The sequence below is a fragment of the Dasypus novemcinctus genome, chromosome 4, assembly GCF_030445035.2.
Source record: "Dasypus novemcinctus isolate mDasNov1 chromosome 4, mDasNov1.1.hap2, whole genome shotgun sequence".
NCBI lineage: Eukaryota > Metazoa > Chordata > Mammalia > Cingulata > Dasypodidae > Dasypus > Dasypus novemcinctus.
Genome location: NC_080676.1, coordinates 145,741,239 through 145,885,417, shown reverse-complemented (window position 1 = coordinate 145,885,417; position 144,179 = coordinate 145,741,239). Strand labels below are relative to the sequence as shown.

At 38.6% G+C, this 144,179-nt stretch overlaps 1 protein-coding gene across 2 annotated transcripts; it reads left to right on the top strand.

Moving 5' to 3' along the window:
- Positions 1-59,907: 59,907 nt before the first annotated feature.
- On the top strand, positions 59,908-111,796 carry ADAMTS5 (ADAM metallopeptidase with thrombospondin type 1 motif 5). 2 transcript variants are annotated; one of them, XM_071214909.1, is made up of 9 exons: positions 59,908-60,397; positions 60,717-62,521; positions 73,588-73,720; positions 86,893-87,060; positions 97,942-98,225; positions 100,024-100,207; positions 100,897-101,072; positions 102,735-102,910; positions 108,187-111,796. In XM_071214909.1, exons 2-9 carry the CDS (start codon positions 61,445-61,447, stop codon positions 108,752-108,754), a joined length of 2,766 nt encoding a protein of 921 aa, XP_071071010.1. In that variant the 5' UTR covers positions 59,908-60,397; positions 60,717-61,444; the 3' UTR covers positions 108,755-111,796. The 2 variants fall into 2 exon arrangements, with proteins under 2 accessions (XP_071071010.1, XP_012384529.2); XM_012529075.4 differs by lacking the exon at positions 59,908-60,397 and having other exon boundaries at positions 60,569-62,521.
- The last annotated feature ends 32,383 nt before the right edge of the window (positions 111,797-144,179 follow it).

Sequence of the window (144,179 nt, the reverse complement as noted above, 5' to 3'; positions counted from 1 at the left end):
AAGGGGAAATGCTGGATGACATACATGGTAACAGAATAAAAATATTTTAAAAATTCATGTAACTATAGTACACAAATGAGTGAACCTAAGTTAAACTATGTATTATGGTTAATAGCACAATTATGAAAATGTGCTATCATCAATTGTAACCAATTTTCCACAAGTTATTAATAATAGGGTGGTATTTTAGTTCCCTGGGCTGCTCAAAACAGATACTATGAATAGTTTCAGCTTAAAAAATTGGAATTTATTAGCTTACAAACTTACAGTTTTGAGGCCAGGAAAATATCCAAATCAAGGCATCATCAAAGCAATGTTTTCTACGCTAAGACTGGATGCTGGTGATCCTTGGCTTCTCTGTTGCATGGCAAGGCACATGGTAACATCTGCTGGTCTCTCCCTTCTCTTCCTGGTTTCACTTATTTCGACCTCTTTCTTCTGTGGGTTTCTCTGTCTGAATTTTATTCTCTTATAAAGGACTTCAGTAATAGGATTAAAACCCATCCTAAATGAGGTCTGTCCTGCCTTATCTAAAGTAGCCTCATCAAAAGATCCTCCTTATAAGATAGTACCACAATCGTGGGGCTCCTGAGGGCTCTGGAGACATCCAGACACTATGGTCAGGGCAGATAGCTCAGGAGTTTGGTGCCTTGCCAGTGGGCCCTACTTTGGAGTTTATGCTCCATGGAATGAGAGTTGGACTCAATTGTGGTTTCCCTACACATGGCTCTTCTGTCCTTCTATTTGAACCTATAATTAATACTAGAGTTGATAGGTATACATTCAAGGGACTTAAGTCTTTGGGCTGTCCATGTGCCACTGATTCTCAGTCTCATCGGAGTAGCAACACCTACCAGCTCATCGGTATCACCAAGGAAAACTAACACAGAGGTGATAATGGACAAGGACCATACCAAGGAACTGAGAGAGTCTGCAACTGAAAGCAAGAGAGTTCCATCCATCAGCCCTATTGAATCACAGTCCCCTCTCAATTAAAGGTGGAGTGGACATCACCATCCCAGAATCCTCAGGATTGGAGAATGAACTATGCACTGAAGTAGACTTGCTAGTATTCTACTATAGACTCATTGTGATTCTAGCAATGGAAGAAATTATATCATTGATGTGGAGGCAGTGGTCACTGGAGGTTCTGAGGGCAGGGAGAGAGAAAAATAAGTGTAATATGGGGGCATTTTGGAGATTTGGGAATTGCCCTGAATGACATTGCAATGACAGTTACAGGCCATTATAAATCTTACCACAACCTGCAGAATTGGATGGGAGAGAGTGAAAACTACCATGTAAACTTTAATCCACGCTCAGTTGTAATGCTGCAAAATGTGTTCATCAATTGCAATGAATGTACTTCACTAATGAAGGATGTCGGTAATGTGGGAAAAATTGGGTGGTATGGGGAGCGGGGCATATGGGAATCCCCTACATTTTTTATGTGACATTTGTATAACTTGTATCTTTTTTAAAAAATTTTAATTAAAAATAAAGCTTTTATATAATAAACAATTTGTATTTTTAAAAAAGGATCCTACTTACAATGGGTCTATACCCTCAGGAATGGATTAACTTTAAGAATACACTTTTCTGGGGTACATACAGTTTCACACCACCACAGGTAGTATACGGGAATTCTGTGTTTCAATGCATTCTTGTTCGATAAACTCACAACTACACTAATATATGAAGAAAAAAAATAAAGAAATGCTATGGGTAGCCCAAACCAAATAAAAAATTATTTTGAGGGAAAAAAAATGCTTCCATTAAAATGTAAGAAGGCAAGCATTTGAGAAATTTGGGCATAGAGCCTTCAGTGTATATAAAGAAGATATTTTAAGCTCAAGAATGAACTAAAAGTCTTATTGAACTGCTGACAATTTTGAAAAGTATTGAAAACTATATTAGTACAAAGAATTCAAAAGGCAAATACAATGTCATTCTGAACCACTTGCATAAGCACTGTCCCCTAAAGTTCTTACAATTATCATCACAGGCTCAACCCACTTGTCAGCAAAAAATTATATGGCAGAGGTAGGGTGATATTAATACTGTGATGCTGCCTACTTTTAGAAAACACTCTCCCAGACATTTGGGAATGGAATACAATATGTTGATATAAATAATTAAAATCAAATTCAGAATAAATAATTTAAGCACTTGTCAAAATAAATCAGCTAAGAATATTCTGATGTTTAATATATTTGATTTTCATGCTTTCATTTCCATTCCTCAATAAATCAGTTAAAATTTTAAAAAGGTATAGCTCGAGCAGTTTGGAAAGAGTGATGTTCATTTAGGATCTAATACCTTCAAAGAATGAAGGAGCATGTGCTGGGATCCATGGACACTTGTACAAGCAAGTGTAGTGGTATAATCTGAATACTTGAGATTTTAAACTGAGGGGTTTTCGAGAGGATGAAGTGGCAACTGTCTCAAAGTCACAATGAGAAGCAAGGAATGCCCGACTCCATCTCCAGTCTCATGACACCAACCAGGATTGTTGAAGAGATACATCTACCACTTGACACCACAAAAGAAGGTGTAAAATCAGTTAAGAGCCAGATTCAGAGCAAGAAATTTAAGAAACTTTCAGTTAAAAAGATTGAGGACAGAATACTAGCACATTAAAAGGATTTAACATTGTGACCAAGCATATGCAAGGGTGTTCAACATAAGAAAATCAATCAATTAATGGTTATACCGCACTAATAAAACAAAGAAGGAAAACGCATGATTATCTCAATTGCTGCAGAAAAGGCATTTGACAAAATCCAACAGCATTTCTTGATTAAAACACACCCATACACACACATACAAAGAAAACTAGGGATAAAAGGAAACTTCCTCAATGAGATATAGATCATAAATGAAAACCCACAACAACCATCATATTCAATGGTAAAAGGCTGACAGCTTCTCCCCCTAAAGTCAAGAACAAGACAAGGATGGCTGCTTTCACCACAGCTATTCATCATTTTATTGGAAGTTCGAGCCAGAGCAATTAGGAGAGAAAAAGAAATAAAGACATATGAACTGGAAAGAAAGAGATAAAACTAACTCCATCTGCAGATAACATGATCCTATATATAGGAAATTTTTAAAATCCACAAGAAAGCTACTAAAGCTAACAAATGAATTCAGCGAAGCAGCACGGTGTAAGATCAATATGCAAAAATCGATTGTATTTCTTTTCACCAGCAATTAACAATCTAACTGTGGGAGAGTGTAAACTACAATGTAAACCACTATCCATGTGGTGCCGCAGTGCTCCAAAATGTATTCACCAAATGCAATGAATGTCCCAAGATGATGAAAGAGGTTGTTGATGTGGGAAGAGTGGGGTGAGGGGGGTGGGGGGTATATGGGGACCTCATATTTTTTCAATGTAACATTCTTTTGAAAATAGGGGGAAAAAAAAAAAAAGAAATATGACTGTGTTATCAAAACCATGGAAAGGATTAAGGTATTGTGAAGGGAACAGGAAATGGGAACAGATGGGAACATTAGATAGGGATATGAAAATTAGGATGATGATATGGCTGATATCTCAGAGATAAAAGGCATGATGAGATTTGTCCTTTTAGTCCCAAGGTAGATAATGATGGTCAATCATTCAGTGTTGGGAGAGAGTTGTTTTCAAGTAAATGAAGCATTCTGATGGAGATGTGGAGAATGGCAACTGGGAAGTCCTCTTCTGTAGCCCCCCAAATCCTTTTTCCTAACTGTCTCAACCCATCGCGGCCAGAACATAATTTCCGTAAGAGCAAGGATCCCTCCTTTCTTATTCATACTGGAAATCCCTAGCACCTAAAAAAAATGTCTGCATCATAGTAAAGAAATGGAAAGTGATGTCAGAAAAGGGCATTAGTGCCCTTAATAAATAGTTATCAGTAACACTAAGAGAAAACAATTGCCCAAGGTAGAGAGAGAGAAGGAGAGAAAGAGTGTTGTCTCCCATCGTGGCCATTGCCTAGACAAATGGACAGAGTTGAAGCATCTGACTATCCTTTTATAAACCAGTGCACGTCAAACTGAAGCAAAAAAATATTAGTCATTCTAAAGGGAACAGTTTTATGTATTAACTCTAGCTTTGTGTTCTGTGTGGAGCATTCCAACTTATGTAAGCATTTGAGTAGGTGTTGTAAAAAGTGAATTTGACTTATGGTTTGTGGAGGACTTGTCCTTTGAGTCAAGAAACTTCTTGTTTATTTTTATCTGAATGTGGCATAGGTCACCTAATATTCCATGCCCTCTGTCAACATTTCAGAAACTCCATTGACGTTAAATTGAAGTCATGTGACCAGTTCTGACAAAGGACTTGGAGTAGTTCTGCAGGTGGAAGTCAATTATATAATGTCTGCAACAAGCAAGTTAAGAGCTAGTGTGCCTCCTCCAGCTCTCTTTTCCTCTGAAGCAGTAAAATTTCAGGCTCTATGTAGATACAAGAAAAACAGACAGCAGAACATCATTCGGCATCATATATCAAAATGTGTGAAATAAACTTTTTATGGGTTAAGACTGAAAGATTGGGCATATTTGTTATTGCAGCATATCCTGGACTATTCTGAATAATATGCTGGATAAACAGAAATAGCCGTGGGGATATAAAACATTTGAAATAAGACTCATATGTTTTTTACCTTTTTTTTTTTTAAAGATTTATTTATTTCTCTCCCCTTCCCCCCCCCCCCCCGCCCCAGTTGTCTGTTCTCTGTCTCTATTTGCTGCATGTTCTTCTTTGTCCACTTCTGTTGTTGTCAGTGGAACGTGAATCTGTGTTTCTTTTTTGTTGCGTCATCTTGTTGTGTCAGCTCTTCGTGTGTGCGGTGCCATTCCTGGGCAGGCTGAACTTTCTTTCGCACTGGATGGCTCTCCTTATGGGTCGCACTCCTTGCACATGGGGCTCCCCTATGCGGGGGACACCCCTGCGTGGCACGGCATTCCTTTCGCGCATCAGCACTGTGCATGGGCCAACTCCACACGGTCAAGGAGGCCCAGGGTTTGAACCGCGGACCTTCCATGTGGTAGATGGACACCCTAAGCACTGAGCCAAGTCTGCTTCCCTGACTTTTACCTTTAGTTTCTAAATATCTTTGTATGTAATTTCCTAATACAAAGAAAATGATTAACAAATTTAATTTTGGTTTAGAATTTCAAACGTATTGTAATCATTTTGATTATATTTGATTTTCTTTTTAAAGATAAAATAACAACGTTTTGGAAAATAGAAAAAATTTTACCTGTAATCTCACTACTCAAAACACTACATACTGCTATCAGATTTATATATTTCCCTCTAATATATGTTAACACTTATAAAAAGTAATTTTTACTGCTTAACACTCACCTTGCTACAAAGCTTTCATAATTGTCCTTCTAACGGTTGCATAATTTTGCATTAACTATAAATGCTATGATTTAATTAACCACACTCTTATTTACCAAATATTTTATTATTATACACAAAAAAGGAATGAACAGCTTGGGAAACTTTTTTCCATTGTTCCTTTTGATTATTTCTTAGATAACCTCCAAGGAAAAATAATTAGGGTCTCTCTGAGCATGTTGTCTTCCTGTGTATATGCATGTCAACTTCATTCCAATTTTACCAACTCCATAATTAAAACCTTTTATAATTTTAGTAGGAAAATGGCATTTTATTTAAATTTGAGACTGAAGGTTTTATTCTCTATAATTTCAAAAGCAAAGTCAGTTGTATATTTTTTTCATAGTTTTCCCAATAATATATTAATATAAAATATAGTAATGTTAAGAGATGGTGTTTTGATTCCTTTCAGGTGATTTTTTTAAGTTAAAATTAAGTTTTACTTAATTCAAAATGTTTATATGTTTAAATCCAAAAATTTGGTGGAAGAACACGTTCATTTTTTTTTCTAATGATGGCCCTTGGGGAAAATTATACACGAAAGCATTATATATTGCCACGTCTGCAGAAGCATATGTATTGCAGTAATTAAAAGAGTTTATTGGGAAGTAGGCTTGGCCCAGTGGTTAGGGCATCCGTCTATCACATGGGAGGTCTATCACATGGGAGATCCCAGTTCAAACCCAGGGCCTCCTTGACCCATGTGGATTTGGCCAATGTGCAGTGCTGATGCGCACAAGGAGTGCCGTGACACTCAGGGGTGTCCCCCGCACAGGGGAGACCTACACGCAAGGAGTGCACCCCATAAGGAGAGCCACCCAGCACGAAAGAAAGTGGAGCCTGCCCAAGAATGGCGCCACACACACGGAGAGCTGACACAACAAGATGACGCAACAAAAAGAAATACAGATTCCCATGCCGCTGACAACAACAGAAACAGACAAAGAAGAACACGCAGCAAATAGACACAGAGAACAGACAACTGGGGTGGGGAGGAAGTGGATAGAAATAAATAAATAAATAAATCTTTTTTAAAAAAAGAGTTTATTATTATTTATTTTGCAGTGTATATTAAGGAATCTTTAAAGCTGGTATTAAATATTAAAAATATTAAAAATATAAGAAAATTCTAAGATGCTTTTAAATTCAGACAACATTGTTATCTACATAAATATTTTATTTTGTTATGCAATTAGAGAAAACATTAATTTCTATATGATTTAATAACTACAAACTAATACACTCCATTGCACAGTAAATTAAATTATTTTTAGTTTAAAAAATGTACCTGTGCCTAATAGTTTAAATTACTTATTTTAGCATATTGAGCACTATTTAGACTAAAACCCTAACTCAATAAGAAGGTAAATATTTGGATGACTAATACCAGCAAAGGAAAAATTCAACTTGGTTACCTCTGCTTTTCTATTTATTTATACAAACAGAATGATAAAAATAAAATTCTGTGTACATGGATAGTTATTAATTCATTTTATAGTTATTCTTCAGAGTAATTCATTTCGATCTCTACATTTACTTGAGGGAGGAAAATAAGAATTCCAACTTGTGTAAATTAATAAAGCAAAATAAAGTTCATAGCTTTTCTTAAGAGGTAAATAAGCAAATCTTTTCATTCAGATGAGCAGAGTCTCCAGTCTTTGGCTATAAGGAGTGAGTCTGCTTCTTCCTATGGTTTCTCTTTGACTTCGTTGTTTACTCTTGATTCTGCATGTACAATATTTTCTACTTTTGCTACTTGCTTAGATCTTCCTAATAACTTATTAAGAACTGTTCTGCCAGCACATAGTCACCAAATTAGGATGGTCATTTAATATCTGATCCAAATAGATCAGTCGCAAGTATATGACTCTGTTCTAAAAAAGAAACTCCCTGCCTTGACTAGATAAATGGAGGGCTATTCTGAAGTATTCACTAAATGAGGACTCTCTTTTAAAGTATGTGTTTCATTACCCTTTGAAGACCACAAGAATCTCCTTATTCTTTGTGCAGATTCCAACAGGAATTGCATGGCCAAGGCATTCCTTCCCACAGAAGCCCCAAATGCTAGGGCAGCTGTCTCTATAGCAGGTTAACATGTCCTTAAAAATGTTCCCTTCCTCCAGACAGCCAACATAAAGTTTGAAAAGAGTAAAAGTAGGATGTGGGACAGCAATAGTACCAGAAAAAAAAAAAAAAAAAAAAAAAACATTTAAACAGCTCCCACTCTGTCTGATTTCAAAGGTCCAAATTTTTGTTCACTGCTTCTTTTCCAATCTTCGGTTCAGGAAAACTGTTTGGCTATCCATGGGGTTCTTTCAAGGAATTATGGAAAATTTCCCTTCTCATTTCCCTCAGACTTGGCATGATCTTTATTATCTCCATGTATATTTTCTAGATACTATATCAAAGATCCATCTATATCATAGAAATAGATTTTGTTATAGACATTCATTGCAGAAGCCATAGTCACATTTCATTCTTTATCCTTCACCTTTGTGTTAGGACTGTCTTTCTGCAGGACTAAGCTCCCAAAAGGTTCTCAGGAGTAAGTTCCCCATTCTACCTTATGATTGGCTTTCCGTAAAAAAGACACAAAGTTCAAAGAAAATGTATTATGAACAGTTTGCTTAGCCTTTGTTGTATCCATCAAAATTCTATAGTTAATCTGTTCCCAGACTCCTATTCTTGAGTTAGGTATGAAAGTCCCTGAGGCCCCCTGATGTACTAAAATTCTTAATTTAAAATTGGGGAAGTGGCTAAGGCACTGGAAGAACTCATCTCATTACCTGTATATAACTGAATCACACCACCCAACTTTCTCCATTAGGAACAAAATTCCATCCTAACCTTCCCCTACACACACACACACAAAACACACACACAGGCACACAAGTATCCCATACACATCTTGCATTGAAGAGGGACTCTTTCCTGATTTAGGTGAACCTGAGATTGAGGAGGAAATAGTCTCTGAGCTTTTAACGTAGGCCCAAGTATCTCTATCAACTATTCAAAATAAGATCACTGTTATTTACCAAAATACTCTTGGAACTAACAGTTCCTCAATTCATCCTTTGAAATGCTTCTTGCCTCCCAGATAATGTTTTCTCCATATCTAGTACTTAGGTTTTGAAGACACAAATCTCCAATGAATTTTCATTTCTTTATGAAATTTTTTATTCACTTGATACACATATATTTACTGAACAACTATTTTGTGATAAGAATTCTTTTAGGTACTGTAGACATAGTGTAAAAGAAGCACTGAAATTCTCTAGCTCTGATATGCTTATGGTCAAATTGGGAAGCCAGTAAAAAAAGAGTAAAGATATTTATAATCAAGAAAGTTTAGTTATAAAAGGAAATAAACCATTCTTTCTGGATACAGAACACTAAGGAAGAAGCCAAGAACTTGTTTACTTGTATTTTTATAACATCCCCAAAGCCTAATTTTTCATGTTTAATTATCAGCCTGGAGGACAATCTATGATTCCAAAGGGATTAATTACTAGCAAGAGGAAGCAGACTCCACAAGGGTGTAATTCAAGGGCTCACTGAGCTCCTCTGGTCCAGTAGCCACAAGCAGATTTTTTGGCTTGGATTATATCCCTAAGACTTTGAGCAAATACTGCTCAGAAATATGAATGGAGAAGGTTCAGTCTAAAGAAATGATTTCCCCTTTATACTTTGTTCTTTGCCACAAGCAATTTAAGCAAACCATCTTTCAGGAGACACACTAGGATGAGACTCAAATGAACCACGGAATGGATGGGAATCATGCAAATGAGAAAAAATTAAGAACTAAAAATAGTAGCAAGGGCATAGGGAGGGTAGACAAGAATGAGCTCTATGGCCCCAGGGTGACTATAGTTCCAGGGACACAGGAGAGTCCCATTCTCAAACCAGGAGTAGGTAGGTTAGTATCACTTAATATCACAGCTTGTTAAGAAACATGTTTTTGAATGATTTGCTTACTTGTGAATTTTTTGGTTGTTATTTACAAAAAAAAATTGGCTTCTTGAAAAAAAAAGTTAACTATGGAAGAAACAAGTTTCTTTCTTTAAGAAAGTCCTAGGAGGGTTCAAGTATCTTGCTTCTCTAGTTTTGGTAGTTGCAGGGCAGAGGATTATCTTTCCAACTTTCAAGATCTATAACAATGAAGGAAATTGTAAGATACCAAAGCAAGAGCCACACAGCAAACTCGCACTGGAGCAATTTTGAGAGTTTTGTTCTTAGCCTAAAAAAGAAAAATGTTAGATCCATTAATCCTGGGAAGAGAATAGACCTACAGGGTATGCATATATTTTACTGAACTATGTATTGCTAGATTTCTCTGTAGCATGGCTGCAGCTCTCTTTACTTCCACCAGCAATGCATGAAGGCTTCTCAAATCCATGTGGCTATGGACAAACAAGTATCTCTGGCCAATGAGTTGTAGGCAGAAATGACATGTGTCCTTCATTTGTCAATGCAGAGGACCCCCTCCACATACACATACCTGAAACTCCTACCTTCACACCTCTTCCTATCCCCTGCTCCTAGAGCTCTCCTTTCCCACTGACATGGCATGGTAGATGGACTTATACTTCCCCAAAAAACATTCTTACTTTTAATCCATGCCTGCGGTCACCCCTCGGGCTGAAGTGTGGTTTGCTGGCCTGGCGGGGGAGCAGCCGCGGCAGGCCAAGCCGCTGCCTCCATAATAGGGTGGCTGGTCGGACTCACCACCACCCCTGAAGGGGGCTCGGCATGGGCGCAGAGTGCCCTCGGGTCTCCCCTTCTCGGCAGCCATGCTTCCGCGGCCGCCCCTCCTCCCGGATGGCGCCACACGATGCCTGTGGGGCGGCACCCTTCTTCTTCTTTCTCCCTGCGCAGGCGCAGGGTGGAAAATTCCAGTCTGCCCTTTTCCCCTCCCCCGACAGTAGCAACAGCCAGGCGTGGGCGGAGAAATCCAGTCTGCCCTTTTCCCCTCCCCCGACAGCAGCAACAGCCAGGCGTGGGCGGAAAAATCCAGTCTGCCCTTTTCCCTCCCCCCAACAGCAGCAACAGCCAGGCGTGGGCGGAAAAATCCAGTCTGCCCTCCACCCCAGCAACAGCAGCCACCAATCCCTAAACCCTGCCCCTTCCTCCAGCAACAGCGACAGCCAATCCCTAACCACCACCCCTCCCCCGTCCAGTACCGCCCACTGACCTTTCACCGGCAACCAATCAGAACAGGGCGTGGCTTCGACCAATCAGTCTTCCCCAGCCCCTATAAAACTGTTGCCTCTCCCTCAGTAAAATGGACTTGCGTGTTTACCTTGTCTCCGCGGTAGTCCTGAGAGCCCCCTACAAGGGCCTGGCCTCCCTTGTCCCCAGTTCGTCACCTGCTTCTCCAGGCGACCCCTTCGTTGCCGGCTTCGCCGGGCGACCCCATCAGCCGAACCGCACAACCCCTGTGAGACCGATCCCTCGTCTGCTGCTGGACCGACCCCTCGTCCCAAGTGGGACCGACCCCTCGTCCCGAGCGGGACCGACCCCTCGTCCGCAGCCAGACCCCACCTCTACCGACCGAGCAAGTCGCCGCACATGCCTGTGTGGATGTGACTCCATTGCAAAGAGAACCTCATGAAGATGTTATTTTTAGTTAAGATTGTGGCCCAACAGAACCAATGTGGGCCTTCATCCAGATAACTGTAGACTTATAAAGAAATCCCAGAAGCCACAGAAAGCAGAAAGGAGAGGACAACACTATGTGCCACAAGGTAGAGAAACAAACCAAGGAACACAAGGATTGCAGCAAGCCAGCCCTGGGACACTTATCTTGGGGAGAAAGCAGACCTTGCCAAAATCTTTATGTTGGACATTTCCTATACTCAAAACCGTGAGCCAATAGATTCCTGTTGTTAAGCCAATCCACAGTGTGGCATTTGTGATGGCTACTCAGGCAACCTGAGACATACAGTCAACAATGTTCAGTTGGTGATGATCCATGAGCCTGAATTCCTGAATGCAGTTAACAGAGAACTACTGTTGACCCTATAATGCACATGTAGCATGTAGCATGTCAAAAAGCAAGTCTTCCTCTGTTTTTAGCCACTTGGATTTGGGGGTTTTTTGTCTTCATAGCTTATACTAGCCATCCTGACAGAGTCCTTGATCACACCAACATTTGACATTAGCTTGATTTGTAATTTTTGCCAGTCTAAGAGATATACATTTATATTCCATGATTTTTTAAATTTACATTTCTCTAATACCAAATATTCTTTGCACCTTGTCACATGATTGTATGCTTTTTGTATGTTTTTAATTTTCCTGCTCATAGATACTGCCTATTTTTTATATCTTCATTATCATTAGTCATCATGAGTCATATTTCATATTTGTTGTTAACTCCTTCTCTGTTTTTTATATCACAAATATTTTCTCCCATTCTGGTGACTTCTTATCTTTGTCTGTACTGTTCTTGGAGTAGAATTTCTTAATTTTTATGCCATCGAATGGTCATTAATTTTTCCAAAGATGATTTGTTTAAGAAATCCTTACCTATCCCTAGTACTGAAATAACTTCCTACATTTTCTAATGTAGTTTTAACTTTCCATATTTAATTATTCCATCTAAAGTTTTAACAAGTTTTATTTTCTTCCACTGAGAGGGGAATTTTCTCAACACAATGTATTAAACAATCTGCCCTTTTACCATTGATTTTTAGAGCCATCTTTCTGGATACTAATCCCTTGTATGATTTTTATGTGATTATTGACTCATATTTAAATATTTTCCTTTGGCGATTCATGTTATAAGGGCATCTCTTTCCTATGAACGTTTGCATTTTGTGAGCTGCAGTGCCCACCCACAAGAATTGAAAGGTATACAAATAAATGCAAGCCCTTCTCTCACTGTGCAAACCAACATCATTTCTTGCTGCTTTTCTACATATAAATTGAATAGATCAGATGAACAGCAAAATTACAGAAATCATAAATTGTCATGCTGAGGAATGGTGAATACAAAATATCCTAAGAATAGTTTCTCTTTTTGGGTCCCCAGAAGCAGACCCTAAGAAATGATTTTGTAGCTAAGTCATTTATTTGGGAGATAAAAGAGCCACTGGTAGCAAAGTTGGAAAGTGATACAAAAAGAGAAGGTAGCTAATAAAAGGTAGATTATCAAACAAGCTACCAATATTGGGACTAAAGTTTAATTTTAGCTTCATTGGGGAAACTCTGGGATTATTGTAGAACACAGGTTTTACAGTTATCATACCTGAGGAATAAGGGAACTGAATATCCACACACCAACTCCCATAAATCACTGGTTGAGAGCCACATTCTTGGACTTCAGTGGGTAGCGAAGAGGCTGTATCAGGAGCAAGCTCTCAAGCACTGATGTGCAGGGCTGGCAGTTAATGGTTTACACTGAGGATGCAAGGGTGATGGGAAAATGGTGGGGCACCAACAGTGATGGCTCCACATGGTACATGCAGACCTTTCACTGGATGGTCCAATTGAGCAGAAAAGGAAATATAGGGCATTAGAGCAGAGCTTTTCAAGCTAAGCTTTGAAAGGGCTCTTTCACTGAAGCCAAAATGAATCCTCACAAAAACTCTATGAAGTATATGCTATCGATATTCCTATTTTACATATGAACATGCCAAGGCACAGAGAGATTAAAGAAATTTCCCAAGATTTTATAGCCAGGTTTTGTTTTCCTAATTTTTTTAAGATTTTGGGTCACAGAGATACTGCAACTGTTGAGATAATTCTTTCATTATTTGTCTTGATTTTCCATTGCATTTGCATGGAACTGTCAATAATGAAAATATTTTTGTTTTTTAAAAATGAAAGAAACAAAAAGTAAGACATGAAATCCAAATGCTCAATTATTTTGTGGTTGAAATGTAGTAATGCAAACAGGAAACATGACCCAAGCATAAAAGGTCCTCATATTTAATGTTCTCCCTTCTTATTTTCTCACATTGACCAAAATTAAAATAGAATTGGAAAGCTCTGACTTCAGATATTTGCCACATTTTGACCTTAAAATCTCCCATATCAAAACCTGTTTTTTATAGTAAAACACACAATGACAGGTGCTACAGTGTTTTTGGGAATCTGTTTTCTCCATTTTAGTGCTTAAACACAATATGCTCAGTCACATTCCTTCACTGTTCCCTATTGAAAAGACTTAGTGTGGGATGCCAGCACCCTGTTTATGTGGCTTGATATTCTATGTTGGGTCCACTGCCATGTTGTTTTTAAAACAACCCATGTTAGTCAGTTTGGGCTGTTCCCCATCTGTATTTTTTCTCTTGGGTTGATAGTAGGTTCTGAAAGTATCTATTATTTGAATGGCAATAAAAGAAGATATGCACAGTACTGAGTCATTAAAACCTTTTAAAATGGAGCACTCCAAAATTTCATAGATTTTTTTTTTTATTTCCCCCCTAGGAAAATGGTGTTTAGTTGTCAGCATTTCACATAAATCTGTCTACACTCGTAAGGCATGGCTTCTAATTTGGAGCATCTCATAATGACATCACTGATGATGTACTATATCTTTGTGTCCTCTTTCAGTACGGAGAGCAAAGATATTTTTTAATGGGCCATTTCATCTCATCACCCTAAAATGTTATACCATGGTATAGACTTTACAAATAAAAAATGAAGGAAATTATCCCAGAAGCCAAGAAAATGAAAAAATACTGGATCTACAAATTGAATTCAGGATGGCTGCCTCTAGTGCTAACAATAGCATTCTCTCCCATATGCCACGGTTCAGGACCAAAAGTTTCCAAGGATGCAGCACTCTCAACTTAAAATTCAGTCTGGATGTGCAATCTCACAGAAGTTCCTTATGATGCCTCTAAGTGATCATTAGTCCATGGGTACTGCTCCTCAAATATTTCTGCCAAGTGAGCCATGAGATAGCACTTAACAAAAATGAGATGTTTGTGTGATAATTACCAAGAAGAATCACTCCCAGTGGTTCTTACTAATGAGGCAGAAACAGAAAAATGGGCCATAAAGTTTGACAATTAAAAAAATATATTTAGGAAATAGCCTGCTCCCTAAAGTAGGTGGTAGTGAGAGTGAATTAGCAGACAAAGATATTTCGTGTATGCTTTAAACAACACGAAGTTAGGGTATAACAAAAATAAGGGCTAAAAGACACCTCCAGGATCAAGAAATATACACACACAGTGATAATTGAGGGAGATAAGTTTTAGAAATTCAAAAGAGATTTCTGTGGACTGGTAAGCACTGGTGGTCATAAAACGGAGTCCAAGTATGAGATTTCGTTAAAAAAAAAAAGACCCAGAATTGAGATTTAAATTCTTGACATTTCTCTCTGAAGTCATTCCTAAATGATTCAGAGAGCCACAAGGAAGGCTGAGACAACAAACAAAATCTTCCATAAATATCATTTTATAGCAGGTCTTTATCTGATGTGGAATACTCCCTGAAAACCAAAGACAGAATGCTGACAGAGTCATCACAGACACATCTTCACTTCATTTGATGATATTGCAGAAAGCTGTAGGCATGCCAAAGTCTTGTTCTAAAGGGACACTGTCATTATATTATGGTGTATGAACCAAATCTTTCTAACACGTCTAAAGTTTATCTGCACTTTTTCAAGGACTTTCCTTCCATACTGCATTAGTGCCCTAGGGCTGCCATGACAAATTATCACAAACAGGTGGCTTAAAACTACAAAAATGTATTCTCTTAGTGTTCTGGGGGCTCAAAGTCTAAAATCAAGGTATTACAAGATTATGCTCCATCTGAAGGGTCTCGGGAAGAATCCTTCCTTGCCTCATCCTAGCTCCTGGTGGCTCCTGTTAATTCTGGGTATTCTTTGCCCTATAGTTGTTTCACTCCACTCTGCCTCCATTGTCACCTGGTCTTTTCCCCTGTGTCTCTGTGTGTCCTCTCCTCTCCTTATAAAGGCACTAGTCACTGGGTTTAAGGCCCAATAATCCAGTATTATCTTATCATAACTAACTATATCTACAGAGAGTCTTTTTCCAAATAAGGTCACATTCTGAGATTCAGGGGGGCATCATTTGGAGGAGAGGCACTATTTAACCCATTGCAATTGTCAATTAGAATTCTTGTTCTCATTTGGCTTTTTCTTTTTCAACTAAAAAAAAAAAGTGTTTTATTTTTCAAAAACGCATTTATGTTTCAGACCAGACAATATAATTTGAGCCTTTCCTTTAGATTTCTAAATTTGACAAGATTGAAATTTATTGAAGCACAAATGGTTATTCAGAAGCCAAGCATAATATATTCTTATCTTTTATATTTCTGGATTAATTCCCATTAATATTCAAATGATTTTCTAAATTTATATTTCTTATTTTACTTCAAAGTTTCTTTGCCTGGTTGCATACTTGATCACTAAAAGAAAAGACTAATAATTTTTTAGATAAATTGAAATGCTCCATTATCTAAACAAATTAATCTCATATTTCCCAGCAAAACTCATCTTTACCAATCATTTTTCAGCTTTAGAGGACATGAAATCTTGTTGACTCTTTCCCACAGTTCACTAGGTACTGAAGTATAAAATTTGTAATGCATCCTGAACAAGTAATATTATTTGTTCTGGGAAAATCTTATTACTCAAGTATGTCACAAATAATCATTGATTACTTAGAATGTGTTCCACATTCTCATAGGGACAGTGAACAAAAAGGATATAGTCCCTAGCTTTTGTGGAGCTTATGGCACAGGGGAAGAAATTAACTAGTCAAATCCATAAACTCATTTCCCATCATCAATAAAATTTTTAGTTAATGCAATGTAATCCATTTTTATAATTTAATTTATTATTATTCGTTATGACAACGAGAAGGATTTGTCAAAATAAGACACAAGATATCATAGCAGTTAAAGCTTTATATATGGCAAATCCACCTTCCACCTCATAAACTACTATCTCATGGGTTACCTCTCCATTTCGTCCTTCCTGTAGGGTTGGTAGAGAACTGAGTGTTAGAGTGGAGCAGCACCACTGCAGTGTTATGACTGCATCTTCATGTCCCAGGAGTTGAAAACATTATAACTTTCTCTATGGTGAGAAATTCCTTGAGTTGAGAAATATTAATATGCTCAACTCAAGTGGTGATGCAAATTTCAGGGGCCCACTGCTTATAAAATTGCAGAGATATTCTTTAAGGAAAAGAATACACACTTATAAATGCAAAATTAAAGAGACTTGGAAGAGGCGCACTCAAGGAAGGCACTGAAATTCAAGTTTCACAAGCTGTACAGTAAATCAATTTCTGTTAACAAAAACTGTAGCAAAAAAAAAAAAAAACCTAAAAAGAAAATAAGAATAGAAGGCACACTTATATACACACTAATAAACAAAAACTGTTACTTATCAATAAAGTTATGCAAATATTAGAAAATTTAATCCAGCAGTATATTTAAATGAATTATAACATCTACACTTTATCCCAAGTCTAAGATTATAATAATTGTTTGATTTTAGAAAAATACATAAATTTAAGTCACTCTATTTAAAGATAGAAAAACTAAGATATATGATCAATTCAATAGCTGCTGAAAAGCATTTACTAATTTAAATAGCCATTTCTGATTTTTTAAATGTTTTCTTAGCCTTCTAGACCTATTTAACAATTAAGCAATCTGCTAGAAGATCATGTTAGAAATATTCACTAATGGATAAAATTTAAAAGCACTTCCTTACTTTCATTTAAGTCAGGATTTCAACATTTGCTAAAGTCTTGGGCATAGCAATAAAACAAGTAAAGAAAACAAAAAGTCTTACATACCAGAAAGTAAAAGACAACAATTCTTATAATGGCAGATAATTAACTACTTAAAATCGCCATGAATATTCTTTTAAAAAATCTGCTTTAACTTACAAGAATATTTAGAAAGATATTTAAATACAAGCTAAACACATAAAACCAATAGTTCTCCTACAAGCCAATAATAATAATTTTTTTAAAATATAATGGAGGAAAAGTCACAAAATAATTGAAACTTATAAGAAAAAACGCATTTTTGCTAACTTTAATACATGGAAAATATATCATTGTGGCAGATAAGAAAAATCAAAAGTATAAAAATATTTATTTTTCCAAATTAATAATAAATTTAGCAAAATAAATATAAAAATGATTTTAATGAAAAATGATGGGGTATCCTAATACCAGAAATTTTTCGTGAACTTTCTTTGACTGTCCTTTGTAATTCCTTTATTTTAATATCCATTTGGAAAGAGTCATCAATTATTGAGAAACATACTAACTCAATTATGGTTACTAATACTAAGAATAGAGGGCGTAATGGAGAGAGTACCAGCACAGATATCTTGTGATGATAATGCCTGATTTTCAAATCCTTCAGTTCAAACAATTGACTATGAATTTAGAAAACAGTGCATTCCTATCTAATCCTTTAAACACACACACACAAAATTAAGTTAAAAATCTAAATTAAAATAAAAACATAAAACTATAAAAGAGAATAGTAAAACTCATCTGTGATCTTGATGTGAGTAAAGCTTTCTTAAGAAATGAGTAGAATAAGCCAAAATGAAAAAGTGTGAAAAAATTAACTACATAATATTTAAATTCTCTGTATACCAAAAAAGACATAAACAAACATATAGCAAAATATAGATCCCCTACAAATCAGTAAAAAAGATTTTAATAAATGCAAAGGACATACGGCAAGTAAGAGTAATAGTCAATTTTCATATCCTATAAACAACAAAAAAAATGAATGGCTATTAATATTAAAAATAAGACTCTGAAGTTCATAAGCCATTGGGAAACTACAAATTATTAAGCAAGATATAATACTTTACCCACCTGATCAGCAAAAACTAAAAAGATTCATTGTACTCACCATTGGAGTTATGCAGGGTATTAGGATACACGAAATCACATATATATTTGGGATCACGAAAATTGTTAAACCTATTTGGAGAATCCTTTGGCAATCTCTTTAAAACTTTAAAATAAGCATTTTTTTAACCCAAAGTTTTCGTTCCTATCATCTATCTAATTGAAACACATACAGAAAGATTTGTGATATTCATTGCAAGTTTGTTGTTAATAACAGAAGAAAAATGTGGAGGCTACCTACTTTACTACAGTAGAATATGATAAAGTATGCAATGGACATCATATGAAATGTTAAGCAGCAGTTTTGAAAATATGGTAGATATTTATTAATTTTCTCGGTGCAATCTCTAAAACATGGTGTAATTATTGGAAACAATAGTTACAGTCCAATCCAATGTAGATGAATACATGTGTATGTATGTGTGAACATCCAGACAGAAGGTCCAGAAGGAATCAGGACAGCAGTTACCTCTGGGCTGACAAATCAAATAGGAAATTGGGGGAGTTGGAACTTTAAAGTGACCTTTGAGTCCACAGATCTTCCCCTTGAAAGTGAAATGACCTTTGGCTTGGCTGTGAAACAGTAAAAAAGGTCAAAGGTAATTGGATGTCACTACTATTGATTATGATAGGGTATATACGACTCTATATGTAGCAGCAGAACTACAATAAAAGCAAGATTGTTTCTAAGTAATTTTACATTTCTCCATACTCTGAGAAAACTTGCAATTCTCATATTTGTTACAGAGCAGCAGTAGATGCATCACAGCTTCAGAGAATCTTGCACACAGCTAAAATCTGGGTTCATAACACTGACCTATCACAGTACCCTATCACAAAGAAAAGAAGTCTGCCTTCCTCAGCTTATAGGGAATACTTAAAATGGGAAGAACAGAATGTTTTTTCTCATAGCAGAATACCAACTAATAAATATAGAAGGAAGGATAGAATTGAAAATTTACCATTTGGCAATCATAAGAATAATAAAACATTCATCGAAGGTACATCAATAGATGCTAAAACTATGGGTGACTGCTTTATGAGGAATGGAATATTTACATAGTCTCAAAGTATCTCCTCACAAAAAAATCTTATTAATTACAGAGGGAAAATAACTTTATTTGGAACTTGGCAGAAATCATCTTAATCAAGTGATCAAAGTTAAGTAAACATCACTAGGAATGGGACAAGTTGAAATCATCATGTAACTTTGATAGAATGCAGTGAGAAGGAAAACATCCTTTCTGCGAAATACCAGTCAAAAAAGAAAAACCTGAGTCTAATAATTAGAAAACATAAACAAACCCAGGTTTGGGAAAGGGGGAAGATATTCACTCTCAAATTTAAAAACATGTTCTGTAATCTTTACCTTGCCAAGGTCATGAAAGTTTAGAAAAGGTTGAGAAACTCTTCAAGAATGAGGAAGATGGAAAAGATAACATATAAATGTAATATATGATCCTGAGATGGTTCCTTTTGCTATAAAGGACAGATTGGGAAAACTGGGGAAATCTGAATGAGATCTGAGAATTAGATGGTAGTAATATATCAGTGTTAATTTTCAGATATTGATGACATTGTGGTTATGTAGGACAATTTATGTATTCAGAGGTGATGGTGCCTAAAACAGAACTTATTCTAAAATGGATCAGGATAAAAAAATTTTCTTCTTTCTATTCTTGCAACTTTTCTCTTAATTTGAAATTATTTCATAATAAAAAAAGATTGGTATGATCTTTTAACCAAATCAAGGTATTTTCAGAACATCCAAGTTTGTAAATGTTTCCACTGAGGTCTGTCAAGATTGGGATTTCCTTTTTATTTAGTTAGGTTTTTTTTTAATTTTTAAAGAAGCGTTATATACATAAATGTTACATAAAAAATACAGGGGGTTCCCATATACCCCACCCCTCCCCCTCCCACACTTTCCCACATTAACAACATCCTTCATTAGTGTGGTACATTTGATAAAATTAATGAACACATATTGAAGCATTGCTACTAACTATGGATTATAGTTTATATTACAGTTTACACTCTGTCCCACACAATTTTATAGGTTATGGCAAAATGTATAATGGCCTGTATCCATCATTGCAACATCTTACAGGACAATTCCAATGTCCCGAAAATGCCCCCATATTATATCTATTTTTCCTTCTCCTTCCCCTCAGAACCTCTGGTAGCCATTGCCTTTGTATCAATGACAAAAGCTCTTCTATTGCTAGAATAATATTGTCTATGGTAGAATAATAATAAGTCTACTTTAGTTCATTTTTCATTCCCCCGTCTTAAAGATTTTGGGATGATGATGCCCACTCTGTTTCTAAGTGAGAGGTGGCTTAGATCCCCTGGAGCATATGGATGAAACTATCTTTCTTGCAGATGCAGACACTTTCTGTTCCTTAAGATGGGCGTTGTCCATCATCATCTCCTTGTTAGTTGTCCTAGATGAGTCCAGTGAACTGGAGAGTAGGTGTTGCAACTCTTCTGAGATTCAGGGCTCAGATGGCACATGAACAGACCAAAGATTCAAGTCTCTGGAACATATATTTAACAAATACAGTGGTAATTATATGTTCAAATAAAAAGGGGAAAAGGGCCATGTGCAGGGAAACTATAAATGATTCTAAGTCTTTTACACTGGGCAGCATAAATTCCAAAGTAAAGCCCACTGACAGGGTGCCAAATACCTGAATTTGTCAGCCCTGCTTGTAGTGTCCAGATGTCTCTAGAGCCCTCAAGATTGGGGATTATTTTGATCCAAACCAAAAGATCACTATTATTAAAGAAGTTCAATTCTATAGTATAATTCTTGCCCAATATATTTTGCTGCTGGTGAAAATTTATGTCACTACATCCAACACTTAGAAAGCAATCGAATCCATGGATAATGCATGTCTACATGTGAAGTAATTTGAGTTAAGGCAAGTGCCTCTTTACTTTGAAATAAATAAATTCAAAAGTACTACTTTAACTCGAGTCATACAAATAAGCAATGAATATTCCCACTTCCCTTTTTTTTCTATCAATGTGTCCAGAAAATTGTCAATGAAACCATTGTTTTCAGATTCCATACACACACTAAAGCACACACACAAACACAGTCACATGTGCCCATAACCCCTACCATTGTAATAAGACCCTTCTTTTTAAAATAATAGCAGCCTTTACTGGAACCCACCAGACCACTAAATGTGCTTGCTCATGAGTGAGAGTTCAAGATAGAGTAGATTCCCGGATCCATGTGGTGTTCACAAGCTGGTGCCATCTGTTTACTATTGAACTTTTCCTAAGACCTGCCTACTTCCCACCACTCCATCACAGGGAATATCCAACTGCTCTTCTCAAATGCATATGTCTCAAATAATTCCATTTCAGCAAAACACCAACTTCCATGATTTAAAAAACTGCAGAGCAAGTGCAGGAACAATGAAAAATAGAACTTTTTGAAGTAGCCAAAGTAGCAAGTTTTCATTATTGCTCTCATTTGCCCACTCAGCACATTTCTTTCTCTTAGTCCCCAAAAGCTTTAACTAAGAGTTCATCAACAATTGTTAAGCTGTTAACTAACAAACTTCATTTTAATCTCAAATGCATTTGGTCTTTAGTGTGAGAATCTCAAGGAACCACAATCCCTTAAGAAACAGAAATAAAGATCCTTTGGAGAAATTTCAATGGTGAAGGAATATTTGGAGTAGGAACGTTCCCGGAAACCACATTCTGAAAACATTTCCCTGCTTGACTCCATCTTACAGAGCTGGGAGGAAGCAGAGCAGTGGAGGAAGAGTCTTTGTGTTGTTATCAGAAGGAACTGGGTTCCAGCAGCAGTTTAGTCATTCCTACAAATATGTTAATGAACAGACAAATTATTAAATCTTTCTGATTGTCAGTATTGTGAAATATATCATGAGGATTAGACTATTTCCCAAGGTTGTTGCTAAAACTGAATGTTATATTGAATATAAAGTGTGTGGCATCTAATAGGTACTCAATAAAAGGTAACCATTAGTCATGGAGTTTGTCCTATTTGCATCTTCAAAATAGAAAATCTAAATGTGATAAGTACTTTCATGTTTCTGTTACTTAAAATTACTTTATAACTACAGTTCAGCATTCCACTTTAAAAAATGAGATAATCATAAGTTTGAAGCAGACAACTAGAATCTTTTTGCCATCATTTTGTTAATGTATACATTTTTCTTGGTAGTAAAAACACTTTCATTGCAAGAGTTTTCTGTTTCCGCTCTCTTGTGGTATTTTGGATGGAAATGAAACAATTTATTTTGCTACTTGTATTCGAGTATAAGTGATATGAGATTTCCACATGTGCTGAAATCTAATTTTTGTATAATCTGAGAAGAAAGTAAGAAGGAATGCATACATATCAGATTTTGTAGTGTTAACAAATTCAACATCCTAAATTATTCCTCTCTTCCATAAAGAATTCATGTATACCTTCTGGTAAGGATTCAATACCTTAAAAATGTCTCATTCTCACAACTAGAAAGTAAAACAAACAATGAAAACAGTGTGCACATAGAGGAAATGCTTTTTATTTGCTTTCTTAAAATTCTTCTTGGAAGTAGAATTGTTGTAAAAAGGTGAACTATTTACTATTTGTCAAGGAATAACGTAACAAATTTTTTCATAAATCATGTATCCATAAACTATGGATGTCTGAATATGGATATCAAAATATTCACCAAATAGAGATATTTATTAAGTTCTACTTTGAAACCGTGAAGAACCTAGTATTTGTTGATAATCCCAGTGGCACCTTGACACAATAGCATATTTGGTCAATATGATATATAGACTGGCCAGTCAGTTAATCCCTTTAGTGTGTGGTTCTAGCGGTAAGAGCTGGTGGTATCTTAGCAGTGTTTGGAATTTAGTAACATATTTTTTCTTATGGTTTTGTATCAGTAAGTTTTATTTGGTGAGTCAGGACATGGCATAAGCTTGTTAGGGCCTAAAAGAAACTCAGCCTAATATTCCAGATTTGACAGTATTTAAACCCTTGATTTGAGTCAAATGCAGGGTGTGGAAATAATTATGACTTATCTTTGGAGCATTGGTGGCACACGGGTCAATTCTTAAAGCAGTTTGTAACTGATAGTCAAATTTAGAAGCACATCTTTCTCCACTGATGGGCTACTGGATCCAGTAGCCATGGTCTGAGGAAGCCATGATCCTATGAAACCATACTTCTTGAGGCTTAGATTGGTAATAAGATGATGATGGAACAGTGAATTTAGGAGGTCTTCAGGTAGCTTGATAAAGCTATGGCATTGCAAAGAAGGTCATCAATCCATAAAGAATTCTCAGTGTCTATTAATGTCTGCACGTGTGGACTATTATTTGAAATGTGGAAAGAGATACCAAAGATCCTCACCATTTTCAGGATTATCTTCTTTCAGAGATTGTAACAACATGTGGCTTGTGGAATGACTCCATCATTTTCTGATCATTACCAGTGACTGCAGATGGCATAATGAGTGTGCTTCATATGGTCTGGTAATGGTGACATACCACCTTTTTACTGCCAGGGATGGAGTAAGGTGGAGTTTGTCAATCTGAAGTTGAATATAGCCTTAACCCTGAAAATACAAGTCATCTTGGACCTGGAATTGTGTAATTACATTGGGGGAGGACATACAATATGCATTAAATGATATGGGTAATGAAGTTTTAGGAGACCACAGATAAGAAGCTGATACTCACTGTATGATAAAGTTTATCCTGGAACCTTAAATTGCAAGTTCTCTGTTAAATTATATATATATATATTTGCCTCTACCAGTTATGTATCCTTTTCAATATCATATTCCTACTACAGAATGCAATTACCCTCTTCCCAAAATATTTATTACGTAAGTTCTTGGTACCCTACCCAGATTCTTTTTCCTGCCTTCACCCTTCAGCTGCTGTAGGAGTTGCTGGCTAACAGCTCACACCAGCACCCTTCTCCAGAAAAGCACCATTGAGGACAGGAGCTAACTCACCTGGAAATGTGTGTGAGGGTAAACCCCTACTGGGGTGTTGCCTCATAGACAGTGACCAATTGAGTGGTGGGTCTGAAAATACAGCCTCCATGACTTTAAGCAGGACAATCTCTGGTGTGTTTTATGCTCCAGAGTTACCTGTGGATCTGGCTGAGACTAGACGTCTCCTAAACAATAATCTTGTCTAGATTCTTCCCCAGTCCTCCATGGTTTCTTCATTCCCTGAAGTTTTCTTGAGACCACTCCATCAATAAGTTACTTTCACAAGATTCTCAATCTCAGCTTCCTTTCTAGAGCAATATGATCAGCTGAATTAGGGTGGTAATGTAAACTGGATATCATGCAGGAATATTAAGAGAGACAGAAAAGAACAATAAAGTAGCAATGACAATAGCAAAAACCTAAAAGCCCAGTGGAAGAGAAGAATAATGACCACCAAAGTGTTACAATTAAGTGCAAGAGTCTCTAAAATTCTAAACTTATTTGCAATACTTAGAAAAGTGGCCGACTTATACAAAGTACTGATGAATAAATTAGAGCCCCAGATATCCACCTGCTCTATAGGGAAACTTGTTTACCTGAAGAAATAGTTGGAGACACCACATCACAAACGGGGAACCATATGAAATAAAACTGCTTAGAAGCTAGACAGTGCTGAGACAGAAATGGGAAAACAGTTTATTTTGGAAGAGAAGGATGCAATTATGGTCATCATGTCTCAATCAGCCAGTTCATGATATACATTTATCCCTTTTCGGCCTATTACACAACATGGCTCTCGATGAACCATGGAGCAAGTTACAGCCACATGGTGTGCCATGGGAACACAGGTTCAGGCACAGCAGAATCTTTCAGCAAATGACCACTTTATTACGTACACAGCCCATAGGGTCCAAACGAGCAGGAGTAAAGGTCTCAACATGGCTGGTCTCCCAGGGAGGCCAACTGCCTTCTGGGCTGGTGGATGGCACTTCTGCACACCCGCTTCACGATGGAGAGGAGAGACGAATCTATGCTGCCCTAGAGCAGAGTATTTATACCATGTTGGGGGTGGGGGGTGTGTGCAGAGCCTGCCACTGAGAATTCCCACCCTGATAAGCAGCTCGGGCTCCTTGTTCCAAGGAATGGTCAGGTCACTCTATTAGACTGTGGAATAGAAACATTGAAACACCTGCACACAATAAAAATGGAAAGAGTGGGTAGGCAAGGGCTGGGAGATGGACCCTAGGAGTGTCTGCAGATTTCCCAGAGGCAGAAGAACCATGGATATCAGATGTTTAATATTTTTTAGTAAAAGAAACTGCTTACTAAATCATACGCTTTATTAAATAGAATTTCACATACACTCACTAAAATTCTAGTCAGGTAAGAGCAGTATTTATTGGTATGAATTTGTTTGGCAAAGTAAAATTTATAACATAGCCAACCAATGAGAAAATGAAGGTATACTGGATATAATATTTTTGGGTGTTTGGGTTATCCTATCTGTTTCTACCTTACACATATCTTATCAACCTCAGTAAATATTTTATTTTTCTCTTGTGTTTGTACATAATTGAGAGAAAGACTTAACCACACAAATAAGCAATTTCAAAGGATACCAGTGTTTTAGTGTCTCACTTTTTAATCTTAGGATACTCTTTAATTAAACTAATCAAAATTCTTGGGAAAAAAAAGTTGTGGTGAGATATTTTTGTTTCAAAGTTGAATTACAAAGTATAATACTGCTGTGCTTCACCTATACCAAGTACTTGGAATAGCCAAAAACTTATCATGATGAGAGGTTATAAGATTACTTGTTATTCTGCAAGTGAAATGAATCTGCAATTGGATAATCTACTAGGTCGATGCTGTGATATTTGCCTTGACCACAGCTGCTGTAGGAGTAGATTTTTAAGTATTATTTTACTTTAGCAGATAGACATAAGACTGATTTATTAAAAAATAGGGCAAAATCAAAGCTTCCAATCAAATATACATTTATTAGAAATTTAAATACGTGTAAAGATATGACAGAAATAGCCTTCTTCTCAGATTGCACATCCCTCCAAAAAAATGACATAATATAAATTTCAGGTTAATGGACTTTTGTGAATTCCAATGAGTTAACATTGGTGGATAGCCATGTTTGAGGGTAGTTGTGCTTTTTATCAAGGAGATTTCAGCTATTTAACATATATTTATATTTATAAACGAAATTTAAAGCAAATATTTATAGCAATGAAGAAGCATTTCTGTTGAACCTTTGTTTTTTTCAGAGCACTGTTTAAAAACCATTATAAGGAAAGAGTATACTCCGATCTTTTAAATCTTTTTCCTGATGCTCTTTGCCTCCCTTATTTTTTCAGCAGGGCGTAGTTCTAGTAAAAACTCATGATGGTAAGTCAGGGCATATACTATTTGGAGATGAAGAAGCAGTGGCACCAAAGCAGAGCCTGGTGTCCATTCTCTAACTATTGAAGAAATTTCTTCAACTTTATAGAACCCTGTTTCTCAACAGCCCCACCACACATCAAAATCACTTATGGAATTTTGTTGAAAAAAATACATATAACCACAAACCATCCCACATCAACCAAGTCAGAATTTCTGTGGTTAGAACCCAGACATCTATATTGTTTTTAAAATCACATGAGTGGTTATGATGATCCAGGATTGGGAATCATCAGCCAATGGCTTTGTAGTTTTCAAAGTGTTTTTGCCAATATGACATTTTGGTCTGTGTAAGTTTTATTTTATTTTAATTTTTTTACCCTAATTTATTTTTTTATTTTTTTATTGATTTTGTAAAAATATTACATTAAAAAAACAATATGAGGTCCCATTCAACCCCACCACCCCCACCCCACCACTCCCCACCCCAAGCAACACTCACTCCCATCATCATGATACATCCATTGCATTTGGTAAGTACATCTCTGGGCATCTCTGCACCTCATGGTCAATGGTCCACATCATGGCCCATACTCTCCCACATTCCATCCAGTGGGCCCTGGGAGGATTTACAATGTCCGGTGATTGCCCCTGCAGCACCATCCAGGGCAACTCTAAGTCCCAAAGGCGCCTCCACATCTCATCTCTTCCTGCCATTCCCCATACCCATATTAGCCACCATGTCCACTTTTCCCACTCCACTCCAATGACACCTTTTCTCTGTGGACCTTGGATTGGTTATGTCCGTGGCATCTCTATGTCAAGAGGAGGCTCAGATTCCACATGGATACTGGATGCAATCCTCCTGCTTTCAGTTGTAGGCACTCTAGGCTCCATGGTGTGGTAGTTGTCCTTCTTCAACTCCATCTTGGCTGAGTGAGGTGAGTCCAATAAATCAGATTGTAGGAGCTGAAGGTCTGTGTAAGTTTTAAAAGAGGATGTATGAGAAGGTAACACTTAATCAAATCATTAACATATCTGGAGAGGTCAGATGACTGGTCTGAGAACTGTACCAAAAATTGCACTTGAGTTTTTCAGCTTCTTATCCCATGCTCTTTCCATCAGAAGATATTCCCCAAAGGATTACACAAGATCAGGGATGAGTGATCACCACAGGAATTGGATTGAGGTTGTTGTTTCAAGTAAAATTGATACAAGACCTAGTGAAAAAACTGAATATAGTCCTAAAGGGCCATGTCCTAGAGCAGGATAGTCCTCAGACTTGTACTCACACTGACTATTATGATCCCCATTCTTGGCTAGAGACCTCAGATTACTCTGACATTACAGATGTTCATTGTTCACGTGCAATATACGATGTCATGCAGGAAGACTAGAGAGAAGTTTCAGCTGTGAAAGAATTGCATAAGTTCTAAAGTTACCCAGGATCATCCAGCCCAGTAAGTTGAGTAAACACTGAGTCCCCTTTCTATCTTTGCTAAGCAGGGGTTTTTGATGGTCCTTTCAATATGTACCGAATCATTTTCTCTTATCTCTCCAAATCCATTTTCCATCCTTTTCTACCCAGCCTCCTGTCCTGGTAGACTGAACTATGTGGTCTATTTCAAAGAAAGCTACTCTCCTTCTACCTTCTGTTGGGTTTGTCCAAAAGAAGGGAGGAGAATCACTTCAGGAGATTTTCATCAAATGGTTCCTTCTTGCAGCGATGTCACAGGTTGACTGAATTCCTCATTGAAATCTCGCTACTTGTATCCAGGTGGGTCTCTCTAAGAACTCTCCTTCCCAGCTCCTGTAAATTGATCCCAAATCTTTTTCTGTCATCCCCAGCTGGTACCACTGTTATTATTCCAAATTATCCTGCTGTATCTCTTAGTTTCCTAGCCCACTCATAGGGAAAGAGTCCTTTTATTAAAGCTTCCTTGAATGATCATCATTTAAATGCATTATCTCTTTCTTGCGGCTCAGTGATTGATAAACTATGTCATACTCACATTCTACGGAAATTTAAAAGAAAGCTCAAGTTTATCCCTGAGCTGGGGTTATGTTTGTATATTGTCACCATTAACTGGAATTAATCTTGTTCATTAGAAATTTGAACATAAAAGCAAGCTAAATCTAAGCAGTGACTACTGGATACCAATTATTTTCCTAAACTTTCATGGATTTAAATCTACATATCTGTCTTTGAGATTGGGAAAAATTAACTAAGGTTCAGATAACACATCCAAAACAATTCTTCAGTCTCTTTGAGAGCAGAGTAGAGACCAGATTGGAGGCAGACAGAGATAGAGAAAAGGAATGGTTTTAAAAGAAACTTTCTGAAAGATGGTGAGGACCATAGCAGCAGCCTGGTATGGGGGAGGGAGACTCAGGGAAAATGCTTTGGACAGAAGTTAAATTGAAAGGTGATAGGATCAAATAGTAATAGATGAAAGAGGAATAAAATTCAAAACTTAGGGCAGACACTAGTAACTCTAGGCATCAAGATTTAAGCTCATGTGAACATTTTTAGTTTATGTAGAAAAAAATAAAAAGCATCTCCATGACTTATTCTCAAGGATTAAAGTTTCTGGAAAAGGCCTCTTTCATGAGTAGGCAAGGAAGAGAATTCCAGAATAAAGGGATCTAGCAATTAAGGATACAGTACACAGAACTTGCTCTCCATTGAGTTCTAGCTGATTATTTGCATGTGTTATTTGTTAGGTATTTTAACTGACCTAGCTAGCTTTCTGTTGAATTAGGCAGAGGGGACACCATTCATTTCTTATAAAGGTAACAAGAGAAATGAAAATACATTTTGCCAAACTCTCAATTTGCCAGCCCATCTGAGTTTCATATTAGGTTCAATATTTTTCCATCTTAGTTTAAATACAAAAGGGGAAATATATCTGGATTGGCCAAACCAAGGGCATGGAATGGCATACAGATATTGTGAACATAAAATAATTATTACAAAACTATTTTTATGAGTTATACATAAATAAATCAGAAACATATGGATTGTATTTCCCTGGAAATACACTCAGGTTTGAAAATTAAAAAGAAAAAAATAACTACCTTGGCAAAAAGTTGACAAGAGTTAGCCAAACCCCAGTTGGAAAAATAGCTTGAAACATTTGGTGAACCCAAACATGGATGGGTTTGCCCTAGATAGAAGGCCTTTTACGGTTAGATGAATGTGGGTTACAGGGGAGGAGGCAGGGTGGAAAAACAAATCATAAACAATACACAGTTTAGCATTTCTCCAGTCAGCTCAATAGAAACCTAGATTAAAATATCCCACAGAATGTACCTGACTTTAAAACACTCAAATTTTCACACCAAACAAAATCGAGAATTCCCTGGATAGGTGGCATAATTTAAAATTGTAAGTTTTAGCAGCTTGTTATACCATATCAACTTGCATCCTATCCTGTTGACATAAATTTTAGATTTTGATTTCAAGAAGTTCAGGAAAAAGCATAAGGGCCACATGAAAAAGAATTCTACAAGGGAGAAAAGAAGAAAGGCAGGTGGAATATCAGAAGTTAAATTCTAAGTGTGTCATTAAAAACTATGCCTATGAAGAAGGACATGTTGATGTGCTTAAGGTAATTTACAAATCTAAGCTAGGAACTCTTGAGTGCAAACATATCTGTGAATCAGAAATGTAGAAAAAGAAAAAGTGTTTACTAGGGATAAACCACTGGAAAAAATTATATATATATTTTTTGGTTAAGGGATATGATAAAATTTTATTAATATGAACATTTCAAAAATTTTATAAAGTTCTTAGAGACTTTTCAATATTCTCACTGTCCATATATTGGCTGAATCCTGATAAGTCTGATATTAGATAATAGTAGTATTGACTATAAGTTCAATTGTTCCTTTTTGTTTGCTTGGTTAGTTTTTTAATTTTTTTTTAAGATTTTTAAAATTTATTTATCCCTCCCCTTGCCACTTGCTTGCTATCTGCTCTCTGTGTACATATGCTGCACATTCTTCTGTGTCTGTCACCCTTTGTTGCATCATCTTGATGCACCAGCTCTCCATGGGTGCAGGCTGTCAACTCTCCATAGACACAGGCCATCAGCTCTCCATGGGTGCAGGCCAGCTTGCCTTCACAAGGAGGCCCTGGGAAGCAAACCAAGGCCCTCCCATATGGTAGACAGGAGCCCAATTGGTTGAGACACATCTGCTTCCCTTAATTTATTTTTTAATTGTCTTTTTTTAAAAAGATACAGAGGTTACACAAAAAAAGTACATTAAAAAATGTAAGAGGTTCCCATATACCCCACACCCCACACCCCACACTCTTTCCACATTAGCAACGTCTTTCATCATTGTGGCACATTCACTGCATTTGGTGAATACATTTTGGAGCACTGCTGCACCGCATGGATTAGTTTACATTGTAGTTTACACTCTCCCCAAGTCCATTCAGTGGGTTATGGCAGGATATATAATGCCCAGCATCTGACCCTGCAATATCATTTAGGACAACCCCAAGTCCAGAAAATTCCCCCACATCACATCTCTTCTTCCCTCTCCCTGCCCTCAGCAACTACCGTGGCCACTGTCTTCACATCAATGATACAATTTCTTCCATTGCTAGAGTCACAGTAGTTCTATAGTAGAACACCACTAAGTCCACTCTAATTCATATTTTATTCCTCAATCCTATGGACCCTGGGATGGCGATGTCCCCTCTACCTCTAAATCCAGAGGGAGCTTAGATCTCACATGGATAATGGATGCAATTCTCCTGCTTGAAGTTGTAGGCACTCTCGTTTCCCTAATGTGGTGGTTGACCATCTTCACTTTCCTGTTAACTGCAACCCCAGTGCCAACCACAGATTCAGTAAAAGTGACAGAAGAGGCATGTGTAGAAAGGTCACATCTGAGTCCAACTCCGTCACACTCAGGAGCACAAATTCCAAAGCAGGGCCCACTGGCAAGGCACTGAACTCCAGAGCCATCTTCCATGACTGTAGAACCTATGTGTCTCCGTTGCTCTTAGGAGCACCTGTACCTGGGGTTCTATCTACTTTTGCTGTCTCTGGGATCCTGTTGAGAGGTGCGTAAGTGCTACCCTTCTGATGACCTTCCAGCTCACTCTGAAGTCTCTTAGCCATATAAACTCATGAATCAGAAATGTAGAAGAAAGAAAAAGCAGTGGTTACCAGGGATAAACAGCAACTGGAAAAAATTATTGTAGAAAATGAGCACAAAACTAAGGCTAGTGAAAAGTGCTAAGAACCAATAGAAAACATCATTCATGCAACAGCTATTTAAACTTTGAGAAAGAAGCAAACTGATGAGATACATAGCCCATTGTGTAAATTTAACAGTTGGAATTCAAATAGCAGAACAAACTCCTCTTCTGATATATTATTTTTGTCTTCTCTATCAAAGAGAATAATTTTCAGACTGAAGTGAGTTATTTATTAAAATTGAAGCCTTAATTTAGTGGAATCAAAAGCAAGAGATGTTAACATTTTCATGCTTTTGGTGTCTAGGTTCACTGAATTGTATGGTAATGTCCTCAAAAAATTGCATAGAATGAGCAAAGTCTCCTATAGGTAATCTTTGATAATCTATGCAGAATGGGAGAGTTACTGAAAGAAATAATATATTGTTTTCATTTTCAAAGTGATTGGGAATGCAGAGCGAGGATTTCAGCTTTAATGGACTGATAAGTTCATGTGGAATATTTGCAATACTTTAGAGTATTACCTTACAAATAGCTCATATCTTGGGGAATTGAATGGATTAGCTTCAGTTTGACTTAATGGGAAATGTTCCAGGAGAGCCTGGACAACTGTGCATAAGAAGTGGTCTAGCACTAGATAACCACTCAGAATCATGATTCTTGGAGGGAGTTAGAAAAGAGGAACAATATGGAAAAGATGTGGAATGGTAATTAATAAGGGGAGTCAACATATTTCAAATAAACTCAGATGAGGTCTTTCAAATTAACACATTTTTAATGAGCAAAAATAAATCAGGTTAGAAGTCCATGACTTTATACCTGTTAGGTACCTGAAACTCAATACTCAGTCTTTTCCCTTCTTTACTGTGATTGCACACCAGCGCACACTGCACCAGGACTATAGCTCAAGGTCAGGAGTAGGGAAAGTGCATGGTGGACTGTTCAAGGGTTGGGGGTTGGCAAAGTAGCTATAGGAGCTTCAGTGTGTTAGTGATGGCACTACTGAGGAATCTGACCATAGAATTCAAATTCTAAGGAGAATCAAGTACAGCAGAAGCATAGCTTACAGATGGGGACAGCATTCATTTACTTATTCAGCATAAATTAAATGAGAGCCTACTGTTTGCCAGAACCTGTCCTAACCACTACAGCACTGCGATGGCCAGTTTTACATGTCAGCCTTGGCTACTCTACAGTCCCCAATTATTCAATCAAACAGTAATCTAGGTGTTGCCATGAAGGTATTTGGTAGATGTGATTAAAGTCTATAATCAGTTGACTTTAAGGAGATGACCCTAGATAAACTAGGTGGACTTGATTCAATTAGTTGAAAGACCTTACAAACAGAACTGAGGACACCCTGAAGAAATTCTGCCTGTGGATTGCAGCTGTAGCTCATGTCTTGAGAGTTTCAGCCTACCCTTCAAGATGGCCTGCCATATGGATTTCAAAGTTTGCCTAGTCAGCTCCCCATAATGGCACAAGCTGCCAATTCCCTACAATAGCTAGTTTAATATATATCCTACTGTTTCTGCTTCTCTAGTAGAATAATAACTGATAAAAATCTTGGCACTTGGAAGTGGGGTGCTGCTGTAACAAATACCTAAAAATGTGGAGGAACTTTGGAATTAGGTGATGTGATAATTACTAGAATTTTGAGGCACATCACAGAAAAGGTTTAAATTACCTTAAGTAGATATTAAGGTGAGGGCTCAGAAGGAAATGAGGAACATGTTACTGGAAACTGGAGGAAAGGTGATCTTATTATAAAGTAGCAGTAAACTTAACTCCTGTTGTGACACTAAGTTGTGTGGAAAGCAGAGCTTATAAGAAGCGAACTGGAATAGTTAGCTGAGGAGATTGCCAGGAAAAGTATTGAAGGTAAAATCTAGTTTCTTCTCAATACTTATAAATTGTGAATGGAATGAGAAAAATTGAGGAAAGAGGTGTTAAGTTAAAACAGGGGTTCTTAATCGTTTTTGTTCCATGGACCCCTTTGCCTGTCAGTTGAAAACCACAGACCCCTTACAAAGTCCACACTGTACTCTGTATTATTTATAACTATATCGCACTGCACCAACACATCCCACAAGAATAATGTTTATTTTAATTTCAATTCAGGTTTGCAGACCCCTTTTTAAGAACCCCTGAGCTAAAAGGAACTAGCACTTACTGATTTGGGAAATTTTTAGTCTGTCCATATTGCAGAACATGAGAAAATTAGAAGATTCAGTGTTAGGTGCTCTGGAGAGAAGGCCAAAAGTGTCACTGGAACACCTTTTGCTAATACTGAAGAGAGGAGTCCTGTAACTCTTGAATCTCCACACCCTCTCAGCAGAAGCGAGGCATAGAGATGGGATGATACAGGAAAGGTCAATGGCAGACCCTCTAGGCTAATGGAGTATATTCCCATGACTTATGCAAGAGACCCATAAACCTTTTGAGAATGTTATATCAGCAGAAATTCTAGCAGTTTGGACTGAAAGGGACAGAGTCAGAAAGAATGAAAGATGGTTATCTGACTCCCAAAATTCTACATGCAGAAAACAGGCTGATAAAACAACTCAGCTGAATACATGGGCCACCCTACAAGAAAAAGGATGACTCTGAGGATAGAGCCTTTGGCCCAGATATGAGAGCACTGGGTACAGAGACTTGAGCCTGGACACAGAAGGCAGAACCTAAGGCACAGAAACCAAAGCTTTGAGCTAAAAAGATTATTTCCAGGCCTCAAAACCTAACGATTTGTCTTGCTGGATTTCAAAATTACTTGGGACTGGTGACCCCTCTCTTCCTTTCATTTTCTCCCCTTTATAATGGGAATAACTTGCGGCGGCTTGCTCAGTCGGTGGCGGTGGGGGTGCTCTGCCCCACGTTGGGCGCCAACTGCGGCGGCTTGCTCAGTCGGTAGAGGTGGGGTCTGGCTGCGGACGAGGGGTCGGTCCAGCTCTGGACGAGGGGTCAGTCCCACTTGGGACGAGGGGTCGGTCCGGCAGCAGACGAGGGATCGGTCTCACAAGGGGTTGCGCGGTTCGGCTGACGGGGTCGCCCGGCGAAGCCGGTGACGAAGGGGTCGCCCGGCGAAGCCGGCGACGAAGGGGTCGCCCGGCGAAGCAGGCGACGAACTGGGGACAAGGGAGGCCAGGCCCTTGTCGGGGGCTCTCAGGACTGGAGGGCGCACGGCAGAATAACTACCGCGGAGACAAGGTAAACAAGCAAGTCCACCTTACTGAGGGAGAGGCAACAGTTTTATAGGGGCTGGGGAAGGCTGATTGGTCGAAGCCACGCCCTGTTCTGATTGGTTGCCGGCGAAAGGTCAGTGGGCGGTACTGGACGGGGGAGGGGTGGTGGTTAGGGATTGGCTGTCGCTGTTGATTTTTCCGCCCACGCCTGGCTGTTGCTGCTGTCGGGGGAGGGGAAAAGGGCGGGCTGGATTTTTCCGCCCACACCTGGCTGTTGCTGCTGTCGGGGGAGGGGAAAAGGGCAGACTGGAATTTTCCGCCCTGCGCCTGCGCAGGGAGAAAGAAGAAGAAGGGTGCTGCCCCACAGGCATCGGGTGGCACCATCCGGGAGGAGGGGCGGCCGCGGAAGCATGGCTGCCGAGAAGGGGAGACCCGAGGGCACTCTGCGCCCATGCCGAGCTCCCTTCAGGGGTGGCGGTGAGTCCGACCAGCCACCCTATTATGGGGGCAGCGGCTTGGCCTACCGCGGCTGCTCCCCCGCCAGGCCAGCAAACCACACTTCAGCCCGACTGGTGACCGCATTTCCCCCTTCTTTTCAAATATGGGCCAGGATGGCAGCAGCAACAAGTAGCCGAGGCCCAAGAGGCAGTAAGCAATGAGGGAAGTGGGGCTGAAGAGGGAGGTGAGTATGACGGGGATATAAATGTACAATTTAGGGGGCGGTATCTTGCCATTGCAAGCAAGGGTGGCCAATGTCCAATTCCTGTTGATCTCGGTGGCTATAAGGTCCATCTGCTGTTAAAAGTCCCGAATGACAGCACGTTACAGGTAGTTGATCTCTTCTTGGCGGCGAAGAGCGGTAGAGGCAGACTGTGTGATGGTCTGGAGGATCGCAGCGGTGAGGACAAGTCGCGTCAGGGCACCAGCGACGGTGGTGGCGGCAGCGTCGGGAGTGGTGGAGACGTAGGCGAGGACAATAAGAAGGCCAAAGTCTTCACGGGCACGAGAGAGGCCGATGTTAATGGGGCGGGCCGACATGGGGCAGCCCAATCTGCAACACAGTAGGGGTTCAAGCGAAAAAAGGAGGGGGGCGGGGGACGAGAAAGGACGCTTTGGATGGCTGAGAAGAGGAGTGAGGTCGAGACAGGAGAAAGCTCCGCAGAAGTATGGGGAGCTGTTAAAAGCAGAAACGTTATTAGATGCTAGAAAGCAGGCCGCAGGCCGGGGAAAGCAGGTTGCGGGCCGTTTCGCGGGGCTGGAGCTGCTTGAGAGCGATGGTGGCATGGGGGGCCGTGGTTACAATCTTCTGGGGTGGTAGCAGCTTGAGAGCGCGGCGATGGGAGCCGAGGTGCGCGGTGAGACGAGGGGTCGGAGCCGATGGGACTCCGACGGTGGTCGCGGGCCAAAAGAAGGCCCCGACGAAGGGAGGGCGGGACGACGAGCAGTGGAGCAAGGCAAAGGGGAGCAAGCGCAGAGGGGAGGAGGCAGAGGTGAAGGCAGGGGTGGAGGTGCTCAGGCACGTGCTCCTGAGAGTTTTATTGGCGCCTCTTAATCATAGCGGGTCGGTATAAGCCCCCGACATGGAAGGAGAAAGCCATCCAGCGATTCTCCCAGACCGCCGTGGATCATATGAGGTCGCCAAGGTTCAGGAGCAGCAATGCAGAGCGAAAAGATAGGGGTGAGAAGAGAGGAGAGCGTAGGGCTATGGTAGGGTTACTTCAGACATGCAAGCGCGTGCTCCCGAGAAATCCAAGGCTCCTCTTAATCATAGCGGGTCGGTATAAGCCCCCGACATGGAAGGAGAAAGCCATCCAGCGATTCTCCCAGACCGCCGTGGATCGTATGAGGTAGCCAAGGCTCAGGTAGCAGCAATGTTGCACGAGAGAAGTCCCAAGGTGAGAAGAGGGGGGGGGCGCCAGGTTATGGAGTGAGGCTGTGGTGGAGTTGCCTTGCCCCACGTTGTGCTGTGGTGGGGTTGCTTTGCCCCACGTTGGGCGCCAGCTGCGGCGGCTTGCTCAGTCGGTGGCGGTGGGGGTGCTCTGCCCCACGTTGGGCGCCAACTGCGGCGGCTTGCTCAGTCGGTAGAGGTGGGGTCTGGCTGCGGACGAGGGGTCGGTCCAGCTCTGGACGAGGGGTCAGTCCCACTTGGGACGAGGGGTCGGTCCGGCAGCAGACGAGGGATCGGTCTCACAAGGGGTTGCGCGGTTCGGCTGACGGGGTCGCCCGGCGAAGCCGGTGACGAAGGGGTCGCCCGGCGAAGCCGGCGACGAAGGGGTCGCCCGGCGAAGCAGGCGACGAACTGGGGACAAGGGAGGCCAGGCCCTTGTCGGGGGCTCTCAGGACTGGAGGGCGCACGGCAGAATAACTACCGCGGAGACAAGGTAAACAAGCAAGTCCACCTTACTGAGGGAGAGGCAACAGTTTTATAGGGGCTGGGGAAGGCTGATTGGTCGAAGCCACGCCCTGTTCTGATTGGTTGCCGGCGAAAGGTCAGTGGGCGGTACTGGACGGGGGAGGGGTGGTGGTTAGGGATTGGCTGTCGCTGTTGATTTTTCCGCCCACGCCTGGCTGTTGCTGCTGTCGGGGGAGGGGAAAAGGGCGGGCTGGATTTTTCCGCCCACACCTGGCTGTTGCTGCTGTCGGGGGAGGGGAAAAGGGCAGACTGGAATTTTCCGCCCTGCGCCTGCGCAGGGAGAAAGAAGAAGAAGGGTGCTGCCCCACAGGCATCGGGTGGCACCATCCGGGAGGAGGGGCGGCCGCGGAAGCATGGCTGCCGAGAAGGGGAGACCCGAGGGCACTCTGCGCCCATGCCGAGCTCCCTTCAGGGGTGGCGGTGAGTCCGACCAGCCACCCTATTATGGGGGCAGCGGCTTGGCCTACCGCGGCTGCTCCCCCGCCAGGCCAGCAAACCACACTTCAGCCCGACTGGTGACCGCAATAACTATCACTGTTATAGTATCCCTATCCCACAATTATATTTTGTGGCCAGATCACTTGTTTTCTAGTATCACAGGTCTACACATAGAGAGAAATTTTGCTTCAGGTTGGATCACACCAGAGTCTCAGGTGATTTGGATGAGCTAGATGATGAGATTTGGGACTTATGATCTGGTGATATTCAGATGAGATTTTGGGCTTAAGTTGTTGTTATCATGAGTTGAGACTTTTGAAAGTATTTGGATGGAGTGAATGCATTTTGCATGTGGGCTGGTCATGAAATTTGGGGGAAGCAGAGGGCAAATAGTAGTGGGTTCAATGGAGGTTCCCAAAGATATGGGATCCTCATCCTTGGAAACTGTGAATATTACCTTATTTGGAAAAAGAGATGTTGCAGATGTGATTTAGTTAAGGATCTTGAGACAGGAAATTTTTCGAGGATTGTCCAGGTGGACCTTAAATCTCTCTGCATGTATGAGAGGGAGGCAAGGGGAGATTTGACAAAGACAGAGGAGAAGGCAATGTGATTATGAAGGCAGGAATTGGGCTGATGTGGCCACAAGCCACAAAATGCTGGCAGTCATTAAAAGCTGGAAGCCACTAGGAGTGGATCCTTCCCTAGAGCCCCCAGAGGGGATGCAACCCTACTGACACTGCAATTTCAGCTCAGTGTGGGGTCTAGATGCATGCTGACAGTAACAACCCTTTGCAAAAACAGTGGCCATACAGGAGAGGAAAGATTCATTTCTCCTTTAGGCAGGGTGTACATCACAAATATTTTCAGCTGTAATTTCAGGTTAAATGCATCTTGTCAGAGTAAGTAAGGGAGAGAAAGTGATTAAACTATCAGGAACAGATATGCAAAGGTATAGAAGCAATCAAAGAACACGAAGTGTTTGAAAAATAAAAGGGATCCTATCCACCTCGAGTATAAGACTAATGAAAGGCAAGTTTAAGAAGTAGTTTAGTAGGTGGAAGCTCTATCACTTGAACCACATCTGCTGCCCCGCACAAGTGAGTCACACAGCAAATGATGACACATCAAAAGAGAGACAAGGGGAGAGTCAAGGTGAAATGCAGGAGAAACCAGGAACTGAAATGGTGCCATTAACAGGGAATCTCTCTCCCCATCAAAGGTCTCCAGGATGGAATCCCGGTGAGTCCTAGAGGAGAGAAAATGAGAAGAGAAGACAACACAGACAGCAAAAAACAAGCAGGGTGGGAGGAGAGGAAGAGGGGAAAATAAATCTTAAAAAAAAAAAAAAAGAGGCAGTTTGGGGTCTTATTGCTAATGGCCTTTAATATGGAACTAAAGATGGGGATGTATTCCTTTAAGGAATAGACGACCTCAATATTTTAAAGGCAGTACAGCAATAGGGGTGTGTGAGGTATGATTGTATTTTAAAATGTTTACCCTAGAAGTTTTGTAGACAGTAAATAAGCATGGAGTCAGAGATCAGGATCTCTCCAGGTAAAATAATACAATAGAGGTAACAGAAAGGAGATAGATTCAGAGTTATTTTTGAGGTCAAACTACCAAGACTTGCTGACAAAATAAATGTCAGGAATTACACAGAATCCAATGTGTTTTACTGCAACAAATGAATGGATGCCAATGTATTAACTGGGAAAAAGAATAATAGGGGGAACTTGTGAGCTGTTTACACCATTCATTCATTCATTTAATAAATATTTACTACCCACCTACTTTGTCCAGACTCTGGGGTAGAGATGTTCATTTGGGGTTCCAGGATCTTAAGAAGGTTGAGCAGTACAGAAGTGTGAGGGGTAAACAGGTAACTCAGGGCATGTTTATTTTCTTGTGTGTTTGTTTTGTTTTGTTTTTTGAGTGGGTGGGCAGTCTGGAAAAGAGAGAGAGAGTAGGTGAAGAGGTTGTACTTTGGAATAGTGAGAGTGGTAAATAGGGAAGTGAAGAATATAAAGAGTTGCTAAAACAAGGAGTAAATCAGCTGTCAATAGGAACGTTAATTATTGCACAGAACACAGATGAAACGATGTTTTTAATGATTGATTTTACAGTGCTTTGAATTTAAATATAAATTACATATGCATCTCCTCCAGTGAATACTCCTTTCAGTGATCATGGCATTGTTATTTTGTAGTTCTGTAGCACAGCAATATCTAATTACTGAAGGCCTACAAAGTACCTGGTAGTATATAAAAATGATTTTTATTCCACACAAAATTGGTGCAAGGGAAATATCATTGTAACAGATATGGAGACTGGTAATTTTCTCATTTCAATACATGAGGATAATACTGTTTTGGCCATTTTAATAGATGAGGAAATTTAATTGGTAGAGTTGAGGTTTTTTTTTAAAGATTTATTTATTTTATTTATTCCTCTCCCCTTACCCCCTGCCCCAGTTGTCTGTTCTCTGTGTCTATTTGCTGCGTGTTCTTCTTTGTCCACTTCTGTTGTTGTCAGCGGCACGGGAATCTGTGTTTCTTTTTGTTGCCTCTCTTGTGTCAGCTCTGCATGTGTGCAGCACCATTCCTGGGCAGGCTGCACTTTCTTTCGCACTGGGCAGCTCTCCTCACGGGGCGCACTCCTTGTGCGTGGGGCTTCCCTACACGGGGACACCCCTGCGTGGCATGGCACTCCTTGCGCGCATTAGCACTGCATGTGGACCAGCTCCACACAGGTCAAGGAGGCCTGGGGTTTGAACCGTGGACTTCCCATGTGGTAAACGGATGCCCTAACCACTGGGCCAAGTCCGCTTCCCTAGAGTTGAGATTTTAAAATGTAATTCTTCAACCCCAAAGTCATCCTATTATAATTCATATAGATTTGACCAAGATTTATTCCTTTTGGAAAAAAATATAAATTTTCCATTATAATCAAATTTTAGCATATTAATGGGTGCTGCCTTTGGGTGTTTTACAGGAGATAATTTAAGGAAAGCATGATTGTTTCAACTAGAGATGCCACATCTTTGAAGTACAAAATGTCTTTATCTTATTTTTACCCAAGTAATACAGTTTACCTCAAAATTTAAAGTAAATTAAAGCCTGTTACTTAATGAGTTACAAGTATTTTATAAATAATTTCATTTTTAATTAATTTCTGTTGTTCTTTAAGCATGCAAATTTGGCCACGTGAATATCTTCTCTCTTACCTTCTCAAGGATTCTCTGAAATGAAATGATTAATTACTTTATTCTTTTGTTCTCCTAGACAGTCCTTTCTCATACTCTTCTCTCTCTCAAACTTCTAAATCTCTTCCCCCTTTTTCACTCTCTGCTGACAACCTTGCTTTCTACATATTAGAAATATGGGACTTCTACAAACTACTGATTTATCTACTCTTTCGTTCAACTCCATTAGAGTAGGAAAGAGGAGAAGAATTGGTTGGGAGGGATTTTTAGGAGGTCAGTCTTTAGCTACTAAGTGTTATTAGATGATGATTAAAATCGATATATCAAGATATATCATTATTAACACTGACCACTATAGTGTAGTCCCTAAATTTACAGCAGGTCACTGGCTATAAATGAAATTATTCCAGTTGACTTTGACTTCCCCATATAGTATTAAAATAAAGGATTATATTCCTAATCAACAACCTGATGCCCAATTTTTTTTCAAAGATCACAGCTCCTCTATTAAAATTGTTATTAAACCATAAACATAAACACGTTTCAATATAATGGTTTTATATAAATTAAGATACTTGAGCAACATAATAATTGGACACATACAGACCTCTTGGTTTACTTATTTTATTGAAGCTAAACCAGTGGATAAAAGCAAAATAAGGGCTTTCTGAAGAGAGACAGCATTGTGTAATGAAAAGGGAACAGGATTTGAAGTCAGGAAACTTGGATTTAATTCCAGATCTGCTGGATACCAGCTCTTCAGGCTTGCACAAGTCACACTTCATTTTCAAACTTTAATGTTCCTATAAGCAAAATACAATTAATAATGTCCTCCTCAGAGGGTTCTTAAGGGATTAAACACACTCATTTATTCAAAATGCCTACTATAGTGAGTCATACAGTAAATTTCCAATAAATATTTGGTCACTGGTGTTAGCACAAAATGAAAGAACATGTTTAGAAAGGTAAACAGCAAAGCTTCACATAATGTACTTTACCTTGTTATTATGATAATTGATGAAAAATGGTTGAGAACAAGTGCCAAAGAGAATGCAGGCAGGAGAATCTGTATTGGTTATCAGAGGGGCATTTGAAGTCTAGAAGTCAGACCATAGGGTCTTAAGCATTGCTGTGTGTTAGAAACCAGGCAGTGCCAATGATGTAGCCGTATATGGCCAGCTGCCAGGTCTCTGGGTACCTGGCAGAGTACTGAGTGTGTGACTCATTATAAGTCAAATTTCTGTAAATGGGGAACCACCTGTAGTTAAGACAAGTACCTCATTGAATTTATTACATTATGAGAAAATGTGAGGAAAGAGTGACCTCTTTGCTACAGATTCCATAGACCTCAGCTTTGGCTTGCAATACTTTCTAGGAAATCCCTCTTGCCACACTTATCTCAGGTCAGAGCTGATCTTCTAAGCCCCCTCTTTATAGGAAACTGAGATCTGGGATCTGGAGTCCCTATGACCACCCTATATGTAGGCTCTGCTTTCCTTACAACATTTGAATGACTCTGGGGAAAAAAGGAGTTCTTTTCCATTAGTTTCAAGTACAAACCATAGACCAGAAAGCCCCTGTCCTACCTACTTAATCTAAGTTGTGTCCACATATAGACAAACTTTAATTCAGTTTTCCAAACCAAAATCGATAACCATTCTTTCCTTCCATCTTGGTGAGATCAGTTTTGTTTTTCTTGACATTAAAGTCAAACCCTGGTTGAATATCGCCATACATTACTGAAGAATTTTCTGTTACTAATTCTTTCTGACGCTCCAACTGAGCCTAAATCCATCTTCATTTTCTCCTGTTGATACATTATTGTTTCGCTGAAAACCTCTCTGTGCTCTTTATTACTCCCTTTTCTTTCTTTCCTTCCCTGAACTACCAGCAACATTAGTCCCCTCCCCGCACCCGCTTTTCTCAATCTGGTTAGTCCCTTCGTCACCCAAGGGCTAATTATATCTAGATTCACTTAGAAAAGGTAAACCTAGATATTCACATAGCTCTTTTCTTTTTAAATCAATTTGTCACTGAGGGGAATTTTCCTGAAACCTTGCAAACATCTGTTACCCCTTAATGAGCTTGCCAGTCTGCTTTGTTCCCCACAAACTCACTGAGAACAGAGGTCTGAGTGATCCTAATTGGAGTAAGCTCAAGTTCGTAGAGCTCCCTTGGCTTCCGGCTACCCACTCACTCTCCAATTTAGAAAAAGAATCAAAGTTACCTTACTTTCCATAATATAATATGGTACATAATGGTATTCGGTGGGCTCCCTAAACTGAAGTTTTTTAAGATCTAATTTCTTTGTGCCTCACCCTATGTGGCATATTTAATAGGAGAAAGATTCATTATCACAGAAACAACAGGCACCAGAAGGATAATTAACATTTTCTAAGTAATTTTGTTATAATAATAAACTTAAGAGAAGTTTTAGATTTACAGAAAAATTATACCGAAAGTAAAGGGAATGCTCATATACCCCCCCCCACACACACACACAGACGCACACACACAGTTTGCCCTATTATTAACATCTTACTTTAGTATGATCCATTTCTTACAATTGATGAACCAATATTGAAGCACTGCTACTAACCAAAGTCTATCGTTTACATATAGTTCATACTTTGTGCCGTACAATTTTATAGGGTTTGACAAATGAATGTCATGTGTCCGTAATTGCAGTATCATACTGAATAATTTCACTGCCCTGGAAATACCCCATGTGCCATCTATTCATCCCTCCCCTTCCCTTCTGTGCCCTGGCAACAATGTTTATATCGCTGTTACAAGTCCTTCCCTTAACACAAGGTAATAACTATGATAGCAAAAAATCTACTTTAATTCCTGGTTACACGCCCCCCTTATGATTGCTCATTCCTCAGTCTTGAGGGAGTTGGCATCATGTCTGCTCTGACTGCTTCAGGCTAAGAGGGGACATGGATATTATGGGGCAGATGGAAGGAATTGTTTTGCTTGCAGTTATAGATTCTCCTTGTTTTTTGGGATGGAACTTGTCCGTCATCATCCTTTTGTTAGTTTTCCAGGGTGAACCCGAAGAACTAGAGAGTAGGAAATGGCTGTAACTCTGCTGGGATTCAATCCAAAGATTGTTCATGTATTTGAGAGATATATTTAATGGGGATGTAGAAAATTATAGGTTCAAATAAAAGGAGTAGAAGAATCATGAGAAGGGGAATTATAAAATTATAAATAAGTACAATTGTCTTATATTGGGGAAAAAGATTATCATATAATCCCAAATAGGGCGGCCGAGCGAGTGTTGATTTCATGAGGCTATGCGCCCTGCCTCTGGCCCTTGGGAACACCCTTGTTTGAGGCTTTGTTTTGTGTGGCATTTAGTAAAATACTTTACATTTTAAATATTAAAATAAAAATTTAATCCTCGCTTACATTACGTTATGCTCATTTTGTAGTTGGGGAAACTGAGGCATTGAAAAGTTAAGTCAGGTTTGTAAAGTCACCCAGCAAGTAAACAGCAATGCTCTGATTCAAGCACAGGCTCCAGTACTACAATCTAGTACCCAAGGTGAGTTTTGCTTTTCTAAAAAACTACAGAAGTACACCAAAGGATGTTGAAATTCGCAAATGACATCTTGTCACATCCACTATTTTAAGATAGTTTTAGATTTAAATAAAAGTTGCAAAGATTGTATAAAGAGTTCCCTCCACTCCCAGTTGTGGTACTTTTGTCACAACTAAGAAAACAACATTGTAACAGTCATATTAACTAAACCCCACATATTTTTCAGATTTCTTTAAATTTTCCTTAGTTCCCTTTTTACGTTCCAAGATACCATATTACATTAGTCATCATGTCCACATAGATTTCTCTGGTCCCTGACAGTTTCTCAATTTTTCCTTGATGACCTTGACAGTCTTGAGGAATAGTGTTTAGTTGGTTTTTTTCTTAACAAGTTATAGCTAGTCTTTTTTTTAAACTAATATTGTCTTTCTTCTTCTTTATATTTTTATTTATTCCCTCCTATCCTCCAGCCCCCACACCCCTGCCTTGCCTCCTGCACTCACTGTTCTCTGTGTCTATTTGCTGCACATTCTTCTGTGTCTGCTTGTCTTCTCTTCTCATCTTCTATTTAAGAAGCACCTGGAACGGATCCTGGGACCGCCAATGTGGGAGACAGGCACTCAATCACTTAAGCCACCTCAGCTACCCTGGTCTGCTACATCTTTTACTGTCTTCACTGTTTCTCCTCTGTGTCTCCCTTTGTTGTGTCATCTTGAGGCGCCAGCTTAAGGCGCCAGCTATCCGCAGCATGGACCGTCAGCTCTCTGCAGGGCAAGCCAGCTCTCCATGCATAGGCCAGCTTGCCTTTACCAGGAGGCCCCAGGAATCAAACTCCAGGACTCCCATATGGTAGATGGGAGCCCAATCGCTTGAGCCACATCTGCTTCCCAGTGTTTAGGTTTGATGTTTGTCTGATGTTTTTGTCATGATTAGACTGGGATTATTTTTAGATAAGTGTTAGATAGCTTTAAGAAAAAGAGTCCAAAAAATTGATGTCTAGTGTTTTTACTTTTAGTTATTTAATGCATTTTTCAACATATTTTATTAGTTTTACCTACATTCATCATTTTTTCATATATTCATTCTATGCCTTCCATTTATGTTGCCCTTCCTTCTTGCTAATTTTTATTCTTTGAGTCTCGTGTTACAGCAGTGCTCCAAAATGTATTTACCAAATGCAATGAATGTGTCAAGATGATGAAAAAGGTTGTTGATGTGGGAGGAGTGGGGGGCTGGGAAGGTGGAGTACATGGGAACCTCTTACATTTTTTAATGTAACACTTTTTGTGATCCACGTATCTTTTAAAAAAAGACAAAAAATAAATTTAAAAAAAAGAGCCCATTGATTGATGGTAGAATTTCTTATTTTTGGAAATTAAAAAAAAAAATTTATTTTGCCCTCAAACTTGGAAAATAATTTACCTGGGTATAAAATTATATGCTTAAAATCATTTCTCCTCAATCCTTTTAAGATATGAATCTGCTCTTCTCTATTAACTGTTTTTGCTGACAAGAGTTTTATAAAAAATTTAGCAATCTGAATTCCTCCTGCGTTCTGGTAGTCATTAAAAGAGGCTAATAATCTTTCAGGTTAGAAAGATCCAAGACAATGTATCTAAACTGAAAGGATTTTTATTAATTCATATTGGCATGGAGAGTAGACTAGATCTAATGAATTTCAGAAACTTATAAAATATTTTCTCTTCCTATTCTGCTTTTCCATCATTCTTTCAAGTTCCTTCTTCTATTGGATCCCTTCTGACTAATCTCTAAGTCTTTACCTCCTTTTTTAATATCTCAATGATATCCTGGATGATTTCCTCAGTACCTTCTTCTAAGTCACTAACTCTCTTTAACTATGTGCAGAATTTAGTGAATCCATAAAAAATATTTTTATGTTTTAAAAATGTTTTTATTTTCAAGATTTCTAATTTATTCCTTTTTATATTTGCCTGTTCTTTTTTTCTGTTTCCTTAAAATTGCTTCATAACATCCAACTCTTTTCAATAGAAGTCATTTCTTCACTTATCTCTTTGAATATATTCAGCAACATTATTTTTGTTTAATCAACTTCTCCCATGAAATTTATTTTCCGTGGAATGATATTCATATTTTGATCATTTTATTGACTACAATACTTTAGAATTGGCTTTCTCTGTATCTGTCACTTGATTACCTCGAGTGGGAAGTTTTTGTTTTTCTGTTTTTCCCTTTACTCCTCTATGCTCACCTATTCCTGTTTAGCGATCTTTAGTTATAACATCTCTGTAACATCACTTAAGTGTTCCTACCACAGGGGACACTGGGAATATCCAAGATCTATTCACCATACCACTATGGCCCATGCTTCAGTTCATGTTTCCTAAACTTGGTAACATTACCAGCCAGGGCCACAACTTAACACAAACCATTGCTGCAGAGAGTGATCAGTGCTGATCTGGGGGATGGTAATTAAAAGGATTTAAGTTTAAGCCTCAGATATTGAGACTTACTCCAGACCTCCATTTATTATGATTTTGTCCTTATTACTCGGTAGGAGCCCTTGATATCCAAGAGTACAGAAAGCCTGTGGCTTTATGGATTTGAGTTTCTGTTTCTGATCCAAAAGAGATTCTTATTCTTCAAAGAGTGCCTATTTCTCTTTAATTTCCTCCTTTTAAATATTATCTTTTCTATCTCTATTACATCTCTCAGCAGAGGGAGGTAAATATGTATAAATTTAGCTTAACACCTGTGAACTTGTAAAAATATTTTGATTGTGTCAAAGAAAAGCAGTAATTGAACCATATTAAGTTCTGGATTACCACTTTGCCTCCAAAAGCACCAGCAGCATGTAATGATCACAAATACTGTGCTAAGCATTGTACAGAAGATTCTCAGTATTGTGCAGGTTTAGAGATATGTGAAGGTAATAAATTATTACCACCCCCTCCCCTATGTACCAACTAAGAAATAGACCTTAGAGTCACATAAGGATCAAAACATAACTGGTAAAGTGTGATTGGATAATGACTTGAACTTGACTCTATCCTTTCAGCTTTTGTCCCTTGAGACCTGTGTATTAGAAGAACTACAGATGAGACATTTACCAAGCTTGTTCACATACCTTTAAGCACAGAGAGCCCCCCAAAGGGAGACCACATATACCTAGAGATCTTTACTATATTAATTGCACCCAACTGGACCAATGTTTGTCCATCACTTTGGTTTCACCAATCAGCTGATCCTCTCTCCCTGAAAAAGCAGTAGTATCCTTCCATTCACATCCTAATGCAGCTTTTCTTGAACTTAATGTATATGTGAATTATCTGAAGAACTTGCTGAAATGCAGATCCTGACCCAATAAGTCTGGGATGTGGCCTGAGACCCCACATTTCTAGCAACCATGCAAATAATGCCAATGCTAGTTTTAAGTTTTAAGTTGCTAAAGCAGCAATTTTTAGACCTTTTCAGGAGATTGTACTGGTCAAAATTGTTTATAGGAGGAGTGGATGCGGCTCAAGCAGTTGAGTCCCTGCCTCCCACACGGGAGGTCCCTGGTTCCGTTCCTGGTGCCTCCTAAAGAAGACAAACGAACAATGAGCAGACAACAGAAAAGAATGAGCTGAGGAAAAAACAAGGAAAAACAACAAGCAAACAGATGAGGGAGCCATATTCCAGTGGAGTTTTCCAGAGGTATGTGACATATGATGTTACAATAAATAAATGCAAAAGCAGATATGAGAATCCAGCTATCTTCTATAAAAAGACATACAAAGATATAAACCAATACCACCCTTATTTACACTTAACTTTTGTCATTTTGAAAGATATAATTATTTTTCACTAAAAATTTTATCTATATTACTATGTAATAGCTTATAATTGTTATTACTAAATGAGTTGACAAATATTTACTTTTTCCTGTTTTAATTTTGAATTTGGTAAATATTAATAGGTATAACTCACATAAACCGGAGCTTTTCAGGGCTGTCAATAAATTTTCAAGGAATGAAGGAGTCCCAAACTGTTTGAGATTAATTGCTTTCTAAAGGATAGAGGTTTATTTTTCCTTGCTCAGTAGAAACATTAAGAAAATATGCTCCCCTACTCTATAGATAATGTCAACAAAACATTGAGAACCCACACAATTTAAAATATCACCTTAGCACAAAGTACTTTTTTGAAGGGAAATGAAAGAGTGTGGTCATGCCTTATGCTTTTTTTAATGGAATGTCAATAAACATTCAGGAAGTTCTTATTCAAGTCCCTTAATGTTGGGAAATGACAGAACAGGAAAACAAGCCTGTCTTAATCCCAAAATATGCTGCATTGCCACAAAAGTAGATGAGTCATTTTAGCCTTGGCCTCCTTAAATCCTCATGTTTGCTTACCCACTTCATGGATGAATTTTGGAAAGACATTTTCTTCCAAAATAAGCCAGTATTTTTCTTTTGGAACATGTTATCTCCTACAAAGTTTCACCTCTATGAGCGTCTACTCTTTAAGAAGAAGCAGTGGTGGGCAATGAGACAGATAATAGAATTGTTGACTACATGTATGGTAAGATACAAAATTTTCTTGAGGTCTCCAACATTTACTCCATGTATGCTTAAATTGCTTCCTTTGTGTCTTCACAGCCTATAATTTTAGAGAAATGTAGAAAAGTTTGCACTCTTTACTTTGTCTTCAACCTCATTTCAATGGAAGCTCAAAGTCATGTGTTGTACATAACAACACAAGTATCACCATTTATCAACTTTTTCTAAAGGTATATCTCATTGAGAGAAGACTCTGCACTGGATAAACCACCTGGAGGCCCAGTCTCACCAACCACCTTTTCTTATTCCTGTGAGGAACAAAGAGAAATTGTTCACATGGAAAATGTGGGTCACTGCTGAATGACTTTAAAAATGTATCCATTGTATTTTGTCTTAAAACAACTTTTCTTTCAACTCAAACCAAGTTCACTTTAAAAAACTAATTTTTTCCTTCTTTCCTCATTTAAACTATGTGGGATTATATGAGCCTCATTTAATTTTAATCAAGCAAATATTTATAGAGAGTCCATCAAGTCCAGTGCTGTTCTAGGTGCTAGAGGCACATGTAGATGAGCATAACAGTTCTTGGTCTCTGTGTGATGGCATCTAGAAGGTGCAGGTGCAGAGGAAGTGGCAGGCAGAGGAGGTGGAAAGACAGTACATAAATGACTTTAATTCTTTCAGAATCCATAAACCCAAGATATCATGAAGATTGTTTCAAAACATGCCTCTTTATAGTTCTCATAGACATGAAAGATAATGACCATTTAAAGATGCATCACTTTAAACCCTTCTACAGTTTCCACTTCTTTCCAGCAGGTATTTCTTCAACCTTGGCATCCAGAATGTCCTAATATCCTTATTTTTCACAGCATTAGTGATTCTCTTCCAAAATCTCCTATCTGGACAAAGTCAAGAGGCACATTCATTGGGCCAAATTTTAAATGGACATGAAAGAATCATAGCTGAACCTTCAACTATTCGAGTGGAATAATAATATAATAATAGCAACAGTAACATATATATTATTCATTTGATATGCACCAGGCATATCCCAGGCATATTTAAGCCTTAATTTGAATAAAGACCCTAATAGGCATGACTTAAAATTGTTACTTTTTGCAGATTAGGTACCTGGTGCCCAGAGAGTCTAAACACATAATTTCCCCACGATCACACATAATACCTAGGTTGTGGCATAATGGCAGGCATTTTTTCTTGTTGTTGTAGTTGTTTTGGAAGGGGAGGAGAATGTATGGTTGAGTCCACAGAAAATTAGCACAAAGTACTTTGCCTCACAGTTTGGTAGAAGAATTTTGTTACAATGCTCATCCTGGCAGTTTGCTCTTATCACTAAAAACCAAGGAGAGTCCATCATTCAGCAATGCAGGGCAGGCAGAGAGGTGAGGCTGATGAACCCAAACATCCTTCAGAGAACACACTGGAGAGGTGTTAGAGGTCCTTAAGTTCCAGGCTTTTGCAAGCACTTGGCTCGACAGACTTAGGATAGTCGAAATCTCAGTCTGATTGATGTCTCAATTTTGATTGATGATAAATGTGCAAACTCTGAAATGAGTATATCAACCCAGATAAAAGGTGTTGACAGTTTTGATACATACCAGCATGTGGCACATAGAGGAGAGTGAGTGACATAGAAGAAAATAATAAGAAACACAATAATAGAATAAGCTAACTCAATAGCTACTGGGGCAGTATTTTTCAGGAATAATATCTGAGATAAAGCTTGGTAGTGAACATTACACCAAGAATTTGTCACTATTTTAGCTCAATATACAATATACTCAGCATACTAATATTAAGTATTAGTACACACTATTATGATAGTATTGAATATACATTCATTTATTCTTGTGATCTTTTGACGAAAAAATTCAGCTTGTCTACTATACACAAGACACTGAGCTAAGGACTGGGCATGGTAAATAAAATTGAGTTGTATTCATCCATATTCTTTCTGTTTTATGTGACAGAAATCCTAATTAAACTAGCTTAAACAAAAATAAGACATGCATCAGCTCTGTTGGAATCAAGGGTTCTAATGCTGTTACCTCCACAGTGTCTCTTTCTTTCTTTCTTCCTTCCTTCCTTCCTTCCTTCCTTCCTTCCTTCCTTCCTTCCTTCCTTCCTTCCTTCCTTCCTTCCTTCCTTCCTTCCTTCCTTCCTTCCTTCCTTCCTTCCTTCCTTTCTTTCTTTCTTTCTTTCTTTCTTTCTTTCTTTCTTTCTTTCTTCTCCCTCTTGTTCCCTTCTTCATTCTTCATTTTGTCCCATTTGGTGGAAACTCCAAAATAAAACGGTCATCAGCAGAGACAGCTAGCTGTACTGCCACTCTGTTTTTTTGTGAGCAGGTTCACAGCTGCTCTATGTTCCCCAGGTTTGTACCTCCGCCCTTATATCTGGGAGGGGCCATACAGTTAGTTCTGCTAATGGACTGTAAACAGAGATGAAGAAGGCCTCTTCAAGGCAGAGGCAGGTAAGAGAAGGTGTGCCTTCTCCATCTCTCTTCCTTTTCTGTGGCAGTGCTGGAGGTAACAGGTCGAGGTTGAGGTAGGGGCACGGAATGGAATGAGCCTGACTGTTCCTGATTGACTACATGGAGCAGGAACCTGACGCCATCAACTTACAGTGAACTATGATAGGAGCAAAGGGAAACTTTTGATTGTGTAAAACCACTCAGAGTGTGAGAGTGTTTGTTTACAGCATGTGCTGGTTTGAGTCTTTTGTGGACTCCAGAAAATCCTGACCTTAAAGAAACCCATTTCTATGCCTGTAAATCTACTGTAGATGGGACTTTTTGATTAGATTCAGTTAAGTGCCTTTGATTAGATTGTGGGACCCAGGGTGGATCTTAATCCTCTTACTGGAGTATTAAATAGAGGAATAAAAAACTGCAGACCCACAGGAAAAAAGCTGTAGAGAGGCTGAGAGAGAGGTTCCAGAGGCTGGGGGTTGAAATCAGCAGAGCACAAAGATATGGAAAGAGACCCCTGAGAGGCTGAAAGAGAAATAGGTGGGGCCGTGAGGAGAGGGGAGAGGTAAGCCATAATACCTGATTGCTCACAGTTGAACTGGGGGAGAAAGTGAGCCTGGGGGAGAAGGCAGCAACCTGTGGAGCTGCCATTATGCCGTCTTGTGCCTGATTAACTATAGCTGCAACTTGGTGAGATAGCATCTTTTTAAGGATGCCTTGATTTGGACACTTACACAGCCTCAGAACTGTAAGCCTTTACCCTAATAAATTCCCACTGTAAAAGCCAGTCCTTTCCTGGTACATTGCTCCCAGCGGACTTCAGTAAGCTAAAACACAGCAATTAGACTTCCCTCTTTAATACGTGATCCTTAGATCCTCTGATTCCAGAGAAAAAGTGCATTTTTCCTAACAAATCAGGCAAATGTCCTGAGTGGGAATCCAACGAGCAGAGCTCTCCCAGCAATCAGGTGCAATGGCCAGAGGTATGGAGCACTGAGTTGCCAGGTTTGCTATCAAGAGCCCAGACCTGTGGCCTAGGAGAGGCCTTACTCAAACACATGAACTGAGTTTCCCTGTAAAGATGTGGTTCTGCTATTAGAAAAAAGATGATAAAGAAGTGGTAATCAAATATCATCCGATGCCATATGCATGTTTATAAACACACATGTACTCTATAAAATAGTTAACACATGTTTTGCATATGTAACATGTATCTATCCATGCCTATTTGCCTGCTGCTGACCTTCAAACTGGAGATACAATGGTGATGAGGACAGGGTTCCTGCTTTCATAGAGCATCCACTCTAGTGGGAAGACTGACAAGAAAGAAACAAAGAAACCGAGAGAGAAAGAAAGGGAAAGAGGGAGGCTGAGAATAACTCTGAGACATTGAGTCATCTTCCGTATACAAATAGTTTAGTCACACGGTAGCTGCCCTACCATTAGGTTCTTGTCAACAATAAAAGGCAAAACAAGATTTAAAAGACGGGAGAGAAAAAACACTCATAGTCTCAAGAAATTGTTTTGCATGTTTTGGAGGGTAACAACAGTGAGTCCAGCCAGAATAGACAGCTCTTTAATTGGCTGGCTGATTACCAGAATTTTTTTTTAATTGTTATTTATGAATTCTTTGAAAATTTTAATTGTGGAAGATATGTGAGAGGCTCTTTTTGTGTAATACCTCCCAGGATTGGTACAACTACTTTGGTTTGATCTGTACCATTTTCTTACATGAATTTTCTAAAAATAGAAAGACCTCTATTAAACTGATAAACGAAATAATTACCTAATTAATATATGTTTGGGTGTAAACAAATTAAAGATTGAGATGCAGAAAAAAATACAGGCTAGACACTACATAGTTCATTGTAAACATGTGTTTAGTAATTCATAACCAACTATGGGTAATTAATTTTATGAAGTCATGAGACAAAAGAACCTCTTCAGGTACCAGTCAATAAGTTCACTTGAACCATTTGAACACAAAATAGCAGGTACTCTGATTATACCTTGTGGGCAGCTCTAGTGAGAACTCCCCTTAGAGGATGATTTTGAACATGGGCTTGAGTTTCATGAATGATAGCATCACATCTCATTCTTTTCTACCTGCTTATCTGTTCTCAAAAGAACTCAGCACCCCACATACCTGAAAGAAAAGGAGCTTCTGGTTATCTCATGGCATTGAAGCCAAACTGTGTGGGAGTCTAGAGGGAATGTACATGGATTGGAAGAGGATCCTGGAGGGAGGAAAAGAAAGGAACAAAAGGCAGAGTCTGCTCTTGGATAGAACCCCTGGAAAACGTGAGCACCAAGTGAGTTGCCAAAAATGTCACTCAATCGAAGCCCACCTCCTCTTCTCCTCCTGCCTTCAGCATATCTGCTCAGATTTTGGAAGATCAGAAGGGACAATCTTGTTGGTACCTGGAGGCTCTAATACTAGTGGTAAAAGGGGAGTTTCTAACAGGTGCAAGCCCAGTCAGCTGGAAGGAGAAAAGGTGGAGAGTTCATGATGATTGCCAAGTAAGGGGATTCCTTCTTGGGTCTTAGAATCAAATCATCATTTGGTCAGTTCCTTGGTTTGCCAAAGGCTGCCAATGCAAAGGACCAAAAATGTGTTGGCTTTTATAATGGGAAATGTATTAGGGCTAAAAGCTTAAGGTTCAGAGGCTTTGAAATATCCAAATTAGGCATCAGCAGAGATGCTTTCTCACCAAAGTCAGCTACTGCTAATTCTGGGGTCCTGCCTTCCCTTTCAGAATCTATTGTCTCTGGGGCTCAGCTGTGGGCAATCAGGCATAGGGCTTGTCTCTTACCTTACCTCTTCTCTCAGTCTCACTTCTCCACTTTCTTCCCGAGTTCAGGTGTCAGCTCTCAGGCATATGGCAAGGCTCATCTCTTCAACCATGGGCTGCCATTGAGCCCAGCCCTTTGGGACCCACTTTCCGTGCCTCTGTGCTCTGCTAGTTCTAGACTCTGGGACCTCTCTCAGCTTCAAGGGGCTTCTTTGCCTATAGTCTTTTCTCTAATATGGCAGGATCGAATATGGCAGTTTGCCCTCTCTCTGTGTGTCTCCATCTATATCAGACCCAACAAAAGGGTAGAGACCCCAGCTGGCTCATGCCTCCTAACAAAGTCCAATCAAAAGAAATCTAACCAAGTGATCTAAAGTGAATCTAATGCAATTCAAAGAGCACCACACCCACAGGAATAGGTTAGTTTATTGGATTCACAAAATTCAAAAGGTCACAGGCAGTGAATCATTGTGGCATTATCACTTCCTGTTTCCAACATGATTTGTGGGTTGGGAAGTAGGGGTATCAGGAAGAGTGATGCCTTCTAAGAAAAAGAAAGCAAGTAAAACATGGCAGTGCTTTTATCTGAACTCCCATCCTCAATTAAGATTATAACCAGAATAACTTCTTCCACCTGTTAGCAACTAACTGGAAAAGATGTATTACAGAAGTGTTTTCTAGACCAGGGATAGGATGGTCATGAAGAGATAAGACTGTGCATCTCTTTCATAGACCATCTAAGACCCTGCAGTGACCCCAGCTGTGATGGTGGGAAGTAATCTCATTGATTGGGTAGCCACTGTCTCCATCCCCTTACAGGCCAGGAGTGACTAAAGCGGTAACCAATTGATGTTTACTAGCCGTGTTTGAACTAACTTCAAACTTCTAACTTTATGAATCAGAATAAGATAAATACATTTCAGATGGAGAGACTGAGTAGTTTCAAGGAAGATTGTGACATTCTGGAACCTGAGTAAGGTAATGCTAAAACTAAACTTAAAACAAACAAAAACATAATAATTGTTAGGCTAAAAAACAATGTCAACTACAATTACAAGTACAACTACTACTCATTCAGTAATTTGGAATCTTTGCTTGAAATTTGCCATCACAAAGGGAAAAAAAAAATACCTCAAGTGTTTCAAATTACTTTTGGCTGGAAATTCCTGATTTTCCATGTGTTTCCAGTAAGGTTTACTTTTGAGATGATTTCCGGAAAATTGAAAGAAAAAAAAAGGAACTCGGGTAAGTCATAAAAGCAAGTAATATGTGCATAATCATGTGAGAAAAGTTAAAACAACATTTCACAGCTGGTAAGCATAAAAACTGACTTGTCGGGTTTAGTTTACAGATAACACCTGTATGTCTTAAATAATACATATGTATATTATTCATTTGAAGACTTTTATACAGTATAAAATTTCTGTTTAGAAGAAAAATGAAAATCTAGTTTTTCTACAAGTTTATTTTTTTATAATATTAGGGAAACTGATTCTAAAGCCTATGTTATCCATCACAACAGATACTGTTCTGTAATGTGTCCTAGTGAGAGAGCAGAGAAATTGGTTTGTGGTTGTATCAGGCAGGCAGCAATCTTCCCTGGAAAATATAATTCTTTATAATGCAGATCTCAAGAAAGTTTTCTTTGTAAGGGGGTGGGGGAGTTGGTGTAATCCCTTCTATTATTACAACTCTGATCAGCACTTTCTATCTACCCATTTCATCCTAGAAGGGACCGGAAATTACAGCAAGTGTGTGAGTGTACACATGTAGGCTGACAAGTGTGCTGCGCATGCTAATGTTTGTGTGCACGTGTGTGTGCACATCGTGGAGTTAAGATGTATCCTCGTCAGGGGCTGTGGGAGGTGGAGAGCCACACGGATTGAATCATGTCCCTCACAAGACCCTAACATTCAAGCCCTAACTCAGTCGTGTGGATGTGAACCCATTTGTAAATAGGATTATGGAAGCTGTTGTTAGTTAAGGTGAGGCCAAACTGAATCTGAGTGGACTTTTATCCAATGTGGCTGAAGTCCTTATAAGCAAAAGAAACGTGGACACAGTAGAAGGAGACAGATGGCCATGTAACAGAAGTGGCGATTGAGTTAGAATGTTACAGATGTCACAGAAAGCACGATCCCGCCAACACCTTGATTTTGGACTTCTGGCCTCCAAAACTGTGAGGCCACAAGTTCCTGTTTTCCAAGCCAACTACCCCCAGTAGCTACTGCTACCAAGGGAGACAACACCAAAAGAGCTCAAAAGATGGCTATGGACCTTGATGTGAACAAGGAAACCTACCGCACAGAGTTGTAAGACTGTGATTGTCCTACATGGGAGGTAAGGAGCAGGTGTTTGGCTGGCAGAGAATATTTTACTGTCAGATTTTTCCCCGTTCTTAACTATTAAAATCATAGATTTGGAGGGAAAAGGGAAATGACAGTTTAGCAAATGGAAATTTGAGAAAATACTATTAATATTTACAAGGTCACACTAATCCTATGGAGTAAAGCGGTCCTGGAAAGGCATAGCTCAGAGCACCTGCAGGAGTTATTCCTTTGCTTTTTTCCCTCCAAATTTTGTTTCCTGCTTGTATTCCAAGAATCTATTGGTACAACTGGCTCTACTTCTGAACTGTGGGCTCTTTGAGACACTAATCATGGCTTTTACATCTTCATATGCCCCCAGAGAATCTCACATGGCACTCTGTGGCAGTCCCTAGAAGGATCTTTGTTAAATTGCATAGATTTTAAGAGTTGTTGTAGATTGAGCTCTAAATTAGGAGTCAAGAGATTTGGATTTCAGGACATCTGGTCACTATGGATTTTTCAACCTCAGGCAACTGGCTTTGGACATTACAGCTCAGTTTCCATCTGCTGATAGAGGAAGTCAACCTAAGACAACCTCTAAGGTAACTTCAAACTAACATTCTAAGAATAGTAAGTCTCACAATTTTGGGAAATGTAAACTTGCATATCAGATGAATTTGTATCACATATTTTATAAATGTCATGGAAATTCTTCATTAAATATGAGCAAATAAAATTGTTATTTGAAATCATAAAAGAATGAAGTAGCAATTAGCTTACTTATTTTTCTACTGTCAAAAAATAAAATTAAAACAAAACTTTGGCTGCTTTCATCCAGTGCAAATTGCTTCTTTGGACTGACCAATATTATTTTTTTTGGAACACAGCAGCACATTCTAATTCACTAGGGTAGTAATTGAAAAATTTTACCAAATGAACTTGCTTAAGTGTCCAAGTTACTTTCCAAGAAAAAAAATATCCATGTAGAAATATTCTATTTAAGAATTTGTTCTTACATTTATAAGGTATATTAGTTTCCTTGTGACTATGTGGTTCTAAAAAATATTTGCTAGCCAAGCTTGGGGCTTTATCTGTTTCTATCTTGTTCTTCAACATACTTGTAAACATTTGTATAATCTGAGTGCAAATGCCTTTATGTAATAAAACTTAAAAGCATAAAATTTAAAGGCATGATTCATGCGATCAGTGCACATTTTTGAAAGAGAGGAAAAGATTTCATTAGGGAAAAGAGCTAGTTGAATTTTCCTTTAATGCTAAATAAGAACCTCCATGAAAGCAAAGAACTGCTCTTATTTAAACCACAGTAACCCCAAATACCTGTTTATCAAAATAATCCTTTGAGATTTACAATGCTGAAATGGTTAAATTTCAGGGCTGTTTTTGAGGTGGTATGTGGTACAAAATCAACAATATATGCATGATTGGCATAAAAATGCAAAATGTTGGATTATTTCTCGCCAGTATTAGAAGAATTTAAAGTCAGCTAATACAAACACAAGGCAATGACCAGTAAGGGAAACTGGCCAGCATAACGCTTGTAGGCTGTTGTGGGGATAGAAGTGATAGCTGGAACCTAGGATCTCTTCCTTTCTATGCTGACCTGTACCCCTGGTCCTCGAAATAATATTTTACTGGTAGTACTGGCCTTGGGTGAAAGACTGAGAAGTTGTGGAATTGATGGCAACATCTTCCCTACACTTGCAGGATTTCAGAAGCCATCAGGGACTGTTGGGTGTTCTGTGGACCCCAATAATCTCTTAATTTGTAAGCGAGAACTGGACCACAGACCACGTGTTCACTTTGTCTCCCAGAAGACTCGAGAAGATGCTCAGAATGTGAGGCAGATGGGAATCCTTGCTGGGCAATTCTGGGATTCCCTCCAGAGGTTTAGCCCAGTGGAGGATCTCAAAATAGTCCAGGATCCTCCTGATTCCCTCCCTTAGAAAGAGATAAAATTGTTGCTGGATTTTCTCTAGGTTCTTGGCTAAGCTACAGAAAATGAATTTTAAATGCAAGCCAGTTTATTAGGCCAGTAATTTATTAAGGAATGGAGAGATGAGAAAAGGGAGAAAATAACAGATAATTGCTCCCACACAGAGAGAGAGGAAAAGTGTTGAAAAGAGGTAAAGAGGGATGATTTACAGACTACAAGTCCCTGTTACCGATGACAACTGTCCAGGTTTACTTGTGTGCTGACACAGGCAGGGGGAGAAAAGGCAAGAACAGGGCCTGTTTGGATACCCAGCTAGCTTTTTAAATCATTAATTATTCGGTCCCTTTGCTAATGTCAGGGGAGGAATCCCAGTTGTTTGCTGTTTTGATTGATTGCTCCACCCCTCAATCCCCTGGAAGGCCCAATGCTAAGGCCCCTTGAAAATATCACGGGCTTCTCCTTGATTCCGGAGGAAATCTGTTTGGAATGGGGATTCTCACTAAGGTTCTTCCAGCAGCCTTCTTGTGGGGAATCCATGACCATGTGGGCTTTCTGCCAGATTCCAAATCCCTCTCTTGATTCCCTAGTCTAGTCTGCCTCAAGATAGATCTCCTAAGAATGGGCTGCGGAAACTACCAATAATTTGGTGACCAGTGAGGTGCCCTCAGCTAATCTCAACATTAGCATAAATTAAAGGAAGGTAGAAAAGGACAGAAAAGGGCTAATTATACTGCATTCACTGATGCATTCCTTACATCCCCCGAAGAATGACGGGGTTGGGGGACGCTCTGGGGCGGACCTCTTAAACATCAGTGATTAGAAAGTTGGGTTGCGTTGCTTTTTCCTCCTTAATGTTGACAACCTAAGGATACTCAGAGAGGAGGGAGAAAATGAGTAGCAGTGACAATGCCATCCCGGTAGGAATAAGCAACCCGTCCCCCAATGCACTCTTTTTCTCTTAAAAAGAATTTTTGATGCTGATAGGTCAGGGCTTAAGGCAATAAATGGCTATTTCAGGAGAAATAAATGCATATATGGCTCACGTAAGTAGCAAGAAGAGAAATGTGGGCACAGATCCGCGAGCCCCTTCAAGAGTTAACTCTTTCTTTCACTCTTGCCCTTTGGAAACCAGGGAAATTCCAGTCGGTCGAGATTAAGTGGCAGAGAGTGGGCCCTGGCAAAGGCACGCGGACGAAAGGGGGAGCCCGCCGTGTGCACACAAAGGCGCGGAGTTCCCAGGCCGCCGGCGGGGCTGGCCCGGGGCACCGCTGCGCTCCGGGCACAGCGACGCGCCAGGAAGCGCCTGCGGCTCTCGGGTTGCCCGGCCCCTCTGCCAGTGGCCGGGAGAAGTTAGTCACCCGGAGCCCGAACCCCGAGGAGTGCCCGAGCTACGAGAGGCGGGGGGAATAGGGAGGCAGGAAACCCGGGACCCGGCCGGTGGGGAGGAGGTGAAAGGAGCGCGGGGGAGTGGGGGCGCACGCGAAGCTGGGGGCCCAGCCCGGCCGAGGCCACTGCCAAGGTCTGCGAGGGCACAGCGCACCGGGCGTGCAAAGCGAGAAAACATGCGACAGGAACTTCCTACCGGGAAAAAGAAAAGCCGGCGGGGAGAAGGCAGGGAGAGACCTGAAATGTCTCACTAACTTTAAAAACACACCAAAACACCCTTCAGGAGATGAGGTAAGCCGAGGTTAGCCAACCCCGATTGGTTGTGAAACATCAGACCGACCCCGAGCCGCTGTGGCTTTAACAGAGGCCAAGGAAGTCTTCTGTTTTCCTTACCAAAATACTCCCCCCACCCCTCCGCCCTAGCTCCCGCCCTCGTCCCTCCTTCCACCTCGCCGGGTCCCTTCTTCCTTCTCGGTCTCCTTTTCCTCGATCACCCTCCCCTCCCTCCCCCATCTGATTAGGCGCGGACGGCTCCGGGTGGGAGTGGTGGGGGAAGCTCTCCCTTTAAGAGGCAGCGTGCGGTGACGAATTGTTGAAATTGCCATTGCAGGATGGCATGCCGCTATAAATTCATTGTTCCACCTCCTCGCATCTTCACAGCGCTCGCGCTGCTCTCCGCGCTCGCAGCGGCCGACTGGGGATGACGGCGAGCAGGAGACACCGCACCCGAAGGGACGCAGACGCACCGCTTCACCCGCGCGCCGCAGGCCGCCCCCGGCGTTTTTGTTTTAATTTTTAGGTCTTTCCTCCTCCCTCCTTCTTCCCTTCCTACTGGTATACCAGCAGAGCCAAGGAAAGCCACAAAATAAGGAAGGAAGTGGGCCCTGGAGCTTGAACCCCCGGCCGCCCGCCGGGCCAGTGGAGTGAGGGACGGGAGGCAGCGCGCTCCGGTTGTCCGGCCAATGCGCGGCACAATTCTTACTTTTCTCGGTGATTCGATCGTGGCGGCCTTTAGGGTCGGAGTGGGGCGTTCATGCCCCTGTGCCATATTTGCTGAATCTCCACCAGCGTCTTTTTTCTTTTCTCCTTTTATTTTTTAACCTTTGGCCGGGGCACGAATCCCAACATTTTTTTCCAAACCAACAAAGAAAAGTTCGCACGCTGGCACCGCGGCCGGGACAGGCTGGCGCTACTTGCCGAGTGCCAGTCCCTCTGACACTTGACTCAACCTCGCTCGCAAGTGTGTGTGCCCCCTCCCCCACCCCGGGAACTTCCTTAGCGAATAACAGATACCCATAAAGTCCCCGTCCCGCAGCCCCTCCCCGTGGGCAGCGCACTATGCTGCTCGGGTGGGCGTCCCTGCTGCTGTGCGCGCTCCGCCTGCCCCCGGCGGCGGCCGGCTCCGCCGCCGCACCTGCCCAGGATAAAGCCGGGCAGCCCCGCCGACGGCAAGGGAAGGTGGCGCAGGAGCGGGCCGAGCCTCCTGGCCATCAGCACCCCCTGGCACCCCAGCCCCGGAGCAGCGGGCTCGTGCAGAACATCGACCAGCTCTACTCGGGCGGCGGCAAGGTGGGCTACCTCGTGTACGTGGGCGGCCGGAGGTTCCTCCTGGACCTGGAGCGGGATGGTTCGGTGGGCGCCGCTGGCCTCGTGCCCGCAAGAGGCGGGCCGAGCGCGCCCCGACGCCACCGCGGCCACTGCTTCTACCGGGGCACCGTGGACGGCAGCCCCCGTTCGCTGGCCGTCTTTGACCTCTGTGGGGGTCTCCGCGGCTTCTTCGCGGTCAAACACTCGCGCTACACCCTAAAGCCGCTCCTGCGGGAGCCCGGGGCGGAGGCAGAGGCCGGGCGCGTGTACGGGGATACGTCTTCACGGATCCTGCATGTCTACACCCGCGAGGGCTTCAGCTTCGAGGCCCTACCGCCCCGCGCCAGCTGCGAGACCCCAGCCTCGCTGCCGGGTGTGCGGGAGCGTCGCTCAGCGCAGGGCATCCCCGCAAGGCGCCGCGCACCGCCTCTGCAGCTGGCGGACGACTCCGCTCCCTCGCCGACAGGGGACTCCGCACCACAGACGTGGGGGCGGCGGCGGCGCCGCTCCATCTCTCGGGCCCGTCAGGTGGAATTGCTCCTGGTGGCCGACGCGTCCATGGCGCGAATGTATGGCCGGGGTCTACAGCATTACCTGCTGACCCTGGCCTCCATAGCCAACCGGCTGTATAGCCACGCCAGCATCGAGAACCATATCCGCCTGGCCGTGGTGAAAGTGGTGGTGCTGGGTGACAAGGACAAGAGCTTGGAGGTGAGCAAGAACGCAGCCACCACTCTCAAGAACTTTTGCAAGTGGCAGCACCAGCACAACCAGCTGGGGGACGACCACGAGGAGCACTACGATGCGGCCATCCTGTTTACCCGAGAGGTAGGTCCAGCCTGGGTGGGTGGTCCCGGCAGGTCAGAGGAGCAGGCTTGCTGTGCTTGCTGCTTCTCCAACAAACCGCCAGTCACTGAGGATTTGCAGGACACCCAGCCTGCCTCCAGCTCCCCCTCTTGAATTCGTTGTCGCCCCAGCAGCAACTCCCACCTTAAATGACCAGACCTACTTAGGCTTTCAGTCACCAACCAATCAATCAGGATGCCGTCCACTCTAGTATAGAGCATAGGTGCATGGACATGAAAACAGCAGGTTAGAATGCTCGGGCAAATGTATGTAGTTAAATGGGAACAGGGAAAAAGGAGGACTGTCTTGGGAATTATGGGTCTGCTACTTTCCGGTGTACCCCCAAATATAACTTGTTCAACCTGGTGGAAAGGACTTGATGATTCAGTCAGTGTAAGTCACCTTTAGCCCATGACCTTCCTTTGTAAAATGTCCATGTTTTCTTACTTGGATCTATGACACAAGTCAAGGAAGTTATTTTGAACGGTTTCTCAATCTGGCTTCCTTACCTATCCAGCTTGGCAGAATCTTAGTTCCTGTGAAGGAATGGATGTGGGAGAACAAAGAGGTTAGAAACCCCATCAGCTGAGGGGAAGTACTTGCATGGTTTCTAAGCACCTTCTTTGACTAGTCAGCCAGTGCGCCACAGGCATCTGGCCCACCTCCTCAGCCACCACACAAGGGTCACGTCCCACTTGCATGCTTGGGTTTGGATTAGTATGTTTTGAAGCCCCATTGTGGATAGGTCTGGGCAAGGAGTCAACACAAGAGGAAAGAATATTTTCCCAGGATTTCCCCCTCTTAGGGAATGGTTAACAGGGGGAGAAATTCATCTTTCTAGGCCCAGAAGCTCTGGAAGGAACTCTCTCAGTTAACACAATCATTAAACCACCACCACCACCACCACGTACCTGTGACATCCAGACACAGTCTAGGTTGGTTTAGAGCATGTCTTGATCATAACTCTGAACCTCAGCCTTCACAACTCAACTCTGATTGGGCACTTTTAAGTCATGCCTCTCAAATGCCTGGTAAGCTTTGACTCTGAAAGCTCATCCTTTCAGTGTTTGAGATCCATCCAGGGAAGATGGAAGATTTAAAAACTTGAAAGTATTATGCAAAATCATATTACAAATGGAGCAGAGCAAGGATAGGAAATGAATGATGGATTGCTGCAGAATCACAATTTCCCCTACCTATTTCTTCTATTTTTACCAAGGCGCCCCTGGTATGAAGGAAAAGTGTTGATAAATTTGGAGTGGAGAAACACTTGTGGTTCATGGAGTGGACATAAATGTAAGCCACATGTCAACAGAGACAGCAGAGGGCAGCAGTTGAGGGAGAAGCAGCCAGTACCCAGTGGAAAATCTTTCCCATAATTAAGTGGTCTTCTGGAAACCATCCTTAATTTTTCTGCGTGGCTTTAGTCTGAAATGGTAGAATATTCATTTTGTAGGCTTTGGTGTGAAATGAGATTCCCCTGTAAAACTATACCTTTCTTAGTTTCTAAGGTTTTGCTTTTTTTTTTTTTTTTTTAAAGCAACTTTCCATGCCTGGGTTTCCTTGCTTTGCTTCATCACAAGAGGCTGCCAAGAAGGATGCTTAGGAGAGTTTATGGAAAGAGGTTCTCTAAAAGAAAGAGGAAAAATATACTTTTGAAGGCATACTATTCCAAATAGTCATTTTAATAGTCTCCTTTCATATTTGAATACAAATGCATATTGCAAAATTGTAAAATAAACACAAATTAATAGAGGAAGTTTCTTCCTCCTTCCGCCCATCCTATATTTTCCTAATTGCTTCCCAGAAAAAAAGGAAACTAGTCAGTGATTCTAAATGATCTGTATTTGGCTTTTTCCGGATTTTTTTTTTTGATAGCTAACATTTTCTCTTTTCTAAGTTCTGAAATGTATCTGCACATTTTAAATCAATAAAAGCTCAAGATAAATAAATGAATAGTGTTTCTTAATAAATCTTGTGATAATGTACATTTTTCAAACTAGTCTACACATGGAAAATATTTTACACTAGTCCTCCTATGCCATTGCCAAGCAGAAGCATACTTTTAGTGAAGCAAATCTCATTTAGTTTCAGGATGACCTTCTGCTTTATACATCCAACTTGATGAGAACTGAGTATTTGAAAAGCATATGTAGTATGAATATATGCAGCTAATTTAAAAGAGTGCTGTTAATTAGGGAGTTAAGAAAAATATTCCAAGACCCTTATGCAGTATTCATCTGAGAGGACTTCAAAATGTAGAGTTAATTTCTACCTAATGCTTCAGAATGTGAAAAACAAGAAGGCTGGCAGAAAAAATGGTCTGAACTCTTCTAGCTGTCACATAGAAATCAAATATCTTCAGGTCTAAAGAAAACTTTCAGGGCTACTTCTTTTTTCAATGAGAAATACCCAGAGTTGGCACCAGGATTCTACTTTTACAACACTGTTTTGAATGTAAGAATTACGTTGCTTAGCAGCCAGACGCCAAGCCATCAAAACTATGTTTTGATGGGCTCTGAGCACTGTTCAAATTTTGTGTCCAGATGTCTTTTCCTAAATTGCTTGTTTTTCAGGCATGAAGCTAATGTGTGAGGATGTGTTTTCCACCCTTGTATGCTAGCCGAGGCCACCTTGAACTTTGTCTTTGAGAGTCAGCAGAAAAGTGTTAGTAATTCATTTATCAAACTACCGCACTTCCCTGTCTGTACTGTAGGACACTCTGGCTCTGTTCTAATTAGAGGAATTTAGCACCAGTCCATTTACTGGCACTTATTTCATTCTGGAAAGGTACTTATCCTGGAAATGACACCACTGCTACCATCAAACAGTAGGAATCTGACCTCGCCAGGATTTAATTTTGCTTTCCAGAACCCTTTCTTTGTTCCTGCCTTCCTCTTTTATTTTGAAACAGCTTCTCTAAGGACAAACTCTTAACTCCCTTTGTAGACCATTCACTTTTCCTTTAGAAACACAAGTCCTACCTGCTTGCTAAGAAGCCTGGAAATTATTTACCATCCCTCCACCCATGCACAACACCCATGAAAGCCTGGCTAGTTTGTGTCTGGCAAGCACTGGATTGAAATTGAACCATCTCTGAGACCATGCAATATAAAAGGTTCACTCACTTTCATTAATTATCAAAGTCCCTACTACCTCTCAGCTAAAACCCCTCATCTCTGTTTTGCCTTCCAATGTTGGGCTGAAACTCAACAGGCAGCATTTCCTCTTTACCAGCTGGCTCCTTTTTAGGTTCTGACAAGAGAGGACATTGGAGGAGACCAGAAGCCTGGAAGAGGGAGAGGGGATGTAGTTTTTTTTAAACAAAATTTGCTTTCTGGCTGGATTGATTGATACAGTCACATATTTGAGTTCAATTCTCATTTAAAGTCAAAAGTGAACCCTTATCAAGTAATCATAGGCTATGGATTAATCCTAATGAATGAAAGGCTAAATAACTCAGATATGGGAAACTGATCCCAGATTAAGCAGCTACAGTTGAGATTTATTTATTTTTTTAATTATAATGATGTCTGGGAAAAAAAGTCTGAAACAGTATACCACAAGAAACAAGACCCATTTCATTGTATTTCTCACACTCAGTGCGTGTTTCTAAGCACCTTTTAAGTGGAGGCACTGGTTTAGGCAGCAAGATGGAAAATACCTAATTCCTGCCTACTGGGACTTATCACTAGGGAAGAGGAAGCAGATACACGCATAAACCACTGTAATGGTAGGATGACTGATAAAGGCTACTCTGTATAAACAAAGCCTGGGAGAGGAAAGGGGAGGTAACAATTAATTCTGCCTATGGATCTTTATACAGGCTTAATTGCCAATGAAGAATCAAATTCATCCTCAAAGAACAGATAGATTTGATTTAGATTCAGCAAATTCTTTTTGAACATTTCTTAGGTACTCTGCAGGGTCATAAGCCATATTTAACAGTCCTTTCACCAATCCATAACCAAAGTCTCATCTTAAATTGACAGATAAGAACATTCATGCAAAGAGGAGCAGAGATAATCTTCTCAGAGCTGGTGAATGGCAGAGAGAGAAGACAGGCTTTCCCAGTCCTCTCCAAATGAAAAACAAATCGACTGATTTATTCAGACATTCAGTATATCCTAAACAGCCAAAGAATCCAGAGGTTTAATTAAAGAACAGCCCCTAGCTAAGCATCTATTTCTAGGAAAGAGACATGAAAATGGATAATTGCTATCCTGAATGATGAGTTTTATGATATGTGTGGGCATAAGACATCAAGGTTGTACAAAGGAAGGTTGCTTAACCTATACTCCAGTTTATCTAGATAGGGGTGGAGGGTTGGATGGAGACCCCAATGGCATCCTTGAATAGGTAACAGCTGAGTTCAATTTTGAAGAAAGAGGAGTTAGCCAGACCCAAAGGAGGAGCAAGGTATCACAGACATGGCAAACCATCATATATAATGGCCCACGGGTGGCATAGTGATTCTCTGAAATGTAGGTACTTTAAATGTGATAGAGCCAACAATATGAAAGTGGCAACAGATTAACCTGGAGACAACAACAACCAGATCATAGAAGAAATCGTATGCTGTGCAAACTGGTTTAAATTAATTTAAATGCTGTGGGAATCCATGGAAAGAGCATCAATGGGCAAACTAGCAGAGACCAGACATGTTCTAGAATGAGCCTTCTGGCTGAAGGAGCTGGACTATTTCAGTAATCTTCAAAAGGAGACCAGCAGTGGTCTGAACTCAAGCGGTAGCACTAGGAATTGAATAAAGGAAGGCTTCCAATCAAGAAAGGTTAGACACAGGTGAATGGGAGTATTTGGGGCTTAGATCTGAGTGCCCAAAACTTGATGAGATATTCAGGAAATAGTAGGCAAGAGGATGTATGAAAGTGCAGCGGAAGCTGACCGGAAGGCTATGGTTGCATTGTGTATGGTTTTGAATGACAGCTAAGGTCAGTGTGTCTTCTGCCTTCATGAGCAATCATCAAAAATTTTAAGTTTTCTGGGAGTAAAGGAATCTTTTAAGATCTGTACTAAGAAAGTAACTGCCTGCACTATATGGATAGGGAACACAAAGGGGTGAGTGAGAAGTCTCAAATGATAGAAGAGGCAGGAAAAAAAAAATGGAAGGAATGAGAAAGGGAGATCAATTACATGAGACATTTGGTATATGGGGTCAGTAATTTCAGGGACAGATCATGTGTGGCAGATGAGGAGAGATGTAAGTTACCAAAGTCACCAGTTTTCTTATTCGCACTTCCATTTTCTTGTTTTCTAGAGTCTTTCTCAGTGCATTTTTTATATTTAACATACCTCTAAATCATCGGGTTTTATTAAGCATCCCATAGAGATGAAGAACATGCTGTTCTTTATTTGCTGCAGAAAAGCAATTTGCTTGAGCAAAAGCAGGTACAATAACAAAAGAGTGTTTTAATCTTTCCACAAAATGTTTGCTTTAGACAGGTTTGTGGCAGTTTTCACTCAGAAAATGAAGTCTCTTTTAGATAAAAGCTAAACAAAATGTCTATACCAAGTCCAAGGAAGCAAGTAGAGCTTTTTTACAGAAAGCAACTCCACTTGATAAAAAAGGAAAGAAAGAAATGGTTGTTCTTAAACTGTGATCAAAATCAGGCAGGTTCTAAGCTGTAGCAGTGTCCTATCTTTTTGGCCCACATTGTAAAAACTTCTAATATTTGTAAGAGTCCATGCTTCAAATCCTACCTCTGTCTCAGAGGTCCCCATGAGTTGCAATAGAGAGAATCACGTCTGTGGCAAGCAAAATGTCCCTGTGTGGAACCATGATACAGGAAAGACTTTCTCACTCATTAAAAGCCCACACTTAAATCTTTACTCAATTTTCATGTGTTCTCAGGCTGCTAGTTGGAAACTGTTGATAACTTACCACAGAGGAGTGAGAGTCCTGAGAAAAATCCAAAATAAGCAAATAACTTCCTTTTTGCCTGCCCACCTTTCTTTCTTAGTTTCTCCCCTACCTCTTTTAGATCCCAAGTTGTCCCCCACAGTATATTTAATATTACTAGTTGATAACTGCCTTATAAAAAAAGGCATTTGTTAACTCAAATCTTGCATCAGGAGACTGTGGTGATTTGATAATGGTGTTTGACAGATCACCATCTTCCCCAAAAGCCTCTTGCTGATTTCTGGTTATGTCCACATATTCCACCTTTGTCCTAGTATATCAGAAATCCAAGAACCAGCAACTAAAGTTTGAAAGGGCATTTTTATTAGAAGGTAATTATAAATGCCTTTCCCTTTCTATATCCTCCTTAGTCTAAATCATTCTACACCACAAAATTTAAAAATAAGTGAAATATATGAACTGTGCTAAAATTTTGGCTCAATCCAAACGCACTATGATACAGCACAAAAAAGCGTTGGCAGGTGTGAAAATAAAGAAACCTGTCCCTATAAGATAAATGTTTTGTTTCTCATTTTGATTTTGAAATGCACACAGTAAGATAAATGTTGAGAAGAACACGTGTTAATTTAACTATAATTTCAGGAATCAGAATGTTCAGATGTAGGCTTGAACTTCACTTTCACTGGTCTCAAGCTTTGAGGCTTTGGACAGTTAGTGTCCCTTATATTCATTTCTTTATTCTAAATTAGAGGAAACACTGCAAACTTATAGCGTTTTAGGTAAATATTAATGTATGCATAGCTAAAACAAACCCTAGAGATCACTGTGTCCCAATCCCTTATGTTCATGATAAATAAACTTCTCTCAAAGCATATAAATGGTTTACATACTGCTTTTTACTGAGCTAGAAGTAAAAAACAATCTGCCTTTCATTCACTGTGTCTAGTCAGTTTCCATTTGCAGCCTCTAAACATCTACTCCCTCCAACCACCAACTTGCTCCCTCACGTTTTCCCCTTCTGTCTACCTTACATTTCTCAGAGAACATTTGTCTTGAAATTCTTGGCGCAGCCTACCTTTCCAGCTTTACCTCTCAGTCTTTCACAGAATAAAGCCAGTACTCCTGCCACAACATACTTCTTGTCATTCCCTAAACAGACCCTGCTGTTTGCCCTCCCATGATTCTGTCATTAGACTTTCTTGTTAGAATTCATCCAAGACTATCAAATTTCTATGCACCACTCAAGACAGTCACCTCCTTCGACTGGCGAGTTGGCCACTCCCTCTTCCGTATTCTCTCAACAATTGGTTCACAGTAGCACGTTGGACTTTTCTTCCCTCTTGAAATACCTGCTTTGCCGACTAGCTCCTGAGGTCTTCTAAGGCTCAGGACCAGCACTTTCTTACTACAGTATGAGCACTTAGCACACTCTCTCGCAGATTGTAGGTACTCAGTAATGTTTTATGATTAAATGCATCTCCTAACCCTTAATCCAGCCCAGCTCTCTGTTTGGTATTACCTAGTTTCATCCAGAGGCATGACTCGCAATTTTATCACATGGGCCATTGTAATTGTTGACAACTAATTAGTGGCAGTGCCTGCTGAGATCCAAAATCAGGACACTGTGATTGGGGACTGCCATATAGGTATCCAGAAAGGCAGTGAAATCAGATGCACAGGTCATGGAAGTAGGGAATGTGTAGATGTATGTGTGTGTATCATACATATGACTAATCTATGCCACACCGATGTAATAAGTGTAATAATTTCTCTACCACTAATATCTCTTCACCTGGGATTGGTAAAATCTACTCAGATGGGTAGAAATCCCAAGCCTAGTTAAATATTCTTCTGTGTCCTTTCCTTGAGCTCCATGCTTGCCCTTACCAGTTTGTAATATCTATAGAAGAAATTACTCTTCTATAATTCTAGACTCTCCTCTACAGGGTGTTCGTCCTTAATTTGCTGCTGTTGCTATGGTGGTGGTGATATCATGTTTCCCCTAGCTCCTTCCCTCAGCACATTTATGCTGCATGGGAGTCCAAGTCCTCAGTCCAGGCAAGAAATCCCACAACTCCTTTATCTGCCCCACTGGGCACATTCGCCTCTGCTTGTTTCATTTTCCCTGTCCAGTACTGACCCCTGGGATGCCCCAGGTTGTGCCATCTTCTGGGCATCTGCTATATCAAGACACCACTGTTTGCTGGCTCTCTGCTTCCCATCCTTGAGACTAGATCACAAGTGCCGAATCTAAATCCCATCAGAAAGCACTGATTTTGCCATATTTGTCATGCCTGGCAAATGGTCATAATGCCCATAACCTCCCTGTCAAATCATTTTGCTGTTGCAAACCATCTCAGCTATAGTTTTCAGTTGGATAGTGTCCCAATCTTGTCCCTGGCCAATACCTACCCACAGTTACATTTCTGCATGCTCTCACAATCCTTATATTTTAATACTTCTTCCACTGAATTGCTCTCTCCACACCATGCTAATAAGATACTGACCCTGCATGAAAAAAATCCATCTTCAACACGAGAAAGATGAAACTGACCTTCACATCACACTGACCAAGTAGGAAAGCTCTTGTCAGCATTTTCAATTCATTCACCTCTTGTGTGAATATTTTATGTGATTTACATTTCTTCAGAATTGCATTGAATCCAGATTTTCATACATACATAATATAGTATATATAATTGATTATATTATAAACATTTGCTTCAAAATAGTATGCTTACCCTTTAATTTTTAAAATAATTTTTTATAAATTTTATGTAAGGTTTGCACTTGTAAATGTTAAAAATCGCCATCAGAAAATAGACATTTGCATGATATGCTGGATTCTTAATAATTTGATTCAGAAGGTAAGTTTTAAGCCATTGGGATCAATATTGAATCACAAAAATATTCTGATGCCTATTTCGTCTAGATGATGAAATAACTGCTCTCAAGGTTTGAAAATTGCATGAGTGAGGTGAAAAGTTTGCCAGTTTGTGTAATTATAGTTATAGAAATAAACAGATCGTGACTCTCTGGTCAAGGGGTTTGATTAGTGTGGTTAAAAACATAACAAGTGCTTCTGTTCATGATTTTGTCACATGCACACATTTCCATGGCAAAAGGTCAAATGTAATTAATGCAATTTGAGAATGATAAGGAGAGCTGATAGCCTCTAATGAGCAGTTGATTAGCAGTAAACAAAGAGATATTAAGAATTCAGTTTAAACTCAATTCAGAACAGGAGGGCCACTTATCTGTGCTATGGTGCTTCATCTGAAGCTTATCAATGAAATGTGGAGTAAGAAGGAACCACTTAATTCCTGGATTTTATTATTTTAAAATAATAAATGGCAAATTGTGAAGTAAACATCAAAAAGTGTATGTGTGCAGAAGTAACCCCACAGTGTCTAGCTACTCACTTAAACCATGACCTGGGTCTTTGGTCTTGGGGCTACTAAAATGAGTGGGGAGAAATATTTTAAAATGTATTGTACTATATTATTCTCTCAAAGACTGATTATGGTGCAGAAGTATCTTCCAGTTTCAATTTTTAAAACGACTACGTTATTCCCAGCAGCTGTAATTTGGGACCCCGTGGGATGACAGATGAGGTTACACAAGAGAATTTAGAAGGGTGTTGTTGGTTTGGTGACTTGAAGCACCAGGGCGACTTGGCCAAGATTTCCACTGTCTGAAGCTACAATAGAGTGGTGGCCACAGTGTAATTCATCACAGCTTGTAACTCATACAGAACACAATAAGGTCCTGAAATGTACTAAAGAGAGCAGTAGAGGATATATCTTTTGAATATTCTTCACCTTGATTGGATTAAAATTTTGTGCCTTGGTTGGGTTTTATGCAGCATAATAGGGAAGAATTAGTAGATAGTAATATTATTGCATACAGGTTGCCTGCAGTCTGGTGAAGTCTTGCTCAGCCTACAGCATGTTAAAAGTGTGTGAGATCGCCATTACACCTGACTGTATGTCACGATACATTTCAATTAACTGTTTGAGTTCTTACTCTAAGTCAGACATGGTAGTAGTTGTTGATACAAAGATAATACCAGTAAAAGATGCATCACTCATTTTAGGTAGCAAATGTCATCTTTCACAGTGACCGTTGATATATTTTTTTAAATCCTTCTACAGTTATTAACTCAGTGGCTTAATAGAAATGTTGTTTTGATTCTTGGCATATCAGTATACACACAGTTCATTAATTTCCATTGACAACTGTAGTCGAACACAAGAAATTCTTATGTCACCTGATGCTCCCATACAATTTAAACTAAGGTATGTCATCATCAACTCTGTCATGTCAGACATTTTGGCTTATATTTTCTCTCTATGCATGCTATCTTAAAAATCTTAACGCTGTCCCTTTTGTCTAAATCAATAATTTTTAAGCAATCAGGAGCTGTGATCATGTTCCCTTTTGAGAGTCTCTTAAAAGCTTTGAAACTTCACCCCAGAAAAATGCATACACACAATATCTGACATAGAATTTCTGAGGATTCAAAGCCCTCTCAAAGATCAGGTTGAGGAACACTACATCATTAAATGCTGTAAGAATGCACAAATGGCTGAAGACAACAGGACCTATGCAGATTATCTTACAAAAGTTCTAAGAAATTACAACTCAATTTGGAAAATGAGGAGATGAGCTTTCGAAGAATCCTATGTATGCATTAAAATTTAATTTCCAATCCAAATTATAGATAAATTTGAATTCTGCCACAAATGATGGTTGCAGTTTGCACATGTGATGGGAACTAAATTACTAGGTCAGGCTTCAGATAAATTTAACATGGATTTAGGTAGGAATAGTAGGGCTTTCCTAAGCATGACCATATGCGAAAGTGATCTGTGACAGATGTGCTCGCAAATATGCCTTAAAGCTGAGGCACCCCTTGAAGGACAAGCTACAATCCTAAATCATCTTTTTCAGTATACTCGAGTCCCCATCATCCTTCCATTCCTTTTAGTCCCAGAGTAGCTTAGAAAAGCCACTGCCTTGAGTTTCTCCTTGGAACATTTCCAGACATGAGCAGGTGATACCATAAACATACCCCAGTCTTGCCATTTGGGGTGAGCAAGTGGCTGTATGCGGTGGCTCCTTCTGGATGTCAATTGATTTTAATGATTCCTTTCCCCCCGGGCAGGATTTATGTGGGCATCATTCATGTGACACCCTGGGAATGGCAGACGTTGGGACCATATGTTCTCCGGAGCGCAGCTGTGCTGTGATTGAAGATGATGGCCTCCACGCAGCTTTCACCGTGGCTCACGAAATTGGTATGCAGCGCCTTTTCTCTTCCCTCGCCAAATCAAACACGTGTAACAGCTGCAACGGGAACCAAAATACTTGGCAATTAATTCCAGACTTCTCCTGGTTCAGATGTACCATTGGGGATTAAATTTGTTTATATTTGCACTTTAAGGTTAACTAACAAGGGAGAAGGAAGGCAAACTCAGGCACACAGTAGATGTTTCCTTTCCAGCAGTGTCACTTAAAGAGAAATTCGCCACTGCTACTGTCTCTTAAAGCATCCCTAAATGACTCCTGGTCAAAATTTATCACAGTTGACTTTCAGAAGTCACTCATCTTTTTAGAAGATGAGCAGTATTGGCTCATCCCCGGATGATCAGTTTACATCGAAATTTAACAAGTTTTCCTCTACTGGGTGAGTAAGCTCCTGGCAAAGGTAATCTATAACTTAGGGTAAACATTCCTGTCTCATTTTTAATAACAAAGAGAATGAAATCAAGCCCAGCACTCAACAAAGTTTACTATAAAATGTCACCTGCCCTATCATGTGTTAAAAGAAACACATCTAAATCTTAAAGCTGTAAATTTCGAAGAGTTAATAAATGAAAAAATCTCTGATTAAGAATGTCTCTCTTAATCACTGACTTAGGCTGCTAAGTGTATAAGAAGTCTGCTTAGTATTTAGAATTAGAAGTTAGAATTAGACCCATCAAGACTCAATTCTTGCTAAAATATCTTTTATCTGTATCACCTTGGTGTAGTTATTTAAACTCTGTAAGCTTCAGTTTTTATATCTGCACTGTACAGATAATAGTACCTATTAGAGATCAAATTAGGTAGGGTGTGGATACTAGCTGTCATTTATAGCCACTTTAACTTTTTAGTTAAATAGTTCATTTTCTTTTTTAGCATCATCTTTTATGGGGCAAAGTATGGTTTGATCATTATTGTACTTGATTTTTGGTTGTATTTTTATTAAACCTATTTAGCTGTTATTTTTTTTTAACTAAAACTATCATTTTTACATAGAAATTAAAATCTCTTTCACTTTCTGCATAGGCAGAAAATATTTTTACAAGGTGTGGATTTCTAACTGCTATATTTTCTTTGGGGAGTTAACATCTCATCAAAGGTGTAATAGCGTAACTCAATATATTGGAACAGTAAACCAGAAATCAGTAGTAAAATTTTGATTCTTAAGTATTAGTCATTACCTTAATTTTCCTAACTGACACATTTCTTACCATCAAAGCAAAATGAACACAAACATCACGAGTCTTAATGTAAATACTTGTCCATCAGCATCACTGATAATAATTCATTTCCATACTTAATTAATTGAGGGATTTTGGCTTAAGGAGCAAATGATCTGAAGTGGAGTCCCTGTTTTATTTCAAGCAAGATATTTGGACCCTTGAAACCCCTAGGCGAAGGACTATTAATGAGGCATGGCTCTTGTGTGGTCCATTAGAAAAGCTGTGGTGCATTTAAAAGTGTTAAAAAAAAAAAACTCTAAAATGCTATAAACAGATATTATACTCCTACCATTAGACATCATGTCCTCAGCTATCTTTCTTACTCATGCCTATTTAACTGATAAAAATGCAGCCTAATGTAGATCCTTGACCAATATTTATTACATATATGTGTTTAAATGAGTGAGTAAGTGGTAGAAGGGAAGAGCTGTCCAAGGTAACATTCTGATTCTGCATTGGAAGCATAGAGAAATTAGTCCAAGTTTTCAAGAGGTTTGTAAGTATATGGAGGCATTTTAAAAGTACAACAGTAATTCATCACCATTATTCAGAAGGACAAGTACCATAGGAGAGTTTCTAAACCCCTGGAAAGGCAGAGGCAGGTTCTTCTTAGGCTGCATGGTGGAGTGATGGGGACTAAGCAACAGAGTTGACTTTGATATTATCCATTCATGTATTTTGATCATTAAATTTGGATTTTCAAAAGGAGAGATTAGAAATTCGGTGAAAGAAGGGCTAGTTTTTACTTCTCTCTGGTGATGACTTGTTTCACACATTGACAGCCTCTCAGAGTCTTCCCAGTAAGATAACCAGTGTGGAACTAAATCGTGCAGCTTCTTCGGAGCTGCACTAACACTGAAGTCATCTCAACTCGGCTGGAGGGAGAGCCTCTCAGCAGACTTCTCCCAGCCCTCCTGTATTCCTAAACTCGGGGTCTTGGGTTATTCAGGCTGATGCAGGTGGGATGTAGGACACCAGATGCTGATGCAAACAAAACTTATATTAATGTGTTTATGTATGTATAATTTACTTATGTATCTATATATATGAAATCACAGAAGAAATATAATGTGAACTTTTCTTAATGGTAGAAGATGGACGTATTCATACTAGAGAGCAATAGGGGAGGAATATGGATCCCCATATGCAAAGCCAAGGCTGAATCTTTGATATATGACTATGCCCTGGTGTTCACTTTAATTTCTTGGTTGGATCATCTCTGTTTACATCTTTGGGAATCTTCAGAAATCGATCTCCAGTCATGCACTGCCTAACTCCCCTACCTGTGTTACCTCTGACCTAATCTGAAAAATGTATGTTCTGGAGATAAGGGAATATGAATTTAATTTTCCTTTCGTACAGGGACCTGGGTTTCATTCACTTTGTTTTCTAATTGCTTTACTGTTTTTCAATTTAGTTTTTTGCCTAAAACGTATGAACACCTGTTATAAAGAATGAGCCTTAAAAAATTTAAACAAAATACCCTCACAAAATGTTCCTTAAGCATCTGTTTGTTATGATGGCGTCGCCATGATAGCTTGTGTGACCCGGGGTGACGCAGCTCAGAGGTGTTTCCAGGGCTTTGGTTTGGGAGTGTTGCATGAAGCCATCAACCTGAGCTCACCATGCTCTTTATTCTAATTCCACTTCATTATTTTTCTCACGTAATAGTCCCCTCTTCCGTTTTATTAGACATTTGCTACTTTCCAGAATGGAAGATATATGTACAAGCTAGATCTGGTGATGAAAATGATAACTAAAAACTTGATTTTGCCAGGCGGCTTTGAATCTGCTTGAGCCTCATTCCAAAATGTGCCATTTGCTTCATGCAAACAAACAGTGCAAATATGTTACCAAAACATAAGCTGTGGAGAAAATCTCCAGGCTGATTTTGTAATTTTTCTATTGGTTTCTTGTACAAGCAGTATATAAGAAATGTTATTATTTTAATATTTGATCAAAATAATAACACCTTCATTAACTGACTCACAGCTTCTCATGGGAGTGCCCTACCACTTTTCCTTTCTACACAGCTGTTTAAAAGAAAAACTTAGGTACATTTTATGCTCAAACAAATTGAATCAAAATAACTTTCGTTCTTTTCTACCACCAATCCCTAATACTCCTGCCTTCTCAAAATTTCCCTATATTGGGAACATGTAAGATAAATAGAGACAAGCTTGAAATCCCTGCCTTGAACCTTTTTTATACATGGAGTTAAATTACCTAAAGTCAGAATGACATGGGTTAGATAAACAATTCTGAAAAGCTACTCTTTTTTTAAGGACCACATAATAAGTAGACACTTCTCTTTTCCTGCCAATTCTTCTAAAAAGGAGCTAGATTTTGGAATATATAGTCAATACAAGCTTCTGGAAAACAAAACTTGGATCACTGGAGACTGCCTAGGCGCTAAGATTGCTTTCCTCCTTGCTGTGTTATGTGCATGTAAACATTGGCTAAACTCTTAAGACATTTAAGGAAGTGGCTTTAAACTCTCAAAAACACATTTACCATCCCTGGGCCTTGATTGGAGATGAGAATTTGATGACAGCCATTTTACAGTCCAAACATATATAGCAGAATGTTTTCTAGATAATGTACTTTTTTTGCACTTATACTTTTAACATGTTGCATTTTTATTATTGCCTTGTAATAATAAAGATTTCACCCGCTACACACATGGTTCTTAAAAATAATAATTTTGTTGATATTGGGCCAGTTTCTAATATAATGAAATCCAGAATTTGTAAATATGCCTAAGCTTTCCTATATAGTAGTTAATTATAAAATGCGCTCAGTAAATCTCTCCATTTTGACAGATTTTAAAAGCTTTCTAAGCTAGTCAGATGTTCAAAGAAAATCAAAGCCAAGTATTCAGCTGGAGGCTTAGGAAGTGGTTGAGACACAACAGCACCAATGCCTGGGTTTTGCTGTGGTTTGAGTGTGTTCTCTGGTTCTGCTGATGTGAGAGTGACTGTGCTCCCACAGATGATTAGATTCAACAAAACCATGTTTTTAAAAGCTGTAGAGGACCTCCAGACTCCATAAACCAACACCAAGTGCATAGAATCAGATGTCAAGACTAGCAGTGAGATGTGAAGTAAGAAGGAAGCTAGAATTCAACTTGGTATTTATCCCCCAAACCATTGCTTTAATTGACATTAACTGACCATTTTTCTCTATCCAGTTTGGAACAAGGCCCCACTGTGTCTTTCTTGGCCCCTAAATGAAAGGTGGAAATAGGTCTTTGATCTATACCAAGCAGCTTTGATTGGTTTATTGTTCATTGTAGGGTTTTTTTTTTAAATCAAATACCAATTAATGTGTCTCTATAGGGTATGCCTATAAATTGGCACGTGTGGAAACCCAGCTCATTGGAGTTGGTATTAAAAGTAAATCTATCACACACTCACTGTGTGATTTTCCTTTTACAATAGAGTACTTCCCCTTTCTTTCTAAATCAAGAGTGTCTAGAAATATTTAATTTATTCAAAAATCACTGAAGACTAGAATACCATAAGCAAAAGTATAACAAACCCGGTATCTCAGTGAGGACAATGAAGTTACCTAACAATTACTGAGCACTTGTTATGTGTCCAGTACATGTTCTAATCACTTTAAATTTTTATCTCTTTAATTCTTCACAAATGCCATGAGATGAGGACTATTGATGGGTCACCCCATAGAGGAGGAGATTGACACCTTAAGAAGTTGAGAAAATTGTCCAGGGTAAATAGCTAGTAAGCCCAAGATTTTGATTACTGTCTTATAATGGCTTATTTTTTGGTTTTTGGGTTTTTTTTCTCTCTCTTTTTATTTAAATGTTTCATTCAAAAAATATGAGGTCCCTATATAACCCCCACCCCCCTCACCTCACTCCTCCCACATCAACAACCTCTTTCATCATCATGGGACATTCATTGCATTTGGTGAATACATGTTGGAGCACTGCTGTACCACATAGATAATGGCTTACTCTGTAGTTTACTCTCTTCCACAGTCCAACCCGTAGGCCATGGCAGGACATACAATGTCCAGTATCTGTCCCTGCAGTACCACCCAGAACAACTCCAAGTCCTGAAAATATCTCTTCCTCCCTCTCCCTACCCTCAGCAGCTACCGTGGCCACCTTCTCCACATCAATACTACAATTTCTTCCATTACTAATCACAATAGTTTCATAGTAGAATATCAGTAAGTCCACTCAAATCCATACTCTATTCCTCCATCCTATGGATCCTGGGATGGTGATGTCCACTCCACCTCTATATCGAGAGGGGGCTTAGATACCACATGGATGATGGATGCAATTCTCCTGCTTGCAGTTGTAGGCACTCTTGGCTCCTGGTGTGGTGGTTGACCTCTTCACCTCCTGTTAGCTCACCAGGGTAAGTCCAATAAACCAGAGTGTAGGAGTTGCAAGTCTGCTGAGGCTCAGAGCCTGACTGTCACATGGACAGTCCAGAGATTTAGGTCTCATAGAGTTCATGTTGAAGGATATAATCTTGAATTTGACATAAAAGACCATTCACACCTAAAGTCTGACAAAAAAATTGAAGGTTTTATTTTCTCGCTTCTAAATTACATAATCGATACTGCATTTGACATTTATGTTTAATACTGTGAAACAGAAGCTTAAGAGTTTTTTCATTGTATATAAGGAATTATGTTTGAAAAGGCATATGGAATCCAATTATTAGGCTGATGGTTCCCTTCTTGGAGGTTCTGGATCCTGTTCCCATGTGACCTGTTGACTCACTTTTCAACCCTTGGCAAGACCTTCTTGCACCTCATAATCCCAGCTGGAAAATTAGGTAAAACAAAAACATGAATGACCTCACTAAGAAACAGATGCTTCATCTGAGCAGTGCTTTTCCAAGAAAACACATCACAGAGCTTCTTGTAAAATTTTTTAGGATGTGGTGCTGTGTCCCCATATCCACTGGTCATCATGGGGTCAGGAGACAAGAGGTTGAACTTCTGTTTAATATGTAGTTAAAAGTTTAGAAAAACAACTTTGTTTCTGTGATTAATGTTGTAAATCAACTCTAGTTGTACAGTATTACCTGAGATGAATAAGAACCTGGACCAACATTTTCCTTTAAAGTAACATTTCTCCACCTGGGGACACACTCATGAATTTTCTAAAACCACATTCACGGGTGAATTTAAGGAAGCAAGATGCTCTTTAAATCTTTATTGTGAATCAAAAGGTGAAGTTGTGTCACCCATTTGCCAAGTGAAAAAGGATTTATACTAGAAAAATGATCAAGTAACTAATCTGTTTGCTAAATCTGAGTTAGCACTCTTATTTATGAGTCTTGTTCTTTTAGACTTAACTTTGACACAATTTATCATTAAGTTCATTCCTTTAACACTATTCAAATTCCATCCTGATGTTAATGTCATGTGGTGGGTGTTTGTTGGCAAGAATCTTGTATTTATGACATTATTTAATATATAAGAACCAATGAGTATTTGCCACAAAAGCACTTACACTTCACATCTTGACTTTTGCTAAGATTCCAAATAGCAAAATACAGTACTGTGGTTCCCATGACATGGGGAAGTACTTGTGGTTGAGACAGTTGCATTATTCTGTAAATTGCACTTGGGCTTCTTGTTTTTCTTTAATATAATGAGTATTACCATGATTATGATTTAATCTGTAAACATAGATATCATTAACAAGTGCATCCTAACACTTAGTTAGTGCATACTAACAAAAGTATGTTTGGTCCTTAGCTGCCTCAGGATTTTAGGTAAGAAATTTATAATTACATCAATCAAGGTTTAAGGATTTGCAAAGATAGTTTTACACGCTGGAATGCTCAGCATAGCTAAAGCAAATAAACTCTTCATCAGTCCTTGGCATGTTTGCTGGTTATAAATATTCTAAATACAAATGCATTTTCTTACCTAAAGCAAGACCTCCATGACATCTACTTTAAACCCTGACAGTGACTTGCCTTGTTTCTCTCACTAGGAGATTTCACATCCTGTTTTACTGAGGGAGCTTGGGTGCGTGTGCTCAAATCCCTTCTGGTACCCTTTAAAAAGTGCTTTGGATCTTCTCCACCCTTCTATTCCCACACTCCAATTTGGGAAAGAAATGTCTTTCTGTCTTTTGAAGGCTAAGGGTTGTCTTTCTTCCAGGTTTCTAGATTCCATTCCCCTGCCTCCTCCAAGACTTTGCCCATCAACCAATTTCGTATTGTTCTACATGGTTCTAAAAAGTCATCAAAAAATACATTTTGATAAAAACCACAAAAAAATTAATCAAAGAGTTGTGAATGTTTTCTACATCACTTCGTTATATTTTCCACTTGCTGTTTTACCCTTTGGATGACTTAGTCTAAATTCCAGCTGCTGCTGCTCCTCCTGAAACCCGCCTGTGTGAGATGCTTCACCTCCAATCCACACCTGTAATTTAATGCATCTCTGTGGGTGATTTATGAGCAAACTGTCACTGGAAAAGGTAGATGTCTGAAAACTAAAGTCTGTCCTAAGCCATCTGTAACATCAGGATAAATTCCAAGTCCCCTTCATAACATTTCAAATGTACTGTTCTTAGCTGTAGCACTATATTTTAGATTTCCTAGATTGAGGATGGTTCTGTTGATAAAAGTTTTTGTAACATAGTGCTTTGTCTCTGGTGTGAGTATCCTTTAAGAATAGCATGCCGGGCATTGAACTGTAGCTCCCCAAAGAAACACATTGTAAATAAGATCTCCTAAAGATGTTACTTCAGTGAAGGTGTGTCCCAACTGAGTCAGACTGGACTTGAATCTGGGTTACTGGAGTAATTTATAAGCAGAGTGAAAATCAGACAGAGAAGCCACTGGGAGCAGCCAGTGGCTGGAAGTCAACAGTACCTGGAATAGGATGGAGAATGTTACCAGGTGCATTGTCATTGACCGGGGATCACCAGGAGCCTGACCTAGAATGCCACAACCTTTGGGGAGAAAGTATTGCCTGACGTCTCGAGTTTGGACTCGAATCATGAGCCTGTAATTTCCCATTACATAAGCCAACCTATTATATGGTATTTGTTTTAGCAGCTGGAAAACTAAAACAGTTTTTAGTACCAAAAAAGTGGGGTGCTGCTATGACACATACCTAAAAATGTGGAAACGTCTTTGCAATTGGATAATGGGTAGAGGCTGGAAGAAATGTGAGATGCTTGATAGAAATAACCTAGATTGCTTTGAAGAGATTGTTGGTAGAAATAGGGACGTTAAAGCTACTTTCAATGAGGCCTTAAAAGGAAGTAATGAATCTGTTATTGGAAACAGGACGAAAGGCAATTCCTGTTAAAGAAGTGGGAGAGAACTTGGCAAAATTGTATGTCAGATTGAAAATGGAACTTGTAAGTGATGATTTCCAAGTTAAGTGTGGAAGGTACAGACTGGCTTCTCCTTGCAGCTTTTAGTAAAATGTGGGAGGAAGAGGATAATCTGAGAATTAAACTCTTAAGCACGAAGGTACAAGCAACTGATGATTTTGAAAATCTCAGCCTATCCAGATAGCTTTCTCTGGACAAAGGCCACAAGGCAGGTCTATCAGAGACCTCCCAAGGCTTGGGGGAAGTGAGGACCCAGCGGACAGGGCTCCATGAGAGGGTTTAATTGAACAATACTTTGCTAAAGTCAGTGTGGCTGAACCTGGATCAAGGCAGCCATTTTGGTAGGAGTCAGGATTGGAAATGCAGTTATCCAGGAATGGCCTGTGAGAAGTTGTGTTGTCTGATCATTTAGCCCTGCTTCAACTGCTCGCGGAGCTGACAAGCATGTTGCAAAATTTTTATGAACAAAACCACTGCCAGCCTGAACTGAAAGGAACAGAGAAAGGGGGAAATGAAGGAAGAATGATCTCAATGGCAGAACCATGGAAGTAAAATCCTGTAACTAAAAGATCTCGGGACCAGAGGGCAGGCTCACCCATATGTGTACAAAGGGCAGGTTTGCCCCTACACTTGGAGGGGCAGACCCTCTGTCCCTGCGCTTGCAGTGGGTGGACCTTGCATCCCATTGTTCAGGGAGAGTGCTGCCATGCCAAGGCTCAGAAATGATGGGGCTGTGCCCCAGTGTTTGAGGAGACAAGTGCTTGGAAGGCTTTCCATTAGGCTGAAAGCACAATGAATCGACTCAACAGATGGATCCTCAGACCTTGAGATCTGAGTTTGTGCTGCTTTGTTTTGGACTTGTTTGGGATCCCTGGTCCCTGTTTTCCTTCCAGTCTCCCTTCTGAAATAAGAAGGTCTACCCATTGCCACTTCTACCATTGTATATTGGGAGGAGATAACTTCTTTGATAGGTTGTACAGGTCCACACATGGAGAGGGATTTTGTCCCAGAATGGACCACATCCTTAACTGATTTTGTTAACTTTATACTTAGCATTGTTACTGCAATGACTTAAGGCTTTGGGGGTGTTGTGATGGAATGAATGTGTCTTGCATGTGGGAACAACATGTCTTTTGGGGGTCCAGAATGCAGACTGTTGGGGATTGAACCATGTACCCCGCGAAAGGCATGTTCCATTCCCAGCCTCTCTGGTCCTGTGGGTGTGAACACATTATAAGTAGGATCTCTTGAAGATATTACTTCATTTAAGATGTGGCCTAACTGAATCAGATTCGGTTTTTATCCAGATTACTGGCATCCTATAAGCAGAGTGGATTTTAGACAGAGAGTAGACATGAGGAACAGCCAGAAGCTGAAATTCAGTTGAACTCTGAAGAGAAAGGAAAAGATGCCGCTTCGTTGCCATGTGACAGAAAAGCTAAGGACCAAGGATCACTAGACTGGCAGACAGTCCCAGTATGCCACAATCTTCCAGGAGAATCATCACCTTGGTGATATCTTACATTTGGACTTCTCCTAAGCTCATAAACATGGGCCAGTAAACCCCATGGTTTACTGTATACAACCCATTGTATTGTATGGTATTTGTTTTTGCAGCTGAGAAACTAAAGCTTTTATGTGTACCTTGCCATTTCAGGGCTCAACCATATTGAGACATTTCAGAATGTCCTTAAGTGCCTTAGCATAATTGATGGGTGGCTCACATTGGAAAACAGCCACTTCTTGTTCTGTTTAAAGCCTTTTGCATGTATGACAGGTCTCTCCTGAAGAGCCTCCAAGCTCCTCTGACACCAATCGCCATTTCAATTCCTGTTCAGCTCCTAAAGGAATGTCATGTGGGCCTCTTACTTTTTCCCAGTTCCAGCTACTGTGGAACTGGTTTCCAGTTTCTTTGGGTGCTGAAAGGTTCTTCCTATTGCTATAACCCTCACTGCCCTGGAGAGAGTGTGCCTCTCCCAGCCAGCTGACAGACTTTCTTCTTGGACGACAGAAGTTTCATTTGCCCTCAAAAGATCCAGTCTTTCTCAGTTGACCCCCTAGCAATCTGTTTCTCATTTTTGAAGGTCTTACAGAACCTGCATCTCCTTTTAGCTTTTGTTGAGGTGGAACACAGATTTGGTCAAGCTCAGAATGACAGTCTTTTCTGCTATAATTTCTTATATATTTCTCTTCAATGGCAATTAAATGACACTGATAAATCAGTAAATTTGGGGTGCATAAAAATCCTAATATGCCAAATAGCATGCCAAAGTATTCACAGAAGTATGCCAAAATATTTTAAAGTAAATTACCTTGCTCATGTAATTGACACCCTTCACCCTTCTGTCTGAAAGAAAAAGGATACTCACCCAAGCCCTTAAAGGCAATTTGGTGTTTTCCACGTGGCCAGTATTTTAAATCTAAAATCTACCCTCCTAATGAAGTGAAAAATGCCTTAATGCAGTAATAAAAATGCATATGGAAAGTGTCCTCTATTTATATGGATTTAGAGGGAAAGACCATTAAATAAACATGATTACCTTATGAAATCGCATGTTTTTAATGTAAAACTTGAATTTTTTAAAGCAATACCATGTTTCAGCAGTCATTTTGAATCACTACAACTGTCCCTTATCCATACTGGAGGAAGAAACTCAAATGTGAAATTCCCATTCAAATCTCAGAGCATTAGCTCATGGGCTCCTATCTTGGAAAAGTTCAAGAAGCATAAAGTGAATTCTCAACATGAGCTCGATATACTAAGTAAGTTTAAGCAATTTTGATTAGGATATGAATGGAAGATTCTGTTCTGTGAGCTCTGTGTTCCCTGAAAAAATTCAGCAGACAACTCAAAAATTGGATAAGCCTCTGCCAATCTTGTTCGTGTTATTTGGGATATATTTTATAGACTGATGCACATTCCATGATGGAAGGTTACCAGGGGGTTGAGGTGCACAGGGAGAAAGGGAGTTGTTTCTTAATGGGTATTGAATTTCTATTTGAGGTGATGAAAAAGTTGGACACTGGTGATGATAGCACAACATTGTGAAAATAATACTACTTAATTGTATACTTGGAGGTCGTTAAAAGAGGAAATTTTGTGTTGTGCACTTGTCACTAAAATAAAAAAGACTTTACAAAATTGAAGGAAGGCAGGAGGGTTTCCCAAAGAAAACTTGCTAGCCTAGTAAATAATATTGATACAAATGATTGCATAAATAGCATAAAAATGCTGAGCCTCAAAAGGTCATGGAGCCCTAGTCACTTAATTTCATCCACAACAGCAGCCAGCTGCTCAGTGGACAATGTAGTTCCAAAGCGTTGGTGATTTAACAAGTTGGCTCCAAGCAGTTGGAATGAGGCCTGAAAGAGTTCTTCTCTGCCAGGTTTCACTGGTGCACACTGGACTCTGTAGAATGGCTACGTTTCTGCCTTGGACGTTCGAAACCCAAGGAGAATGCAGTAATCATTTGGCTATAATACTTCTACGTTCTTTTTTGTAGTTTGTGTATGGTTCTTTAAAGCTTTGCAGAGGAACACTGCTAGGGTCATTTGTTATCTACCTTTTCGAGTTTCTGCAAGCTGCAGTCCAGAATTTTTTAACAGCATTTTACATTTATCAGAGAGTACTGCTTTATCCTTAGACTGAGAATTAATTTTATATAGTAAAATCATAATTCAGTGGGATTGTAAGAATGTGGTTATGTCCTCTATGAAATAATAACTAGCTTGATGGAATGGAGATGGTACTGACCTCTGATTTGGAGGAAACTGGTTGGAAGTCTAAGCACAAATTCCATATAGCTGAGTGATTTAGGAAAATCTCTTACCTTCCCTGTATTTGCTTTTTCTTCAAGTTCTAACCCCATGATGGTCATCCTGGTATTTTAAACATTTCTTACGTGAAGAGACATGTATTTTCAAAATATACCATTTATTTGTGTGACTAATAAACATTCACAACTCACAAAATAACTCAAAGAAACAAGGGTGAAGCAGCCATACATTTACATGGAACCTGAAAGTTACTAATTTTCCTTCTCTTTCTTTTCCACCCCTAGTCATTCCTTATGCAGCCACTTATTTACTTGGCCAAGAAGCTAGCAGTTGCTGCCATTCAAAAACCATCTATTCAGCGTTGACAACTTGCAAGACATTGCATTAAATACAGAGGTTTCCATGGTGAATGATGATGGAAGATGCTCTCTCTGCTCTCCTGTTGATCAGAAAAAGCAGAAAACTAGACTAATAATCACAATAATATGCAGTGAGGGCTATGACATAATCCCACAGTTGCCACACAAATTCTAGATACTAAATAAGGACTTGCTTCTACATATCATTGAGCATATGTGATCCAGATGAGTTATGGGAACATCCTTGATTTAATTTTTCAATTTTCATTTAAATATTCCCCAATAGTGGATGCTCTTCTAAGTTCATGCAGCTTTAATTTCCCCTGAGATCTTGTCTCTGGGTGAGAAGGCAGCTAAAATGAACTGATCTACAGTAAAAGAAAAAATGGTATAATTGTCATGGAAACATAGAAATGGATAACCACCCATTATTTGTCTTCCTATGTTCTCTCCCTTAGGACATCTACTTGGCCTCTCCCATGATGACTCCAAATTCTGTGAGGAGAACTTTGGTTCCACAGAGGATAAGCGCTTAATGTCTTCCATCCTAACCAGCATTGATGCATCCAAGCCCTGGTCCAAGTGCACCTCAGCCACCATCACAGAATTCCTGGATGATGGCCATGGTATGTACCGTTAAGGACAACACAGGCTCAGAAACAAAACTTGGAAGTTTTTACTTCATTGTATCCTCATAATGTTCAACTTGCCCTCTAAGACAATGATTGTTTATATAGTGTCAGAAAAGGAGCAAGGGGACTGTCTGTTGGTATGTAATGCCAACATCCTTGGTGGCATTATAACTTTGGTATTTTGCTTTTGAATTGAAAAGTTCAAAAGAGAAGCAATGTGGGAGACCACACAGAATGCCTGTTAGTGCCTGAAAGCCTGGCTTTTATTCCCTTTCACCACTAGCTTCCTGTGAGAACTTTGGCAGACATCTTGGTTTCCCTGCTATTAATATGACTCTCAGAATTATTTGTTACATGCTTATTATAGGGTGTGGCTAAGATGTAAGTGACAATTCTGTTGGGTTTTCTTCCTGGCAACACAAAGCTAAGAAAGGAAGTCCTCTCTTAATTTGCATTGACTGAGAAAATTTGGTTTCATCCTGACAGGAGAGTCCCTTGAAGGTGGAGTAAAAGCTGCAAGGCAGAACTAGAAAAAACAATTTAAATTATGGGAAAACACTTTGAGAACATCAAAAGAAATCACTAGTGCTTTAAGTTATATAAAAATATCCTTCACAATATTTAGAAATCATAAACCCAAACCCTAAATAATATTTGTAACAAGCTGTTGGTTCATAGCATTCTTTATTATTTTAAAATAACAGGAATGTAGGAAGACAGATATGTTGAAGTTGGAAGAGATTTCCAGATTTCAAGTAGTTCAAACTTCTCATCTTACAAAAATGGACATATTCTCATTTCTTTTGTTTTCTTTTAAAATTGTCTCTTTCTAAAGCTAGTGGTTAAGTTGAAAATGGCAGAAATTCTTGATTATATTTGTATTTATATCTCATGATAGAAATATCATGGTTTAGAGTTGGATAAAGAGAATTTGTGACAACTGTTTTTCCCAGTTCCACAAAATTTATGACTTCATATTTTCATATTTTTTAGTGATTTAGCCATCTTGAACTTTGACTACATAATCCCAAAAATAATTGATAAATATATCATCTTCAGACAAAATAAAAATTCAGTTACACAGTTCTTTGCTATCATGTAGCCAAAATCATTTCAACTCATTTTTGCTACCATAATGGTTAACTGGTAATATTTTAACTACTTACTACTATTTAAAATTCTTGTTCCTGAAAGTAATTCAGGTCCAACTTGACAAAATTTCTCTCAATACTAAATAACTGTTCTTTTTTTTTTTAGTTAAAAAGATATTCCAGTATCTCCAGGACTTAGAAACAATACTAAGAATCAATACATTTAGCTTTTCCTTTAGATTGAAGTGGTAGTTTTTGGTTTAGTTCAATTTACCATAGTGATTAAATGCTGATAAAACCCTACAATTAATATTTACCTAAAAAATCTGACAGTGTACATTGATTGAGTCAATATGTAACTATTATAAAATCTCTCTTTGGTAGAATCTTAGACTCCAATCTTTATATTGCTTTTTGCTGGTTTTCCCCCACAGGTTTTCTGTAAATGAAATAACATTAATATTTTATTTCAAAATCACACGTTACACATTCCAAATGGTTGAGCTAAACTTTGAATCACTAAATGAATAGATTTAGTTGCTAAGGCAGCAAATACTTATGGCTAAAAGGGGACCATATTTTTTCTCCTGTATAAGTATTAGGTCAGCTAATTACAATGCAGCACAGAATTTTGTTCCTTATTGCCATAATTGTGGAATGATTCATTTATTTCATGTTTGTGGAATTTATGATCTTCCTTTCTGTGCAGTAAATGTGCTTTCAACATTATCTTAATCACTCTTTTTAACATATTTCTATACTTAAACATCTATGCTCTGAATTTCAAGAGTTTACAACAAATTTAAATATTTTATACATCTCTCCTGTTTATATTCCTAATAGATTATGATAGAGAACAAGCAAGAATGATTTTAATAGAAATAGAGCTTATTCATTTGCACTGATAAAATCTTACCTGAATTTCTCACATGTTTATTAAAAACATAAATTCAATTGCCAAAATTCTTTGGACAGAAAATTCTTATAGTTTACTTATTTATTTATTTATTTTGCCAAATCTAAGCACTGTCTCATTTTTTAGTATGTTGGTTAGGAAGTCTTTTTTTTTTAACACCAAATAATTCTATTTATCAGTAGCCTATTGTGAATACAGTAACTTCAGAATAATAAAAAGTAAAGAAAGACAGAGTGGTACAATGGTAAAGTTCAGTTAGGTCTTATTTCAAACTAGCACACAGCTACAGAGTTGAAACAGTGATGATCTCTGTGATACTATTTAAATATGAATTCAGATAACTTAAATAACTTGTAAATTGTGACCAAAACACTGACTTAAGTCAGTTTAAGTGGAAGTGTAGCCTTAGGAACTAATAAATCTGAATTTGAGATGGTTGACATTTGGGCATGTCAACTTCAGGGTTCAGGAGAGAAGTGAGAAGAAAGTCACAGTGCAAACCAAGGGAAAAACAAACAAACACACCTTTGTGAAAAGAAGAAGCTGATAATAAACCATATCATAAAACCTTTTCACTAGCTCATGGAGAGTTACTCAGACTTCCATTTAAAGCCCTTTTATTCATATTTGATGGTTCTACAATTTTTTCTGCTCTGATTTTCCAGGCTGCTGACAATATTAAACAAGAAAATAATGTTGGGGAAAGTAGGATGCTTCAGACAGGTAAACTGAGAGTACAAAGTGGTATTATTGACAAAAGGAAGAAGACTGAAAAGCTGTAAAATGCAGTTGTAAAACAACATAAAAGACACAGTGGTCTGGTATCATTTACCAAAGGGTCAAAAACTTATCACAACATCATGACATCATTAACACAAAAGACAAGAAGCTAACTCTATATTTCAGCATGATACTTGAATTAACGCTCAGAAAAATGATTTTCAGTCATTTAGAAAAGGTTAAATTGTAGCACTAATATGAAAATGGCAATGGCCATTTTTAAGGAATTAGTTTCTCAAAATGTATACCACTTTTAGATGATTCTTAAAAGAGCCAATTATCTGGAAAATCCATTAAGATGTAATATGCTTCATTCTCCTGCCCCCAGCAATGCTAGAGGAATGAGGTCTTAGAGATAAAATTAAATTCAAAGCATTTGACTTATTTTTAGACTCATAGAAGCTGGACATTTGCAGCTCTTGGCCACTGCTGAATTTAAACTCATTAATACCGAGTGCTTCCTGATTTTGTTCCAATAAGAAATGCACAGCAATTAGGTTATAGTTGAAATGGGCAGCATGCACAGTCTAAAAGTAATGGAGCCTGCAGATTTGTGATTCAGAAAAGGAGAAGTCACATCTCCTGGGATCCTCAGCCTAGCTGGGCTACTTGCAGACATTCCGTAGTGTTTATACAAATTAGCTCTAGGCAAGATGGCTAGGAGTATGGTCCTGGAAAATTAAGGTAAGTACTGGCAGAGAAATTATGCAGTGAAGGTAGGTTATCGGATTTCCTTTCTCAAATGCCTCATAACCTTGAAGCCAAAAAAGATAGCTGTGTCTGCTGTATCCCTAAGCCCACAGTGCCAGATGATGAGAAAGGCTACTACCTAAATAGATACAACTCAAGTACACCCACAACACAGGCTGCTCCATAAAATCTAGAGACTGTTTCAAAAAATTAGCATATAGCCTATTAAAAGATCTAAGTTTTCAGCCACTTACTGCATTAACATAGACTTATAGTATTATAGTATTAGAAACCCAGTTTTCTGAATCCTTTGTTAGTATATACTGTAAAGCTAGCAATAAGACCTTTTTTTTTTAAGATTTATTATTTATTTATTTCTCTCCTCTTCCTCACCCTCTCCCCTCAGTTGTCTTCTCTGTATGTTCATTCGCTGTGTGTTCTTCTGTGACGGCTTCTATCCTTATCAGCCGCACCGGGAATCTGTGTTTCTTTTTGTTGTGTCAGCTCTCTGTGTGTGCGGTGCCATTCTAGGGCAGGCTGCACTTTCTTTTGCACTGGGCGGCTCTCCTTACAGGGTGCACTCCTTGCATGTGGGGCTCCCCCACCCAGGGGACACCTCTGCGAGGCACAGCACTCCTTGCGCGCATCAGCACTGTGCATGGGCCAGCTCCACATGGGGTCGTGGAGGCCCAGAGTTTGAACCTTGGACCTCCCATGTGGTAGGCAGACATCCTATCCATTGGGCCAAGTCTGCTTTCAGCAATAAGACCTTAACATTCCATTTTTTAGGTAGTACTCATAATAATCAAAGCTCAGTCTGGTAGTATCTTGATATCTGCAATAATAAGTTCTTTAAATGATTGTGCAAATAAGACATTTAACTTAAACCCATGGTGACTTATTACTAAAAAGTTAGGCTTTCTCCTTCAGCAAGGAGAGTTTTTCATCTGATTTCTTTGGCATTAAATCTACTAAAGAGTGCACGAACAGGCCCCTTGAATTACTTTTGGTCAGCAACAATTGTCTGTTCTTTACTTTGCCAATGCCCTTGTTTGTTTATATCCAACACTGGACCCATCATGATTCATCAAAGGGAAATGCACCAGTTTCTCTTTCAATGTTAGACATTTAAATAAAGACCAAAAAGAAGTTCAGGACAAGGAGATAGACGATAGTAAGTAAAAAAAGTGGAGAGTATGCTGTTTTGTTAGGTTTCTTTTGATGAGTTTCATTAGTAACTTTAATCGATTCTTCCTAGGCCATTGACATTTGCTGCCAATGCTTAACATCATGGCTATGCATCGAAAAAGAAGAAAAGACTGAAATAATTGCGATGCTAGAAATACGGAAGAAAAGGTGAAAAGAGTAAATAATAGTCTTAATTGATCATTTACATTAATCATTAACAGGATTTATAGGTCTGAGTCAGACCTATAAAAAATAGGATTTCAGACTTGAGAATAAATAGGAAAACATGAGAATGTTGACTGTGAAGTACATTCCAAGTAAAAAGAATTAAGGAAAAAACCAGGTGGATGCCTTTGCGGGGCAATATAAATGACAACAAAAGATTGATCATTTTCTTCTTTCACCCTTCCCCCAAACTGCACACATTTTTTGAAATGGAAAAATGTATATTCAATCCATATCACTTAGATTTTAAATATTTTATACCAGGCGATTAGAATCAGGCTCTGCCCAGTTTGGTGGTGGTTGTTTGCTCCCTGGCACAAGTCTGCCATTTGGTACAGATGCCTGTACTTATTTTACTACATATGGACATAATTCAACTTAACATGAAATCAATAGACTATATATTTCAGGGTCAACAGAACCTGATGTAGCATTCTAATATTGAGAAGTAGGATAAATTTATTTTAAGCAAAAAAAGGTACCCTCCAAATGATCACTAAGGGCACACCATAGAGCTGATATACTACAAATTTTTGTGTGTTTTTTTAAAATTCTTTAAAAAAATTTTTTTTACGATATTTAGATTACATAAATGTTATAAAAAATGTAGGGGATTCCCATATGCCCCACCACCTCCCCTCCTACACTTTCACACATTAACAACATCCTTCATTAGTGGGGTACACTTTTGTTACAATAATGAACACATATTGGAGCATTGCCACTAAGCAGAGATTGTAGTTTATGATATAGTTTACATGCTCTCCTGCACAATTTTCTAAGTTATGACAAGATATATAACGGCCTGTGTCTGTCATTGCAATGTCATTCAGGATAATTCATATGTCTAGAAGATGCCTCATATTACACTTATCTGTCTCTTCTCCCTCCTCTCCGAACCTCCAGTAGCCACTGTCTCCACATCAATAATAAAAATTCTTCCATTGCTAGAATAAAAATAAGTCTACAGTAGAATAACAGTAAGCCTACTTTAGTCCATCATTCGTTCCCTAATCCTGAGGATTCTGGGATGCTGATGCCCACTCTGCCTCTAATTGAGAGGAGGCTTAGATCCCCTGGGGCAGATGGATGGAACTATCTTGCTTTTAGTTGTAGCATCTCTCTGTTCCTTGGGTTAGTCATTGTCCATCATCATCTCCTTGTTAGCTGTCTTGGGTGAGTCCAAGGAACTGGAGAGTACATGTTCCAACTTTGTTGAGATTCAGGGCCTGACAGGCATATGGAAAGCCCAAAGATTTAAGTCTCTTGGACATAAGCCTATCACCTCTAGTACTAACTATAGCTTGCAATGAAGGGGCAGAAGGGTCATGTATAGGGAAATCACAACTGAGTCCAGCTCTGTCACACTGTGGAGCATAAATTCCCAGGTAGGGCCAACTGGCAGGGTGCCAAACTCCTGAGTTGTCATCCCTGCCTATAGTGTCTGGATGTCTCCAGAGCCCTCAGTAGCCCCTTTATTTGAGGCAGTCCTTACTGTGGCAGTCAATGAGATCCTGCTGAGATGTGCATAGGCATCACCTCTGGAATGACCTCTCGACTCACTTGGAAGTCTCTTAGCCATATAAACTCATTTGTCTTTACCCTTTCCCCCTTTTAGTCAAGGTCTTTTTCCAGTTGCATTGCCAGCTGGTGCTTGGTAGTAATCCCTTGGTAGCAGGAAGGCTCACTCCCAGAATCATGTTCCACACTGGGGGGATGGGGTTAGAAGATAATGCATTTATATGCTGAGTTTGGTTTAGAGAGAGGCCACTTTTGAGCAACAAGGAGGCTCCCAGAAGGTAACTCTTAGGCAACCTATAATACTAGGCTAAGTTACAATTTTAAAAGAAAAGGTTCATAAGTACAGTCATCAATATCAAGGGCCCATCAATGTCCATCCTCCTTCATTACTCACTGCCCCTGTACTGGGGGGATTCTTGCTGTCCCATTAGAGAATGTGGCAGAACTCTCCAGGATGGGAATTGTGTACTTTTGGTTATTGCGTGGCTCTCCACTCACCGTGACAATGCCCCATGAACACTTGAACTCATTCATATGCCTCCTCCCTTGCATCCCCCATCATTGACACCTGTCGTCAGTGATCCTCCTCTGCTACAGCTGTAACCCTTCTGTGTTCCAAAACTTCTTCAAAAATGAGGCCAACAAAATTACTGAACAAAATTAATAAGAAAATGAAATAATAATGTAGTTTTAAAAATGACAAAACAAAAAATTAGAAAGAATTTGAAATAAAAGAAATAACAATTTTTTTAATGTTGGCATTATGTCTCTTAATCACTGTAAGATCTGTTGTCTTGTATGTCGAGTGACGTTTTCTTCCATCTATTCCCCCAGTGTCTTATTTTTTTCATTTTATCTTCAAAGAAGCTTTAGGTTACAGAAAAGTCACATGGATGACCCTTGAAGACCTGTGTTGAATACAGCAAGCCAGGCACTGGATGACAAATATTACATGACTTCACTGATATGAATTAAGCAAACTGAGCATACTCACAGAGCTAGAATCTTGAAGCTAGGTTTACAGGAGACAGAAAGGGAGTAGAGGTTGGTGAGCCAATGCCCATATGGGCAAAATCTATGGAAAGGTAGAAGGGTGTATTGTGCAATGGATGGCATGACAGTGGTGCAGTGATGCTACCAGGTTGGATGGTGCTGGCCTGTGGGGATAGGGTGTGGGGGGGTTGCACTGTCCATGGAAATGAGGAGAGGGTCAGGGGAGAGAACAGATGAACTCTGGAGATTTGCAGGTATGTGGTTGAAATTACAACATTGGGAATGCTTTTTGGCAACTACAGCAGGGGAGGGTTATTGGTTTAGAGTGTTGGATGTGGGGCATGCGGGGCAGGGTGCACCTGGGACAGGCTTCTAGGGAGTATGTGAGTATTCATCCTGTCATAGTGCATTGTATTCATGGGCGGAGACCCTCACAATGAAGGGAAAGTGTTGGACTCCCATCCTGGGCAGAACCTATTATGTTCTCAGATAGAGGGGTGGGAGCCTCTTGAGAGTATAGGCAGGGCCTCATTGGGGAAGACAGGCCAGCATGCCAAGCCTTCATTGTTGTTGCAAGTAACTCTGAATCTTGTTCTTCAAAGAGTGAAGCTTGGTGGTTGCTGTGCATCCTGAGGGGAGGGGGAGGGAGGAATAGGACAGATGGAACATGGGGCATTTTGGGGCCATTGGAAATGTTCTACATGATCTTGCAATGATGGATACAGGCCAAGTTAAATTTCATCAAAATTTATAAAAGCGTATGGTCCAAAACGTAAACCATAATGTAAATCACTGACCATGGTTAGTGGCAGTGCTTCAATATTTGACATCGGTTGTAACAAATGTACTATCCACATGTAAAATGTTAACAGGGGGTAGGAGGAAATGGAGAGGATGTTGAGTATATGGGAATCCCCTATATTCTGTACAATGTACTGTAGTTTTAATAGTCAAATTTATTTTAAAATTTACCCTTCCATTTTAAGCCTTGAAAAGAAATACCACATCTCAATTGTAACTGATTGCAAATAGTTCACATTATACACTTCTTTTTGCTCATCATCTACTGGTGAGGTAGAAAGCCTGTCAGTAATTGTAGGTCCAATAAATAGGTGGTAAGTTATTTTGGCTCGAGATAAGTGAGACAGACCATGCCACATGAACCCACACATGTTAAAAACTTCCCAGCTAATATTTAGTTACCTACCGTCATGGTCTGTGCTTTTTAGTAAAGTAAGAATGTTTCTTAAAACAGCACTTTTGAAGAATTGGAAAGCATTCCTGCTGTCTCAGAGATTTGTTGACAGTCTTCTAACACCAGCAATCTGCTAAACATACCCTAGTTTACAGATTGCTCCTTTTTATGTAGCTAAGAAGGTGACTTTTCATGGAGTTCTGAAGAGCCTAATCTTACTCTGTCTTCTAAACAAACTTTAGTGGGGTTTACTGTCATTCTTTCCTATTGACTTGATGTTGATGTTTTTCTATTAACTTGATGTTTTTCTCCCAAAGTTCTCTTTGGCCGTACATTTCTTTTCAATGCTTTTCCTGGCTTGCCTTAAGAAGCTTTACCTCTTCAAACCCTCTGGCTCAGAAGTTAAATAGGAACTTTGCTCTTTAGTCATTTTCATATAATGCCTCCATCACAGATGGACAAATCCTAAGGTATTTTCTTTGAAGAAACTTGAATGTAGTTTTAAAAACACTGCAGTGTGCTTAAAATGTGCTGAGTATTCTATTTCCCCATGGAAAGTAGGACTCAAATATGATTTTCTTCTGTTGGATAAAAGAATAAATCTCATACTTCTCAAAGGTTGTTAAAGATATTAGGCATAGTACCAACTATTATGTGTTTTGGATTTTTCTGCTTCCCCCTTATGTCCCTGTTAGCTAATTTTATCCTTATAGGATCACAGTGAGGAAAGAAACATTTTGCAGATCTTGAAAATAAATTAGGGAGAGGTTAACTAACTCAGCCAAAAGTATTCAGCCATTGAGTGTTTAGAGAGGATTAGACTGTAGACGGCATGTTTCTGCTATTAAGCACAATATCCACCATTTAAAGGATCCCTACACAAGCCTGTTCTCTAGGAAAAACAAAACAAAGTGAGCCACATTCTAAGCGTAGTCAGCATAGTATGTGATGGGGAAGGCAGGCTCTGAGCATTAAACTCTAAAAGCCATAGGACCTTGGGTAAGTAACCTTTTATGTGCCTCAGTTTCCTCTTCTGTAAAATAAAAATAAATGAAACAGCCTCATAAGGTTCTCATGAGGATTAAGTGGCCAAATACACGTAAAGTACTAAGAAGAATGGAAGTGGTTACAAATACTTGTTATTTTTGTAGTAGTATTACAATCAGTGTGTGAATCCTAGGAACCAGGTGAACAACAAAATGCAGAAACTAATGTGCAATACACATGCTATAGTGTTTGGCAAAAGACTGATGGTGTTGACTCCCTTTGGGCAGGGGTTTTTAGGGAAGTGTTTTGGGGAAAGGGAGGCCGTGAATTGGTGGTCTGTATCCCAGAGTCCGATGATTCCTTGTATCGTTCCTCTTTGCCCATATCCATATACTGCCTTTATTTCTATGCAGTAAGAGCAGCAATGTGGTTTTGGCAAATATCAAATACCCTACAAATACAAATTCCAATAAATAGCAGGCACAAAGGAAAGAGAACAGAGAATAAAAATGAAAAGATCGGCCTAGTCCAAAATTATCAGATTGTTTCTTTTCCATTACTCATTTAATCTGTGAATATGAAAGCTTTTTATTAAAATTCTTATCACTCTGGGAGAAATAGGTTATCTAGTCTATCTCTTTCACTTTATTGGGAGACCCTGAGGGAAGAATTGTTTTTTGTTTGTTTTTCTGTATCTCTGATATCTGGTATGTTTCCTTGAACTTCATAGGTGTTAAGCAAATGCTTGTGAGTACAAGAATGAAGGAAAATAAAAATTAAGAGTTCCCAAAGCAAAAAAAAAAAATGAATGAATGAATGAATGAAGCCTCACCTTGATTAGTATTTCTGGCATTAGCGGAAAGGGGACACTCAGTTGCACGTGAGGAAGCGGAAAACTAGAAATGGTGGCGTATAAATATATGGCCTAGGGCAAACTCTCAAATTTATAAATACTTAATATTTTTTGAAGTGTTAAACTCCATTGTTCCATTTCCTCTAGGTCCTTCCTTATTTCTTTAGTGCTTCAGCACAATGCCTATTTGCAAAACCAATGATTATAAAATAACGTTCTTTAATCACACCACTGCTAGATACACTTCCACCGTTGTCCATAGCCCAGAACGCACCCCAGGCTGAGAATACCGGAGCGTGGTTGATGAGCCGGAGCCCCTTCCCCAGCGCATCTCCTTGTAGATCTGCTTGTTGCTCATCCCTCAAAACAGCCGCTCGAAAGTTTCCTTTTAGAGCCATGATTATCAGTGACGGGTCCATCTCGGTTATTCTCACAGGTAACTGTTTGCTAGACCTGCCGCGAAAGCAGATCGCGGGCCCTGAAGAGCTCCCGGGACAGACGTACGACGCCACCCAGCAGTGCAACCTGACGTTCGGGCCCGAGTACTCCGTGTGCCCGGGCATGGACGTCTGCGCGCGCCTGTGGTGCGCGGTGGTGCGCCAGGGCCAGATGGTGTGTCTCACCAAGAAGCTGCCGGCTGTGGAAGGCACGCCCTGTGGGAAGGGCAGGATTTGCCTGCAGGGCAAGTGTGTGGACAAAACCAAGAAGAAATACTACTCAGTAAGTGCTTTACTTGTCACGCAGCGCCCAGGATCTGAATTGCATTCCTTTGCCATGTGTGCATACTGTCACCAGGAGGCTGTGTTTCCTAGAAATAGCTTTCCTTTAGAGATCTATTTTCAGTTTCATCTTTAAACCACAGTAGTTTTTACATACTCTAATACTGAGGCGGGGGTGGGGGATTGCAGATCATAGCGTTTCTCACAGGCTATATCCTTTCACAGTAAATAACCTGGAATTTGTCTAGTTAGGACCCCTGAAATCACTTTCAAACTTTTGTCATCAGAAGGCTTTATATTTCCTGATTAATGTAGTATTTCTTTAGAGATCTATCTTCAGTTTCCTCTTTAGCCCACAGTAACCTTTAAATCAGGGGTTCTTAGCCTTTTATTGTTCCATGGACCCCTTTGCCAGTCAGGTGAAAACCAAGGACCCCTTACTAAGTTCACACTATACTGGGTATTATTTAATAAATATATTATCCACACCAACATGTCCCCACAAGAAAAATGTTTTTTTTGAATTTCAGTTCAAGCTCATGCATGGTCCACTTGTTAAGAACCCCTGCTTTAGATATTCAAATACTCAAAAAAAAAAAAAAAAAAAAAAACAGATAATAGGGTTTCTCACAGGCTATATCCTTTAACAAGTAACTTGCCCAGATTTTGTCTAAGTAGGACCCCTGAAATCACTTTCACACGTTTCTTAGTGAAGTTATAAAACTACATTTATATGAATTATTTGAATTATAGAAGAGCTGACACTCAGGGTCCTCAAAGGTATTTGGTAAGCTCCAAGAGTTCGTGTCTTCTTATAACAGGTTGATTAAGTGCTAAGGTAACCAAAACCTACACCTGCTCCAGGGAGACCCCCCCCCACACACACACACACATACACACAGGCCAACTTCTGGTCATCAAATGCCACCTTAATTTTCAAAGTGCGAGCAAAATGTTCATTTTCACTCTCTGGTTTTGCAAAATCCCTCAAAGAACATTGCCACATGAGCATCGCCTGTCTTTCGAGTCTGCCATCCAAACACGCTCATCAGACACCAGATGCAGGAAGCCAGAGGATGTTCTTCACGTCCTCCCTTGGCAAAGGGGTCTGTCGTTCTCTTCCTTTTGGGGTCCACCGCCTCTCCTGCAGTGTTTTCAGTCTGACGGACCCAGGTCTCATGAGAGGACTCTTCATTTCCTGTGGCGTGTGTGCGCGTGTGTGAAATGAATGCACGACAATATCTGTCACATTTCTTTGCTACACCTGAGATCTTAAACTAATTAGGAAGCACGCCAAGCAGAGGGTCTGTCACGGACAGCATGTGTGTTATCAACAAAAGCACTGCGAAACTTGAATGCCAAAGGGAGAGAAAAAGACACCCAGCATCATGAAAAACCTTCGGCATCATACAGTTCTTTAATGATTCAAGATGAGTAGATAAAAGTTAACCATGGTTCAGTTGTTATTAACAGAAATGTACAAGGTCAACAGGCATAATTATAAAATGGCCCAGAGAAACCGGGAGGTAATCCTTTGCAATGTGCTCAGTAATAATGGTGACGTTTTCAGATCATCTGAGTGCCAGGAGGAGCTGGAAAGATGAGTTGCCTAGAATTAGAAAGGTTTTCAATCCCAGGGTAGCCAATACTTATGTCTATGCTAAATTCACTGAAAATTTAGTTTTTATATATATATGATGAAGTTTCCACTGGGTCATCAAATGCAAGTGATTTCCGAATGTACATTTTTAATGTTTTCCTCTCTTCTGAATTCAAATATCTTCTATTTTTTATTTCAGACATCAAGCCATGGCAACTGGGGTTCCTGGGGACCCTGGGGCCAGTGTTCTCGTTCATGTGGGGGAGGAGTTCAGTTTGCCTATCGCCACTGCAATAACCCTGCACCTAGAAACAGTGGCCGCTACTGCACAGGGAAGAGGGCCATCTACCGCTCCTGCAATGTTATGTCCTGTCCACCCAATGGTACGCTGCTCCAAGTGTCAGCAATCACCCTGTGCCATGCGTTGTTTGTATTCTAGCAGTAATAAATAGGAGATGTTGGAGAAACAGCATATTAATCTTGACTGCATGGTTTTACCACTGTGCAGATCAATGACAAATACAGTAGTGATTTATATTATTTTATTATGAACAATAGTATTAAAGGGGGTTGGACAAACTAAATCATTGTTTTTGACTCTATGTATAGACAGATAAAATATATCAGATGTAGTTTTGACAGTGGTATATAAAGAGGCCCTGCAAAAATGTCAGCATCTTCTCCTTAAAATTAATTATTTATTTGAATGTGGTTAAATGGGGAAATTTTAGATTGTATATATGTTACTAGAATAAAAATTTAAAAAGGAAAACCATGGAACTGCACAATACAGCATACTCTTAGTTAAGCCATTGGGTATAGTGAACAGCACAATTATTAAAATATGCTTTCATCAGTTGTAACAAATGTACCACACCAATGAAAGGTGGTATATGGGAACCCTGTAAACCAACCATTCTCCAATGAAAAATAATAATAAGTTAATTTTTATTAACTTTTAGTAATTAAATGTTTCTTTTTCTTTTTTCATTAGAGAATTATTTAAGTGTCTCCAAGTATATCTCAGTTTCAAAACAGACAGGATAATAATAGTAACATGTTTGTTTTCTAGGTAAATCTTTTCGTCTTGAGCAGTGTGAAGCCAAAAATGGTTACCAGTCTGATGCAAAAGGAGTCAAAACGTTCGTGGAATGGGTTCCCAAATATGCAGGCGTCCTGCCAGGGGATGTGTGCAAACTGACCTGCAGAGCTAAGGGGACTGGCTACTATGTGGTGTTTTCTCCAAAGGTAACTGCACACAAACTGCCAGAAACAGTCTATGTCCTTGGGGGTATCTGCAGATATAAATATAAACCCCCATTTTCTGAATTACTTGAGACGATGAAGGTCTCTACAATTACTGTATTTGCATCTCTATAATTCCTTATATTTTCATCTCTATAATTCCAATAGAAAGTTACATGTGCATCTCTATAATTCCTATATTTTCAAACTTTACATAATGAATAAAAATGATTTTAAAGCTGAGCACAAATATTTTAATGGTTCTTTTAGAAAGATGTAACTTTCTGTCAAGGAAGGTGAAGCATGGACTTAACTTCAAAATAACCATAAAAAGGAAATGATTTTGTATTTTTATAAAAAGGGCTATAAAGAAAATTTTCTTACTTTTCTATCATTTGCTTAAGAATTCCTTTGGTGATATGTGAAGATAATTTTCAAGATCATCTCTGGCCCAGATTTTTTAATGTCTCCTACCCTTAACGTGAATCAGTGCTCCTCTAGTTAAACACGTGTGCATAATTAGCCCTTATTTTTCATGAAAGAGCATTTTCAAAATATACAGCAGCTTCATTTTAAAAAACTAACATTACTGAGTAATTTATAAATGCTGTCTAACTAATTTGCAAATAGGTGCTACATTCAAAACAACCTCTGAAACTGGCCTTTGAATATTTATGACATGCTATTGAAAAAATAAGCTAATGTCCAATTTACATAATTTTTGTGTATATATATATATATATATATATATGTTTATGGCAAAAAGAACATACTTTCTTTTAAAAACATTACAGAATGATAAAAACATCACCTGGAAATATCACCATGTAGACAAAAGGACTCTTAAATTGTTGAAGTATATCCTTCTTTGGTTGACACACACACACACATACTCTCAAATATATATGTAAAGAGAGAGTTTAGTATATACATAAATACAGAATATTGGTGCTTATTTGCATGCACAGACCAGACCTAATTCACATGCATATTATTTTATAACCAGCTTTATTTATTTATGTATATATTAATTCCTTTATTCAAAGTATATTTGGTCTGAACCACCAAGTACTTTTCTCTGGCTGCCCCAGCATCCTTTTTCTGCACTAATCAGTTCATCTCTATTTTGGTATTTGTAATTCAACACACAATAGGGAATACTTTTCACCATGACAAGGGTTTGAATGTCAAGTTTAGATTTTCAGATTTATTGCTATAATAACAATTATGCAACAACACCAGAAAAAGATCTCTGCATTCTTGAGCCTGCTAATATTCAGCTATCTATACCAGCGACAGCCCCAAACACTAAGTAAAAAGATTGTTTCTATCAATGTAAAAAAGGAAAGATTATGCCGTGGGACTGTAGAATGCATTCAGACACAGAGATGAGTATTTTGGGTCTCCTAATATATTCAGAATTAAGCTCAAGTACAAAAAAGAAAGCGAGTGTATAACCTAGATTTATCTCAGATCATCCCAAGATGTCAAGGATTTGTTAAAGACTCCTGTAAACTGTGTTTTTAGTTGGTTGTTTACTTTTCCATAAACCATCTATCCCAGTCAAACTCAAAAACTCACAAAATAGAATTTGCTGCTTTATCAAAAGAACCAAATACCTATGCTCAGATATTTCACACTGATGATGGGTTTCTCACTATTCAGGTGACTGATGGAACTGAATGTAGACCCTACAGTAATTCTGTCTGTGTCCGAGGGAAGTGTGTACGAACCGGCTGTGATGGTATCATTGGCTCAAAGCTTCAGTATGACAAGTGTGGAGTATGTGGAGGAGACAACTCTAGTTGTACAAAGGTTATTGGAACTTTCAATAAAAAAAGGTAATATGATAGAACAGTTGCCCTTTCATGAATTGAATAATGCTTTAGATGCTTGCAAAATTGATAAAAAGGGGGGCTCATGTTACATCCTAGGCTCTCTGTGGGAGGAGGTCTGACATGGTTCAGGTAGCACATTATGAATATGAGAAGGGAAGGAGAGAATATGAATAAAGCTCTGCTTTCAGAGTGGAAACTCATGGCGCCTCTGGAAGCAGATAAACTTGACTGGCCATAGGGGTCAAGGTCTTGCACAATATTAAAAGTAAAAAGAAAAAGTGGGTGGCATTCCACTTTATATCTTGCAGATCGATGTTTCCTGAAACAAAATTTAGGAAAAGACTCCTGATTTTGATCGCAACTATTTTCTTTCCAAATTCTAATTAGGTTGTATTTTTTCTTAAAAAAAAAATTGGTGTGGACAATAATCTTTTTTATAGTGGACTGTCCTGGTTTATTTCTACTCTATGAAGAAATATTTATAGTCATGTCTGCTTCTAGCTTCTTCCCTTGGCCCTAGATTACACTTTTACTTTAAATATATAAATTTATAAAATACTGAATTCCAGCATATAATGTTATGCTATCATATAGGATTATTGAGTCAGCTAAGAGTCTGCTGGAATACAGGATTGTTTTTCTTATTCACCAAACCACTCTTATGTTGATGATATTGCATAAGTGTCTATGTGCTCTTGATGTTGTGCTGTGTTATCTTTAACTTGAGGGTAATATGCAAACGAAGCTTACAATAAGGATTTATTAAAACAAGATAGTTCCATGTCAATATAAAAAAACCTGAAAATTATCTTTGATATAAAAGTGCATAACGGAAGAATTTATTGAGTTAAAATATGCATCAGTCGTCCTACTTGCTAATGAAATAGTGATTATTCACCTAATTACATTGGACCATCTATGTCAAGTCAATTTATATCTTGCATTTTCATACATTTCAAAGGTGAAAGGCCCCTTAGAAATAGTCAAGTTCAAACTCATTTTACAAAATGAGGAAGCAGACTGAAAATGTAGGACTTACCCTACTTTAAAGAGGTAATAAATGCTGGAGCAGAGGTTAAAACTTAAGTAATAAGATATGCAGGTCATTTTTTATATGTTCTAGTTATTAAACCCTTATTGGATATGTGGTTTCCAAATATCTTCTCCCATTCTCTAGGTTGTCTTTCTACTTACATGATGTCATTTGATGCACATTTTTTTAATTTATTTTTTTAATTGTCTTTTTTTAAAGATACAGAGATCACCAAAAAAATGTTACATTAAAAAATATAAGAGGTTCCCATATTCCCCACACCCACCCCACCCTCTCCTCCCACATCAACAACCTCTTTCATCATTGTGGCACATTTCCTTGCATTTGGTGAATACATTTTGGAGCACTGCTGCACCTCATGGATTATCATTTACATTGTAGTTTATACTGTCCCCCAATTCATTCACTGGGTTATGGTGGAATATATAATGTCCATTTTTAATTTTAATGAATGCATTTATCTATTTTTTTTCTTTTGTTGCTTGTGCTTGTGGTTTAAAATCTAAGAAACCATTGCCAAATACAAGTTCCAAAAGATGCCTTCCTAGGTTTTCTTCTAGAAGTTTAATACTTTTGGTTCTTATATTTAGGTCTTTGATCCATTTTTGTACATGGTATAAGGAGGGCTACACCTTCGTTCTTTTGTACATGAATAAGCAGTTTTCCTAGTTACATTTGATGAAAAGACTGTTTTTTCCCCATCGAGTGAACTTAACATTCCTGTCAAAATTCAGTTGGCCATAGAAATGAAGATTTATTTCCAAACTCTCAGTTCAATTCCATTGGTTTATATTTCTGTTCTTGTGCCAGAAGTAACATGCTATAACTTTTTTATAAGTTTTAAACGAGTAATTGTTGAATCCACCAACTTCATTCTTCTTTTTCAAGATGTTTTTGGCTCTTCAGATAACTTACTCTTCCTTAGCAATTTGATGATTTTCTTTTCCCTCTGCAAAGAAGGCTATTGGAATGTTGATTAGGTTGCATTGAATCTTTAAATTGCTTTGTGTAGAATTGATATCTTAATAATTTTAGTTTTCCAAACCATGAAAATGGAATGTTCTTCCATTTATTTAAGAACTCTTGGATTTATTTTAGCACTGTTTTGTGGTTTTCAATGAACAAATCCTTTACACCCTTGGTTAAATTATTCCTAGATAATTGATTCATTTAGATGCTATTGTAAATAGAATTTTTTCTTGATTTCCTCTGCAGATTGCTTATTACTAGTATATCAAAACACTACTGATTTTTTGAGTGTTGATCTTCTACCTTGCCAATTTGCTGAATTTGTTTATTAGCTCTACTAGCTGCATTCTGGATTTTCCAGGATTTCCTATGTATAGGATCATGTCATCTGCAAATAAGACATGTTTTACTTCTTCCTTTCCAATTTGAATGCTTTTTATTTCTCTTGCCTAATTGCTATGGTTAGATCTTCTAGTAAAATGTTGATTAACAGTGGAGTGGACATCCTGTGTTTTATTCCCAGTATTAGAGGGAAAGCTCTGAATCTTTCACCATTGAGTATGAGATTAGCTGTGGGTTTTTCATATATGCCCTTTTTCATGTTGAGGTAGTTCCCATCTATTCCTAGTTTTCTAAGTGTCTTTATCATGAAGGAGTTTTGTCAAATGCCTTTTCTGCATCAAGATAATCACATTGTTGGGGTTTTTTTCCTTCTTTAAATTAATGTGGCCTATTACATTAATTGATGTTCTTCTGTTGATCCATCTTTACATACCTGGGGTAAGTCCTAATTTGTCATGATGGGTAATTCTTTTAATCCACTTTTGAATTTAGTTTGCTATTTTGATGAGGATTTTCCCCTCTATAATATATTCATAAGGGATGATTGGTCTAATCCTTTTTGCTTGTAGTATCTATCTGGCTTCACTCTTAAAATGATGTCAGCTTCATAAAATGAGTTAGGAAGTGTTCCCCCCTCTTTAATTTTTGTGGAGAGTTTGAGCTAGATTGGTATTAATTCTTTAAAAGTTTGGTAAAATTCATTAGTGAAGCCATCTGGGCTTTTCTTTATTGGGTTTTTTATTATTGAGTCAATCTCTTTGCATGTTATATGTCTGTTGATATCTGCTATTTCTTCTTGAGTCAGTGTAGATAGTTAGTGTGTTGATAGGAATCTGTCCACTTCATCTATGTTATCTGATTTGTTGGTGTATGGATGTTCATAGTATCCTCTAATAAAGTCAACTATTGGTGATTCAGGTGTCCTGCCATGTGGCAATGATGGCTGCTGATCTCATTTGAGGTTCCTGCCTTCCCCTCCAGAGTCTGCTCTTCTAGAGATCCATGGTGGGCAATCAGGCATAGGACCTGTTTCTTTCTTCCAGAGTTCAGCTGTGGGCAATTAAGCACGTGGCTCATCTCTTCAGCCTTGAGCTGCTCTGTGGGTGCAGCCTTTTGGTGCTCAAGTTTTGGCCGCTAACTCCTCAAGTCCTCTCTTACATGGCAGGGTCAAAATGGTGACTTCCTTTCTCTGTGTATCTCTTTCTGTGTGTCTCTGTTTATGTAAAGCTCCAGTAAGAGGACGGAGACCCAACTTGAGTCACTCTTTACTAACGTAGTCCAATCAGAAGGGCCTCACACCCAAAAGAAGGGATTAGATCAAGAAGATAATCTTTTTCTTTTTGGGATTCATAAAATAACTTACACTGTCACACTAGTCAATTTGTCCAAATACCTTAATACATCTCCACATCATACTCTTTTTGTATAAGGTGAGGGCTTGCCTCCAACATCCCTCCTACCTTTGTGTGAAGCCATTTTTAGGTCTGTATGTCATCTGTTACTATTAGATACCTTTTTAAAAATTCCCATAAGAAAATCTGATCTATACTGTTATTATAAAAATAAAAATAATAAATCATGTTGGACCAGATAAGCCACATATTCAGTACTGTGTCTTCTCTCTTGCCACTACAGGAGGTGCTGACACTGTCTGGCAATCACCTAGATGAAATGCCTAGGCTGGGGTCTTCCCTGTGGGTGAGCCCCCTCTCCATTTCAGAGTTAAGCTTGAGCCAGGGGAACACACTGGGATCTTTTGCAGATGAGTCAATTAACTATAACTTTGTACCTCGAGAAAGCTTTTGAAATTAGATTCAGAATCACAGACCTCAGCCAAATGGCACAAGCAAGAATTCATGTATTTAAATGGCTAGTAAAGTAAAACATGCAGGGACCTTATTATAAAACTAATTATAAAGGTATATAAGAATGTATAAGTGACCATCTCACAGGTATAGGTCCTTAGTGCTTAATAGCCATGATACCATTTTTCATAGGCTCCTTGGTATTTTTCCTTAGTAGATAATCGATTCTTGGAGATCTTATCTTATTTGGCACCCATTGTAAAACCTGCCTCATAATGCCTCTGAGCCAGCGGCACTAAGCAGTCAGGAAAGTTTGTTAAGAAATTGAATATTCTCTTTTTGTTTTTATGGCAGTATTCAACTATCATTATCCAGTTAGAGAATTTTATATTCTATTTTGTGTCTTGTCCCAGGAAATATTGAGTTCTAGTAAAAATGGAAATAGAGACTTTGCTTTCCCTAGACAAACAAATAATTAAACTCGTGATTCCCAAACTAGCCTTCACATGCAACAGTGTGGGAAACTGCGAAAGTACTGCTACCTATGTACTACCAGGGAAGATGGGGATATAATTGATGTGGGGTCTAGGCTTTGAAATTTTTAAACAATCCCCAGGACTTTCTAATGTTACAGAGAGCTCTGAGAACCACTAATTTAAAGATTTCTATGAGATTGCCTGAAGACAGATTTGTGTGAGTTTGTGTTTACATATAGTCCATCTTGTGCCATAAAGTAGCTTTGCAAGGATAATAGTATTTGATGAGAATAGTAATGTTTGTATAATCCTTTGAATAAATCTTCAAAATAGAGGCTGGTTGTTAGCATCACCCTAAAATTGAATATCTCTCTAAAAATGTGTACCATTTGATAGTCTAACTGCAATCTTATTCCATCATAAGAAAATTAATTTTATAACCAATTTTAAACTAAACGCAAATACATTAAAATCTGCAAGAAGATAAGACTTTTTAGAATCTTTCAATTTGTTTATATTTTTGCTGTGTTTACGTATTTTCATTCATTTTCTACCACCCCCCTCTTCTCTCCTTCTCTCTCTTCTTCTCCACTGCCCTCTCCCTTTCTCCTCTGTGGAATTTCCTGCTCCCAGTAAGGGTTACACAGATGTTGTGAGGATACCCGAAGGGGCAACCCACATTAAAGTCCGGCAATTCAAAGCCAAAGACCAGACCAGATTCACTGCCTACTTAGCCCTAAAAAAGAAAAACGGTGAGTACCTTATCAATGGGAAGTACATGATCTCCACTTCAGAAACAATCATTGACATCAACGGAACAGTCATGAACTACAGCGGTTGGAGTCACAGGGATGACTTCTTACATGGGATGGGCTACTCAGCCACAAAAGAGATTCTCATAGTGCAGATTCTTGCAACGGATCCAACTAAATCCTTAGATGTCCGTTACAGTTTCTTTGTTCCTAAGAAGTCCACTCAAAAAGCAAACTCTGTCACCAGCCATGGTGGCAATAAAGTGGGATCGCACCCTTCCCAGCTGCAGTGGGTGACAGGCCCATGGCTGGCCTGTTCTCGGACCTGTGACATGGGCTGGCACACCAGGACGGTGCAGTGCCAGGATGAAAACCGGAAGTTGGCAAAGGGATGTCTTCTCTCTCAGAGGCCTTCTGCATTTAAGCAATGTTTGCTAAAGAAATGCTAGCCTGTGGTTATGACCTTGAACATAAAGATAACTGGATAATTCATCACTGATACAGTCATGGTGAGTGGGAGGTCTACTGAAGGCACAGAAAGTCCTGCTTCAGTGTCATTGTCAACAGGAATCAAGTTATGGGCAGAATCTGCTCTTGCGACCAAATGAAAATGTGCACTGCTTCGTGTGACAATGGTGACCTTGGACTATAAAAAGACTAGGGAATTATTGGACATCCCCTGGGCCTATAAGAATGGAAAAATAAAAACACTGATGAATGTAGAATCAGGGGACATTTGAAGATGGCAGAAGTCTCCCCCTTGTCACCTACCTCTTACAGAATGTCTTTAAAGACATCATAATCATTTTCACCCATGATGCACAGTTGCTTATTTTTACTGTTTGTAAATACATTCTCCCTTGGTATGTCACTTTATATCACTTGACTCTATTAAAAAATTATATTTCTATAAAAAGTGTTTGACCAAAGTAGGTCTGCAGCTATTTCAACTCCTTCCAATTTCCAGAAAGAGCTGTGGATGTTTTACTGGAAATTAAGATCTTGCTGCTGTTTTAATAAGATTTAGTGTACTTTCTGACTGCAGGAGATAAAATTTTAGTCAAAAACCATTTTGACAGCAAGCATCTTCTGAAAAATTCTCAAAAGAAAGAGGATCTCTGTGTATCTAGTCACTTAAATACATACATGGGTCCATTTATTTACGTTCTTTGACTACCTGTATTTCTTCAGGCAACCAGCCAAATTAATGCATAATTAGGATATAGACATCATGTTTGCCGGTATGTATGTTAGCTGTATTCAAGAGTGTAAAAATTATTTTACTCGCATCAGAATTTAAAAGGAAAGAAAACATATTCCACCATTTTTTCAATATATATTTCACAACTCCTTTTTCTTTTGATGGCTTTCATCTCACAATGTGTAATAGACATAGAATACGCACAGCAAACACTTTTCTGTCACATTTATTACCTTCAACACTGGTGTACCTCTTACCAGCAAGCCTTTAAAATGCATTTGTTTCTGCTTGTTTGCTTGGTTCCAGGGTTCTGTAAGAACTACAATGTTTTGTACTTCTTGTTGACTTAGTTTAATAGGAATATTAAAGATCACTAGCTAATGATTAGCCACATCGAGAAGAGAAGTGAATATCATTGGTACAAATAAGACTGTTTCCACACCATAGGCAATAATTCACTTAAAAGGGAAAAAAAAGATGCAAGTAGATATATTGTACTAAATATTTTTCCCAATTGGAAAGCATTAGGTTGTACTAGTAAGTGTCTGTTTGAGTGATGAAATGTGATGATTTGGGGGAAGTTTCTGACTTTGATTTCTGTCGCCTGTCTAGGTAAGCTGTGAATTTAAATAGTGAGACACTGAGAATTTTTTACAGTTATACACATAAAATTCTCTTTTTGGACAGCTAAACTGCATCCCTCCAACCCCATATCTCAGAAAATCTAAGGTGTTTCATTTCATTGGGATTTCTTTATCTTTGTGTAACATCACAAAGCCCATTGTTTTTACAAAATTTGATAATCATCATGCCAAATGTGCCTGTTGTTGAAGATTTCTATATAAGAATGTCAGGGAAACATTGTTTGAGCTCCTAAGCTCATGGTATTTTATTTTTTTTTGTAAAATATGTTTAATGTAAAAAGAATTATGTAATTGATGTTTCTACATCACATTCATTTCAGTGAGCCAGGAGATGGGGTGGCTTGAGGTTTAAATAGCTTCTTAAATTATTTATAAAACAAATAATTGTTTTACAAAGCTCATAAGAATGCTTTGAATTTTCATAGACTGATTTTGTTTTAAACATAGTAATTATTTTTTTATTACATTATCAGTTAAAGAAATGAGGCCTCGCTTAGACTGCTAGCCAACACTCGATGGAGTTCAGCAAACACCAAAGGCAGGGAGCAAAATATGTCAAACCAGTCAGAACACATCATCTAAAAAATCCATCCCACCAGCTGTAAGACTATGCAGAAAGAATTAATAGAGAGGCCAACGGTCTTTTTTACTGTTTTGAAAATAATATTAAGCTGTTCAAAGGTGACAACATTTATTTTTATCTTCTGTGATACAGGAACATGAAAAAAGCCCTGCAGATTCAAAATGGCTATATCCTACACTGCTTTTCTATATTACATACATAGATTTCTAATATGATTCATCACTGATTCCTATAATTTTTCTCAAAAAAAATAAGGTCTTCTTATTGAAACAATCCTAGAGAGCTTAGAACAAATAAACCACTATTCCATTCTGTTAAGGAATTTTTCTCTAGTATTTTTTTTCTTTATAAGTATCAAAAGATTGACTGAGGAATATATGACTACACTCCTGAGAAAAATTATATAGGCAGGAACATGGAATTGAGAGAAATGGAGTGATCAGTGGCTAAAAAGAATGATGAACAAAGGAAGAGTCCCCTGTAACTCAATCTAATTCAGTCCAGTTCAGTTTTGGATGGTGCATGTTACCTTCCCACAGTTGCATCTTGAATAAAAAAGAACTTGGATTCAGGATGCTAAAGGCTCAAGAGAAAATAGCATTTATTTCCTCTAGAACAAAAAATGTTGAATTAATTTATTCAAGAAATTCAACTTCCTTTGCCTTCCTGTGGAAACAGTTTTATACCATTAAACTAAGGACTAAGGGATTAATCACGAACAAAAAGAAAGTTGCAGCACTGAAAAAAAAAAGTAATTTATTGTTTTTGCAACTGGTATGTGAATTTGTGTGAAAAATTATTTATTCTTATTTAACAAAAAATATGTGCAAATTCTGCTATATTTAAAATGTTTTGCTGTTGTCCTTCTTTTAATTTATGCTTCATGTTTGTGTATAAAGTACACTTTATGAGTTTACATAATATACAGCACTGGTTGCTTTTGTATTTTTTTATGGAAAATTTTCTCTGCGTGAAACAGGTGTGTATTTGTATTTGTATTCACATGTATCCTCATTCTGATACTATCATTTTCCTTTCTAAGGAAATTTTAAATTTAATCTTTCATGAGTAGTAGTATTCATTACTTGTTACATAAATAGGTCTTTTAAGTCCCATGAACACTAATTTTTCCAAGTCACAGAAAAGAAAAATGCTTATATTAATGTTAAACCTGGGTACATAAATAACCTAGAACTTTCTCAGAGAAGCTAAGATACAATTAGGAATCGGGTCTGTTTGCTTCATTGATCTACTTAGATAAGAATCTGTTGATGTTTTATGAAAATTACCTACACACGACCTCTGAGTGATATGTTATAATGAAACCAAATCTTTTCTCTTTCTTCTTTAGAAAAACACCCTAAAATTAATATTGTTTGCTCTGTTGTCTGTAGAGCTCTGTAGATGAGCTGAAACCATTTGGATTTATATTATTCAGGTGCTAAAAGTAGTCATTAGCTATTTCTTCAAATATAGGGTATTCACTGATGGAGTGTGACTTTTTACTATGAACCTCTGGAACTCCTAAGAGGACTTGGGACAGGCGGGGACACCTCATCAGTTTGCCTCTGATGAGGATTTCATAGCCTGCTGACAGCAATAAGACAAAGCACCCTTGGAATCACATCACAATTGACCAGACCAGTCTATGGTCCTGATGGCTCCCCATTGACTTCCTCCTTGTTGACAGGGACACCGTGACAGTTTAGGTGAAGGCAGCAACCACATTCAAAAGTCCAGGGCTTGTGCAGTGACACACAGTTCATTATTTGTGAAATAAGATTGAATTTAATAATGACCAAGTTTTGCTATTACTCTATGGCTAATGTGAAAATTCATTGATGTGACTGGTGAATATTGACCCCTTTCTCATTAAACTTGAGGCTATAAAAATACTTTATCTCTTTGAAACATTTCAAGATTGCAAAATATCAATCAATACAGAAATGGTCATCTAAAAGTGACAGTAGAACCAAGTTCAGGGTGATTTATCGCTTAGACACACCAAAAACGAACTTGCATGTTTCCTCCACTCTTTCTCATTTACCAACAACTCATATAGTTTTAGAATGTCAAACAGGAAGTTCAACTTTGCTGACTAGTTCACTAAGAAAATAATATCTTCAGTAGCCCTCTGTTAGCATAAATTACAGAAATGAGTTATCAAGATATATCATCATGAAACATACCAGGCTATAATGCATAATTTGTTCTATTTGATTACTGTTTAGGAACATATTGAAATATGAAATGATGGATAGGTCAGCCAAGAAATGTGCTTACAGATAGTGTTCAGATCAGCACAGCATTCAGTCTGGAAAATGCCTTTATGGTGCCATGATATCATCATTAATGCAGATTTTGTGGAACAGATAAAGGAAGATGTTATAAAGATGTTGGTTTTGAAAGGAAATAGGACTGAGATACACACACCAACCCAGTAACTGCACCCTGCTAATATACTAACACTTCAGCAATGTGTGCTGTTGGTAGCCCTTAAATCCTGGCTCCACCAATTGTCCATCTGCACTGTCATAAGTCAAAGGAATAAACATATAATGTCCCATTGTCCTATAAGGTGCTACCACATCAGAGAGACCCAGAGTCTAACACCGGGAAGAAAACTGTGGTTTGTAAATAAATCAGGGCTCTTTTTAAAAAATTTTCCTTTGGCACATCCAAAGAAATGTTATCATTTTTATAGAGGTGCTAACATCAATGGTCAAATTTTGGTATTTTTGAATCACTCATATTTTCTACAGGACTTTACAATTTTCAAGAAAGAAAACTTAAACTTTTTGAGGCACAGCTTGGTTCTCAGAGTTTGGAAAATAAGTGCAGCCAATGGTCACTCTGATCAACAGTGGTCAGTGAATTAAATTATATATACATCTGGGCATGTTTAAGGTGACATAAAAACATGAAGAGCAGCAGGCTAGAGTAACAGCATGCCGAGTCTCAGCATTTATCAGAATTCTTGTCAAATGTTTGTGTTTATTTGGCCTGGCTTATTTGAGCTTTGCAAATATTTTCTATCTAGTAACACTTAGCCACTCTAACTCAGCCTCTTTTTTCCCCCTGAGATGGCTCCCTCGTCTGTTTGCTCCTTGTTTGTGCTCATTTTCTGCTTGTTGTTTTGATTTGTTTTTTTTTTGCTCATTGTTTTTGCTCATTGTCTGCTTGTTTTTTTCCTCATTGTCTATTTGGTTTTGTCTTTTTCTTTAGGAGGCCCTGAAAACTGAACTTGGGACTTACCATGTGGGAGGCAGGCACTCAGCTGCTTGAGCCACATCTGCTCCCTCTTTTTTTGTTTTTGCTCGTTGTCTGCCTGTTCTTTGCTCGTTGTCTTATTTGTTTTTGCTCATTGTCTGCTTATTGCTTTTGCTTGTTGTCTACTCATTGTCTTCTTGAGAAGGCACCAGGAACCGAACCTTGGACCTCCCCTGTGGGAGGCAGGCACACAACTGCTTGAGCCCCATCTGCCCCCAGCCCCCCCCCCTTTTTTTTCTTAACAATATACTAGAAACACCTCTACCTATACTGAGAATCAAAGAGTCTGCGTGTGACTAGACATTTTGTGGGGTTAGGCATTTTGATTGAGAAATATATATACTCTTTGGATGGTGTTTTGATGATACACATTCAGGCAGGACATAAACATTGTTGGTTCATTTTGCTACAATTAGAATTTGACAAATACTGCTTACATATTAGTATGGTATATTAGTGAGAGCGGAAAACACTGCATACATATTTTGTAAATAAACTTTGCAGTTAACTAAGCCAATAACAGAAATGTATTCAGTCTGATGTAAGCAGTGGCAGAAGTGTTTGATTTCAATATGAAAGTCTGTGAGAAGAGTCAGGTAATAAACTTAACTAAGTTAAAAGTATACCTGATGAAGCGAGTGTAGCTCAGTGGTTGAACACCTGCTTCGCATGTATGAGGTCCCAGGTTCAATTCCCAGTGCCTCCAAAAAAAAAAAATGTATAGCTGAGATTTTTAAATCTTGAAATGGCTTTCAAGGTAGAGTAAAAGATTGAAATTTTACAGCCTGTATATAAGCAGTAAAGTATAAGCTGCTTATTGTCTTCAGATTTCCAGAATGACATTTATCAGCAGACATGATGCAGCTGAAAAACCAAAAATCTTGGAAAACTAAGACTGGTGGTGTTTAAAGTGTCTGTTCAGCTTTGGCAAATTCTGAACCTGAATTAACTGTTGAAAGCATGATTGTGCCCTGTAGCCTGTATTCCACAACAGCTCTGTTATTCAGGTAAACTACTTGAACTGAGCCGTTTGGGAGCTATACTGTAATACTTTTCATTGAGAAACAATATCCTGTTTTGTAAAGCATTTCCCTCTGTGTGACTTTAAACTGTAAAATTAAACATTGGTTTTGTGGTTTCAGTGGGCACAATAAACATAAATTGTAAACTAGGCTAAAATATTTGCTACTTATAATATCTTATAGAGTTTTTAAACTATTATCCATTTTACTTTTCTTTTTTTATTAGAGAAGTAGTGATTTTACAAAACAATTATGTATACCATACAGGATTCCCATACATTGACCCACCAACAACACTTTGCATTGTTGTGGAACATTTTTTACAAAAGATGAACATCATCAAAATATTACTGTTAACTATAGTTCACATCCTAAATATGTTGTATTTAAACCACCCTATTATTAACACCACGTATTGGTATTATATATTTGTTACAGTTCATGAGAGAACATTCCCATATTTGTACTGTTAACCATAGTCCATCTTCCAACACAGGGTTCCCTGTGTTATACAGTCTCATATCTTCTACTGTCCATCCAAAGTGTGCACTCAGTGGCACTCAGTTTCATCACAGAGTTGTGCTGTCATCCCCTCAGTCAATTTTAGAACATTTTCTTCACTCAAAAAGGAAAAATCCCACACCCACTTGCACCCTCCTGTTGTTGACCCTTAGAATTGATATAGTATATTCTTTGCCATTGCTGCAAAAATATTACAATAATCCTGTTAACTATAGTCCATAAATTTCATTAGTTGTATTTTTACCATGAATCACCATATTCTTAACACTTTGTAATAGCAACATAAATTTGTTCTAGTTCATAGAAGAACATTCTTTTATCTATACTGTTATCCACAATCCTCATCCACCACCAAAGACACTATGTTATACTATTCCTAGATTATCCTCTGGCTTGTTTTCGATTGGTTTATGTCCCTAGACTACCCTTTCAGTCACAATCGCATTTATAAACTTCAGCAGTGGTAGTTATACTCACTAAATTGTGTTACCATCCATTCTATCCATTTCCATGCGTTTACAGTCAACCTCTTTAAAAATTATACATACATTAAGCATCAGCTCTCCCTTCTCTAGACACATTCTATCTCCTAGTAACCAATACTGTAGAGTTTATCTCCATAAGACCACACAATATTTGTCCTTTTGTATTTGGTTTATTTCACCGAACGAACTATCCTCAAGTTTTATCCATGTTGTCATAGGCATCCTAATTTCATCTCTTTTTTTTTCTTTTCTTTTGTTTCTGAGGTACCCAAGTCAGGGACTGAATTGGGACCTTGGATGTGGGAAGCCAGTGGTCAACCACTGAGTCACATCGCCTCCCTTGAGTTGATTTTCCATTTGTTTGCTTGTTGTTTGCTTTGTTTTTAGGAGGCACCATGGACCAAACCCAGGACCTCCCATGTGGGAAGCAGGTGCTCAACCACTTGAGCCACATCCACTCCCCCATTTCTTCTTAGAGCAGCATAGTATTCCATTGTATGCATATTCCACATTTTGTTTATCCATTCATCAGTTGATGGACACTTGGGTTGCTTCCAACTTTTAGCAATTGTGAATAATGCCACTATGAACATCAGTCTGCAAATGTCTGTTCACATCTCTGCTTTTAGTTCTTCTCAATATATTCCTAGCAGAGGGATTGTTGGATCATATGGAAGATCTACATTTAGCTTCCTGAGGAACTGCTACACTGTCTTCCACAGAGACTGCACCATTCTACATTCCCAAGAAACTGTAAAGGAGTGTTCCTATTTCTCTACATCCTTTCCAGCACTTGTAGCTTCCTGGGTTTGTGTGTGTGTGTTTTGATAATAACCATTCAGTAAGTCTTGAAATGATATCTCATTGTAATTTTGATTTGCATTTTCCTAATAGCTAGTAGCATCTTTTCATGTGTTTTTTGGCCATTTGCAGTTCCTCTGTAGAAAAATATCTGTTCAAGTCTTCTGCCCATTCTTTAATTGGGTTGCCTTTCTTTTTAATGTTGAGTTGTATGACTTTATATAACGTGAAAATCAAACCCTTATTGGATATGTGGTGTCGAAATATTTTCTCCCATTGAGTAGGCTGCCTTTTCATCTTCTTGACAAAGTCATTTGAAGCAAAAAAAAATGTTTAATTTTGAGGCAGTTCCATTTATCTATTTTTCCTTCTATTGCTTATGCTTTAGGTGTAAGGTTTAAGAAACCACCACTTACCACAAGATCTTGAAGATGTTTCTCCACATTTTCTTCTAGGAGTTTTATGATTCTAGCTTTTATATTTAGGTCGTTGATCCACTTTGAGTTAATTTTTGTGTAAGATGTGAAATAGGGATCCTTTCTTTTGTTGGATGTAGATACACAGTTCTCCCAGCACCATTTGTTGAATAGACTGTTATGACCTACCTGGGTATATTTGACTGCCTTGTGAAAAATCATTTGACTGTAGATGTTAGGGTCTATTTCTGAGCTCTCAATTCTATTCCATTGGTCAACAAGTCTAGCTTTACAGCAGTAACATGCTGTTTTTAACACTATAACAAAGTAATATGCTTTAAAGTCAGGAAGCAAGAAACCTCCAACTTCGTTTTTTTTTACAGATAATTTTGGCTATTTGGGTTCTTCACCATTCCAAATAAAAATGATAATTGGGTTTTCCATTTCTGCAAAAAAAAAGAGGCTGTTGGAAATTTTATTGGGATTGTATTGAATCTATAAACCAAATTGGGTAGACCTGATATCTTAATGATATTTTATCTTAGAATCCATGAACATGGAATACCCTTTCATTTGTTCAAGTCATCTTTGATTTCTTTTGGTACTGTTTTGTAGCTTTTTTTTTTAATACAGGTCCTTTATGTCCTCAGTTAAGTTCATTCCAAAATATTTGATTCCTTTAGTCACTATTATAAATGATGTCTGTCCCTGATTTCCTTTTCAGATTGCTCATTAGTCATACTAATTAATTATTCATTGTCATTAGCTACTAATTCTTGCATATTAATTTTCTATCCTGCCACTTCATTGAACTCATTTATTAGCTCTAGTGCTTTGTCATGGATTTTTAGGCATTTTCTAGGTATAGGATCATATAATCAGTGAATAGGGAGAATTTGCATCTTCGTTTCTTATTTGGGTGACTTTTGTTTCTTTTTCTTGCCTAATTGCTCTCACTAGAACTTTTAGCACAATATTGAATAACAGCGGTGAGAGCAGACATCCTTGACTTGTTCCAAATCTCAGCAGGGAAGTTTCCAGTCTTTCACTGTTCAATAAAATGTTAGTTATGGGTTTTTCGTATATGCACTTTATGATGTTGAGAATGTTTCCTTCTATTCTTATCTTTTGGAGTGTTTTTTATCAGGAAATGATGGTACATTTTGTCAAATGCATTTTCTGTATCGTTCGAGATAATCACGTGATTTTTCTTCTTTGATCTATTAATATAGTGTATTGCACTGATTTTCTTGAGTTGAAATTCTCTTACATACCTGGGATCCAATTGATTATGATATATAATTCTTTTAATGTGCTTTTGGGTTAAATTAGCAAGTATTTTGTTGAAGAATTTTGCATCTATATTCATTAGATAAATTGGTCTGTAATTTTCTTTACTGTATTTTTTTCTGTAATTTTTCTGTAATATTTTTATCTGGCTTTGGTATTAGAGTGATGTAAGTGTCATTGAAAGAGTTTGGTAGCATTCCCTCCTGTTCAATTTTGGGGAAGAGTTTTAGTGGGATTGGTATTAAATATTTGTTGAATGGTTGCTAGAATTCACTTGTTAAGTCATCTGGTCCTGGGTTTTCCATTTTGGGGAGGTTTTTGATGACTGTTTCAATTTCTTGATTGTGATTGATTTGTTGAGGTCTTCTATTTCTTCTAGGATCCGTGTAGGTTTTCTGTGTGTTTCTAGGAATTTGCACATCTCATCAACATTGCTTAGTTTGATGAAGTATAGTTGTTCATAGTATCCTCTTATGATCATTTTTGTTGCTGTGGGGTCAATACTAACATAACTCCATCTCATTTCTGATTTTATTTAATTCCTTTTCTATTAGTTTTACTTGGACAGTCTACCTAAGAGTTTGTCAGTTTTGTTGATCTTGTCAAAGAATCAACTTTTGGTTTTGTTGATTCTATTGTATTTTGTTCTCTATTTCATTTGTTTCTGTTAACTTTTGTTATTTTATCCCTTCTTCTTGCTTTGGGATTAGTTTGCTGTTCTTTTTCTAGTTCCTCCAGGTGTGCATTTAGATCTTTGATTTCAGCTCTTTCTTCTTTTTTAATGTAAACATTGAGGGCTATATATTTTCCTCTCAACTCTGCCTTTGTTGCATCCCACAGGTTTTGATATGTTGTGTTGCTGAATGAAAAATTCATCTCAAGGTATTTACCAATTTCACTTGCAGTTTCTTCTTTGACCCACTGATTATTTAATAGTGTTTTGTTTAATCACCATATATTTGTCAATTTTCCCTTTTAATGCCTGCTGTTGATTTCCAGCTTCATTCCTTCATGGTCACAGAATGCCCTTCGATAATTTCAATCTTTTTCAAATTTATTGAGACCTCTTTGCAAACCAATGTATGATCTGTCCTGGAGAAAGATCCATGAGTACTTGAGAAGAATGTATATCCTGGGGTGTTGTGTTCTCTATATATCTATTAGTTATAGTTCACTTATTATATTATATATTCTCTCTCTTTCCCTATTGATTTTTTTGTCCAGATGTTCTATTCAAAAATAAGAGTGATGTGTTCAAGTCTCCAACTATTATTATAGATGTCTGTTTCTCCATTCAGTTTTGCCAGTAAAAATACTGTTTGCCTCATGTATTTGGGACATCAAATTCTGTATCTCTAGCATTTGGCATTCTGAATAGTAGGTGTCTCAAAGTAGGTCTGTTCAGATTTATTCTCTTTGGGGAATGCACTGTCCTTGGGTATTGATATTTATGTCTATAATAAAGGTTGAGAAATTTTCAGCCATCATGTTCTCAAATATTCTTTCTGCCCCTATTCCATTCTTTTCTCCTCCTAAGATACCCATAACACATCTGTTTATTTCATGCTGTCATTCAATTCTGTGAGACTCTGTTCAATTTTTTCCATTCCTTTCTCTTTCTATTCTTCTGTCTTTTCAGGTTCAGATGCTCTGTCTTCCAATTCACTTACTCATTCCTTGACCAATTGAAATCTACTGTTATATCCCTCTATTGTATTTTTAATCCCATCCGTTGTGTCTTCCATTCCTATAAACTATGTTAATTTTCTTTGCAAGCTTTCACTTTCTTTATTCTCACCCAGTGCCTTCTTTTTTAAAAAAAATTATGTATTTCCTTTTTTTTTCTTCATTTATTTCCCTGTTCCTCAGATGGTTCTCTCATATGTCTTCTCACCTTCTCCAGGAGGCACCAGGAATGGAACCAGGACCTTCAATATGGTAGATGGGTTTGAGACACTGGTTTGAGACACATCTGCTTCCCCCAGTGCCTTCTTAATATCCTTTATATCTTTAGCCGTATTTTCCTTCAACTTATTAATTTTATTTAAGAGATTTGTGTGAACATCACTGATTAGTTGTTTTAAATCTTGTGTCTCATCAGGACTTTTAATTTTTTCCTTTGGCTGGGCAATCTCTCCCTGTTTCTTAGTATAACATACTTTTTTGCTGATGTCTAGGCCTCTGATTGTGTTAGTGAATTTATTCTGATGGGCAATTTCTCTCTCTTGCCCAGGGGTTTTGTTTCATGGCTCTTCTTTGATATTTGGTTCAATTTATTTGAAAACTTTTAAATTACCCTGTTTAAGTTATCAAATCAGGATTGGGGACCCTCTAATAAATCCCTGTGGACCAGATCCAAGGGGCCCTGGGGATAGGAATAAGAAAGATTCCAAAAAACTTTTGTTTTTCTTCACTTTCCCAGCCCACCAGCAGATGATGCTCTTTGGTGAACCTTTCCAAGGATGTGATTCTTTCAACCTCTACTCATTTGTATTTCTGAGCTGATTAGAACCACAATTCAAAGTGGGGGCCTGCTGCTTAAATTCACTGCAGAGAAACCACACTCATCCCTCCACCACATCCTCCCTCTTCCCAGAAAGGAATATGTCCTTTTCCCTCTTAGGTGGCCACTGTCAGTCAAGGCTTTTCACCTTGAAGGTAGGGCATGGGTGCCATGCCTAGCCACAGAGGCAACTAACTAATGGTTTTCTTTTTTGGCCTCTACATCTTTCTGTCCTCACTCTCTCCTTGACAATGTGTGTGGCACTCTCCTGGTCTGCAGACCCCCAGAGTCAATCCTTCAGTTTCTACCACTCCTCCACTATTTTTGCAAGAGAGCTGAGTCCTGCCTACCTACTATGGTGCCATCTTCAAAGAACACTGCCCATTTACTTTTGACTTTCTGCTTAACTGTTGTAGCACCAAGCCAGGTCTTAGGGAATCCCTGGAATCTCTGTCATCTCTTTCATCCCTAATCCACTTTACATAAACAATTAATACTTTCTCTGATTGAGTTCAACTACTGTGAAACTGTTGCTTCAAGGCCTGCTTCCCTTATAACCAAACTCTCATCCCCTAAATCTGTCTAATATAGAAATTCTGGTACAGAAATTGAGTATTGTTCAAAAGATAGGTCAATTGAAGGAACAACAACACATAAACTAGCTGCTTCATTTTTTTGTTTTGTTTTGTTTTTAAAAATCCAGACATATCCCAGATATAAAAATCAAAGAGTCATGATCATAATACAAGCATGAAAATTCAGAAAGAATTGAAATTCATTGACAAAAGACTATTTTTTTTGCTAACAAATTTGTTGTCTTAAAGTTCCTAAGAACATTAATTCCTTTGAAGCTTGAGGTGATTACTGCTTAGTGTGCACCGCAAATGTTAATTCCCTCTCATATTAATCAAGAGCTTAGAGTTGTGGTACTTTCAGTTTTCTTCTGAGTAGGATCTATACCTTAGAAAGAAATTATTAAGCACACTTATTCTTATAATAATGTGGTATATAGATTTAGCTATCATAATATGGCAAAGATTGGTTGAACACCTTTTTCATTCAGGTCCTGTGGTAAATACCACACAGATTTTCTCTCACATGTTTCTTTCCATAACCTGTGTGAGATTGGTTTTAGGATTCCAACATTACAGATGACTGTCACACATCTTAATAACTATTAATGCATATTCAATCATCACCAAGTGCCAGGTACTATTTTAAACATTTTGGATATTTATTATCAATTATTGACTTCTTTGAGCATAGAGAGTCTTACATTCTAATAGACTGTGGTTCATCAGACATTGTTGAGTCTGAAGAAGTAAGGTTGGTGGGAAACCATATAAGCTTGTAAACATTGGGAGTGGGAATGGGTTAAGAAGTCCTTATGTGTGGGCCACCTGAGTGATTGCAAGAGCAGTTCTAAATTTTCAATAAAAACGGCAGGGAACTATGGAAAATCAGGAAAGCAGCAAAAGTGGAGTCAAAAACTTAAGAGTGGTACAAAGAACTGTTGTTAAAGAAGAATTTGATTTTGAAAACTAGCCAGTTTCTGGTAAGGAACTTGTGGTATATTACCTTCACAACTAATAATGAACTGAATTCAGACAAGATCAAAGGCATGAAAATAGCTCCAGAGGTAGCTTTTAAGATCAGGAGTAGAATGAATAAAGGAAATGATTAGAAATGGAGCTATAAACATTTCAAAAGTCCAAAGCACCTTCAGTTTTATTTTTCATTCTGTGGCTCTTTTCTGATATATTATTGAGTGTTTTATCCATTCAAATAAACTCATTTTTCCCAAAGAGTAAACTATTATATTTCTTCATGAAGATGAAGACACAAGTGAGTGTCTTCATCTCACTTCCTCTCTTCTTTCAGGGAAAACAGGAAATAGCCCTTTATCAGTTTCCTTGGCTGCTCAAGTCAATATCATGCAGTGGGTTGGTTTAAATTATGCAAATTTATTAGCTCACAGTTTTGAGGCTAGGAAAAATTCCAAATAAAGGTGTCATCAAGGCAATGCTTTCTTCCCAAAGACTGATGTTCTGGGACTGGCTGCAGGTGATACTTGGTCCTGGGCTCCTCTGTCACATGGCTGTGCAAATGGCAACCTCATCTGGCCTATCCCTTCTCTTCTGGTTCCACTGACCTTCAGTTTTTGCTTCTTGAGGCTTTCTTTGAATCTGTATTTTGTACTGCTTATAAAGGACTCCAGTAATCGGATAAAGTCTTATCCTGATTGAGTTTTGCCACATCTTAATTACTATAAACTCATCAAAAAATCCTAATTATTATGAGTTCGCACTTATAGGAATGGGTTAAGTTTACAAGTGTGTTTTTCTGGGGTACAGAGCTCCAAAATATCACCACACCTTACATATCCACTACATGAGTAAAGAAAATCTAAACTTCTGAATGATTTAACCACATGGGGCAGTTCCCAGAGATTTGGGAAGATAAGACTCAGTCTTACATTTCCACTTCTAGGTACCCACAGTACTTGAATTAGATTAAAGAAATTTTGTTCTTATTAACATCATTGAACATTTGAAAATCAGCAATGAAAATTTCTTAATCATCTAGAATAGACTCATTTCAAAATAGGTGCTATCTTTGGAATAGTTTTGGATTAAAACATGTTCTTCATCCACAAATATGCTGGAAGACATTTACATATTTATCTTCTAACATAATGTCCGGTGTTTACTAGATACTGTAAAGAACTTACCTAGATGTTTTTGTTTTTCTTTGTTTTTGTTTTCACTCTCAAATCCGTTAACTAAGCCTTTGGTTATTCAAGGGTATTTTCTGTTGCACCTGGTATATTTGTTGTATTTTCATTAGGCAGTTTTATTTTCATTAGGCCCCTAAAGGGGCTTCCTTCTTCCTTTGACAGCTAGATTAATTATGGAAAACCACAATAAGTCAGCCCATGCAGCTCCTCTGCTAAAATACTCCAATGCTTTCTCTTCTAATTCGACGTTAAAAACAATGTCCTTTACATGGTCTACAAGGATCCAAAGAAACCGGTCTCCACCTACTGTCTGACTTCCTCCCCTACTTCTCTTCCCCTGGATTACTCTACTCTGTTTATCTTACCTCTCCTGTTCTTTACTTGGACAAAGTACAACTCCCGTCCAGAACTCTCTACTTGGAATGTCCTTTCTCAGACTCACACTTACTTCCTCTCCTCTTTCAAGGCTTTCAAATGTTAATTCTTAGAGTAGCCTTCCATGGCTACCCTGACTCAAATAAAATCATCCCTCCTTCACTTTTTCTTCATGGCATTTACCACTTGAATTTTCTTTAAATACTTACTTGTAGATATCTATTATATGTTTCATCCCATTATCACAGCTATATCACCAGCTCCTAGGAAAACTCCTGACATATAATAAGTGTTCAGTAAATACTTGTCAAAATAATGAGTGAATAAATAGATGGTAATCCAGGCATATAATCACCATTAAGGAGGCCAAAGAAAGTGTCAAACAGTGTCTTAGCAGGTGGGCAAAATGTAGTCTTAGAAATATTTTAAACAGATTGCAATGGCATTTTGGAAGAGAGGCAAGCCAGGGCTGGAGCAGGGAAGCAAGAGAGCCAGAATAGGTGGGTAATAACTTGACTCCTCGATTCTGAGAAAGATCTTTACTGCCTGGGATAAACAAATTGTGGAAGGCAGAATTCTAAAGATATCCTCCCCAAATTCCTGTTTCCTGCTTATTCAATCTAACATTAATCTAGGAACTATTGTGAAGGCATTTTACAGATGGAATTAAGGTCACTAATCAGTAGACCTTAATATAAGGGTATTATCCCTATATTGGATTAATTAGGTAGACCCAACGTAATCTCATGAACCCTTAAAAGAAAAAGAGAAAGACAAAAGGGGAAATCTGACAGTTGATAAGGATTGGAAAGCAGCTGAAGGGGAAGTCAAAGAAATTCCAAATGTGAAAAGGATTCCAAACTCTTTCGCTGGCTTTGAAGATGGAAAAAAGAGGAAACAACCCAACAAATACAGACACCTGTTAAAAGCTGAGAAGTCAGCTCAGGCTGAAAGCCAGCAAGGAGCTGGATACCTCATTTCTACAACCACATGAAACTTGATTCTACCAACAAGATGATTGAGCTTACAATCAAATTTATCCTCAGAGCCTCCAGAAAGGAACATAGCCCTGCTGACATCATGATTTCAGCCTTGTAAACCCAGACTGGAGATTCATCTGAGCCATGCCAGACCCAGACTTCTGACTTACAGAACTGTGAGATAATGAATTGGTGCTATTTAATACTGCTTAGTGTGCAATAATTTGTTATGGCGGTAATAGAAAATAAATACACAGGTGAAAGCAAGAAATGATCCCAATCTAGAGTACAGTATTAGAAGGGCTTTCATGTTAGACCCTTAAACAGAGTGAACAAGGGTAAGGTTTAGTTCTTGGAGCTATAGTACAAAGGGAGAGCATAAGAAAAAACAGAATCAGAGTTATGAGAACTGCCACAAAGGCATCATCTAAGCTAATGTGATATGGAGTCACCTGAGCTGCTCAACAAAGGATCCATATACACACCTAACTCCAGGACAGGATTGGGTAGAAACCTGCTGTGGATGAAGAATCTGGAGCAAGAGTGGTAAAAACAATCTAAAAGAAGGATGTAAATAGGGGCAGGAGTGTTAATAATTGATTGAATGAGAAATCTATTGCCTGAAACAATGTTTCCAAAATGCAGCTAAAGGATCCTTTCTTTTGCAATAAATAAGGGAGTAAGTATTATGATCAAATAAGTTTGAAATTAACAGGGTTGTTCTGGTTATCTATTGCTGTTAGCAGCCATTTCAAAATCTAATGGTTTCAAACCACATGGAAACTCATGATTCTTTGAGTCAGGGCTCAGCTCCTCCACATCTGTCTACTAGGATCATTTATTTGATGGGATATATCTGGTGGTTGGACTGAACTGGAGGGTACAAGACAGTTTTTAATCACATACCTTGTACCTTAATGGAAATGGCCACAAGGCCACTGTCAGCTAGGCCCTCTCACTCCCTCTTCATGTAGTTTCAAGGCCTCTCCATGTGGTTACTACAGCAGTGTAGTCAGGCTTCTTACAAGGTAGCTCAGAGTTCCAACAGCACCTGTTTCCAGAGAACCAAGTAGAATCTACAAATTTTCATATATCTCAGCCTTGGAAGTCCCACAACATCCTTTTTTAAACACAACAAAATTGACATTTTCATACTGTACATACCAGCAACACTCAAATATTCTTCCTGGATTCTCTAAACCTTGAAAGATTATAAAACATGCTGCCTTTTGTACCTTATCAATATTCTGAAATTCATTTTTCTTTATTAACAGCACACTTTTACACACAAAAAATGGGAACCTTTGCTTCAGAACACATGCTATTTAGAATCATAAGTACAGAATATTTAACAGTTAAGAGAAGTATGCTTGACAATAAAACAAGCAACTTGAAAACAGTAAGTCACATAGTCTTATAATTAACGTGATGTACCAGCTGTGGTTCTGGAGAAACTGCCTGCTTAGTTAGAGAAGATAAATTGACTTTTACTGCTTTTTGTTTTATTTTGTTTTGTTTTGTTTTCCAACACTCCATGCCTTTTCCTGAACAAACCATTTTAACATTTTAGAAAATATTCATAGTTGCCATTCTGTGTACTAGGAACATATGACTTAACGAGACCCCAAATTTAAGATTGCAGAGAACATTTTGGGGACTGGTTGCTCTTATGGAATTGGATATCTGCATTTTCCATAATACATTAAATCAGATATCTATAATAGCATAAGATGTCCAATCACCTACTGGGTCACTTCATGAGAACTCAACCCCTCTAATTAGGAGGACGACAATTTAGGAAATGTGATAGGAAATATTTATAGCACTTTTATTTGTCTTTAAGTAATGAACACATGATGAAGTTCCAATCCCTGTAAAGACCTCACTCCTAATCCCTACCAGTTTCTCAGCCATTGGTCCTGTAGGGGGTCAGGTAGATACTATGGATGAATCAATATAAAGCTATCAAAATGGGCTTTAAACAGCATGAACTGCTAATGGGTCAGGAATTCATAGGAAGGACACCTTATGTGCTGCAATCATTTTCTGTAGCGAGAACCAAACTATTTTTAATATTAGTAAAAGGTTTCTAAACTCCATTACTTTTGTTCCTATAATCGGTCAGGAATTCATAGGAAGGACACCTTATGTGCTGCAATCATTTTCTGTAGCGAGAACCAAACTATTTTTAATATTAGTAAAAGGTTTCTAAACTCCATTACTTTTGTTCCTATAATCCACTGGAAATACAATTCTAAACTTTTTGGAAGTTTAACGTTGACTAGTACCCATTATATGAGCTCAATAAGAGCATTAGTCATTGCAGAAAGTTTTTTGTTTTTTTTTTTTAACTTTGGAGTTATTGGAAGAAAGGCACTCTTTCCAAAAGAGGCCTTGCTGGCTGTCCTATTTTCCTGAAAATAATTCTCCTCTCAGGGTGTTTTGTCTTTGATCTTCCATTTATGTTTTTCTGAAAAATGTATATTGTGTGGGAACTTAAAATTTCTTGGACTAAATGCTACTTTAAGAACCTGATTCAGGTTGTGGTTAACCTAATAAATGTATGTGCACTCAAAACATTACATACAATTTCTAGAGAGTTCATGGACCTTCAGGAGCTAATAAGAGCCAGTTCCAGACTCAACCTAAAGTCAGGGAGATATGCATATAAATGATAAGGAAATTACATTGCAATGGAATTGCTTCTATGATACAGGTAAATACAGCATCAGTGGTATAATATGAGCACCAAACAACAAGTAAGCTCTTAAAGTGCATTAATACAGTTATGAACAATCATTCTTTTTCTATTCTGCACAAAGATATTGTGGCAGATACTGCTAATATGGACGTCCAATACACCCTCCTGCATTGCCCCATACCAAATACAGTAGAGCAAGGGCTCAGCTAGAAGCTAGACTCTTGAGCAACTAAACCAACACCAACAACCAACAACCTTGTGGATCCCTGTTATGTGAGAACATTTTCTTAAGAACTTTACCTCAATGCAGGAATTTATCTTTCTTGCAGAGAAATGCATTTCTAACTGATTTGAGTTCTTATTACAATCCTGGGAACCCCAATTTAAGAATAATAAAAAAAAAAACTGAAGCCCCATTAGGGGAATGAGGTTGGAAAGATAGAAGGACTTAAAACTATGTCTCATTTTGCAAGACAAAAAAGAACTGGGACGGGGGTTGGGGGGAGTGGATGTGGCTCAAGCAACTGGGTTCCTGTCTGCCATAAAGGAGGTCCAGTGTTCGATGCTCAGGGCTTCCTGGTGAAGGCAAGCTGGCCCACATGGAGTGCTGCCCCACACAGGAGTGCTGGCCCATGAGGAGAGCAGACACAGCAAGATGACACAACAAAAGCAGACACAGAAGAGAGATAATAAGAGATGCAGACCAGGGAGCTGAGGTGGCACAAGAGAAGGATCACCTCTCTTCCACTTTGGAAGGTCCAGGATCAATTCCCAGAGCTGCCTAACAAGAACACAAGCAGAACAGAAAACACAAAACCAATGGGCATGGAATGCAGGCAATTGAGGGAGAGGGGAGAAATAAATAAATGAATCTTAAAAAAAAAAAGAGCTGGGGAAGGAAATTCAGAATAATGTAGTAAATGTTTTCAATAGCTGAATGGCTATCACAGGAAAGAAATATCAAAATTTTGTCATGTAAACTGAAAAGTAAAATTAGAAACAATGAATTGGTCAACATTATGACCAATATAAGGATTATTTCTACCATTCTCATATTCCAACATTTCTCCTAAACACAGGATGCTTCAGAAGTACCATAGCTGTGGAGGTTTATATTTACCACTCCTCTCCCCCAACAAAAAGTTTTCCAAAAGAGTCAATGTATATTTTGTGTATATCTACAACTACATTATTTTTTAAGTATGCTTAATAAATATTTGTTCTCTTAGTCCCTTTCATTATGTAGACTGCTACATACTTTATGAGGGTCTAGTATGCAGTTTTGACCAATTATGAACTCCTAGTTTTAGTTTTCCCCTAGTACAGTGGTTCTCAGCCAGGAACAATTTCGCTCCACAGGGGACCTTTGGCAAAGTCTGGAGACATTTGTGGTTATCCTAAGTGGGAGGGAGGAGGTGTTACTAGCATCTAGTGGGTAGAGTTCAGGGATGCTGCTGATTATCCTTCAGTGCACAAGATAGAATTATGCAGCCCAAAATGTCAACAGCACTGAGGTTGAGAAACCCAGCCTTAGTAGACCACTCTCTTCCTGCTATGTTCTTACCTTCTAATATGGGTTAACATACTTGTAACTCTTCTCTCCTTGTTATTACAGAAGTTGGAGCAGCAGGAGCTAGGAGCCAATGTTTAATGCTTGGAATGTTGGCATTGGTGCATGTTTTCTGAGAACCAAACAACCTCAGGTAAGTTATGAGTCCTGGGAATTGTTGGGACAATTGATGGATTATGCAGATGAATATGGCATAGAACTACGGCAGGCAATTACTATAAATCACCATTAGTCCTACTTCCAACCACAGGAAACTGATTGCAAGAAACCAATGGAAACCTACCCAGTCCACCCATTTTAGAAAATTGGTGTTGCACCAAAAGCCAGGTTTGCACATTTTCTGAATGAGTTATGTGGAATGTTTTCTATACAGCCAAATGAAAAGAATCGAGAAAAATAAATATATTGTTCCTTCAAGAGGATTATGAAATAATATTTTATTTTAGGTGTAAATAGCATGTATTTTTAAATAGTGAGTGTTCTAATGAGCAAGTTCTAGTTTCTAGGGTATTCTAGAAAATTCAAAAACATGGTGCTACAACAGATGATTCCAAGTCAGTTTCCAACATGAGCCACTAACCATAGACATTGGTTCTTTTGGTCCAGATTTCAAGTGTCAAAGCCTTATGACTTGTGTATGAAGATCCATGCCGAAACATCCTTAAATTTAGCCATTTTGAACAGCCCTAATGCTATACTAATTGACTAAAGAGAAAAAAAGTTGCTTTTTTCTTTTTCTTTTTCCAATCACAATATCCTGATTTAGACAGGAAATCCCAAACAATACAATTGCTGGAAATTGGATCAAAACAATTGCTGGAAATTGGATCAAAACAAACAAACAAAAAGAACTACTATAAGCAAAATCCTAGAAATTAGGAAGAAGACATCATGATGGAAAGAGAGGGTGAGAATGTGTGAAGGTCAAAAGCACTATGGTTAAGAGCAGGTAAGATGAGTGTAGGACACTCTCTGAAACTCTGCTTTTATGATACATACCGTGTACTTGCCACTGGATTCCCTCATGCCCAAACCAGAAAGATTCCTGAGGTTTTCGTTTGTTTCTGCTGTCTAAAGCCATTACCTTCCACCTCCTAAAAGACTCACACCACAACTTTCAAGTCAAGGCCAAAGACGCTACATCCCCAAAATACAGTGTACCATTTGAAAAATGATTGCACTTTGAAGTGCTTTGTTTTTCTCTCGAAGAAATGATCTTCAATTTCAAGAGTTAATCTTGGCTCCATTTAAAACCTGATACACGGTGACTGGTAAATCAACACACATGAGCCATCAAGACTGAGGGCGAGCTCTAAATACACGTTACCTTGCTTCTGATTCAGTGTTCATGTGATGGAGGTGGGGGAACGAATAATTCTTTTTGTCAGTTGAAAGCTAAATTTTGGAGACAGCTTGTTTTCCTGCTAAATCATCTTGGCTAACTTACTAGGTTAGAATCACAAGTTTCCAAAACACTGTTGTATTTAGAAATGCATTGGGTTCTCATGCGTGGCGATCTTGCACCTTGAAGATTATTTACAGCTCAGTTCTTCGCCCCAGCATGCCTAACTCTGGAACCCAGCAGGAGATGGATAGTCGTGACATTCGAATTCCAGACACCCAAGTTCTACTCTGCTACCTAATCCTACACAATCATGATTCTGCCTCTAAGGCTGCCTTCTTTCCTGAATTGTGCTCTGCATGCCTGTGTCTCTGTGCCTTTGCCACTTGATCCTTCAGCCTGGATTGCCTTTCCATCATCTCTCCAAACAAAATATTGCACTGCCTCAAGGCCTAGTAAAAAAGTCACATATTTTTCATGAAGACTTCCCTGATCTATGTCTCTCTCTCCCTCTCTCTCTTTCATTTTCTCTTTCTATCTCACACATACACATATCCCCAATCAAAACCAATTACCATATCTCCTAAATGTCACATTATGGGTGCTTATTTTATTATATCCATCTATTTTTGCCTTGTCTTAATCCCTACTTCCTTCTTCCTCTACTCCCCGCCCACCCCCAAACACAAAACCACATTAGGTTATAAGTCCTTGAAAGAAAAGAACAATGTTTACAATATCCTTATATTTACAATCTCTACCAGTTTTATTGTATGAATAATTGTATGGACAAGCATTTGAATATAGTTTCAACAAACATAGGCCTTAATCTACAATGAAATTGTATTTAATAGTGCAATTTTTTCTTTATTTAAAATGTTGATGTTTTGCTTATCCAGGAATTTTTGTATTGATTTTAGTTTTTAAATATATGGCATTAATATAATATAGATTATATTAATTAATATATAATAATTGCTGAATCTATGATACCCACTTAAATTTGGTCCCCAAGGCAAGGTCCTTATTTACTTTACTCTGGAACTGGAATATCCATTACCTATCGATTAACTGACTAAAAATTAGTACATCATGTTTTTTGTTTAATTTGTTGTCCTCCATGGTAATGAAATTCTGTTCATGAAGAATCATATAACATATAGTTTAGATGAAGGAAAACAGTCCCATCTGGGGTGCCAAATTGAAGGAGCCCAGAATGGTCTATGGGCTCATCATTCAGCACTGCAGAACAGTTAGCTGAACTAGCTTGGGAGGGAAAAGGGGCTTCATTAGTTGGCAGAGGACAGGAGATCTAATCAGTCTCAAATCTGCCTCCTCAGAAAGTTGTCTTTATTTTTTCCCCATAGCTTTTATACAGGTTTGAAACAAGGAGAATTAATCATTGACATGATTTGAAACAAAGAAAATTAATCATAGACTCATGCTCCTTGGGCAGGGGGTTGGGGAGCTTTTCTAATTTTTCAGCTCTGGTTAGCATTTAAGGTACATATTGTGCCTCATGCCTCTAAGTTTCACAGTGGTAAAAATAAGGAATAAGTAAAACATTACAAGGATATGCAAGACACTTTCTTTATAAAGGAAAAGAAGTACAGGGTCTGTTTACTATTAAACTCAACAGGACCACCGGCTCTTCTGTAGAAACTATGTTTCTTCTAAGGTGCTTACTAGGTTACAAGTATAATTTGTTCTGCTCCTGCTACTATTCATGCTACATAGAGAATTTAGGAAGCTTATAAATCATATCATCTAACCTTATTTTATAACTGAGGCACCTGAGGGCCAAAGAGTTTAGAAGAAAGCAGTCTAGCAACACAGTTTGACTTCCATTTCTTTTATTGTAGATATCTGGGATATTCCAAATGCCTCAGGTTAATAGATTACTGAGTTCTTATCTTGTGATATGTTTTTGGTACTTTTTATTTTAATATATATTTTTTGTTGTCTTTTTTTTTTAAAGATACATAGATCACACAAAATATTACATTAAAAATGTGAGCTTCCCATATACCCCACTCCCTACTCCACCCCTACTCTTCCCACATCAACAATCTCTTTCATCAGTGTAGCACATTCATTGCATTTGATGAATACATTTTGGAGCACTGCTACACCGCATGGATTATAGTTTACATTGTAATTTACACTCTCCCCCAGTCCATTCAGTGGGTTATGGCAGGATATATACTGTCCTGCATCTGTCCCTGCAATATCATTCAGGACAACTCCAAGTCCCTGACAATGCCCCCATATCACACTTCTTCGCTCTCCCTGCCCTCAGCAATTCCCATGGCCACTGTCTCTACATCAATAATACAATTTCTTCCATTGCTAGAGTCACAATAATTCTATAGTAGAATACCAGTAAGTCCACTCTAATTCATATTTCATTCCTCCATCCTGCGGACCCTGGGATGGCAACTTACACTCCACCTCTAAATTAAGAGAGGGCTTAGATCCCACATGGCTGATGGATGTGATTCTCCTGCTTGCAGCTGTAGGACTGTCAATGTCTACTAAGTGCCAATTGTTAAAATAAAACCTGAGTCCCTGCATTACAGGGCATGCTTAAGCCTCTCCCTCCTTTGCTCTCACTTCTCTTACATCCTGTACCATTAGCTCACTCACACTTTTAAATGACTGGGTCCTCACCCCAGTCCTGGAATTCAAGGATCCTATCCCTTTCATGAGGAGGTATCCACTCCATCCTTTCGTTATTAAAATTGTACACTTTCTGCCAGGGCGGATTTAATTGCCGTTTCCTGTAGGAAGCTAGAAGAGCCGCACTCCAGACACATTTTTCCAAATTTAGAGACTGAAATTCATCCCCTGCCTTTTAAAATCAAAAGTAAAATAAACCAATAAAATTTTTAAGTTCATGATGGCAGGGACAAATGGAAGAAGAAAAAAAAAATATGCCTGGAAAAAAGAGCCCTCTAAAATACGTATTTAATAAAAAGTCTAATTCTTCATTCATACTTTTTCTTCTAATTTTGAAAAATCAGATATGATAAATTCCATTTGTTTGATTTTAGCATAACCTTTTCTCACTCTAAAGGAGGGGATGTGTTTATATTAACTTTCTATGTAGATGAAATCCTTAGATCTTTGACAGGTCTGGTATATATCCTGTTTGAAACTAAGATTTCTTTATGAATGGAGAATAAAAATTACATATGCAAACCTGAAACAGAAACTTTGCTTTGGGGCATTACTATTAGTTACAATCTTTATAATCAGCATATCTAAAATGTTCCACTTTACAAAGTACAAAGCTTGTTTTCATAGTTCTGTCATAATTTGTTTCCCTAATGCACTCCAGTAAGTGTGATGCCAGTGAATTTCTCTTATGTTTATTATATTTTTTCCTTCTCTCCACCTAATCCCCCACCCTCAAATCCCACATTGTGAGCAAACCTTTGAGAAACCCGAAGCTTGTTAGCAAATTTTTCAGCAAATAGAATTTTTTTGGAATTTTTTCCGCCTTTGGTGGATGGCCTTACACTGAGGCAAACCAGTCATGTTTGCACTAAATTTCTAACAGCATTTCATTTCCAGTCACATTTAATGAATGAATGAAACCTGAATATACCTACAAATCTAGCCATGAATAAAAATATTGAGAAACTGAGTGACACAGAAAAACAGAAAGTATGAGAGAAGTTGGAAGAGAGAATGAATGTTTATTCCTGTGACAAATGCCAAAAATATATTTTCCCTAAATTGAATATAAATATCTGAATATCCATGAGCATTTATTTTAAAAGTTAACGCTTTGTTTTATTCTATGTAAATTTATGCCATGACTGTTGGTTCCCTCTACTGGGGTCAAAATGTTGATAAATCTGTTGTCTAAGGTAAGTGTTAAAAGTCACAAAATACACATGAGAGCCCAATGACCTGAACTCAAGTAGTAGCTAGATACATCGAGATGAGTCAAGGAGCATGCAATCACAAAGCTCTGCCCAAAACATCAAACCAAACAGGATCTGGATCTTACTCCTGAAAGTCCCCAAGCCTCAGCTCTATTCGCTCTTTAAGGGTTTTTGTTCTGTTTCATTTTGTTTTGTGGGGAGGATATTCCACATTATATTCATTCGTGTGTTACAAACTAATTTTTTTCCATTTAATTTCTCTTTCTTTTTGTTATAATCATTTCAAAAATGTCAGAGTAGCACATTTGAACTAAGATGAATAACAACAATTGGAAAATGAGGGGGAAAGGAAATAACCAAACCAAAAAATAATCTTCAGAGTGGAACCACCCAGAAAATAGTCCTATCCTTATCCTCTACATCAGTCTTAAAATTTGACTCAATCTGCAACCACTTAATGTTCACTTCAATGAAACAGCCCCAAAGATCTGTGAAGATGTGGGAAGATGATCCTAACCCTACATAATGCTAACATCCAATATGTTCCAGTATGTTCTAAAGACGCACCCTTCTAAAACATCAAGTCACTAGACAAATAATAATAATTTCAATGCAAGTTAATAGTGTGCATTTTGTAATACATATTTTCCAGTACTGCATCATATCTTGTCTGACTGACTCAAGATAGGTGCTGACAGATGTTTGCTTAAGTAGACAAAAATAACTTTGAAATAACGTGAGAAACTCTTATGTCTATTACCGAACTGGGAAATGAGAAGTTAAGCAGTTGTGTTGGAGACAGTGATTGGTTTGTAGGCAGCCAAGTAAGAAGCAAAGGGCAAACTTACTGAAAGAGTTGACACCACCAGAACAGCTGGAATTAGTTTATTTACCTATGAGAAAAAACACATGCACTGAGAGATGACCAGAAGCACATGATATCAAAACTAATTAGAAAATTTGTGGTCACTTGCCCTGTTGCATATTTATGGAAAGAGATCAATAATTCATGACTAGAAGGCAAATTATCTGCCAGTGCTGTTAACAGCATCCTTTCATCTATTGAGTCAAAGGGGCCAAGTCCACTTTCATGTCCTTACAACACTTCATATTTCCATGCCACTTCAGTGTGCTCTTCTATGGCAAGCATGGTACCCTGCCCAACCTCTTGCATTGCTTCCCTTTCCATCACAAACACTGACAAAAACCAACTTCTTTGAGCTTCAAAGACACAGAAAGTACAGAGGATTTCTAGACCTCACAAGAGAACTTGAGATTGTCCTGCCTACAAATCCCTGGGCTGCCTCTGTGATGGGTCCCTCTAATTTAGGTGCAAAAACAGGAAGGACATAGAGAATGAGAGGAGAAAAAGGGATCAAAGTGAGATTGTGACCAATTAGAAGCCTGATTATACATGACTGTGAATGGAAAGGAACACTTTTTAATTTCTGTTTCAAAAATTTGTTTTATATATTATATGCCAGGGACACTGTTGTGCATGTTTACTTAGAGCACAAAGTAGTTTAAAATCAATATAGGACCTTTTTACTCTTGGCCTAATGATTTCTAGTCTTTTTGTGTATTTGCTTTTGAAGTCAATGCAAAAGATGTGGTTCTAGCATGTAAAATAAGATAAAGAATTCAAAAACATCCAGAAGCACAAACTCTTACTAAAGAATATAAACTATGAACTAACCAAGCATACTTGGCTGCTTTGAGAAATATGAAAGAGTTTGAATTATTATTGGGGATTCTTTTGCTAAAAGATTTTATTCTCTAATGTCACTGTAGCAGTTTGGCATTGTTTATGAATTCCAAAAATCGTTATTGGATTATGTTTGTAAACTGGTCTGTCAGAGGTATCACTTTTAATTGATTAAATTATGATTAGGACTTTAGGCCACATCAGGAGGGTGTTGAGTTCCTGTCCCTTGGGCAGGGACTCACAGAGAAAAGACATGGCAAAGGACAGAGTTGGAAGATTTTTGAGGTAGAGCCTGGGAAGTGAACACAAAAGAAGAACACAGAAGAATAGAAACAGCTCCTTACACATGGCAGAAGCCCCAGGGAGACAGCCAGAGCCAGAGCCATTCGCCTAATAATCTATAGTTGGCCTTGTGGAGAGAGTACAGCAGCTAAGCCTGAAGAGAAACAGAGCCCCAGGAAGAGAGGAATCCAAGAAACCTGAACTCTCGGCAGACGTCAGTGGCCATCTTGCCCCCCAAAATGGCAATAGATTTTAGTGAGGGAAGTAATTTATGCTTTATGACCTGGTAACTATAAGCTTCTACCCCAAATAAATACCCAACAGATTTCTGTTATTTTGCACCAGCACCCCTTTGGCTGACTAACATAGCCACCATCAAAATAGAAGCCATATAATAATTCTGACTATCAGGAATATCTAAGAATTCCAAAATTAAAAGCTATTATTCATTCTACCTAAAGGCGCCATATATGATGAAAAGGTGGAATTTGGAGAATATACGGTCACAAATTATTATTTGACACAAATTTGAATTTCCCACCATAAGCACCAAGAAAATTGACAAAATATGTGAAACAGCTCTTCGGGGGCATTGGAAAACTGACAGCATAGGACTGTTATACCTGACAGAAGGGGAATGTAGTGAATCATAACATCGGAGCAACTTTCTTCCAGGAAGTTTTGTACTCAAGATGAGGAAGTTTCCAGAGATGAAGCCCCCAAAATCCAAATGGGGTCTTTATTAGTCAGGGTTCTCCAGAGAAACAGAACCATTGGAGATGTATATGTATATATAATACAAATATTAAGAGATTTATTAGAGGGATTGGCTCACATGTCTGTGAGGATGGGCAATTATACATTCCAGAGAACAATTTGGGAACTCTGATTAAGGTTTTCAATGAATTCCCCAGGGGAAGCTGGCTGGGAAGTAGAGATGAAAATTTTTCCTTGTGACTTTTGAAAGCATCAGTTCTCCCTTTAAGGACTTCAGCTGTTTGGATGAGACGTCATTCTTTTTGAAGGCAATCTCCTTCATTGATTGAAGAAGTAATCAAATAGAGATGCAATCAATTTACTGATGATTTAAATTTATGAAATATTCTCACAGTAACAATCAGGCCAATGAATGTTTGATCAAACAACTGGATAACCTAACCTGGCTAGGATAACAGAAGGATTTAACTATCATAAGGTCCCTTGAAGTCTTGGCTAAATATTAGACAGTATACACATAATATAAAACTAAGCAGTGCATGCATAGGGAATAACTCCATAAGGCTGGAGGAGAAACAAAACAAAACTGGGTAGCTTTAAGCTGAGTATTTCCCAAAGTTTATACAGGAGTGGGAGACAACCTTGCTTTGACCTGCCAATTGAAGATAGTACATGAATGATTGGAGCATTTAATAGAGACCCCAGAAGGGCCATACCTTCCTAGTAGAACTACTGTATACCTGCCCTAACAAATCAGAAAGATGAGGCTCAAAATAATCCATAAATAAATTGTCTACCAAAATATACTTCAATATTATTTAAAGAAAGAGAACAAAGCCTATGCAATTATCACAGTAATATTCACAATGTCTAACATATTAAAAATTGCTAAATTTGAGAAGAAACAGGTAAATATAGTTCATAATAGGGAGAAAAGTTGGTCAAAAGAAACAAGCCTGAAAAGACATAGATAATGGAATTAACTGACAAGTACATTAAAATATTATATATTTTCTCAAAGTTTGAAATAAAAACAAGAATATAATGATAAGAGAAATACAAAATTAAAAATATATATATAATTAATGTTTAGAGTTGACATACATAATACCTGAAGAAAAAAGTTAACTGGATTTAATAGCAGACTAGACATTGGACAATAAAAGATCAATGAACTTTAGTATTATACATAGCTATAGAAATTGCAAACTGAATTTCTGAGAAGAAAAATAAATAAATGAACTCAGTTACCTGTGGAACAATTGAACAACTAGAAAGAGATAAGGTAAAGAGAATATTAAAATATTAAAGAGGGGAGCAGATGTGGCTCAAGCAGTTGAGCACCCACCTCCCACATGGGAGGTCCCAAGTTCAGTTCCTAGTAACTTCTAAAAAAGACAAACAACAGGCAGGCAAAGAGCAGACATCGAGCAAAAGCAATGAACAGATAATGAGAAAAAACAATGAGCAGACAATGAGCAAAACAACCAAACAACAAGCGAAAACAAATGAGCAGGGAGTGGATGTGGCTCAAGCAGTTGAGTGGCTGCCTCTTACATGGGAAGTCCCAGGTTCAGTTACTGGTGCCTCCGAAAAAGAAAAAAAACAAACAGACAATGAGTAGACAAACAAGAGGGGGGGAAAAGCAGACAATGAGCAAAAACAATAAGCAAACAGATGAGGGAGCCATCTTGGGGAGAGGAAATAGTATTAAAGAAATGATTAAAATTTCTCCAAGAAATCCACATATTTAAAAAAATCAACAAATCAGATAAATACAAGAGAAACCACAAGGAGGCATATTTTAATCAAATTATTGAAGACTGGTAAAACAGATAAACTCCCAGGAAAAAATATCCTTGGCTTAATGACTTCACTGGTAAGTACTATTAAACATTTAAGGAAGAAAAGATACAAATTATAAACTCAGAAGTTAGAGGTGTAGGGAAAAATTTCCAACTCATTTTATGAGCACAGTTTTGCCTGATACCAAAAAAAAAAGATGCTACAAGAAAAAAAAAAACTACCAATGTTCTTTTTAAATATAAACAATCCCTACTGAAGACTTCAAATTCAATTCAGCTATATAAAAGATATTACAGTATGACAATTTGGGGTTTATCATAGAGACTGGAATACAAGGCTAATAAGATTTAAATATCAATCAAGACAATACATCAAATTAACAGTAAAAGTAAAGAAACCATATAGTCTCAATAAATGCAAAACGGAGAGAATTCTACAATATTCAATAACCATTCATAATGAATGCTTTCAGTAAACTTGGAATATAAAGAAACTGTCTTTATGTGAAGAAAACATGAGAGTATACATAAGAAGTCCTAAAGAATTTTTAAAAGTCTACTGAAAATATCCTGATGAATTTATAGTAAAGCAAGGTTACAGGATACAAGATCAATATGAAAAATTAGTTATAATTCTTCACACTAACAGCAAACAATGCAATATTTAAGTGCTTTAACATATCATTTTCAATAGCATAAAAATAAAATACTTAGGTATGAATTTAAATAAGATGTGCAAAAATGCTATAATAAAAACCACAAAACGTTGCTGAGAAATAAAGAAGAATTAATAAATGGAGAGTTATACCATAGGCATGGATTAGAAGACTTAATATTAAGATATAAATTTTCCCAAATTAAACTACAGATTTGTGTTAGTCAGTCAAGGGGTGCTGATGCAAGTACCAAAACTCTGTTGACTTTTATAAAGGGTATTTATTTGGGGTAGAAGCTTACAGTCACAAGGCCATAAAGCATAAGTTACTTCCCTCATCAGTCTGTCGCCAGTGTTGGAGCAAGATGGCTGCTGGTCTCTGCAAAGGTTCAGCCTTCCTCTTCCTCCTAAGATTCCGTGGTCCCAGCTTCTTCCGATCTCAGCTATAGACTGGCAGAAGGTTTTGTCTCTTTCCCCGGGGCTCAGTTCTCTCTGGGCTCAGCTACTCTGCTTTCTCCATAAGGTCAGCTGTAAACTCTCAGGCAAACCGCTCATCCCGGGGCCTCTGCCGTGTTTAATGGAGGCCTCTCTCTTTCCTCACGTATCTGCTTCTCTGTATGTTTTCCCAGGGCTCCGGCATCAAAAACTATTAACTCTCTCCTCTGCCATGTAATTTTCTCTGTGAGTCCCCAACCCACAAGGGTACTAAATGATGAGGTGGAATCAAAGCCCTGATCATAATTTAATTGAGTAAAAGTGAACCCTCTGAATTTAGTACAATCTAATATGCCCAGAGGAGCAGACCAGTTTACAAACACAGTCCAATATCTAGTTTTTGAATTCATAGACAATACCAAACTGTAACAATTTTCGAATCAAAATCTCAGCAACGCTTTTTTTTTTGTAGAAATTATCAAGCTAGTTCAAAAATTGCACTGAAATTCAAAGGACTAGAATAGCCAAAAATTTTGAAACAAAAGGAAAAAAGTTGGAGAAATTGTACTAAACCAATTTTAAGCCTTACCATAAAGCAGTAGTAGTCAAGGCAGAGTGGCATTTTCATAGGTATAAACATATAGCTCAATGGAAAAGAATAGAAGGTTTAGAAATAGATCAATACATAAATGGTCACCTGATTTAAAAGAAAAAGAATGTGCCAAGTAAATACAATAAGTGTAATAGAGTTTTTACAACAAATAATGGAGAGACAACTGAATATTCATGTGGAAGAAAAACTGAACTTTAATACTTATTCCATCTCACATGGAAAATTTTCTCAAAATAGATCAGAAACAAAATATACTATAGGCGGCAGACTTGGCCCAGTGGTTAGGGTGTCCATCTACCACATGGGAGGTCCGCGGTTCAAACCCCGGGCCTCCTTGACCCGTGTGGAGGTGGCCCATGCGCAGTGCTGATGCGCGCAAGGAGTGCCGTGCCACCCAGGGGTGTCCCCCGTGTAATGCACAAGGAGTGCGCCCCCGTAAGGAGAGCCGCCCAGCGTGAAGGAAAGTGCAGCCTGCCCAGGAATGGTGCTGCACACACGGATAGCTGACACAACAAGATGTTGCAACCAAAAGAAACTCAGATTCCCGTGCCGCTGACAACAACAGAAGTGGACAAAGAAGACGCAGCAAATAGACACAGAGAACAGACAACTGGCGTCGGGGGAAGGGGAGGGAAGGGGAGAGAAATAACTAAATAAATCTTTAAAAATATATATATATACTATAAAGCTTACAAAAGAAAATGTAGGAGAAAACCTTTGAGAACTTGATGAGCAATAAAGGGAATGAATTTGTGTGATCCACATAACCTAATGGTTGGATCTCAAAAACATTGTACTGAGAAAAGAAGCCAGATCCACAAGGTACTTTCTATACTGGTGGCTGGTGCATGGCAGACGGCACAGGGCATAGGCTTGTACAATCAGAGGAATCCAGCAGTCTTCATATTTGGAGCTTGTAATGTATAGAAACAGATATGGTACAGAGTCCATTCTAATTCCAGCTGCAGCAACATCTGTTTTCCAAGGCACCAGAAACAATTGTGCCTTTAGTGGCATCCAGCATCCAGAGCTGGAGTCGAGGTTGTATAAGCTGAGACATTACTTTGGGTAGTGGTAGTGGCCACTCTGGACAGGATCTGTGGTATATCATTGTCCAGTCCTATTTTCCAGCCTCCTTAATTCCTGTCAGTTTCGACAACCTGATTCTCAGCCCTCCTGGCAGTTCGCTAACGAGTACAAGGCAGAAGTGGGCTGTCGAATAGATAAACAATTCAGGTCACATATGTAATTTTAAATTTTCTGGTAGTCGTAGTAAATTACAGGCAAATTATTATTAATAAAATATTTTATTTAATCTAATGTAGTCAAAATATTACCATTTCCATAAATGATCAGTATAGAAATATTAACAAAATACTTTACATTCAGTTTTAAAATTTAAATGAGTTCAATTTAAATAAGACTAAAAATTCATTTCCTCAGTCTCACCAGCTACATTTCATGTGCTCAATATTTAGAACCAACGAATAATGATAATATAACACTTTCTGAATGAACACATAGAATTTAAAGATTACCTTTATCTAATGCTTCCATTCAGTTAAAATTCTTACTCTTATTCCAGAAAAGCAAGTGTGATGGTTAATTTTTGTGAGTCAACTTGATTAGAGTATGGTATCTAGTTGTTTGATCAAACACTGTCCTAGTTATTGTGGAAGCATTTTGTAGATGGGATTAGCATCTACAGTCAGTTCAGTCAGTTTCTCTTAAGTAAAGGAGATTGCCCTCCATAATGTGGATGGGCCCCATCCAATCAGTTGGAGATCCTAATAACAAGAACCAAGGGTTCCAAAGATAGGAGGACTGAATTTCCAGCCTAAGGAATTCATATTGAAGATTTCAACATCACTCTTCACAGAATTTCCAGTCTTTGGCCTACCCAATGGAATATGGACTTGCCAGTCCCCACATATTTCTTAACACACATATTTCGCTGGTGAACCCTGATTGATACAAGGTTTAAAAAATCTTACTTGTTGAAAGCTTAACAGTGGAGTGTCAGGAGGTTTCTTCCGAAGCCAAAACAATCATCACTTATTGAAGAGCATTATGAGTTAAGCAGCTTCTATTTAGAATTCTGACCTCCATGGAGTATTCCATGACTTCAACCTGACCTTGCCACCCACTTTCCAGATGTGTGGTGCTATATATTAATGATGTTCTCACTGTAGCATGAATATATGTTTAACCCATGAGAGGAATTTAGGTTTTAAATAGTTTTGTATATTACATCAGAGTAAAAACGCTGGTGTGAGCTTTGCAGACTCCCTATCAGTGCTATTGGTTTTATCCCACACAGATCAAGATACAGCAACACATGAATTATAAACTCTAAAAATGAGGCAGGATTTTAAAACTTTCTTATGGCTAATTATTACAATTCCTTCTCCCACCCTGAAAACAAAAATAATCATGCAAATTACCACTTACTGCATACTGGAATAACACTGGATTCAACTACTTTTTCAACTCGGTATTTTTTCTTCTGTTATAAAATCATGTACACTTAATTTCCATGAAAAGTTACCAGGAAAAATAATCAAGAAGAGACTATGATTTTGAAGGCATTTCGTTGGAAACAAATTTTTGACTTTTAGACAGTTCAAAATGGCTTCAGGTCCACTAACTTCCATTTCAAACCTCTCCTGAAATAATCTCCAAAATACAGAGAGCAACGCAATGTTCTTGCCAGTAGTGAGGCTCAATTAATTCAGTTTTTGTTCAAGAAATTTCTCCAAATTATCACACATCTTTTTCATCAACCTCAAAGAATAACAGACTGAAAGGAAGGTATACATGACTAAGTACATACTAAAATAAATCCTTAGAAAAGTTTGACAGAGAAGAATTATCAATCTTACAACACCAACATGTCATTCCATACTCATCATATCAGTATCTTGATGACCACTTATAGAACAATGTCTCAACACTCACCTCTCTCATACCCTCCCAAATTTAAATGAGAGTTTACTGTGTAAAGAAAGATCTGTCTTGGATTCTGTTCATTCTCCACTAACCTACTAAAATGTAGGCAAATTTGTCAATAGTGTTAGGCAAAAGAGCAAAGTGGTTTCCTATATTCTACGTAAATATAACTGAATTCCATGCAAAAATAGGTTGGGATAGCGGCATTTTGGAAATCAACTGAGAAGGACTTTTCCTCTTAGGACAGAGGTCCTTAACCGTTTTTGTTCCATGGGCCCTTTTGCCAGTCAGGTGAAAACTATGGACCCCTAACAAAATCCACCCCATACAGTGTATTATTTAATAAATATATCACACCCACACCATCATGTCCCCACA

Coding starts and splice junctions, on each gene's coding strand:
- ADAMTS5 (XM_071214909.1), top strand. CDS start 61,445: ATGCTGCTCGGGTGGGCGTCCCTGCTGCTGTGCGCGCTCCGCCTGCCC. Junction 87,061..97,941: donor ATTCCTGGATGATGGCCATG/GTATGTACCGTT, acceptor TTATTCTCACAG/GTAACTGTTTGCTAGACCTG. Junction 101,073..102,734: donor ATGTGGTGTTTTCTCCAAAG/GTAACTGCACAC, acceptor CTCACTATTCAG/GTGACTGATGGAACTGAATG.